The sequence below is a fragment of the Mytilus trossulus genome, chromosome 5 (genome assembly GCF_036588685.1).
Source record: "Mytilus trossulus isolate FHL-02 chromosome 5, PNRI_Mtr1.1.1.hap1, whole genome shotgun sequence".
In the NCBI taxonomy this organism is placed as follows: domain Eukaryota; kingdom Metazoa; phylum Mollusca; class Bivalvia; order Mytilida; family Mytilidae; genus Mytilus; species Mytilus trossulus.
In genome coordinates this window covers 18254587-18398765 of record NC_086377.1, presented here as the reverse complement: position 1 = coordinate 18398765, position 144179 = coordinate 18254587, and the positions used below count along the sequence as shown (strand labels likewise).

Genomic DNA, 144179 nt, shown 5'->3' with positions numbered 1-144179 from the left:
GAAACAATTCAGGCCTAAACTTAGATTTGTTTTTAAATGGAAAGATAAAGAAAAGATATTTTATATCAATCTGCTCTTTATCGTCATGATATTTTGTGAGCATGGTTATGGAATACATTATTGTCTACCAGTCAAAGGACTTATTGAACGGTTTTAATCAATAGATGGTCCCATGATACGTGAAGTGTTAAGGGAAACTTGACTTTTGTAGGCATTTAATCTATTGATTAGTATTGATGATGTACATATCTCTTATGATTTGGGAAACGTGACAAATTGTTATTGTTTACATAATTTATGACAACAGCACGATTAAATTGTAGGAATGAGAGGAATTTTCTACGTCACCGTGTAGAACGCCACATGCGGGGTGTCAAGTATGCTTGACACCGGGTGGCATTTTCGAAGCGAAGAAAAACTATCATTCAAACTTTATCATTGGCATTAAATTTCTTCATCAGGTTCCTCATAAAAGCGCTTGCTGCAAAAAAAACACTCACTGAGAAACGAAATCGATAATTCCTCAAATGAAACATTCACCAGTATCTTTATCATCAAATGACAATACAACTTCAAGGAGACCTGTCGACGATGACACTACTATTCTCAACAATTTTAAAAAGCGATTCAAAATCTTAAAATACTTTATATGACGGTTGATATTTTATCTTTTATCCGAATAGAAAAAGCAAATAAATATCCGATCGACAATATTTCTCATCGTCTTTTCTTTGGAAGGGTCAGATTTATTTCAAAAAGAATAACATCGGAAATATGCTATCGTGACACAACTAAGAGGTTTTGGAAAACTTGCTACAAACTTGTTTTAAATCCTACTAGAAGACCAAAGAAATACAAAGCAAACAATTATTGGGTATAGACAAGTTTTTGAAACTTTTTCTTTGTTAAAGAGAACATGGGGCTCTTAAAGATTTAGGTCTACGACTAAAAGGCCATAAAGAGCTTGTCATTCGCCAAAATTTTGGTGTTCAAAAGTTTGAAGGAATGGCGGGTTACAATTGGCATCAATCGATATTTGTGTTTGTGATCAGTGGATTACGAGCGTCATTGTTTTATATAACGGAACTTTGGGAAATTGCCTTTCATGTATCATCTCGGTCCTTCCAAGTGCCAGTGACATATTTAGAACATAATCACATTATGTTAATGAAAACACAGTAGACATCTTGCATCAAAGAAACCATGCCAGCCTCATGGAACATGATGAAATGTTACAATGTTAGAACCAAGATTTCTTAAACAGAGGTCAGACTTTGGGATACTAAGTATCAAGGTCCATGGCGATGAAGTCTACTAGTATCTTTTGACTTGGAACTGCAAAACTTATTTCTGCATCATGAGGGTCGTCCATTCTGCGCTCACATAAGCTTTCTGTAATGTGTTCAATATTTTTTGCTCCACCTATCAAATTTACCATTTAGATAAAAGTTAGGAAATCAGAAGCCAAATTATTTGTTGAAGAATTTTGAATCGCTGTATTGAAATAGTGTAGAAATAGTAGTGTCATCGTCTACATGTCTCCTTTAAACTGTATTGTCATTTGATGTGAAAGATTCCGGTGAGTGTTTCATTTACGAGAGAAACCGAATTCGTTTTAAGTGAGTACTTTTTGCGAAGTGCACGAGCAATTTCGGAAGGAGCCTGATGATGAAGTGTGACTGTTAGTGGCCTCGGCAAAATCTTAAATGGAGGTCTGCTCTGTGATTTTCCTCCATGTTTCGGTGCATTGAACCACAGCCGTAACTTTTTTCTGACCATGATAGTAACTCAAAAGGAAATGAAATCATTTTCCAGCGGTAAAAATATATTTTGAGTCATTTTTAACTATTTATCAAATCAAAAGCACATGTCTTATATGACTAAAAAAAACAGACAAAATGAAGTACTTTTAGTTTTTAATATGTTATCATCATATAGTAGATGTGTTTGTATTAAAAAGTATGAGGACAAGACCGATTCTGTTTTTATTGGAGCATCTGCCCCTTGAGATGCAAAATCTAACAACCCTAGCGACACTTTATATTTTGATGACAACCTAGTTTTATAACCAATTTATTCTTAGTATGAAACTCGTATTTGGTTAAATTCCATAAAAGGAATTCACTTCCATATAAATGTTGCAGAGGGAAGTCGTCTAAAGTAGTTTGTATTCAGAAATTTGCATATGAAGCCCCAAAATCTGCAATAAGGAAAACTAGATAGATTGTGTTTCAGTTCCTTCCGTGCAGTACATTATATGGTACTAATAATTCTAAATAAAGACATTTTGATACTTGAACTTACTTTGATAGTTTTTCTTCGCTTCGAAATTGCCACCCCGTGTAAACATAGCCGACACCCGCATGTGGCGTTTTACACGGTATACTTGTGTGTTCAAAATTCAATGTAAATTTTATAATTCTTTAGTGAGAAATTGTCTGTCTGTTTGTTTATTTATAATTTAAATCAATGAATTTTAAGATCAGAGTTGAAACTATATGTAACTCCACACATTCTTTACACCATACCATGAGGTAATTAACACATATATGGATGCTCAAACAAAACAAAATGTAAATAGTTCAGTTTACCGCGGGGCATTTGTAGTTCATTAATAGAATGCTTTAATTGTATCGTCATAATTAAAATAGTTACTCTAATCAACTGCAGATGTATAACAGTGAAATTTGACAAACGTGATAAGTTAACGTCACGATATCAAAATTGCACGGAGTACCCAAATTGCACCTCTTTTAGTAAAAAAAGTAAAAAAAGTAGATGTAATCTTACAAGTTTCCCGAGAGACTTAGCCGTTTGTAGTTTTATGATTTGACACTATCCACTTCTTTCGACATAGGTAAGTATATTTCAATATAAACAACACTTTCACAGATTATATACGTAGGTGAAAAATCTGTCGATATAGGTACATTTCCATTCTCAATTTTATGTACAATGTGGGTACACTCACCTTAACGATAAAGGCTATAATGGTTTACTTTCATAAATTATAATTTGGATGGAGAGTTGTCTCATTAGCACTAACCCCACATATTCCTATATCTAGTAGTACTATATTAAATTGATCAGAATTTCCTCTCATATATATTTTGTTCTGGTAATATTTAAGTTTTTCTTGTTTATATTCAAAGGCAGTTGTAAGTAAAGAATAAGATAATCCTTTATACTACGGATGTGCTTTTACAGCTATTTTCTTCAATTAAGCAAGAACCAATCCTTCAAATTAATTGGTCGTCAAATTCTAAATATATATTTATAGTTATTTTCATTCATTCTCTATTTGTCTTATTTTCTTGTATTGCAAATCATATGAATACTAAATTTGTGTATGTATTGCAGCAAATGTATCCGAATGTACGATGTTCTTTTGATAACAATTCACATTGATGTTGGTTATGATATTTAAGCAGACGAAACAATATATTTAAATCTTTTAACTGAATCAAAATATCAACAAAAAGTATTATTAAAATATATTCTTTTAATGTTGATACATAACTATTTATGTTAAAATGTATTTACATAGTTTATTATTATCACGTCGTGTTCACATCACTCACTTCGGGGAATTAATTATCCTGTCCTAAAGATCGTTAATGTAGCATACAAATTGCTTACAAATTACTTTCCTTAAATTGTAAAATCATTTATCTAATAGATAAATCTTTCAAACACCTTATGTTTCAGAAATACTTAATATCATATTGCTTTTAACATTTTTTGTTATTATATTCGATTACAGGTTTGGCAAAAGAAAAATGTTGAAGTCAGATATGTCAGAAAAGTTCTAGTAGAGATTAAACGTTTTAATCTTCCTTAGCTACCTATAAAATTGGGAATGAAAATGGGGAATGTGTCAAAGGGTCAACAATACGACCATAGCAGAAGGTCACCAATAGGTCTTCAATGCAGCGAGAAATTATAGTATGCTTCAGGTATACACCAACTAGCATTATTATATGAATGGAGAAAATGCAATATAGTTTAAACTTAATATTTTTATAAAGCTAAAATAATTTATTCTACAATTCAAACTTTGTTCCTTAGCATGGAGTCTCCTGCTAAATAAACGCTCTGAGCCAGATAGTTATACAGTCAGGTTTAATCAACTAGTTTATTTGAAAAATGACCGTACCAACCATTTATAATTGGTTTTGTTGGTTGATAAAGTAGAGTGTGAAAGGTTTTATTGATTTCCCCCTTTATTGAATTAACGTTACAATAATGAATGAATGAATACTTTATTGCAAAGAGCATATATATGCTATAGCAACGAAAAACATATTTACAACATGACAAATGATACACAGCAGAGAACAATACATATAAATCATTACAAGAAAGCAAATAACATTAAGTAACAATATGTGATCTGATTGACCACGCTGATTTTATGATTATGTTAATACTATTTTAAGATATTAAAATGTTCAAGCTTGTAAGTATTGCAAGGAGCTGACAAATATTCGAAAATCCAATAAAAACATGTCTATTTTTTTTATCGAATATGTAAAATACAATACTTCAATTTACTTATTATCATTACTAATACAATTACTATTTTTAATATAATGTCGGTATTATATTCATTTTTTATTTTTTTCAAATGGGTCGCATAATCCAAATTTAATATATAAAAAAATGAACTAATGTCATTTGACAATAACCGATGTTCTCTGTTCAACCCCATTATCATCTTACATTACAGTTTTAAAGTTATGATAATTGTTTAACAGCAGAAAATTGTAGCGTCGATGTAGCTATGTTACATTATAAAATATAAATGCTTATCAAATTTTCATACATTATTTATCTAAAGTGGTGAAATGATATCCTTGTCGGGTCCTTTCTTATAATAATTCATTAAATTCACACACAAAAAAACTACGAATTATGTACTTTCAAATATGAAACAAACATGAACAAATGTTAATAATGATTAAGTATTTATTTATTAGATTTATAGGAGACATAAAACTACAAATGTATTAGAAATTTGAATTATGTCCCGTGACATTACAACTGTTTTAAATAATCAACATTAATTTCTAGTGCTTTCCTTTTCAAATTTTTGCGACTGTTACGAAATTTGTAATGTATAAGATTACAAAACAAATAATAAAAATGTTTATAAACTTAGATATACATTAAGAAGATGTTTTATGATTGTAATTTGCACAAATGCCCCACGATGTCAGTGTTCTGTCCAAATTAGTAAACTATGAGGGTTTTGTTTTCAGTAAATGGCCGTGGCGTCCTGTATTGAGTAAGCAGATTATGCATAACCATGAAATACAAATACAATTGCAATTTCCCGAAAATTTGTTGTAAAATTACATGCTTTTGCTATGACAGTCAAAAGGGGTCTCCGAATTTTAATTTGCTAATGTAAATCAGTTGGTCATAATATCTGATAATAATAATGGCAAACAGAAATGAACAAATAGACATCCTAGAGTGGTAATTCGTTACTACAAATAGTATCAACAAATATGTGTTAGCAACATTTTGTTGATGGAGTTTCAAAAACTCATTTTTAGAAGTTAAATAAACTGTCATTCATTATAATAACTAAACATCAACAGATCTTTTTCAGAAATAATGACGTTGGCTAAATCTCTTAAAGACCAATTACAGCATGTTGCTATTGTAAGATATTCCGATGCAGATGACACCTATCATATCCTCATGTACTACCTTCCTGTATGTTCATTTCTTGACCGTGCCAAATTAGGTGCTGTTATATCATACAAAGTCTATCCAAATCATTTTTGTCAAGAATTCTGCTTTCACTGGTACTAAAGGTCGTCTTAAATTTGCAGTGAGTTTAGAGAAATTCATTTGCTCCGTGACTTCGAGAGAAAAAACAGCATTAAAAGCGCTGTTCCTTGGATTTTTGCGTTTTTTTATGTTTTGCATGTTCTTATTGAGTGTCATGGATTGATCCTCCATACTTTTTGTTTTTCTTATATAAACATTTTATAAATATCATTTAATTATATTGTTACTTTAGATGATAGCTTACACATTAATACACGGTTCGTTCACAACAATGATGGATATCGATGACGTGACTTCTTACAGTTGACAGTTTTCATAAAGCTTTTGCAAAAAGTAAAATCACAAAAATACTGAACTTGGAAGAAAATCAATTCGGAAAGTCCATAGTCACATGGCAAAATCAAATAACAAAACGCATCATCAAAAACGATTGGACAAGAACCGTTATATTCCTGACTTGGTACAGGCATTTCAAATGAAGAAAATGTAGGATTAATCCTGGTTCTATAGCGCTTACTCGCTCACTTGAATGAATCTCATCAATTTCCGTTATATTTACATTGATGCGTTAAATAAACAGACACAATAAATGAATGATAACCGTGAATGATATAGATATCATTACGGATGGTTGTTTGTTTCACAAGTATTGTTTACATACAGGTAAGTAGTAAAATGTAAAATCACAAAAATACAGAACTCGGAGGAAAATTCAAAAAGGAAAGTCCCAAATTAAATGGCAAAATCAATAGTTCAAACACATCAATCGAATGGACAGCAACTGTCATATTCCTGACTTAGTACAGGCATTTTCAAATGTAGAAAATGGTGGATTGTACCTGGTTTTATAGCTAGCTAAACTTCTCACTTGTGTGACAGTCGCATCAAACTCCATCACATTGTCAACAATGTGTGAACAAAACAAAAAGACACAATAAGTAAAAATGTCAAAAATTGGGGTACAACAGTAAACATTGTGTTATCATCTTAATCACTATATAAAAAAATATAATGAAGAAGCACAAAGAGGCATACATCAAATATAACATCCTCAATTTGCTTATTTTATTCAATCTTATTTATCTATGTAAAATCTACCCATAAAGGATGGAAGGTGTTCAGTACTTGTGTAAAAGTGCGCGTTTGAAATTCGCACAGGTAGACATAAAATAATTAAGTCGTTCAAAGTACGACGGCATACATAAATGCAGAGTCACGTAAAGTAGATATAACACAAAAAATAGACTTAACAGTAAAAGTAATAATAATAAATAAAATAATTGTGTGGTTCAAAGTATGACGGGATACATGAGTTCAGAGTCACGTCAAATGCATATCACGTAAGTAAATTTTCATTATAGTGACATGTGTAATCACATTTTAGTAAAGTACAAATATATTACATACACAATAAAATACACCCGACCCATTGGGTCTATAACATTTGATTTTAACGAACGCAACCTTTGTATTACTAGTAAATTATTAAACCAGGGATATCGTTTCCATAAATTACTTAAAACGTTTACTAAATTTTGCCATAGATATAAAGATTTGGTTTTGAAGTTTGATTGTACCTGTAGAAAACTTATTTCAAACGGGATAGCACATCCTCATTTTTACGGAAATGTTGCTAACCGTGCCCGGAAATTTAGAAATGATCCATGTAAACTTGTTCCTCCTTTAAATAAGCTTATTCTAAAAGGTTACCTATTCACCACTGTAATACGATCATTGAATAAAGTTTTATTGGTATAAATATTGATTTTGTTATCAGTAGATTAAAAGGTAACTAAATATTACTAGTATGTTATATACATATACATTTTCATGGATCTACAATCTGTCGATACCTGTAACTTGGCATTGCACAATGTCATGTTCTTCGCCGGCTGTTTATGACGTCTTTACACTAAATCCATTGTATGTTGGATGTGTACGGATTGAGTGTTTAGTCTTAGAGGCATGATTTTTTTATTAGTTGTTAGTGGCTTTGAACTAGCTGTCAGATAACTGCTAGTACTCTCAGATCTGTTCATTGTGTCTTTTTGTGTCGGGATGTATAAGTACCCTGCCACGTGCACTTTTATATTTTGTCTATCTGATGAGTTAAGCCTTTTTCAACTGATTTTTATAGTTTTTTATTATGTTGTACTGTTATACCACTGTCCCAGGTTAGGGGAGGGTTGGGATCCCGCTAACATGTTTAACCCCGCCACATAATTTGTGTATGTGCCTGTCCCAAGTCAGGAGCCTGTAATTCAGTGGTTGTCGTTTGTTTATGTGTTATATATTTGTGTTTCGTTCATTTTTTTACATAAATAAGGCCGTTAGTTTTCTCAGTTGAATTGTTTTACATTGTCTTATCGGGGCCTTGTATAGCTGACTATGCGGTATGTGCTTTGCTCATTGTTGAAGGCCGTACGGTGACCTATAGTTATAAATGTTTGTGTCATTTGGTCTTTTGTGGATATATAGTTGTCTCATTGGCAATAATACCACATCTTCTTTTTTACATAAGTCACTTTCAAATCATAAAACGTAATTCTTTTATCACGGAATTATTTACCACTAGGTATATAATAAAATAATTTTAAAAGATAAGGCAATTTAACATCATCTTAGTATGTTCGAATTAACAGGCTTCTGACAAGTAATGATGCTTGTCAGACTGATTGTTGATGTAATGAAATGTTAATGTAGCATAACGATTGCAGTGAGTGGTTTGAACATATTATATTTCTTGAAGTTCAAAAGCAAAACACGTATCATCTGTTAAATATTCCGATGCAAATTAAAATTAAAAAAATGATTTTGAATTTAGTCTTCACATGTACAGACAAATACAATCAACCAAGACAACGTTAACGGCAGATAAACATGCTACTCGAAATGTCACACTTATTGGTAAAAATGCAATGATGTCGTGTTCAATGATAATGTTCTTCTGATAACATTGAAATATTAAATTAAGAAACAATACACAAATATATTGCATCACTTTTGTTTCATTTAACTAGCTTCATTCATTGTCAATCTCGGTTGTTAAATTGTTTGCTGTCCCTTTTTTATGACACCTTACTAAGTAAAATTAAACAGTTTACCCATGATTGTACTAGCCAAAACTAATAGAAAATGAAAATATACGAGAAAGGTCGTTTAACCATACTAAACCATACAAAAAAATATACACGATTAACCTCAACGGCCATTTCCCTCGACTATGTCCACCTCTGCCTTTACTGTATCAACACTGATCTAGCTTCACTCCCAACATCAATCTCCTTAAACACCATCAATAAGGGAAATGTATAAGTAAAAAATGTGAAGCGATGAGAAGAGGGGGAAACTGTATGAAAGTGAATAAGAGAAGTATTATGAATAGTAGAGGAAGAGAAAAATTGTTATAAGTAGTATAAATGAAAAGTTTGATTAGAAGTAGAGAACCTGCTGAGAAGAAATCCATGCAAGAAAGAACTTGCTTCTGGTAAAGACATTCTGCATTTCATGCCTTGTCACCATTTCACATATATATAAGGTTTTGTACAAAATAATAGCCCTTTGTTCCGAAAACAAAACTTGCTCTTAATTGTATATTTTCCTCAAAGTACCAATGGGTCAATGCCTCTGCTGGTGGACTACTAGTCCCCGAGGGTATCACCAGCCCAGTAGCCAGTACTTTGGTACTGGCATGAAAATACGGATGTTTTTTGTTACTAAAATTTGCTCTTACAAAATATTAGAAATTATTATAAATTAAGGAATGTATCTCCCTCATGCAAAGCTCTCATTGCTTTCACGGATTTGGCTATACTTTTTGGACCTTTTGGATTATAACGCTTCATCTCTTGTATAAGCTTTTGATTTCAAATATTTTGGCCACGAGCATAACTGAAGTGACATGAATTGTCGAAATGCGCATCTGGTACAAGAAAATTGGTACCGTTAATTTTATTTTATTCCAAACCAAAATAACACAAAGTGCTTTGATTTGGGCCGTCAACATTTGTCGGCTCCCGAACGTTTCTTACCAAAATTTCACATAGTACGTGTTACTTCAAAACCAACTCATATAACGGAAGCTTTATTGGTCTTTATTTCTTTTATAGCTTATTATGTCTCAGAAATTGAAATGCTTGTGTGATTTCCTAAACTTGTTCTTATTATAGTATAGTAATGCAGTAGCAAAAAATCGGTAGCACCACCAACATAACATTGTGTTAAAGCTTCCAGATTACCTAAGTGGAATGTTTTTGTCCTTCGGAGATTAAATATCATTTTTTTATTGATTCCCAAACATTTTAAAATGAAATCCCATCCACTGAAGGAATGCACACAATTGCGTTGACAACTGGGTAATGACGAAAAGACCAGCAGCGTTCCGCAAAACAATACACCTACCACTAAATATAAGGCAACACGAACCCAACCAAAATCTGGGGATCGATATGCTCCATACGCGTTAACAGTTCGTTGTTTAGTAGCAAAAAAAGCTACTAAATGTATGAACATATTTGTGATGTCATGTTCGAGAAAACCTGCATGGGTGTTAATTCGTGAAGTGGAACGGATGGCTTTTCGACAAGCAATACACTTGAAGTATAAGGGTTATAAAATCAAAAGTTTTTTTGTCGCTGCATTTTAATTATTTTTTAAAGTCGAACCTCTTCTTTTAAAAAAAAAAAAACAACACCTGTTGTATTTATTTTTTATCTAAGACTATCTGAATTGGTTCATTTGAAAATATAAATCTGACCTCTCTTAACAGTCAAATATAATTTATTTTGACTACTGTTATGCATGATGCATAGCTATGGACTTCTAACTTTGTATCGACTGGCTGAACCCATACTTCGTCTTTCACGTCTAAGGCAACAACAGCTATCCCAGTACCAGTTTCATAATAACTGGTACCAGATACATATCCCTTTGATACCAGATGTCCATTCATGTAAATACCAAACCCTTGATCGTTTGTCCTTGATAAAATTGACACGGAAATCTGAAATAATCCTTCCGTTGCGCATTAAATTTACCGGTTAATGTAAACTTTGTCATATTGCTAATTCCAACGAAGTACAAAACGTTCTCAAATTGAATAACGTTGCCCTGGAGGTATTCCCGAGTAGAGATGGCACATGAGGTAAATCCAACTGTAAAGAAAGTATGATACAATTATCTAAATTATTTGGTTTTATTTCTATGTATAACAAAAAAGTGTGGTATATGAAGGCAACAGTAGTATACCGTTGTTCGAAAGTCATAAATCGATTGAGAGGGAAAAAATCCAGATAACAAACTTCAATTGATTGTAAATGATACATCTCTCAACCAGTGACCAAAATCTATAGTAGTTTATGACTACATGTCACCGTATAGCCTTAAACAATGAACATATATATTTCAATTTTTCAAAATATGTATGCTTAATCAAGAACTTTTCTAAGATATTTTATATCCATATGATTAAAATACATTTGATGAGTTATAATTGTTTATCGCGAAGAATACGTCAAAATATCTATATAAAAAAGATACTACCTTATCTTCACCCATTGTTTTGACTCAATGTTTGTTTACGACTAGGCTCTCACGAATTTATTAATGGGTAAATCAACTAGAAAAATCGTATAAATGGAGGCCACTTTATTTTTTCACATTATCGTAAAAATAATTTTATTCTTGTCACTACATTTGATCCCAGTTTGGTAGTTTGTTTTGACTGGGGTTATTTTTTCTTCAGAAGGCAATTGAGTATATATTGTTTTTTTCAGATTTATCCCATACCAGAAAATTACTATCAATCGTTCATGGACATTAGAAAGCGGGGATCACATTGACATTCGCCAAGTATTGAATTTTCTATGTTGTGTTTTTATTATGTTGTTTGTATTTTCTTTGTTTGTTTTCTTTTTTTTTTTTGCCATGGCACTTTCAGTTCGGTTTCGACTTACGAGTTTGAATTTCATTTTGGTATTCTCCTCCTCTCTTAAAAAAAGTTATAATGACTAATAAACGCAATTACAGTTTTATTTTGACAGTTCTTGCAATTGCAATTCTAGAAATGTCTTTAAAAAGTCAAACAAAGAACTCAATTCAGATTGCCAGTTGATAACTTGGTCTGCTTCAATAAAACCTTTTCAAATGTTTTCATACATAAGGCATATTTAACGCTGTTTATTACAAAATGTAATTTTTAAATGTATCTTTCTATAGTTAAATCAAGCCCTTTAGTATGTATTATGAATTGATATTTAACAGAGTATCTAAACACACGTTCCTATATGGTTCTTTTAAGTAATGTCATATTTTAAAGTTCAAAAGACTATTCTAATGGTCGCATCGAACGACATTTGAACATTGAATATAATTCTTTAAGTAACAATATCCTTAGATATACTAGAAAAAGGTCTATTTTCACGCAGGTCGATTTGTTTCGGAAAAATTCTGAAGATAATTTCTTTTTTAACAATTGAACACAATATTTAGGCGTTTCGTAATTAGGGACATATTATGAAAGGAAAAAAAAAGAAAGAATAAGGAATAATATATTGTGTGTTTTAAATATGAAAGTGCTTACCTTTTTCGTTAGCTTTTTCAATAAACTCTGCATATGTTTTATTCACGTTCTCATCAATTGTATCTATTTTCTCATACAGGATAGCCCTAAATCTGTTTTGATCGGTCTTAATATTCTGTAAGATTCTCATGTTTTCATTTTTATCAGCTTCATGTTGTTGTCTTAGAGATTTAAGTTTATTCTGGTTTATAATAGTCTGGTTATATAAGGCTAGAAAGTCCTGGTTCCTGGCCTGCTGGTTAACGTCTAATGCATGCGTTCGTGAACTAATACGTTGAAATTCTTGAGTCAGTCCATTTAAATTCTGAAGTTGTTGAACATTTTTGAGTTGCTGTAAAATTTTAACTTCTTTTCCTAGCATCGCCGTCGAATTTCGCAATTCCTGAAGTTCTTTTTTCATTTCATCAGCGTTCTTGTTAAATCATGCTGTAGTTTCGTGTTGTTATCCCCTAGTTCCGTTATTATCTGTTTCAATTCCTTCAGTTCATTTGTGTCATTCGTTCTTCCACTTACGTATTGTGTATGTTCTATCGAGAGTAGTTTCTGTTTTATTTGTGACGTCAGTAGAGCTAGTGTTTTATCTGAGTCTGCTTTCATCTTTTCCATCTGGTGCCGAAGAACATTATGTTCATACTGCTGTTCATTTTTCGCTTCGTAAAACTCGGCAATCGTCATATACTGTTTATTCCCAGTAAGATTAACGGCATTTTGTGTATTGGTTTCCAAAAGAAATTCATCACTTAAACCAAGACACAGATAGACAGATAGCATAACCCTGAGCATGATCTTTTATGGTAAACAACTGTCTTATTTCTAATTAAATTTGATAAGAACGGCAGGTTACTATGGTATAAATCCTATAATACAATAAGTGTGTTATATTCTTCTTGGGAAAGAAAAGCAATCGCACAACAACATGCACATTAAATAATAAAACCCACCTAAAACATATTTCTGTAACAAATATTATATTCTATTCACCCAGATAAAACATACACTGTAATTCAACTATCTTCCCTGTGACATAAAAATGTTCTTGTCTTCGACAAACAAAGTTCATTATGTGTTACTTGTTCCTTAGACAAATTGTACAAAAAATCAATAAAAAATTCCTTCTCGGGAAGAAAATACCATAAAATCAGGTGTATATTTTACCTACAAAGGTATGTTATCAGTTATATAAACAAACACTTATTTTGATTGGCTTTCCAACTATTTTAACTCGAGTGGCACTTGTTATTCTCATATTAACGTGAGTCTAATGTACCAAATCGTTACACTCGTATCTTAGATGATACACACCATATATAACTGTTTGTTTCCCTAAAAGTAATATGAAGTTTCAAATTTAAAATAGATTTTACGCTAAAAGAAGTCATCACGAAATTTTTTGAAAGAAAATTCTTTAAATTATCAAATCTCGATGAATTTACCGACATTGAATTGTTGACTTCACAGATGCTTATTCGCCGATAGTTCCCGTACGCAGTAAAATTAACTATGAAACATCTTGTGATAACTTTAAGTGCGAGGGGAAAACCGTAAGGACAGAATGTCGTGAAGAAAAATAAAAATAAAAGATTCTTAAGCAACAAATTTGATACAACAAATCAAGATACAACTGTATAGGAATATTTTAATTTACAAATGGAAAGTCATTGAAAATGTAGAAACAAATTTCTTAGTTCTTTCAATTTACTTGACTGTCAAGTTTCAACTTCTTTGTTTTCGTTATTTATCATTGTCACGATTAGGTAAACTTCGGAAGCAAATTCAGAAGTTAATAACCTTGCGATCATCAACCACTGACTTAAATATAATGTTTCGATTATTATGAATAAATGATATGTTAAAGATGTGTAATAAATATTTAAAAAACACATACATGCAAGACTTAGTTTAGTATTTTGCCTGCATTGATTCAATAACTTTGAATTACATTAAAATTTTATATGACTTTAAAATAGAAATCTGATAATCTACTGCATCGGAAGTATGAATGTACATGACAAAAAAATGGGCATGTACTAAAAGGTGGAGTGGAATGGAGCAAAGTGGTGGAGTTTTGGGGTGGAGTTAAGAAGTTTTTGAGTGGAGTCACGGAGTGAATACATAGAGTTTATAAGATATTTTTGTAAACATGTGTAGCTATAAAAATCATAGAATAACTGTTTTAGCAGCATACAACTGCATTCATGTTCATTATACTATTATAAATATAGTTCACCTTGGATCTGTCATGGGCATTTTTAAGGTTATATCTCCAAACAATATTTAAAAAAAAATCAATGTTAAATGATAGATTTCTTTAATTCAGCAACTTTACCTTAGTTAACAACATTCTGGTGTACATAATTTTAAAAGACAAGACACTGAAGTTCAAAGAAACGATTTAACTAAACAACCATTCCATCTTAGAATACAAAGAAAACGATCCGGTTGTGGACAATCATTTTCAGATAAACATAGAAAGATATGATCATAGAAAGTATTTAAGTTCAAGATCTAAAATCTTGAAACAATTTGTTTCTCTACAAAACACATATTTTCATTTAAATTGTGAGTGTGCAAGAAAAAAGGATCCTCAGTTTGAATTCAAAGATGTTTTAATCCATAGTGAAATAAAGCAAAAATCATTAGATGAGAATTTGCTTTTACTAGAATCCTCGGAATTCAGTATTAAATGTTCAGGACAATAGACAAAGTCTTCATTTTACAATAATATAATACTTATATCTGTTTTGTTTTCATAATATGCAGAACTGTTTATTTTATCAAATTAATCAAAAACAACAACATTTTTCATCTATCAAAGTTTAGTTTCTGAGGTTAAAGTAATGACAAAGTAATGACAATTGTATGAGTTCTATGGACAGGCGATGGTAGATACATTTTCAATTGGAAGAAACAAACTATTTTATTCGTACAGTTTTTTAACTAGGGACTAAAACTATCATTATTTGAAAATTAACAGAAGCACTATTTGTAATTTAAAAGTTTTGTTAGCTCGTTCAAAATTAATTTTAACTGCATAGGTTAATTAGCATTTGCATCCCCCCTTTATATTAGAAATACACTACAATTCATGACAGTAAACTAAATTATCCCCCTAAATCTAAGCTGTCATAAAATGCTACCCAGAACATTATAAAACTTTGATGAATAATCAAATAGAATTATGTCCAATGAAATAATATAAAATCATTTATGTGTGGTGCAATTAAAAAAAACCACACATTTATAAATGATTTTTCAATTGATATTGATTTTTGGATATGTTAAGTATATTTCACACCATGACTCCACTCAAACACTCCAACAATCAACTCTAATACTCCACTCAACTCCACTTCACCTTTTAGCACTTGCCAAAATTATGAGCCATAAAAGAAATTCGAAACTGCTAAAAATATAGATAAATTTGTAAATTCTGGTGCGTTTTCATGGTGCATTGTCGAAACCTTGTCCGCTGATAGGTGAAATAATGGCATCTGTTGTCACGCAGTTGTTACACATACTCATATATACCAGTCGCTAAACACTTATACTAGTTTACAAGAATATAATGTGCATTCCATTCTTAAGTAACATTTTGTACCGTTGACCGTTTTGTGTTTTTGCATCTCATATTTAATTATGATTGTCAGTTATGTTGTTTGTCACCTGAAGACCACAAAAAAGAGAGGACAACTGTTATCTTAAAGGTGTTTTACAAACGTCGCGTATGATATTTTTCAATGTCAATTCAACGAAACATTTATCCAAAACTGTTTTATTTTCTTATTACATAGTACTGAGTATAACCGAAGTTTTCACCGATTTAGAGGTTGTTATTCAAACAAATTCATAATTTTAGTTATTGCGAAAAACATTCAACTGTGAACTATAGCTAATTTATGACATACCCCTTTTTTAATGGAAATTGAATGGCATTCAAAAAGCATCACACGGTATAACATGTACTCATAAATATTGATACCAAATTATAAAGCGCTATGAGTTGTAAATGCTTTGTAAGAGGGTGAAAGTTATCAGAGGGACAGTCAGACTCATAGATCGAAAATTAACTGACAACTCCATGGCTAAAAATCAAAAAAGACAAACAGACAAATGATATTACACAAGACACAAGATAAAACAAACCTAAGACTAAGCAACATGAACAACACCAAAAAACTCGGATTCTTCGCAACTGATCCGGAAGGGTAAGCAGAACCTACTCCACATATGGGACCTGTCGTTTTGCACATGTTATTTTAAAGCCTATAAATAGTCTAATTTTGTAGGTCATATTCGTGAAAATGGAACGGGATTGTTGTTACGAAATAAAGAACATATCTGATATCATTTTTGAAAGGGATATTCCATAATAGTCAAACAATTCGTAATGTCGTCCGTAAAATTTACGAAGTGGTCATTTTGAACTTAAATTGGAAAGAAGCTGAAATCATAATTTTTCTCGTAATATTTTGTTTTTAACCGACCCTCATTGTCAATTTCTAGGTGTAAGTCAAGATATGAGGCAGACTTAAGTGTAAAATGGGAAAACCCTAATCAAATGCCAAAACCAAAAGTTCAAACACAACAAACGAATGGATTCAACTGTCATATTCCTGACTTGCATAACTTACCTTAGCCATATTTGGTACAACGTTTTAGAATTTTAGGTCCTCAATGCTCTTCAACTTTGTATGATATGAGCGTCACTGATGTTTCTTATGTAGACAAAACGCAGGTCTGGCGTACTTAATTATAATCCTGGTACCTTTGATAACTATTGGTAAAGGCATTTTCTTATGTAGAAAAAGGTGATTTAAATCTGGTTTTAATTAATATATAAGAATATTACAGTAAATATGATGAGCGATGAATTTGATAAAGCATCATACATTATAGCATATTCACATGAAGCTAATGCGAAATATGCCGATTATGTGAAAATTTTTAATTTTGATTGTATAGCAAACTTGCGGGGTTAAAATCCTACATGTGTCATGCCAAAATGATCTGCACATTCGCAAATGGTGTCTTTGTTTATGTAAAGGATATCATATTACTTGCATTATTTATTGATTGCACACTAATAAACATAATCGTTATATTTCAAAATAAACTGACCTAAAGAACATTTATTTTATTTTCTTGTGTTATTTACTAATTTTTCAAAGTGGAGATTTTTCTAATATTGTTTTCTGCTTATTAAACTGTACATTATTGTTCTGGTATGTAAATGTATAATTCGACGGATCCAAAACTATCGCAGTGGAATTGAAAATATTTCTATATGCTAGTTACAGTATAGGATATAAACTAAAAGAAGATGTGGAATTATTGTCAATTAGACAACTTTCCACAAGAGACCAAAATGACACAGGAATTAACAGCTATAGGTCAAGGTTCGACCTTCAACAATGAGCAAAACCCATACCACATAGTCAGCTATAAATGGCCCCAAAATGACTATGTAAAGCAATTCAAACGAGAAAAACTAACGGCCTAATTTATGTAAAAAAATGAAACGAAAAACAAATATGTAACAATTAAACAAACGACAACCACTGAATTACAGTATGTTCTACATGTTCAATGTAATTACATATTGACTCTCAATTAATAATAGGAGGACAAGTAGAATAAGGACATAGCCCTATATGAAAAGTGTTCCTCCTCACTATCAACATAATAAAATGACCATAACATTTAATAAATGCAGGTTTGGAGAATATAACACAGTAAGAAGTATGACAGTGTGACTGTCTTATATCCGGCCCTCTCAATCGGTGTTCCTCGCTAGTTTTGGTATCCCAGCGATTCCTTCGGTTTTTTATTTATTTTATTAATCGCCATTCCTTGTCGGATTAAAATGAACATTGGTAAAATAATGCCGCTTTAATTTATCATTATGGAGAACACTGCAATATCGAAAATTTTATCGCAGATAATAATGATTACGCAGATACAGGAGACTCAAGAAAATATAGGACCAAACAACCTTAAAAAACCAAATTTCGATTAATATGACAAATGATTCGTATTTATTAAAGAAATGTAGCGCAACCAAACAAATTTCAATGAACATATTTTCCAAGAATGTATGTAATATTCAATTTAGAGCACGTTGAAATATGCCAATTAAGCGAATCAAATAAATAATCATTGTATAAATAAGACATTTTGACGCTTATACAAATGCATATGTTATGTATCCGACGTACTACAAGCGGCTTCCAGCAACCATGAATTCTTAATCACACAAATTGGACTATCAATCCCCGATGGTATCATTAGCTCAGTATTCAGTACTTCGGAACTGACGTGATTTAGCAAACCTTTTAAAATTGTCCGTTTATAACTTTTGAAATTATTAAACTAAGGTTTCAACTCCCTCAGGCAAAGTTGACCTTAGATGAATTTGGCTATTAGTTTTAGGTATTTTCGTCATAAAGCTCTTAAGCAGTTTCGGTACTTATGCACCCTCAGATTTCAAATGTTTGGCTTTGAGCGTTCCTCATGAAGGTAAATCCAGAAAAGCATTCGGACGCATGAAATTATTAAACTTGTTTTTTTTTTATTTTAAGATATCAATCATGCAACACTTTCATGTCAGGATTGGGTAAAACAATCTCCATGGAATTTGAGATGAGGGAATTCTCCAACAATGCGTATATAAAAAATAGTTGACTTTCCATTTTTGAATCCCCTTCCCTGACATAATCACAAGTTTAAGCATGAAAAGCATGCACAAATTTCCAAACCAGAAGACCATGACTAACAGAATCTGATGAAATAATCTGCAGGGAAATAACATTTGATTATACTTCCACATCTTCATAACAAATATCATTATTTTTCTTTAGTGGTATTTCTGAATCTGAATCACAAACATATTAAGGACGCTACAGTATCAGGCTGACATGTGCAGCATCGTAATGCATGTTGAGGCTAGACAAATAAGGAAAACCTTGGAAGGAAATATTTGACAAAACTAATATAGATTAAAATTTGCTTCCAGACATTTCCTAGAAAACAGCTTAAGTATAATATTAAAACCAATATATTATCAATAGTTTTTAAAGATTGCATATGCCATAAACATATGCTGTTTTCATAACCTTAGTGTCACATCTCTAAATATGAAACAAACAAGTCGTCTTTGCATGTAGTGCGTGGTTTACATTTGCTTTACACTTGTACAAGAAAGAAAACCCAATGTTCGACAGCGTCAGTCTCAAAATGCTTTATTAAGAAGCAATTGGAACAGGTAAAATTTTAAATCAATCAAGAAAAAGAGTTATCTGTTCATTCTAGAACAACAAGAAAATGCATAAAGTATAAAGTTTTCTCTAAAATCTGTTAATATCTATAAAAAAATTAAAAAAAAGTACTACATATGTTTGACAATTGTCATGCAAGTTCCAAAATAGTCTTCTCTACCGTTATCATATCGTACCCACACTTTGTCGCCTAATTGAAGCTCCACAACTGCTGTAGCAGTACCGGTATCATAGTGAGCAGCGTTAGATATGTATGTTTGCGCTATGATTTGATTATTTTTATAAATAAAGATAACTCCATTTTTGTTTTGACCTGGCGTAAGCACCCAAATGGAAATTAAATAAAGGCCAGGTTTGGTGCAGGTAAATTTTCCAGTGGATGTTAACGTAGACAAGTTGTCAATTCCTACTTGAGTTATCACGCCGCTAAACAGTATAGCCTCGCCATTCGATAAAGTGTGATCTGAATTAACACAGGACGTTAATGCAACTGAAAAAAAGAGATATTATTCCTTTACAAATATGATGAATTGTATCCTGAATGTTTTTGTGATTTTTGGTCAAGTTATTTTCATGACAATTGTATAACAAAAAAGAAATTGTATCTTGTGATTCATTTTCTAACATTCATTGCCTAAAAGTACTTTGAAAAAACTGGTTTCTTTTTTTATGCGTTTCTTTTGCTGTATCTGTGACGTCAGTAAGGTTAATGTCTTTTCCGAGTCGGATTTCATTCGTTCCATTTTGTGGCTGAGAACATTTAGATCGTACTGCTGTTCCTTTTTTGCTTCATAAAATTCATTAAGCGTCACATATTGTTTATTCGATCCAGTAGGATTGTCAGCTTTTTGTGTATTTGTTTCCAATAGGAACCCATAACCGAGGCTCAGACAAATACTTAAATATAGCAATAACCTGAACATGGTGTTCAATGATATTAAATAATTGTCCTTCCTAATGAACACATGTACTAATCAAACGACATTGGCCTTAAATAATAAAAACTACCTGAAACAAAATCTCTGTTGCATTTACCCCGATAAAATTAGGTCAATTTCCGCAGGTTTGTTTTTAAGAATAAAATGTATTTGTCTTTAAAAACACAATTCATAATTTGTTACTTGTTGCTCTGAAGAGAATATCTCTACCGCAAATAAAAAGATCCTACCTGGGAAGAAAATACCAAAATCATATAAATATTTTACCTACAAAGGCATTTTATCTTGTCTGTAACCATTTTGTTATAATTTATATTTTATGTTATTCAATTCTTGTACAGAGTATACAATACCACACTCCCTGATTTTTCATATTGACAAATATTTTTCTTTAAATTTATAAACATCTCTGCCCAAAAAAAAAATCATTTACCTTTATTTGCAGAGTTTCTATGCAAGTATTTTTTAAATGGATTTTGAGCATCAACAATATAGATTTACCCATCTGTTAAATTTGTATCCATAGTTAAAACAGTTTTATGTTTGGCAGTTAAACTTATTTTCTCGTGTATGCAATAGTTTATTATAACACTTTTAGTCTTTAAGGGATATTTGGTGTGTAAATATCTTTACCCAAAAATGTAAAATTTAAGGAAAAGAAACATTTGTTATGTTTTGTGAGCTTCTGTTATTCTTTTACTTTTATGAAAATAAAGAATATTTCACATAGGGGGCTTTATTATGATTGACTTCAGAAAGATTTAAAAATGGGATTTCTAGATAGACTTCTTATCTACCTGTGATAAATTCTGAAATCTCTGTGCAGTTATCTAATTACAAAACATATTTGTAATGTACCATATTATCCCTGGCTTTGTATATTTAAGGAATTTGGAATAATCAATACACGTTGTTAAAAGTCCTTAGCGATGGGTGTTGATTACCTATATGCACGGCATTGCTACCCATGAACCAGGTTAACCAGGGTAACCAAAAAAACTTAACAAACATTTGGATGACAAATTTGTATTCGTTATTACATAAATCTCACCTTAGGATATATAAGATAAAATAAATGCAGCTGATTTGTCATTGAGACTTTGCGTGAGAGGAATAATTGACGGGACGTCTAGCAAAAGAATAAATTACAATTCCATGGCTCCACAAATAATTACAAATGAATGTTTCAGTGGCCATTTCTCTTTTTAAACACTGGTAGTTTATTCTTTGGTTTGTATATAAGTAACCCATTCTTCGCTGATGAGTCTTTTGTAAACAAAACGCGCGTGTGGCGTATATAAAAAATGTAGTCCTTGTATCTATGATGAGTTTATTTATTTCTATTCCTAAAAGTTTAGTACTCGATTAGTCTCTATTCTCACCTTTCATTCCCTACTTTCTTACCCAATTTTTAGGTCTTTATAAAATAAAGAGATATAGTAAGAATAGAAAATTAATATAAAAGAAACGAATAAAAACGACAACAATTGAGCTACAACCCCCTAGCTTGGGACAGGCACGTATTGAATGCTGCGATATTAAACATTTTTGAAGGCGTAAACCGTAAACTACCCCTTTACTTACCTTGGTCAGTTGTGTAAGAGTACAACATAAAAACATACTATAAAAATCAGAAGAAAAGGGTTAAACTAATCAGATCAATACCAAGCAGAAAATAATATATAATCTTTGTCCATTATTTTCTGTATATAAATGCCCAATCTAGAATTCATGCATTCATATGACAAAAAGCGTCGTTTATATGTCTATCTATATAACATTTCTCATAAACGAAACGCATTTATGTCGTATTGCGTATAGTCAACCTAATACTTAGATTTACAGAAGATAATGTAAAGCCAGTGAAAAATGCTTACATTTTGGAAATATTTATAAAAATATTTTGAATAAAACATATTTAAATTACTTTACAGCGATATGAAAAAAATGTTGTGCATTGTTGTTTTTTTCACAGTTTTACAATTGTTTTGGATGTGCACATCTTGTTTATAATAAAACGAGATTTTTTTCTTCTTGAAATTCCATATTCCAAATTTTATAATTTCAGTTGTGGTTTAAAAAATGTTTTCTATTGAATTAATGAGTTCTCACGTGTTTACCAGTAATCAGGGATTTGCAAATTGGTGTAACGGCTATATTATGATATTTCGTGGCAGTCAGTTTTATTTGAGCGGATACTTATCACGAGTAAGAGCTAAACTCAGTGAAAAACTACAATCAGAACAGTTGATACCAATAAATCTTGATATTGCATTTGTATTCTTGTTTGGGTGGTTATGGTAGTTTAGTCGCTTGTTGTGTTGAAAATGGTATACAATGGCACATTTATTTCGTTTTTCAGTTTAAATCATTTTAAACATCGTGTTTAAACTTAGTTCTTGATGTTACACAAAGTAAATTAAAATACGTTTTTTAAAACATGTAATGATATATTCACACACAATCTTTTTATGATGTACTTACTTTGTTAATACCATGTCTTCACAAAATCTGTCGGAGATGTATCAATTGAATCATCGATTGTTAGTATTGAAACCTCATAGCACAGTAGTAAAATCGTGGTAGCCACAGAAGACTAACTTATTTTAATAAGAAAATTGAAAGTTCTTGTTAATTTAGACTGCAATCAAACACATTTGAGTCTGGATCAAAAAGATATACTTACAGGTTAAAATTAAACTGAAATACTTTTCATAAATTGTGATAACGTTTTGATTGGTACCGTGTTCATGCTTAGTACCTGTCTTGTGAATTTTCGCAATTATCACCAATAGTGGTACGTGTGTGTTTAGCTCTGTCTCTTGTTAAATAAATCTGTCCCAAGTCAAAAAAACTGACGTCTAGTGATTGTGATTCATTATAATTTTTAGCCTACTGTACAAAATTTTGTCACATTTGTGAGAATAAGATTGTGAATGTAGTTATTGACGTCCTAGTCCTATAGTCTATGGTGGACAGTTGTGTCAAAGCTTTTGCTTGGGCTCGTGTTGATCAGTCTTTTGTTTTCTATGTTGTGTCTTGTGTACTATTATTTGTCTGTTTATATAAAAAAGAAGAAGTGGTATGATTGCCAATGAGACAAATACCCACAAAAGACTGTCTTTTTTTCTTTTTTGGCCATGGAATATCCCTCTCGTATCTAGCGCTCCCTTTTAGTATACCAAATAAAAGAGTGGCGAAAGATACCAGAGGGACAGTCAAACTCATAAATCGAAAATCAACTGACAACGCCGTGGCTAAAAATGATTTTGTAACACTTCTTTATATTTATTCCAGCAGGATAGATAATCGATATTCTAGGATAGTACTTTCTCAACTATGATACTTTGAATCCGATAATGTTTGATTGTATAATAGATTATAACACATATTGAGATATATACTTGTTTTGACTGACAAAATAATATCTTTCCTAGTCTTTGGTGGGGTTCGTGTTGTTTATTCTATAGTTTTCTATGTTGTGTCATGTGTACAATTGTTGCTACTTTGATAAAGTTTATCTAAAAAAAGAGATAAACACACTTAAGATAGTGTTGCTAATTTGATAAAGTGTATCTAGAATGAAAATTTATACACACTTAAAATCATATTTCGCCTTTGATAACGTGTATTCTAACAATAATAAAATTGAGCATGGAAATTTGGGTTATGTCGACAACATGAACTGTATGTTCCTATCAGGACTAAACTATAACAGTTCCCAAATTCTAGTAAATTATTTAATATTTGATAAGTTATTGATACTTATTTCTTATTTATCAAAGTATCTATTTCGCACAAGTTTTTAAAACCTTGCATTTAGTAATTTATGAATTATTTGACCTAACCCATTTTGTAGTTTATCAATTATTGGGGCTAACCAATTTAGTCATTTTTGAATTGTTTGACCTAACCCCGTATGTCGGTCTCATGTATTTACATAATCAGAGTCATATAATGGTAAGTGATTTCATTATTTTTGTAAATAACAAAAATCAATAATACGCAACTGACTATTTACAAAAGACAATTTTTTATTGTAATATATAATGCGTGCATAAATTCATCTTCAGTTTTCACAGATGCGTTTTCATAATGTCAGTTGAACCGTCATAAACATACAAATTGTAATATAGTTTTACAATAGGTATGTACGATGCGTAGTTGTTGACAAATAAATTACGGTTCATTGACTGAACCGATAATTCATCATTCCTCTTTAATGCTACAACAGCTACACAGGTACCAGATTCAGAATTGGAAGTACTGGATATATATGCTTTTGAGACTAGATGCCTATTCATATAAATACCAAATCTACGACTAGTGGAATGTGATAGAATTGTCACGGAAATCTGATAAAATCCTGCTGCTTAGCATGTAAACTTTCCGGTTGATTTAAAAATTGATATATTGCTAATGCCAATATCGAATAACACAAAAGGGAATTTTATAAAGCTACCAGCAGGGTAGGTATGACTGGAGCTGGCACATAAGGTTAATCCAACTGAAAAAAATCAACACTAAATATAATTGCTGTCATTTATATTGCAAAGCAATTTGAAAAGCGTTTTTTTCCAGTAGAACATAATAACAATAATTTAACAACTCTAATAAAGAATCACCAACTATATTTGAGTCATTTTATTGTATCTAATATTATACTAGTAACCCATTTTTACCTGAAACATAAACTTTGATACAAACAACTCTTAAAAGACTGACCTATAAGTAATTCAGTCGTGATCAGTTTTTCTTTCACTTTTCAGACTTATCCTCTGTTGTAAATTCCGTACTGCTCAGACATTTCGCAAACAGTCAATTTACACAGTTTCAGTTTATTTTTTAAACTGAACAGTAGCTGCTTGTTGTCTTTATACATTCCAATATACTGAATAGTCTAAAAAAACTGATCAACAATACTGATATGACTGCACGGAAACTATTCTTACAGTACTGAATTAATCATAGTTGATGCGTGTGAAAATTCACAGAAAAGCTGTACAGGCCTGACTGATTCCTTGTTCAGATTCTTTTAAGATCAAAAACCCTATTTCAAACTAACATTAATTTAGTGGTGCATATTATTGGGATGGCCAGAAGAACACGATTAATTAGAAAATCGAAAGTTCGTGGCATGTTAATGCCCATCTTCCCCCCAGCCTTGTATTTTGACTTTTGAAAAAGAATTAGAAGTGCATATTAGCTTCCCATAATAGAAGTCACAATGTAATATTTACGAAACTTTATAGGAAAGTTGAACAGTTTTAGTTGTAAAAGGATTAACTATGTAACTTGCATTATCTATATTAACAGACGTGCAACCTTTAAAATTTGTATATGATATTACAAAGTTCAATTCTGAAGGCTGAATGCAGGCTAACATGTTTAACCCCGCCACATTATTTATGTATGTGCCTGTCCCAAGTCAGGAGCCTGTAATTCAGTGGTTGTCGTTTGTTTATGTGTTACATATTTGTTTTTCGTTCATTTTTTTCAAAATTAGGCCGTTAGTTTTCTCGCTTAAATTGTTTTACCTTGTCTTATCGGGGTCTTTTATAGCTGATTATATTCGGTATGGGCTTTGTTCATTGTTGAAGGCCGTACGGTGACCTGTAATTGTTAATGTTTGTGTCATTTTGGTCTTTTGTGGATAGTTGTCTCATTCGCAATCATACCACATCTTCTTTTTTTATATTTCGTGGTCTTTCTCCATGTCACGAATAGTTTAACGGCTCTAAAGTGTTGATATAGTTGTGTGCACAGACGAAACAGTTATTGATATAGCTGTGTGTCTAGAGTGTTTCATACCACCAATTTGATGTCAAAATTCACAAAATATATCTAAGGATCATAACAAAGTAGTTCCCATTTGCAAACCTCATATATTATTGCAATTGGAAAGATTTTTGTATATATTTTTGCTGAGCTGTCATAGTATCATTATTACATATTATGTAGCAAATATTTTCCCAGCAGTGTTGTTGCACTAGCTTATCATGCAGTAATAACGAAGAAAAAAACCTATAAAGATGATGTGTTCTAGCTAAAAAAACATTTGGTGACTTTGTTGAACGCATGTATCCCATCAAACAAATTGTACAAATTACAATTTGTATTTTGACTGTATGCAATTTGTACAATTTTGGTGAAAAAAGCATTGATACACACCACTGTTATTAAGTGACCACACAGTACATCTTATTTAAAAAAAAATCAAAATTCTTCTTTATCATTCGTTTGGACATGTGATTGAATTATGGCATCATGAATTGCATCTTTTGACTTTCACATGTATCTCTTCTTAAACACTTTGCAACGGCTAATTAATTTTGGGTCAATTTCTTTTATAAGTTTTATAAGTTGCCGAAGCTGTATATCCTACGATTTATCATATACACTCTTTTACTCATCAATGTTAAGTCATTTACTCATCAATGTGGAGAGTAGATCCAAGATCAATATCTTACAACGAAAAAAACCAGTAACTTTCACAGTTTGTTGTTTGTGGTTAATTCCATTATACATACTCCTCAATATAATCGTATCCAAGTCTGTAGACGATATATCTAAGGCGTAATTGTTGCATCTGGAAATTTGGGTTAACAAATCAGGAAATCTGTATAAGATATAAAGGATATTTATGTCTTAGAGTTAAATTGAAGCACCGTTCTTGAGCTTCAAATTCCGCTATGTGGTGCAGTTAAACAACCTTTAAAACAGGTTGGCAGGGGTTACTTTGTGCAAATATATCGTACTTATATGTTGATGATTTAAATGTTTTTTTTATCTATAGCATTAAATGAAACTGACCTAGAAAAATTGTCATTGTATAATTGCACGTGCTTGCCTGTGCATTTATTTCTATATTTATCTTTACATCATGTCATATAACCTACAACATACCTCGGGGGAGACGGGACAAAATTGTGTTTGATAATCTAAATCTTCTTGAAGCAAATCATTAAGCTAAAGGAACGTACTAGTATCTGTCAGCAAAATCTTAACTTCAAAAAACACCTATTCCAACTCATCGTATATATATCAATCACGATTATCCCATATCTAAGAAACCTTCATATATGTTGCTTAATAAAAAAAAAAGATAGATAGATGTTTTCCCGGACACCTGTAGCAACACAGAATCCATTCAGATTTTCAAGAACAATTTTTATTTTTTATAATAGTTTCCATAAAAAAGACATTCTTTCTGGGTTTCCTTATAGAGCCAATTATAGAGTCCATTGCACGACAATCGTTCATAAAAATCAAAACATATATTGAACCGAGTAAAATATTTGAGTTGGTTGCTCATGTCGACATGCAATTTATTTTCTGAGTTGCATTAGGACAATAGAAACTATATTCCATAGATGTTTTGATTATATACAACTGACGTATAACTAATACACCTTTATTGTATTATACTTTGGGTGCAACTTTCTTGACAGTAAGGTTATCATAATAGCATTTGTACGTACAATTGGTAAACCTTCTCTAAACAATATGGTTTACATTATTTTTACAATGGTTATGCACGATGCGTAGTCATCGGCATAAAGACTACCCTCCACTGGCTGAATCGAGATCTCATCATTCATCTGTAAGACTACAGCAGCTACAGCGGTACCAGATTCAGAATTGGAAGTACTGGATATAAATGCTCTAGAGACTAGATGCCCATTCATATAAATACCAAACCTTTGACCGGCGGAGTGTGATAGAATTGTCACGGAAATCTGATAAAATCCTGCTGCTGTGCATATAAATTTTCCGGTTGATGTAAATGTTGAGATATTACTAATTCCAATTTCGTATGACACATAGGGAAATTTGATAAAGCTACCTGCAGAATAGGTATGATCGGAGCTGGCACATGAGGTGAATCCAACTGAGAAAAAAAAACGAAATCAACAATAAATATAATTGCCGTCAATTGGGTGTGGCTAATGTTTTAAGAAGTAAATGTCTCTTTTTAAAGTATAAAATGGAGAATCCGACTAAAATTCTTTAAAGTATACTTTTGAAGCCAGCAACCTTATAAAATGAATATCGGATAAACAAATGTCTAGTTTATCTACAATTGCACTTTGTAAATACAGCAGCTGTTTCACAAATCACACCTACTCTGGGGATATAATAGATATTGTGTTTTGATTGCCTACTGATATCCAGATATGATCTCTGGATATATGTTTGATCTTAAAGAAAATAACATGGGAATGTTACAAGTGTATATACACATAGATAGATGTGAAATTGTATTCCAAGGAAGATCCAAAGTGAAGGGAGGTGTAGTACATACTGTTTGCATAAGTTCAAACTCTCAAAAGTTCGTGGCATATTAATGCCCCATAGTCTTATATTTTGACCTTTGAAAAAGAAATAGTAGTGCATATTAGCTTTCCATCATAGAAATCACAATGTAATATTTACGAAACTTTATAGAAAAGTGGAACAGTTTTAGTCGTTAAAGGATTAACTATGGAACTTGCATTATCTATATTAACAGACGTGCAACCTTTAAAATTTGTATATGATATTACAAAGTTCAATTCTGAAGGCTGAATGCAGACTTTCGTTGTCTTTCTCCATGTCACGAATAGTTTAACGGCTCTAATGTGTTGATAAAGTTATGTGCACAGAGGAAACGGTTATTGATATAGCTGTGTGTCCAGAGTGTTTCATACCACCAAATTGATGTCTAAGAATCACAGGAAAGTAGTTTCCATTTGCAAACCTCATATATAATGGCAATTGGCAAGATTTTTGTATATATTTTTGCTGAGCTGTCATAGTATCATAATTACATATTATGTAGCAAATATTTTTCCAGCAGTGTTGTTGCACTAGCTTATCATGCAATATTTTAAAAGAAGAAAAACAACCTATAAAGATGATGTGTTCTAGCTAAAATAAAAAAAAAATTGGTGACTTTATTGAACGCATGTATCTCATCAAACAAATTGTACAAATTACAATGTGTATTTTGACTTTGTGCAAATTGTACAATTTTGGTGGAAAAAAAGCATTGATGCACACCACTGTTATTAAGTGACCACACAGTACATCTTAATTAAAAAAAATCCAAATTCTTCTTTATCATTCGTTTGGGCATGTGATTGAATTATGGCATCATGAATTGCATCTTTTGACTTTCACATGTATCTCTTCTTAAACACTTTGCAACGGCTAATTAATTTTGGGTCAATTTCTTTTAGAAGTTTTATAAGTTGCCGAAGCTGTATATCCTAAGATTTTTCATTTACACTCTTTTTCATGTTTAGTCGTTTACTCATCAGTGTGGACAGTAGATCCAAGACCAATATCTTACAACGAAAACAGCCAGTAACTTTCACAGTTTGTTGTTTGGGGTTAATTTCATTATACATAATCCTCAATATAATCGTGTCCAAGTCTGTCGACGATATCTCTAAGGCGTAATTGTTGCATCTGGAAATTTGGGTTAACAAATCAGAAAATATGTATAAAATATAAAGAATATTTATGTCTTAGAGTTAAATTGAAGCTCTGAAAGAAATGTTTATTATCAGCACCGTTCTTAAGCTTCAAATTTCCCTATGTGGTGCAGTTAAACAGCCTTTTAAACAGGTTGTCAGGGGATACTTTCATGTAAATTTATAGGCGGGTACAGTACTATTAAATGTTAAAATTTGAAAGTCAAAAGATGTTGTGCAATTCCCGATGCCATCTCAAACGAATGATAAAGAATTATTTTAGTATTTGATAGATAAGGTGAATTGTGTGGTCATTTTTAACAATTCTGTAGTGTGTATCAATGCTTTTTTTCACCAAAATACATATTGTAAAATACTGTACAACATGTACAAGTTATAAGTGAATTTTTGTCAAATGTTGTACAAATTGTTATTTGAACAGGCACTTTTTGTACAAATTACAATTTGTACAAAATCAAATTACAAATTATAATTTGTACAATTTGTTTGTACATTTTATACTTTGTACAAAATGATAACTTTTACACAACATATATATCATAATATATATTGCAATTGTTCTTACCGTGCTCGTTAGCTTTAACAAATTTTGCATTTGTCATATTAATGTCCTGTTCAATCTGGTAAATTTCCGCATTAATTGTGGCAGTTGAGTTGTACAAAGTTGTGTTAATGTTGATCAAATTGTTGTTCATGTCTTTTAAAAGGTTTTGCTGGTATATTTCATGCGCCTTTAGACTATTCCCATTGGCAATAGTTTGATTATACAAGGCTAAAAAATCCTGATTTCTGGCTTGTTGGTTAACAGCAAGAGAATGTGTCTGAGAATCTATCTTTTCAACTTTCAGTTGCAATGCACTTATATCCGTAAGTTGTTGAACAACTTTTAGTTGATCTAGCATTTCAACTTTACGTTTGAGTGTTCCGATTTCATTCGAGAACTTATCCTCTAACTGTTTGTATTTTAATTGCAAGTTATCTACATGTTCTTCTAGTTTTGTGTTATTTTCTTCTAATTCTAGATACTTTTCCTGCAGTTTTTCAAGTTCTCTTGTGTCGTTTTCCGCCTTTGTCCCTAAAGTGCTCTTCTCAATAGCGGCAAATTTCTCCTTGACCTGAGTTGTCAATAATGCTAATGTTTTATCTGAATCGAGTTGCATTTGTTCCATCTGATGACGGAGTACAGTAAAATCATATTTTTCTTGTTTTTTCGCTTCATAGAATTCCGATATTGTCAGATAGTGGTTATTTCCAGAAGCCTGGTTACCTTGCGTGTTTGTTTCCAACAGAAATCCATCCATAGCACAAACAAAGAAAAGCGAACAAATGAAGATACTCAAAATCATCTTCGGTAAAAATTAGCAGATTTCAAAATAAAAGGAAAAAAGGTTATATACTACTGATGAATACAATCCAATACAATGACAAACATTAGTTTTATCTGCATTTGAAATACTTAAATGTCAATAATTATGTACATCATGACATCATTTCATACTAATAAAAGATAATCGTTGTACTAGTCAGTAGGTTAGATAAAATAGATAAAAAAACCACCTATCATTTTTGTGACTGTGTGTGATAGGACCAATAAATAAACGAACCTGTTGCTATGAATATTTTTTATTCAATTTAGTTAAATTTAGTTTTTTGTTATAGATTCAAGTAACTTGCGTATCTCGAAATTGGTGTACTAATCAATTATAATTTTTATTCTGAATATTTGACTTAATAGTTGAAGACTTCTTCAAAATGATTTTTTGCCATAGTGACGAGAGTTGACATTACGGTGGACAACACAATATCATGAACAGAAACTACAAAAAGTGATTTAAATAATCTAATTCTGTTATCAACATGAAACACAAACAAGAGTTTTACATATACATAATTTAACAAGTCTCTTTGTACAACTCACTGTTTCCACCAAAATAATAATGTAATAGCTTCATAAAAAAAATATGGGTGATATTGAACTTTTGTTACATTAACATATATTGCTTAGAATACAAATAAAGTCTTAACTACTTTTCAGCAAGCAAACCTAAGCGCTAGTCATCATAGCATGCTTTTCATTTCAATGTCTGACACTGCATATGAAAAGCATGGACCAGCGAATCCAGCAATTTTTAAAAAGAGAGGTTACAACCATATGTCCCCATTTAAAATATTGTATATGCTTAAATATGCGAAAGGGATAAGACGCAGTTTGAACAAACTTATGAAGTCAATTCTTTCACTTGTATTCTCCGCAAAACTTATCTGCATGTGGATGTTTAATTAAGTGCAATTCTCAAACATTTGTCGACTACTCTTCATTTTTATATTTTAGTATGTCATCTTCTCTATTTGTAAAATTTGGGCGCCTCTTAATCCTCTATTGCTATCTATTATTTTTTGGTTCTTTTCCATTCTTAATAGGTCTTGAGGTGTAGTATAATTGTCAATGTGACAACTACCAACCGCAGTTCAAATGAAGTGGGTGTACGCATTTATATGCAACCATACGGCCTTCAACGACGAGAAAACCCATATCGTATAGTCGGCTATAAAAGGCCCAGACATAAAATAAATATTTTATTATCAAATTGGGAAACTAAATACAAATATATAACAAAACTATTCACAAAAACTGATATGACATACAATTCAAAGTTAAGGCGATTTGTTAATAGTTTCACTTCATAAAACAATATATATTACACTCAAAAAATTCATTTTTATAAAATAATAACCAATCTTACCAAAAATTCTTCAAAAATTTACATTTTTATTTATCATTATAAGATGTCTTTTAAAAATCCATAAAACTTATCTGTATTTATCTTCAAAATCTTCTATGTCTAAAAATGTACAGTAAATTTCTTATCATATTTAAAACACAGTTCTAAGTGGCTTTCTCAGCACGTTGGAAACAGAAATTTTCCTAATGAATATGTCACTCCAACTAAAATTATGAGATTAAACATTTAACATGTTTAACATATGGTTTGTCATAATCTAATTCAGGTTACAGGAGAAAATTATTTAAAACCACTCAATCAAAGTGTAATTAAACTTTATAAAAATATAATAAACCATTTCTGTATGTACACAGAACAACAACTCCATCGCATTATCAATACCACCTTTGAATATTACAAAGGGCGATAACTCAACAAGGAGAAATGCTAAAATCATGAAAATATTACTTGTAATTAGTGACAGGAAACAAAATACTTAAATTTGAAAAACGTTTCATGTTATTGAAAGGACATTATTTGGTCGCTGTCTCTACATTCTCAAATCAATAACAGATATTTCCTTCGAAAATCCGGTTCAAAATTGTGGCTTCTGAGCAATATTCAAGGTGTCCTATCGCCAGATGTTTGTGATTTACCATATGTGTGGATTGTGTGCTCAATCCGCAGATTTGGAAGAATTATCACAGAGATATATCTCGCTTTTTTGCAATTTCAATAATGCAAATGTTGAAATCAAAATAGCAACATTTTAACATGTAATTTAAGCAAATATTCAAAGTCAATGAACCGTGACTGAAGGTGCATGGCTATTAAAATACCATAGGAATGATATGTGCCAATGCTTATACAAATGCATACCATAGAACATTGACTTCTGATAAGTAGTTCCCTTTAAACAAACCTAAACACAAACTAATACATGTAAATTAAGCAAACTTTCAAAGACAATAAACTATAACTGAGGGGGCGGGTAAAAAAATCTCCATAGTAATGAGATATGCCAATGCTAATACAACTGCATACCAAATATTATTGACCTACCACTTGTGGTTCCCCATAACCCGACCAATTCACAAACTAATGCATGAAACTAAGCAATAGACCATGACTGAGCTTGTGTGTAAACATACAAAAAAAAAGAAATATATCTAGAATACCAAGATTTATAGAATAACTAATCGAAGAATTCAAATAGAGAAAATTATTCATCGGGTAACAGAACAACACAATAATTCACGAATCCGCGTTAACTTTTTACAGTTTGAACTTCTAGAGAACCACTGAATGGAATGAAACCAAACATGACATTAATGTTGCTTATGAGGTGCTGACAAAGTGTTGTTACTTTGTAGCCGATCCATCGTCTAAGATGGCCGCCAGCGGGGGACTTAGTTTAACATAGGACCCTACGGGAAATGCATACAAATGACTTCTTTTAGAGAACCACCAAATGGAATGAAACCAAACAAGGCATGCATGTTCCTTATGAGGTGCTGACCAAGTGTTGTTACTTTGCAGCCGATCTATCATCCAAGATGGCTGCCAGCAGGAGACTTAGTTTAACATAGGACCCTAGAGGTAAATTTAATGCATATACAATAGTCCTCTTCTAGAGAACCACTGAATTGAATGAAATCCAACATAGCATAAATTGTGCCTTTCATTATGAGGTGCTTGCCAAGTGATGTTAATTTGTAGCCAAATTTTATCTTTTTTATATGATTTCAAAATTCCAAGTAGAGTCAGGTGAGCGATACAGGCTCTTGCGAGCCTCTAGTTAGTCTAGTGATTGTGATTGGTTATCATTTTTCAGTTATTGAAGAAACCTTTGCTCATTTGTGAAGATCATAAAATGAACGTGCAGTTATTGACATCCTTGTCCTATTGTCTACGGTGGAAAGTTGTGGCATAGCGTCAAGTTTAATATGCCAAGATATGTTTGACGTCATCATACCTTCCAACTTTCACTATTTGCGGATGATTTTCGCGAGGCCCACGGAGGCTCGCAAATGGAAATTTTGAAAGAGTTATTTTGTCCACAATTTTAAACAAAACAATTTAAAAATTTTACAATGGCTATATAGACTGGTAAAAGTAAGAAGAAGCCACAAAAAAAACTCATCATTAAAATGAATTTGAAGCCCCCCTTGGAGGTTTTGTAGGACTATAAGATCCATCTTGCAACGTAAATTCCCAATAGGCATTTTGAACAGTTGGCAAGTATGCCTCATAGTTGCAAGACATCTTTCAAAATTCTAGTTACCCTTGTTTGCTGAGAAATGCAAGTAGTTCATCTACAGCGATGATTAGCCTGTCAATTCAAAAATAATGAATTTGAACTCCTCTCAAGTGGCAAGTGGGTTTCAACTTCATTCTGAATTGACTAGCATTGCGTGTTTTCATGCCTTTGGGTAGTAACTCCATATACCTTCTCTCCTGTGTCCTCCATCAAATAAAACTGACTGATACGATATAGACCATGGGTGGTGCTGAAAGTTGCCTTAAAACTGAATCAATAGGCTATTTCTTGAAACATTCCTTTCAACAAAAAGATCAATTGAGCAGGCCCTTCAATTGCAAGATTAAAGGATCGCCTGTCTTCCCACACCACAAAAGTCTGAAGCATTTTCAGGATCATCATTACTAGTTTTTGTGGTAGGCTAGAAATCATCTATGTTTCGTAAGTACATGATCTCAATTTGTGTAAAAGAGAGAGTGACCATTAAGAATATTGTGTGCAGTACAACATCAAGCATTTTCATTCATTCTCAAAACATGTATTGGAAGTGATGATGCCTACATATTTGTCACATGACAAATTACTAACTACTGTATATCAGAACTGGTGTACCAATCAATTAAATTTTTTATTCTGAATCTTTGACCTAATAGTTGAAAACTTCTTCAAAATTATTAATTTTTGCAACACTGAAGGGAAACGACAATAAGGTAGACAACACAATTTCGGAAGTTGGTCCTCAATGCTCTTTAACTTCGTACTTTATTTGGCCTTTTACACATTTTTTTATTTGCACGTCTGGCGTAAATATAAATTTTTAATCCTGGTATCTATGATGAGTTTATTTTCATGAACAGAAACCACTAACAAATTGATTTAAATAATTTAATTCTGTCATTAACATGAAACAGAAACAAGAGTTTTACATATACATAATTTAACAAGTCTTTTATTATACAATCACTGTTTCCATAAAAAAAATAATGTAATAGCTTCATAAAAATTGATGTGTAAAATTGAACTTTTGTTACATTAAGTTAACATGTTTTTTACATAAATAAGACCGTTAGCTTTCTCGTTTGAATTGTGTTACATTGTCTTATCGGGGCCTTTTATAGCTTACTTTATGCGGTATGGGCTTTGCCGTACGGTGACCTATAGTTGTTAATGTTTGTGTCATTTTGGGCTTTTGTGGATAGTTGTCTCATTGGCAATCATACCACATCTTCTTTTTTTATGTTTTGTTTGGAATACAAATAAAGTCTCATCTATTCTGGGTAAAGATATAAGCAAAAGCTTTAAAACAAACCTAAGCGCTAGTCATTATATCATGATTTTCATGATCAGTTCAATGTCTGACACTGCATATTATAAGCATGGACAGGGCCATTCCAGCCATGTTTTTAAAAATGTCCACATTCATAACCATTGATCATCAAATAAAAGGGGGGTCTAAGCACTGTATCCTCCCCTGGATTTATCACTGATGGATTAGGTTCACTGATGTCAATTTTTCCCCATTAAATAGTACACAAAGTTTCAAAATCTAGAACTCAACATGCTCAAGTAGCCTGAATCTTGAGATTTGTGCACAGTTTTTTTTCTGAATTTGAATGAAATGATGCCAAAATGGCTACAAAAAAAACACATATTCATCAATAAAATGCAGAATTAAAAAAACATTCCATACTTTTTTTAAGTAACCATTCAGAATATCATGATTGCATTTAGAAGCCACAAATCAAAATAATTGTCCATCCATAAAAAGTGACCTCTTCAGTTGTTTGTTAATCAAAATTATAAGAACTTGCAGTCTAATATCTGATACATATAACTGTATGCAGTTTTTCCTTAAATCACAATAATTATTCTCACTTTTTTGTCCCTTCATAAAAAAATGCAATATCAAATGCACAAAAAAATAAATATAAATATTCTATATATATGTCTTTGTCCATTAAGAAATTTTTGCATTGACGGTAAATCTTTATGATTTAATGCAATAAAAACTAGAGCTTGTCATGTTCTTTTTACATTTGAAGAGCTTATGTTGACCTCTACTTATTTATGTTGTTTCTTGGCTGTCTCATCAATATTTACAACAAAGATAGCTGACCAAAATAACATGATTTCAGGGCTTGATTCTTTTCAAAATAGGGTAATTCCCATAAGCTGGCATCTGTGAAAATTTAATGATTCAAGTACAGACACCTGTATAGCAAACTGTCTGCACATTTTTAAGAAATATTTATATAAAATAAATGTATCTTTTATGCTCCATCTCTGCATTAGTGCGTGAAAACTAGGGTTATATCCTGCAGTTTATTTTAATCAAGTACAAACATCTTTACAGCAAAGTTTCAGCACTTCACCAAGAAGTTTGTAAATTATTTATTCTGCTCTGTCTCCGCCATAAACTTAAAACCATTAGCGATAGCTTTCTGAATCAATTTTCTTGACTCCATAAAGAACGTTGAGAACTGGATGTGAGGGTATTTATCCACCATGGCCTCAACTCCTTTCTCTGATACTGAATCACATCTGAAAGGGGAAGATAATAATGGGTTATCTCCCTTTCACAGAAATTATATTAGGTTATCTCCAAGAATTGAAAGATTTATTTCTTCATTTCACTAAATTATTAACCAATAGAATTTGAAATTATTATTCATAATCATGTTAGTTGGTTAAAATACTGTGCAATGCTTTTTGGTTTATTTAAAATTTCCTCAGATATGAATTTGCAATGAAAATGATTGATCAACTAAAACAGATTTCATACTACCCTAACTATGCCTATTTTGCATTGTTTTAGTATCTACTGTGAAAAATAGAATCAAACATCACCAAAAAATGTAAGATGAATTAAAGTCAGATGTCCTATGGTAAGATTCAATCAATATCAGATCTGGCCACTGACCATAACTCACCTAATAAGTCCTAGATATTTTAGAGCAGGACAGTTTTCAGTGACCGCCCATATTCCACGGTCAGTAATATCTTTACACCAACCCAAGTCTAATTTTACTATATTCCTTCCATGTGATGCTATGCCCATTAAACCTGCAAATATAAATAAATTAATATTTTTTGTGTCATTCAAAGATTAAAAAAAATATTTGAAAATTCTGGACAGGCTGTTCAATTTTTATCAAAATAAATTTTATGACACTCAACTAGAAAATAAATTAAAATTATCTTTGATAATTATTAAGGTGAACACCTAAGGAAGTTAACTCTTAAAATTCAGCTGAATGTTTTAGCCACATTCTGTTAGTGATGAGAAATCAAGCTTTTCAACGATCAAAATTAGTATTTGTCAAACTGCTATGTATCCAACCAAAATATTTTGTAAATAGTGTGATTCAAATTTCTAGAAATTTTAATATCTTTGTCAACAGGTCAGAGTGAATATTTTGTCAAAACTTTATGAAAATTAAACGATCCAAATCTATTTAAGTCAAAGTGTTGGGTATCCCTTAAGAAAATTAATTATATCAAAACAGGAAAGATGAATTATTGATCTCCAGTGGCAAATATCACATGTATATTCAAGACAAGATATTTTTATTGCTATATTCACCTTACCTTTTACTACACCAACATGCTCATGTCATTTTGAAATGTCCTTTTAGAAGTTTTAACAAAAAAACATGTAACTGCATTTGAAACATCCTTTTGACTCCATTGCATAGCCTGAACCCTTATTGTACTACCCTATAATTGAAATCCCTTGTTTTTGTGAAGAGTTTTTTTTCCATTAGGTAATGAAATGAGAAGGAGGAATAAGGCCTATATATTTTTGAATTGATATAGGATCGCTAAGAACTATATGTTATTTATTTCAGTTGATCTATAAATGAATTATACCTGGTCTTTGCATGGATGACTCATAACTACCGTATACTACCTTAAAGATTGACTAGAAAAAGGTCACAAAGTCAAATGAGTTTTAAATATTTTACTCTAAAAAAATTCAAAAGTTAAAACTATCTGCAATAAAAAAAAAAAAATATGTCCATAGTACACAGATGCCCCACTCGCCATGCCCATACTATCGTTTTCTTTGTCCAGCGGACGTTAAAATTGGGGTCAAAAACAACCTTGACCAAAAACTTTAAAGTGTGACAGACAGACGAACAGAAACACAAACAAATTCACATACCAAAAAAAACTTAATGACCGCAGAAGTTGAACCCTAAACAGTTGGGACAAAACACTCAAGCTTCATACAGCTCTGACTTAGGATTGTAATCAAAATTTTGACATAATATGGGTTTGTGACACAAAACAAATGTCAAGGTCTTACAAATCTATTGCTTAATATTGTTCAATTAAAGATTTCTTCTTCAAACTTTTAAAAAATTTGGAAAAAAGATAAAATTAAAAACTTCTACAACCCCCATTTTTTTACAATTAGTCCAAAACCTGCCATTTCTTAATATATAATTTACAAGTAATTTACAAGTTGTGTAAGGGAGGTAAATCTGAACATACCGAACATTGTATGTTAAATGTTTTTGAATATTAAACCTCCATTTTCACTGCTTTTAAATTGTCTTAATTGTCCAATGATCAGGAAAAAAACCCATTTTTTCCCTTTTTTGGCCCCTTATTCCAAAACATTTTAAGCCACAACCCCCCAAAGTCAATACTAACCATCCCTTCATGGTATGGAAACTAAAGTTATTGTCCAGACACTAAATGCGTCTTCTGACGACGACAATGACCACAACCCAGACAACATGATAGCATTATATGACGCAAACTTTTCTTTTGGTCGTATAAAAAAAAAATACCCTGAAGTGGGGCATAAAACGCCACATGACATTTGATTTGAAGCTTAACATACATCCATATATTAACTATGATTTTACCTTCATCACTTAAACTACAGTTAACACAAAACAGTTTTGTTATCTTCTGCCCATATCTAACCACTTCCTGTATACATCTGTCATCTATAGTCAGGTTCAGTGAAAGGTTTAAACACTCCAGGTTATCACACTTCCTTGTAAGCTGTGAGACGATTGCTGCAGTAATACTACCACCAGGCAGATTGGATATATCTAGGTATTCCAATTTCTTCATCTGAAGATAAAGAATTTACAATATTTAGTGAATAAAATTGATCTTAAAAATGGTGAATGACCCAAAGAGAGAACAAGCTGATTCCGACCAAAGAGCAGAAAACAGATGAATGCCACAAATGGGTCTTCAATACAGCCAGAAAATCCTGCACCCAGAGTCAAGCATCAGCTGGTCTCTAAACAAAAATGTAAACTTGTTCAGACTTCTGAAACTTATACAAAATAAAAATAAATCTGATATTGCCATTTTCAAACCAACACAAGCCTTTTGAATGGATTTAAAGTTCAAATATTCAAAATGTTATATAAAATTCACCTTAAGAACGAAATGATCATAAAAATTAGTAAGAAACTTAAAATAAAACAATATTTGATTTTGATTTTATGTGTTTATTAATGCCACTTTTAAGCACTGCTTTCTGGCTATTTTGAGGAAACCAGTTTTTATTGATGAACGAAGCCAGAGTACCTGGCAAATACCACTGCAGAGCTCCAGATAAGCTGCGTATTTGCATGATCACGCAATGCAAATTATAAAAAACCCAATGCAATTGCCCATTGCAGGGTTCAATAACCCAATTAATTCAAAGGAAAACTCAATTATATGCAAAACCATGAGTTCTCAACCCTTTTATTGGCTATTGTTTGCGTTATTTACCCTTATCTGTTTACAGTCGTTGCGTAAACTATTTTTATGAATTATATTTATATTTGGAAATTTCCTTTCGTTCTAAAAATAGATCCCTGCATCAAGTAGCTGAAATGGGTCCCTGTTGGAGTTTTCCGTTGCTCAATAGGTACACATGTTTTTGAAAACATTTGGATCTTCTCACCGTTTATCCAATTAGCGTTTGTCATGTAGTCATATTTTTTCGCATTGCTCAGGATTTATCGTAACATACATTGAATTAAAACGAAAGTGAATGTCCAGTAAAAATATCGAATTGAAGCATGTGTTCTGCTTCTTTTGAAAAGCTGAGGGAAAGTAATGATGGTACCAAACTCAGCCAGTGTATTAAGAAAGCGTCCATCAAACGCATGGACGTGTGTGCAAACCTTAACGAGAACATTGCTAAAACACGGGGTTTCGTCAAAAAGGTTATCAGTTGGAAAAAGTGACAGGCCAAATCAATAATGATAAAGCATCAGAAACCAAAAGTTCTAATAAAAGACAACTCAACCCAGATTTATGTAATTGAATAAACAAAATCATTAAAGTTAAGTATAATTAGAGTTTATATCATACTATTTTTTTTCTTCATTTTACGGTTAATTAATGAATACACGCACAGGCACTGGTCTCAGAATTTATTATATAAAGGTATAAGACCTCGAGTATAAGACGAGTGCCTGTGAATACACATATCCGTTTTTGTGAGAAAATACAAAACTGACAGAAGGTTTGAAACGGGACACAAATAAAACCTACAATTGCTCCTCATAGCAAATAACTGTAACTCTAAACCAAATAAAACAGCTAAACAATCATGAAAAAGAAAGAAACATGTTTAAGATGGAAAAAAAACTGGGGTTGATATTGCCTAAATGTTCAATATTGTGTGAAAAAAACCAATACATTAAGGAGCTTGGTGGTGAAAAACCCAATTTGATTTTAACCTGAGGGGTGAATTGGAATTGATCATGCAATTAAAAACTTTATCACCCAATTATATAAGAAAATTGTGGGTAAAAACCCCAATTTGTGAATTCTTATCTGGAGCTCTGCCACTGACCTCGATAGGAAAACTGACAATAATATTCAATGAAGATAGAAAATGAAACTTATACAAAATACAAGAGTGCACACGCTGAAATTTCTCGCCTTCTTTACTAATCATTGAAATTATGTTGATAGTCCTAACTTAGTAAATATAAAGCTTTATTACAACTGTCACATAAACTTAACATTAACCAAAATAACTAAGAACTAACTAAACAAAGACCAATGAACCATGAAAATGAGGTCAAGGTCAGATAACCCATGCCAGGCAGACATGTACAGCTAACAATGCTTCCATACAACAAATAAAGTTGACCTATTACTTATAGTTTAAGAAAAATAGATAAAAAAACAAAAACTTAACACAGAGCAATGAACCGTGAAAATGTGGTCAAGGTCAAATAAAATCTGCACAACTGACATATAGATAATCAAAGAGCAGAATGCTCTGAGGGATACGATTGCCATAGTTTTCATTGACACATGTATAGCAGTTCTGCCAAATTTTCATTAAACAAATGCATGAGATTTGGCCAAAATTCAAAAGATCAAAGAGGAAAGAAATAGATCCAAGAATACTGATGCAAAAAAAGCATGAACATGCGCGAGTCTCAAGCATTTTTGGCCGGTAACCCTGGTACAGCTGGATAGTATTATTCTCTAAACTAATTCAACTGCACATGCAAAATGTAACAATCTGAATAGTCACTCAACTTAAAGCGGAATAGCCAATCCCCGTTACAAGTGTATGAGCCATGTACTTATTGTGTTTTATCGAATTATAGTTATCCTGTACCATTGTAAACTCGTACCATTAAAAAAAACCTTGTACCAATGCAAACTCGTACCATTGCTAACTCGTACCAACTTATTTAAATGCATTCAAATGGTGTTAAATGATGAATATACATGATATACGTTACTTTCACCCAATACCTCTTAAGTCTGTAAAATGTATATAATGTGAAAGTACAATGACCAATTTGTAGCTTATGTTCCTTGTATATTGGATAGAAAATACTGTGGCAGATGTAGATAATTAAGGTATATACAGTTTCACCCGAAGAAAATTTTTCATGAATAATTAAATCTTAGCAGTTAGTCAAAATGATTGCCAAAATTATTTTTACTGTCTATAAATAAATGTAACAATGAAATTTAACTGATTCCTGTTAAGGGGGTCCGCATTTTCCCCGCAAAAAAAGCACATGGCTTTCAACAATTGTAAACATAGCATTCAATTTGTGATCATGGATTACAGCTTTAATTAACTTAAATTGGATAAATACATATTCAACATGTTCAATTTTAATAAGGTACAGTTAAAGCAATGTTTTAACTTTCCTCTGGATTAAGTTCTACAGTGGCGGATCCAGAACTTTTCCTAAGGGGGAGCCCGCTAACTGACCTAAGAGGGGGCCCGCTCCAGTCATGCTTCAATGATTCCCTTTATTATCAACCAAATTTTTTCCACAAAAAGAGGGGGGGCTGGATCCGCCTATGTTCTAGTTTGAAAGATCAGTTAAAACATTAATGCTTTAAAACATTCTTTATTTTTGTCTAAGTTTTCATTTAACTCCTGTGTAAAATCAAGGATTTGTATAGTTAGATTATACAAATCCTTGGTAAAATTCAAGTAATTCAACTTTATTTCTATTAAGTTTACACAGAAACCCATAAAACATCATATTTTTTATATATTTTTTCTGAATGTTACGACTTCCCAGTAGTACAAGTTAACTTTTTTGGTTCCAATGCCGTGGTACCAGTTAACTTGCTTCCGTATCTTATCACCGTAATTCTAGGAGGAACCCTAAACTGGACCCCTATTGTGTTCACTTATCGCTACACCGACCTTCGGTGCGAAGCTATATATAGAACGGCGGACCAGTTTAGGAGGAACCCCATTTCTTACTCTTTAATTATTGAAGTTCCTTTGGGTCAGAGGGCATGACTCCTTTCCGTACACACACCCCTGTTTACATTGAGATCGTTCTTAATATATTACGACGTTTACCGGCATTAACGAGTTAATTCTTCTTGACGAATACTTCGAAAAGGGAGACAACTCGAAACGATAACATGGAAGATTCCATTTCTGCTGAAGGGGTGTTATAGGTAATGTTTACGATGAAACATTTATTTTCATTTAAATTATGCATGCGATTTAAAATTATGCAACAACAATAGCCCTCCATATGCAGACAGACATAGAAAGAATCCCATGAGTTTCAAATTAATCAATGAAGCGGGGAATCACTCAATCTGATACCCCTTGAAATCAGGAAAACTACACGCATGTGGGGTCTCACTAATTAGCGACAAAAAGCGTCAAGAAGCGACAAGAAGAAAAATAATAAGTGACAAAAAGCAACAAGAAGCTATTTAGCGACAAGAATACATTTTGTTATCACATACATTAAAATATTTTTTAGGATTATATTGAAAGATGAAGAAATAAAAAAAAATCGATGAAGAGATTGTGTACTTTTTATTATCATATTGATAGATGTAGAAATTAAATATGTGTAAGAGCAAAGGAAATGTAAACGCTATAAAATGAAAATAAAAACAAAGATTTGTCACCTTCCTTTTGAAGGATTTAATAAAACAAAAACATGAAATATTATTTCCTTCCTAACTGTACAATTAATTTTTCCTGATAGGACCAACATTAGCTGTGGCTTCACTCTAAGGTAATACACAATTAAGAGCAACAAATGAGATTAACTAGGTGTGTGTCCTTTGTTTTATTGCAACAATAACATCCATTAACACCTTCATCAATTACACGCACCAGAATATAAAATTATTGTACAGAATAGTGAACACCTGTTGAAAACTTAAGATTGTCATCAGTTTCCTTTAATCTTCAATCTATATGCATAAACATGATAAATATAGTTAAATGAGACAATACACTAAATAAAATGATGAAAAATATTCACATTTTAATTATGTTTTCCTCTTGTTTGATTTCAGTTCTTAAGTTTGTATTTCACAATTTGTGTATGTATTTTCTGGACAATTATGCACAAATAATGCATTTTGCAAGTTTATTATATATTGTACAAAAATGGTTTTAAAAACAAATAAAAAAAAGACAAAATATACTTCCTGTGATACCTTATAAAATATCATGTAAATAAATGTAGCAATTGAATTAGATTTACAAGTTTCATTTTTCCCCCTATCAAAATTAACTTTCCTGTCGTTGAAATTGTTTTCTTTTGCTTTTTTTTTTAATATTTATTTCGAATAAGTAATATAAATAAAAAAAATGTTTTCTTGTCGCTAAATAGTTTCTTGTTGTTAATATTATTCTTCTTGTCGCTTCTTGACGCTTTTTGTCTCTACAATTCTTTTTGTCTCTAATTAGTGAGACCACGCATGGACATTAATACATAAACAAACCGCGACTTGCGATTTGGAACAAGAACGTTTATTAAATGATATGATGAATGGTTCTCCATTTCTTTATGAGAGTACAGTATCAAATATCAGTTTCATAACGGTAAAATATAGAAATACTCCACTTCAGTTCTTGTGACAGAAATAGTCATCAATATTATGATGGAGTGCGGAAACTAAAAGAAGAAGAAGAAGAATTATCGATCGGCTTTCAGATAACTCTCGCAAGTTATCAAAATTTGGGAATTCCCTCTGACGTGTTTCTAAATTTATAAAAACACTAAATATAAATACTGTTTAATTCTGATTTTCCGTATTGTTAAAAACACGCATATAAGTCAAGGAAAATATCACACATGAAGATTATGAGTAAAACATTACAGGAAAGTTGTTTATGTTCAATTGTTTTGCTTGTTTTTACCTTTTAAAGCAAGACAATCATAAGAATCTGAGATGTTGCCGAATGTTTAGAATAAAACGAATGACGTGAGGGAGTGTGTCATAGGGTCAATGGTAAAAGTCTACAGATTGCTTGACAGCAATCGTATCCCAAAAAATGTTTCCATACACCAAATATAGTTGACTTATGGCATATAGTATTAGATAAAAAGACCAAAACTCAAAATCTTAACTTTGACCACTGAACCATGAAAATGAGGTCAAGGTCAGATGACACCTGCCAGTTGGACATGTTCACCTTACAGTCCTTTCATACACCAAATATCCTAGCCTATTGCTTATAGTATCTGAGATATGTACTTGACCACCAAAACTTAACCTTGTTCACTGATCCATAAAATGAGGCTGAGGTCATGTGAAAACTGTATGACAGGCATAAGGACCTTGCAAGGTACGCACATACCAAATATAGTTATCCTATTTCTTATAATAAGAGAGAATTCCACATTACAATAATCTGAACTTTTTTATCAAGTAGTCACTGAACAATGAAAATGAGGTCAAGGACATTGGACATGTAACTGACAGAAACATCGTAACATGAGGCATCTATATACAAAGTATGAAGCATCCAGGTCTTCCACCTTCTAAAATATAAAGCTTTTAAGAAGTAAGCTAATGCCGCCATAGCTGTAGCCGCCGCCTCCCCTGGATCACTATCCCTATGTCGAGCTTTCAGCAACAAAAGTTGCAGGCTCGACAAAAATTAAATCCAAAATTGCCATTTTCAAACAAACATCCGCCTAAGAAAAGGATTTCAAGTTCAAATTCCTCATCTGTCATATATAGAATACAACTTGGCAATGAATTGATCTTAGCAGCAAACTAAGATTTATACAATATTATATGAATCTAAAAATGTACATATTCTAAACCTTTATCAATCTGAGTGTTAATAATCGATCATTTCTATATAATCAGTTGCCATGATTTTGATTTACCAACAGACAGATATTACAGTATTGCACCACTCATGAGTCAGCATGCCCTAATTACTTGTATTCTTACCCTATATATAGAACATATTCCAGTGTCTGTGATGTTACAATTTGCCAATGACAATGTCTTGAGTTCGGGACAGTTTTCTGCCAACATTCTCACAGATTGATCTGTAACCTGGAAAAGAGATAAAAAAGACAATGATGAAATTTTCTTAAGTATGTTATTATGTCACATTAAGAGTCAATTGTGCAATGAATTCATTTACACCAATTGAACTCAGATCAATCTTAAATGTCATAAAAAAGAAGTTGAATTGGTCTATTGAATTGTTGTCTAATTGATTTATCCTAATTAAGGTCAGAGGTCAAGGTTGCTCATAACATATTAAAATGGTCCATCGTTAATAATGTTTTCTAAGTTATTAGTTTCTAGCTACAATGACCTCTGATATACCTTATTACAATGATCCAGTATAATATTTTCTAAGCTATGACAGATTTCAGCTACCTTGACCTCTGACATACCTTATTACAATGATCCATCAAAATATGTTCTATGTTCTGACAGTTATGAACTTAACCTTGACCTCTGAAATACAATCTTACCTTATTACAATGATCCAGTATAATGTTTTCTAAGTTATGACAGTTATGAACTTAACCTTGACCTCTGACATACAATCTTACCTTATTACAATGATCCAGTATAATGTTTTCTAAGTTATGACAGTTATGAACTTAACCTTGACCTCTGACATACAATCTTACCTTATTACAATGATCCAGTATAATATTTTCTAAGTTATGAGAGTGTGAACTTAACCTTTACCTCTGACATACAATCTTACCTTATTACAATGATCCAGTATAATATTTTCTAAGTTATGACAGTTATGAACTTAACCTTGACCTCTAGTATACTTTTACCTTATTACAATGATCCAGTATAATATTTTCTAAGTAATGACAGTAATGAACTTAACCTTGACCTCTGACATACTCTTACCTTATTACAATGATCCAGTATAATATTTTCTAAGTTATGACAGTATGAACTTAACCTTGACCTCTGACATACTCTTACCTTATTACAATGATCCAGTATAATATTTTCCAAGTTCTGACAGTTATGAACTTAACCTTGACCTCTGACATACAATCTCACCTTATTACAATGATCCAGTGTAATATTTTCTAAGTTATGACAGGTGTGAACTTAACCTTGACCTCTGACATACAATCTTACCTTATTACAATGATCCAGTATAATATTTTCTAAGTTATGACAGTTTTCAGCAATCCTACTAATTCCGACATCAGTCATCTGACTACAGCGACTCAGGACTAACTCCTTTAACTGTTGACAACCTTCTCCAACCTACAAAAAATAATCAAAATAAAGTGCCATGCAAACATGAAAGGTTTTTAAATGATATTTGGTGATGTTGAGGTGCTGTCTTCTAAACCTCTAACTAACTTTTCCTTTAAAAATGTTCATGTTATTGTTTATATCATAACATACGTGATCTGATGATCAACCAAATGACAAACTAACTGTTACATCATTTTCATGATGCAAAGAAATTTGTGGCTGTTTACTGAACTAACAAACAGATTATCAAAATTTCTGAATTTAAAATTTAAGGTATTTACCATGTGATTCAGGCTTAAAGCTATATCAGGGTTTCCGCTGGCGGTCACCATTTTCGCAATTTGCGAAAAAATAATAATTGTGGCGATAAAAATTCGACATTTGCGAAAGAATTTGGCGAAAGAAATAAATACAACGATTTATTTTTCTCCATCTTGTTTATTTACTCTTGCTCGAGTTTCTCGGACTTTACCCGATCAGACAATACTCGGAATTCACCATGACCTCATTAAGATTTGGACAGAAAATCAATAATCAGCTGATTGCATTTTATAGCTATCGACAACAAAGGACTAATTAATAAAGGTGTTGATAGAAATGTTTGACAAAATGATATGGTTAAATGGCTTCCGTTAACTGTCACATACAGAATTTAATTACAGCTTAAAAGAAACTTGTCCTACGAACTATACTGGTATTATAAGATAAAACATGTCCATTAATTTGTTATATTCCAGGACTTATATCTTCTTTATTAATAAAAGAATATTGGACCTTTTTGAGTTTGAGAGAATAATCATAGACACAATGTGAAAAAAAAGCCATCTTGTTTTTTTGGAGGGGGTAGAAAAAAAAGGTAAATTTAAAACGAAAAATATATTTATGTTACTTGGCGAAAAAAATAATAAAGTGGCGAAAAATATACTGTTTTGGCGAAAGAGGTGGCGAAAAAAATAATTGACCCAGGGGAAACCCTGGCTATATGTATAGATATTCATACAATTAAGAAGTACTTTATGTTCATTACAAAATAAACAAGTACGTTACATTCTGCTCTTTGGACAGGTTATATAATTATTGTCTCTTTGACCCATCCCCATTTCCATTCTCAATTTCATATATATATCAAAATACCCCCCTTTTTTTAAAACCACCTTCGACTAGAATGTGTAGTCACTTACACTACAGGTCCACTGATCACTGATTCTATAACAACCATCTAGATATAAACACTGTAGATTCTTACATGACGTCCCTACCATCATAAGTACATCATTCTCTACTGAAAAACATCTGAGGAAAAACAATTACAAAGTATTTGAAATGTTAAATTATAAGATCATAGAAATTATGAATATCAAGTACATTTGTATATCGACATATAACATGTATAACAACAAAATGGTAATCGCTTTATCACACTTCACCATTCATTTCTATTGGTTAAAGATGGGTTTAATTGATTGATTGTGTTATTTTAACACCACTTTTAAGCATCATATTTGGGCTATTTCATGCATGGCAGTCAGTTTTTATATACAGAGGATGAAACCACCGACCTCCAATAGGAAAACTGACAATCCTAGTCAATTAAGATTGGAGTTCAAACTCTCAACCTCAGTGTTGACTGGTAAGTGATTACAGTAGTAGATTTACTAAAGACCACTTGGCCTCCGATGGTCCCTTAGTTCAAGATGGGAGATACTGATGCACAGAATTGACAAAACTCTTAAACAGTCTCTTCAGCTTGTACTAATGGAATAAACATACATTTATATTTGTTCCTACTAAAGAATTCTTTAATTCCTAAGAAACTGCTCATTCAACACAAAGTACTTGATATCCCCCCCCCCCACTTTTACATACAGAAATTACAATGTCAGACTTTGTGATTTCTGTACCAGTTGTAAGAATGGAAGTATGGTAGAGTTCTGTGAACGCATCAAAATGGTACAAAAGGATGAACAGCCAAACATGCAAAGGAAAGTCTTTCCTACCACATGTACCACTATAAACAGCTAGCTAATAAACTTGATGTATACATGTAATTAGAATGTGCTTACCTGGTTAACTTCAGTTTTTGCAGATGTTTACACTTGACACAAACCAGGCTGATTCCATGACTGGTAAGTATCTTAGTGTCTTCCAGATTTATATTGGTCACTCTATCACTGTATGAAGTCAAGCGTGACAACACATTATCGTCTGCTCTGTGCTGATGACTTAGATCAATTGATCTCCAGAGGTCAGGGTCATGACACAGGTTATACCATGTTTTACACACCAAGCTTGCCTGACATAATAGTTCACACATTGTTAAAGATTTAAATATCTGCAGTAAAATATTCATCGGCAGTCTGTTTATACTTGACTGAAACTGTGTATCAGCATTGTTTGAGGAGTCGTCTCCCTTGAGTAGAAAATAAGGTGAACCATTTTGATCTTCAGCCGTATTAATCATGTTAATTGTTGTTTCTCGATTCAATGAATCAGTCTGTGTAGCTGAATCAGACATGCTTCTAAAGTTAAATACATATTTAACAGATTGACGACTATTATAACCATCTCCTAGTAACACTGTATGAGTCATGTTTGACCTTGACCCAGTACCACCAAATGTCAAGGTCATTTCAGTATGACGACTTGGCTGAATTTTGAATGTTGATTCCGACCTATCTGATCTACATGTAGCTGAGTCTATTTGATTATCTGAACTATCACTGTCTGATGAGGAGGAATTCAAGTTCTCAACAGGGATTATCTCCCCTGTATCATCAACAACAATGTTAGCAGGACTTCTATTCCGACTAAATCTAGTGTCATGAGAACAACTTGGCATACTTTCCACATCTCGACAAGGTTGACTGGGTTTTGTAAAAGATGATATATTTTGTGATGTTACCCAGTCAACAAGTATATCAGATGGCATTGGTGCCTCTTCACTACCTGACCTTGAACTTGACCTTGAATCTTCATCAACTTCCTGTAAGTTGTTATGGCAACCCTGCATATTATCATCTTCATCTGGACTCTGTGACCTTGAACCTCTGTCTGTATTTTCTGTACATGTATTACTGTTTGCATTACTGTCAGTTCCCATAGTGCAGGTTGCAGCATCAGTAGCTTTTACTTGAACTTTGCCCTCATCTGCACTTTCACTCTGAACTTTATCCCTTTCTGTGCATCTTTTCTTACAAGGTTGGTCAGAGTCTGAATCCATTTCTAAAATGTATTGTAAACTTGATCAAGAACATCAACATCTATATCAGTATATTTCATGTATTTAAAACCCCAATAATTTTAGACTATATCGGCATGTATCTCAATATTTAAATTTAGTTCACAAACTGCAGATCCAGAAGGTCATATTAACCCTTACAATCGAAAAATACATGTTAACTATGAAAATCTTTTTTTTGGTCTATATTGAAACCAATAAGAAGCGTATGAAAAGTAAAATATGTTAAGTATTCATGTTTGAAAAAAATATATGACATCACATTGTCATGATTGTTAAGTTGCTAAAGACAAGGCAACAGTTTCACTGACTTTTTCATTTATGGCATTTTAAAGCCAAAATATTTATTTTAAAAATGAAATTTATTTTAATATGTGGCATTAGAATGGAGATAACTGTATTGTATTTTAAGCAGCTTGGCCTTCGTAAATATTTTGACTATTTTATTTATTATGTCTGTTTAGTTCACGCATAATTGCCAATATAACGGAATTTGATGAGACTGTCATCAAAGTGAGAGGGTTTAATCAACCATTTTCTACATTTTGGATGCGGGAAGCAGGAATATAAAAAAAAAAATCGGTTTTGAAAAAATTAGGTGCGGGCGGGTCAGTGGAACAACAAATGAACAAGCTAAGGTATTAAATTGGTGTGGCCTTACAGACTGGTAGAACAAGGAATCTTACCCCTCAAAATATTTGTCAACGTCCAATGAAAATTATTGTTACAAACTAATTGCATTAGAATAGATTTTATCATGTAAAATAACCAAAATAAGTGATTTATTTGAACTTGCAAAGTGTTTTATAATGGTAAGTGAATTTTGGAATGCAATCGCCCCATGATCTTTTTATTACCTTGTTTGCATTCTGTACCCTTCTGTGATGGTGATGAAATGAATGTGATTATAACAAATCTGAAGTTGAAGATTAAATCTTCCATCCACTGGCATTACTTTAAAATTTAGTTTGAATACATTTTATTGATAATAGTATACATGAGGGTGGTAATGCAGTGGCGGATCCAGAGGGGGGGTTCCGGGGGTTCGCACCCCCCTTTTATTTTGGTCGATCAATGCATTTGTATCGGGACATATGTTTTGCACCCCCCCTTTGCCCTGGGATAGCACCCCCCCTTTGGAAAATTCCTGCATCCGCCCCTGTAATGGGGATCTTTTAATGACGAATAATGTCAAAATTTCTTGCTAATTGACATAACAGTAATTTTTAGTGCATGATAATAAAATGTACTCTTTCTTTTAGCAATGTTTAGGCCAAAAAAAAAATCAGATGTTTTTGATGAATCAAGTTACTTCTTTTCCAAAAAATAACGGTAATATTTATTTGGGACCCTTGATGAATCAGGATGAGGATATTTTGATGAATCACAATAAAATTTTCAACAATTTGACACAAACAGTTGCCGAAAATGACTGTTTGCTGCCTGACAGTAAAGGGCATTCATACCCTCATACATCAGTAAGGGGTACTACTTGTACAAGTTATTTTCAAGTAAATTACTTGAAGAAGTAAAAATAAATATACACATACATGTATAAGTAAATAAATAATGTTTGAATAATCTCCCCTTAATTTTCTCAAATATTTACTAGTATATTTTTCTTACAATCCCACAAAGTTCTCAAGATTTGAGATGTATATTCATGCCTTTAATGATTTCCCCAGGTTTGCTCAATCTTTTTTTTATTAGAGTTCAATGTTTCATCTCATTTATCATAAGAATTCAATAAAACAAGATAGGATGATTATTTTACTTATACAAGTAAAAAAATCTGAATGTCTAAGGGACATAACTCAGCCATTTTTTTTAACGTAATAAATATGAGATATACAAGTAAATAAAATTCACATGTATAAGTATCCTACAAATTTACTTATATAATATAAAAATGAAGATGTGGTATGATTGCCAATGAGACAACTGTCCACAAGAGACCAAAATGACACAAAAAAATAACTTGTACAAGTAGGACACCTGACTGTACATTTGTGTAATCCAGGAGAATAGAAATCATTTGGGTATGTACAAAATGTAAAAGTGAGTAGGGTTTGAACAAGTTTATTTCTGTATCATATCTTTATTGACTATGAATTCCAAGTTCCAACTACATGTCCCCATTCAAATGCATTAATCGTCCAAAAGAAAGAGGGTGTTGCAACCCCCTCCCCTGGATCTGCGCCTGCAACAATAAAATCTGCTACAATTAGCATGATTAGGTAGTGTCAAGTCGGTCAATATATATGATCCTTTTTTAACCAATATTTTATCATGAGTAACCTATAGACGTATTTATACACTTGTATTCAAATTTGTCCGTCATTATGTAGGATCACAGGTAATCATACACATACATTTGTAAACTTAAAGTCAAACTTTGACATTGCAATTCAAAACATTTGACGTCACAATTAAAAAGTCATGTTGGCATGCAATTGATGCCAGAAGGTTATTCGGAGCAGATAGAAGGTTACTTGGAGCTATCAAATACAAAGAGTCAAGTGTATAATTTATAAGTAATTATACACCTTAGCACTTTTTATCCGCCATTACTGGACATCACACCTGGGGCCTACCTAGTCATTTGGCCCAGGGCCTACCCTATATTCATAGGCACAAGTTTGTGTCTATCTATGGGAAGGTATGTAGACTATCAAAGGGAAAGTAGATTTTCACAGGGATAGATACAAGTGTCTGTGCCTAATTTATAAACCCTGGTAGGGTTGCCAATGGTACATGTACTTGTCAGTGACACACTGACACTGACAGTGACAAGTAAATTGGTATTTGTAGTCTGCAGATTGATACTGTCAGTGTCATGATGAGGCAGTATTACTGTAAATTATATTAAGCTCTTATAACATCCCAAAACACATTTGATTTATGTTTATAATTGTAGATGTAGACTGTAGTTTACCAATGTTGTGTTACCAGCTAAAATTTCACTGCCAAATGTGTTGTGGAAGAAGACTCCAAAAACATCCGAATGTTGAAAAAGTTCCGAACTGACCAACACTTTTGATGACGAAGTACACCTTCACCTTAAAGCGGAAGTAAAGATTGACAGCTTCGTCCAAATCTAATGTAAAAGCAAATCTTTCGAATGAAGGATAGTGTTAAATTATGGTAAACTGATAACCCTGTGTAGCATTTAAAAAAGATTGCTATCGCGTTATCGAACCTTATCGTAGAGACTTTGAGTAAACTATTTCAAGTGCAATTTGCACATTTGCATGGCTCTGAGCCTGAGGGTGCAGGGGGTGGAAAATGTTGGATTAATTTATATTGGACTGAGACAGAGAGATAGATCAATAATTATATTTCACATAATTATATAGAATTTGCTATTTTTTTTTAGATCATTGAAGTTGTTGGTCGACTCTTCACAGGTTGATTTGCATGTTTTCTATCAAGTCTGTGTAGTTGCATAGTTGTTTCATTGACAATCACTCCACATTTCGCTGTTTTTTTTTCAATAATCTAATATGAGGCAGGCATAACCTGTGAATGGGGACAAAGTATGTATTATTTTTTTTAATTCAATCATGTTGCAGGGATGATTCCACTATATAGTTTAGGGCCGCTTAGCGGCCCTCAATTCCTCCAGCGGCCCCAAAAATTGTGTTAAAATAAATCCCCAATTCAGAAAAAAAATATTTTAAAATTGATTTTCCGGAAATGTTTCCTGCACTGATTAAGGCAATTACAATTTTCCCCATCTGTCTTCAAAGTGTTTTAAGATTCGAATAAGAATGATGTAAACGGAAGATTGTTAAGATAAGATATGTTATCATATTGTTATGTGTTTTTCTGCGACGTTTCTCAATATCTTAGTCCTCGTTAAAGCAGACCTTTAAATGAAATATGCTTTTACTAGATCAAATACTCCCATAAATTAAATTGAAGAAAATGCTATGGGAGTATTTGATTTCGTAAAAGCATATAGATAATAGATGCTTTTTGTCAAAATGGGCCACACATTAAAAACAGACCTCGACAGGGAGAAAAACTTATAAATTATCAAAATTTAATGGGTGCCGATTGCGTAAAAGCAGATCACCCAACTGAACCGGTTCTATAATATGTTATAAAAAATATAAAGGTTCTGCCTGGCTCTCAAATCAAAAATCCGACTGTCTGCGCATTTTTGAAAATACATGACAGATCATTTATGATGAAAAAGGATATCCACAACTATGGAACAGATGAAGCTTGATACAATTTCATCATAGATTTTATGCAGAAAAAAATTCCCAATTTGATGAAAATTCGCAATTTTGATGGTCAAGGGACCCATTTGAAAACAACTGGAATCATCCCTGATGTTGATACCGTACGTAACGTTCCCGATTTCGGTTCTGTTGTTAGGGAATTAGCTGTGACGTTCTTTAAGTTATGACGTCATATTCGATGTAAACAAAAGAAACGCTTTCATCAGGTAATGTTTTTTTTCATATCAAACAATTATTAAAATTGAATTTGTATTGAGATCCAATCTTAAATTTTACTAGACTGGTAAATATAATTGTTTTTCAAAGTCTCATGCAAACAAGACAGATATCAGTGCAAATGCAAGGAAAACTGGAACAGGAAGTAGATCTGAAAAAAAAGTTAACGATTTTGAGTTCATTAGTAGAATTAAAAATTCGGGAAATTTTCCTGATTTTTTTTTTTTTATTTTTTTTATTGATTTTTCTATCGTAATTGGGGACTTCGTCCCCATATTAAATTACTTAAATTACTTAAAAGTTGATATACCAACCTGTTAACATCATTATAAAATTATTTTTACATACATTTTTTGTATATTTTATTGTCACACATATTATGTATGTTTTGGTTGTAAAAATATTGACCTAGAACTGTCTTGTATCTTTTATGGAACAAATATTCTGTTCTAACCTTTTCGGTTCTCATTTGCGGTTTTATTCATTTGTTTTGAATATTTCATATAATACGGCATGTCGGCCCAAATATATCGGTGCTTGGATCTTTCCATATGTCCATAAAGCGGACGTCAATTTCGAGAAGCTAAAATTTGAACGTCGATTAGAGAGGCCAAAAATTAGACGTCAGTTAGAGGCACACAACATTGGCCGTCGATTTGGAATGTTATTTTATTGTGACATCAGATTTGGACGTCCATTTGAGGAACGGACGTCGATTAGAGACCGGACTTCGATCTGAGTCTTACATATATATATATCCAATGGCAATGAAATTTTTCTGATAAAATATGTGGGGTAATTTTTTTCGAAATGTTCATAATTTGTCAAATGGTCAACACGCATGACAGGTCAAAAGTAAATATTTTGTTAAAATTTTATGAAAATTGAACGAGCCAAATTAATTTTAGTAAAGGCAGGGAACAGTATATTTAATGGGAAATGAATCTATTCAGTACAAAATTAATAAAATCTTGGACTTTATGAGACGTCTCAAGATTTTTGGGTATTTAGTACATGTAGCTTCTGACAGAAAAGCTTAATAAACATGATAAATAAACCACATAATTCTAATTGTCAATTTTTATCATAAAGTACATAGAGTTTGTCATATGAAATGACCAAAATAAGTGTGTCCTGTGCAGATGTCTCTACTTATCATTTAAGTGTATAATTTCATGGACAATGAAAATTTCATTTGTCTCAGTCTGCACCATTAGCCACTATAATATAGTCCGATGCCCCAGACTAGTAAAATTTCGTTCGAAATAGTAAGTTTTTGCAAAACTTTGTTTGGACCAACAAGAAAAATGTCAGAATATTGGTCTTCGGACTAGAAGTTGAAAAAGTTTTTGGTGCAGACTGTTGTCTGTTATCTTCAGAACACTGGCCAATTGCACATGCTACCCCAAGGGTCAATTTTTGAAGGCCTCCTCAAATATGTTTTGCAATTAGTTTCTTTGTTGAATTAAGCATTAAACTCGATCTATGAGATAATTTGAGAAAAATTGTTAAAGGCATGTTAATGACATAGATCATAACTTCAGAATTTTTGATGGGTAGCAACAACAAAAATTATAGAAAATTAAGGGGTGATTATTTAAACATTATATAGGCCTATTTTATTTATAAGATAATGTAAATAAAAGATTACTTGTACAAGTAGTACCCCTGACTGACATATGGTTACAGTAATTTCCCATGAATGAATGAATCTTTATGTTTATGGAGCAAATGTTATGACTTTTTGATAACAAAAATTATTTATTGATAGCGTTACAAAAAATGTTTGGGATTTGCACCAAAAAAAAGACATTCTGACTTAAAAAACATGACCCTTCCTTGAAGTAATTTTATATGCAGAATTTTTTGTCATATATATATATATATAATATAAAAAAGAAAATGTGGTATAATTACCAATGAGACAACTATACACAAAAGACCAAAATGACACAAACATTAACAACTATAGGTCACTGTACGGCCTTCAACAATGAGCAAAGCCCATACCGCCTAGTCAGCTATAAAAGGACCCTTAGGAATAAGTCTTTTTTATAGTCTGTCAAAGATAAATATTATAAATTAAATCATTTGACAGGCTGAGGCCTGCATGCCAAATTTATCTACCAGGACTGACATGACTGAGGAGACAGGAAACAAGTATAAATTTGTTTGGCCTTAGCTTCTTCAGTTGAGAAGGATGGGAATAAAGTAATGATGGTGAATTCAAAACCAAGTGTAATTTATTAAACTGAAGTTATAATGATTTATTAATAGAACTATATAAAAAAAAAGATATGTAAGTTACGCCCACGTTATATCTTTATACATGATATAGCTTTATCATCTCTATGATCTTTGATATGAAACCAGGAAGTTAGTTTATTTGTTTGTTCAGTGCTATAAATAGTTTAATAGTTATTTTACCTTTTGTGGTGATAACACTGGGATGGCTGTTTGATTACATGCTAAACAGAAAGTAAGAATACAAATATTTTTTTATTTGTTTGCATCTAACAAGGAAGTGACTTTGTTTTGATTTATTCTTTTGATAAGTTTGTAAAGATTGCATAATAAGTACATTACAATTATTATGAAAATGAGGCTTAATTCGTTATGTCCGTTTTGATTTTAGGTAGGAAATCATTTTCTATTCTGCAATTTTATCAGATTTTATGATGTTCACAAACATGACAAAATCCATCTTTCCATAACGTCTTTTTAAAAAGCATGCATAAGGCTGTACGGTGACCTATAGTTGTTAGTGTCTGTGTCATCTTGGTCTTTAGTGGATAGTTGTCGCATTGGCAATCATATACCACATCTTCTTTTTTATATATGAGATTATTTAACTTTTAAAAATTGTTAGATGAGGGTTAAATTGTTATGTTCATTGAACATGTTGAAATGGAATTGAGCACAGCTGGTAGTGTAATTGATAAATATTTTTGCAGTTTTTTTAAGGTGTTGAATCATTAGCATAATTGATGAAAGAACACTTTGTTGATTAAGCAATATTATTTTACATCCCTATAAACTTTGAAAAAAATGCATGTTTTGGTCATATTAAATCAAGATAATTTATTATTTATCTAATGTTTTCATTTGTGGCAATAAGATTCATCATGATTACAAAAACAATCTTTCTTCTCCTTTTTTTTGCAGAAATATGGGGTTTGGGACAGACCTGCAAGGCAAGGATTCCCATGATGCCCTTGTGCGTTGCCATGACACTGAAATTAGATTGTATGAAAATATTAAACGTTGCTTAAATATTCGGATAGACAGTGATAAGAAATATGCGACATCTTTAACAACATTTGTACAACAAGCTCAGAAAGTTGATTTCTCAGAGTTCTCTTCAACATGTGCTGTCATGCAGGTTTGTAAGAGAAAAAAATATACATATTTGAAAATAATTTGTACATAGAATATCTTGATTGCATTAGCCTAATGTAAGCTTTTAAAGTCTAGAGCATACTGCTTGAAAAGGTAGGGTAAAACAACTATAAAAATATTATATATGTATACACAGTGAATATGTAAAACTTGAATTTTTTCTTACTAAGCAACATCAAGTCAATTTGAAAATGGACTAAAAATGTAGAAAGGGCTTGACGCGAAAATAAGTTGGTTTACAGTAAGAGCATTTAAAAATATTTCAGGAACATGAGGCCTTTAGACTGGTAGCTACCCCTGTGATATGATGAACTGTTCATGAAATCTGTTCATGAAATGTTCATGCATATTCATGAATTATTCATTATCATCTCACAGGGGTAATTTACTGTCAAGGAGAGGATTCTGGGGGGGGATTGGAACCCACCCTTTTTTAGCAAGATCAATGCATATGAAAGGGTTTATAGTACATAGTTTGAACCCCACACCTTTTTTAAAATGGCTGGATCTGCACCTTAACCCACCCAATATTAAAACTAAAGTAACTATGCGTCAGATATAATAATATAAAAGGATACATGTAAAGTTTCTGCTTCTTTCTGTAATATTTTGTTGTCTCTGTTCTTCCAAGTAGAATCGCTGAATAAATGTAACTAAAATCTCCACTGAATCTGTTTTACTATCAAAACTGGCAGCTCCATTTTGATATTTAATCATTCAATCCCCTAAAAGTATAAAAAAAATCCACAAAGAATCAATTGTTCTAGATGTTTTAAAGCAATAAAATTCAATTGAAATGTTGTTGCCTGTTTATACACTACATCTGAAGCTGTTAATGAATCAAATTCATTTCAAAACCCTCCCCCTTTTTATCCCCTGAAGATTAAAAAAACTGGCTACTTATTATTTTCACAAAAGAACAATTCAAACAATTCAAAAACTATAAATTTTAGGTAACTACCAATAATCATATGTGGAAACAATTATTCATTTTGTTTATATAATTAAAAATAAATTTTCAAATATGCTTTCAGACTTTCTGATGTTGCTTTGCTCAAAGAAACCATAAAAAAAATATATTTCCTCAACAAATTATATTTTATAATAATATACACATGTCTGTCATGTTAAATTAAATTTGTAATGCACTTATCTGAAATCTTTCTGACTGGAAATGTCTTTTCCGTGTTTCCATCAGCGTAATCTCCATTTTGGTGACGTATTACCCAAGAGTGCACTTACGCTGACGTTGAGACTGTGACAATCTCGCCCCAGATAATATCGGCCAGAAGTTGATCTGTGCCGTAACGGAAGTATAAAAATAAATCAAGGGTGTCGCAAACAAATATTTATTAATATGCAGTTTTATTAAGTATAATAAAAAAAAAATCTTTAGTTTAAACGGCACATGGTGCATGTGAATAAACAAGTGGACTCACTTGGAAGGTATTTTTAGGGCCGAACTGTTCAGTACGATTAAAACCACGAGGTCAAGGTTTGTTTACATTGTACATACGTTGAGAAACGTCTGTCGTTGGGCCTATCTATCATTGATCTGATATTTTTCTAAGTTATTTATATGCCGGACGACAATTAATAGAAAGGCACATATGTGAACTTGGAGAAAATCAGAATTTACATCTTCAGCAGTTTAGGGAAAGGAAGAGTAAAAAAAACCTTCTTGCAGCAAACCAGTAACAGCAGTGACAGTCCCACACGCAGTGTTACCAGTTACTAAATCATCTATTATTCATAACACATGCATATGACAGATGAACATTTCAAGAATTTCAATGATCAGCTCGTGATTCATCAAAACTTCATGAACATTCATAAAATACTTTTAATGAACATTTCATGAATTTTTATGAGCAGCTACTGATTCATCAAAACTTCATGAACATTCATAAAATACTTTTAATGAACATTTCATGAATTTTTATGAGCAGCTAGTGATTCATCAAAACTTCATGAACATTCATAAAATACTTTTAATGAACATTTCATGAATTTTTATGAACATCTAGTGATTCATCAAAACTTCATGAACATTCATAAATACTTTTAATGAACATTTCATGAATTTTTATGAGCAGCTAGTGATTCATCAAAACTTCATGAACATTCATAAAATACTTTTAATGAACAGTTCATGAATTAAATTCATGAAACTTCATTTATGAATTATTTATGAATTTTCATGTACCATTCATGAACATTCACGAACCATTCATGATAGTTCATGAAGTCATGAATTTCTTCTCGCCGGGGTATATATCCAAGATATATATATATTAAGAGTTTCAGTTTCCCCCCTCTCCCCCCCTCAAAAAAAAAAATAACCAACAAAAACTGACCCATGGCTTTCATTTGTCAAATACTTGTGAAGAACAGTCATGACAGTCAGTCTACTAAATGAATGCAATTTAAACAACTTAAGTAAAACGGTTGAATTAGTTAATGAGTTATTTCACTATCTAGAGTGTATATCTACTTAAACATTGACATGTCTTTGAAAACCTCAAGTACCACTTCAATAATAGATTCAAAAAGGAAATAAAATATTAAACTAGTTACTAAATATATTTCAGTGTATAGTAAATTTATACAGATGGAAAAATATATGTTTCATGTTCATATATATAAATATGGTTATTTTTTTTTTATTTTGATAGATTTTTTTTGTATTATGATAACCACTTCATGTGTTGGTTCACCTTGTTTAAATTCAAAGAAACAAATTTGAAAAAATCAACCAATAACTGGGGGTAAAATGTAAAATTCTGGTCAACTGGTTTAACTCTTTTATATTTTATTTTAAATTGGTTCTATTTATGTATAAGATTTTGATGATAAAGATTAAATATATAATTCGTCTCTTATGTTATATGATTAATATAGGCATGGGATGTTATCATTCAAGAGACAGAGAAATTTGTCCAGCAATTAAAGAGAAACGTAGAAGAACTGACAACAGACACAATGGAAAAGCTGAACGAGATATTACATGAGAAAAAGACAGTGAAAAAACAGTACTTAGAGGAGAGAAATCATCTAGAAAATGATTTCTCTAAGGTATTATTAAACATTATAATTACAATGTCATACATATTGAAACATACTGAAATTTTGGGAAAGGGGGAGGAAACTTCATATACAAACAATTCTGTGGTCTACATGTAGTATTATTCTAGAACATTATTCTGTAAAAGTCAGTCAGTGTCCTCTTTCATTCTAATTTTGTGAGTTAAGTAATATTTTATTGTTGCCATGGTTTGCCCTTTTTAGCTCACCTGGCCCGAAGGGCCAAGTGAGCTTTTCCCATCACTTTGCGTCCGTCATCCGTCGTCCGTCGTCGTTAACTTTTACAAAAATCTTCTCCTCTGAAACTACTGGGCCAAATTGAACCAAACTTGGCCACAATCATCATTTGGGTATCTAGTTTAAAAAATGTGTGGCGTGACCCGGTCAACCAACCAAGATGGCCGCCAAGGCTAAAAATAGAACATAGGGGTAAAATGCAGTTTTTGGCTTATAACTCAAAAACCAAAGCATTTAGAGGAAATCTGACAAGGGGTAAAAATGTTTATCAGGTCAAGATCTATCTGCCCTGAAATTTTCAGACGAATCAGACAATCCGTTGTTGGGTTGCTGCCCCTGAATTTGTAATTTTGAGGAAATTTGGCTGTTTTTGGTTATTATCTTGAATATTATTATAGATAGAGATAAACTGTAAACAGCAATTATGTTCAGCAAAGTAAGATTTACAAATAAGTCAACATGACCGAAATGGTCAGTTGACCCCTTGAGGAGTTATTGCCCTTTATAGTCAATTTTGAACCATTTTTCGTAAATCTTAGTTATCTTTTAAAAAAATCTTCTCCTCTGAAACTACTTGGCCAAATTAATCCAATCTTAGCCACAATCATCTTTGGGGTATCTAGTTTTAAAAATGTGTGGCGTGACACGGTCAACCAACCAAGATGGCCGCCACGGCAAAAAATAGAACATAGGGGTAAAATGCAGTTTTTGGCTTATAACTCAAAAACCAAAGCATTTAGTGGAAATCTGACATGGGGTAAAAATGTTTATCAGGTCAAGATCTATCTGCCCTGAAATTTTCAGACGAATCGGACAACCCGTTGTTGGGTTGCTGCCCCTGAATTAGTGATTTTGAGGAAATTTTGCTGTTTTTGGTTATTATCTTGAATATTATTATAGATAGAGATAAACTGTAAACAGCAATTATGTTCAGCAAAGTAAGATTTACAAATAAGTCAACATGACCGAAATAGTCAGTTGACCCCTCTAGGAGTTATTGCCCTTTATAGTCAATTTTGAACCATTTTTCGTAAATCTTAGTTATCTTTTTCAAAAATCTTCTCCTCTGAAACTACTTGGCCAAATTAATCCAAACTTGGCCACAATCATCTTTTGGGTATCTAGTTTAAAAAATGTGTGGCGTGACCCAGTCAACCAACCAAGATGGCCGCCACGGCTAAAAATAGAATATGGGGGTAAAATGCAGTTTTTGGCTTATAACTCAAAAAACAAAGCAATTAGAGCAAATCTGAAAATGGTCAATTGACCCACTAAGGAGTAATTGTCCTTTATAGTCAATTTTTAACAATTTTCATAAAATTTGTAAATTTTTATTAACATTTTCCACTGAAACTACTGGGCCAAGTTCATTATAGATAGAGATAATTGTAAGCAGCAAGACTGTTTAGTAAAGTAAGATTTACAAACACATCACCATCACCAAAACACAATTTTGTCATGAATCCATCTGCTTCCTTTGTTTAATATTCACATAGACCAAGGTGAGCGACACAGGCTCTTTAGAGCCTCTAGTTTCCTACTCCCAATTACCTATATGTATAAGATAAGGAAATATAAATTTTATAGGGTTTTGATTTAACATTGCTTTTAATTTTGAAATCAGAACAAATAACATGAACAAAGAGTAATTCAATAGTTAGTTTCCTAGGCAACATCAATGACCAGTGTAGAATATTGACAATATGCCAAAAAAAATAAAAACTTTTCTTTCTTTTTTGTAAGGTAAACTTTATTGAATGGTTCAAATTCTAGTAGTTAGAAACAAAAACATATAAAGTAACAGTTTAATCTTTAAACATCTACTTGTAAATTGGAAATGGATTAAAAAAAAAGTCATAATAAAATAATGGTTGACTTTTGATACCAGTGACTTATAAACCTCATCAAAAGTCAATAATTGCATAATAATGATTATATTTTAAAATAATTGAAAAAGAATATTAAAATTATTCATAACATAAAATATCATTAACTTGAATTAATATTTTCCGACAGGTGCAGACAGCGGTTAGAACACAGAAACAAGAATATGATAAGTGTCTGGGCAAACTCCAACAGGATCAGGCAAAACTTCAGGATCTTAAAGGGAAAGGTATAGAATTCGTGATAAACCTTATAGCGTGTTATTTGGCGGTGTGTAAATTTTCACAGATTGAAGAGATCTTGCATTATCATGGGCATTTCATTTTGACCAAAATTTTCATTCAACTCAATCATGTCAATAGAAATTTTAATGTACGGTGACAGTAACCGTATAGCAGGTTATTTTTGCGGGGTGTAAATTTTCACTTATTTTCGCTAATACTAATAGAACAAAATTTAAGAAACAATTTAAATGTGTACATGCAAAGTTATTGATAAAAGTTTTGAATAAGCCAAAATAATAATTATATATAACCAACCATTTTTTATGTATACCTTATTCAATGAAAAACGTGAAATTTTACACGCACCAAAAATAACCCCCTATACAGATATACATTTTTGTCTAGCCTTCGACTTTAGTCGAAAAAGAGAGACTAAGCGATCCTACATTCCGTCGGCGTTGGCAGGGTCAACAAATATTCACTCTGTAGTTAAAGTTTTTGAAATTTTAATAACTTTCTTAAACTATACTGGATTTCTACCAAACTTTGACAGAAGCTTGTTTATGATCATAACATAGTATCCAGAAGTAAATTTTATAAAAATAAAATTCCATTTTTTCCATATTTTACTATAAATGGACTTAATTTTTTCTGCGGGAAAACAAAACATTCACTCTGTGGTTAAAGTTTTTAGAATTTTAATAACTTTCTCCAACTATCCTGGGTTTGTACCAAACTTGGACAGAAGCTTGTTTATGATCAAAAGATAGTATCCAGAAGTAAATTTTGTAAAAATAAAATTCCATTTTTTCCGCATTTTACTATAAATGGACTTAGTTTTTTCTGCGGGGAAACAAAACATTCACTCTGTGGTTAAAGTTTTTAGGATTTTAATAACTTTCTCAAACTATCCTGGGTTTGTACCAAACATGGACAGAAGCTTGTTTATGATCATAAGATAATATCCAGAAGTAAATTTTGTAAAAATGAAATTCTATTTTTTCAGTATTTTACTTACAAATGGACTTAGTTTGTTCTGCTGGGAAACATTACATTCACTCTGTGGTTAAAGTTTTTAGAATTTTAATAACTTTCTTTAACTATCCTGGGTTTGTACCAAACTTGGACAGAAGCTTGTTATGAGGCCAACCTTAAAAATATGTTTGTTTGCAGTTTTCCGACTGTACCTTCAGACTGAAGGGTCGGTAGGTAGGAAAAATATTTTATTTTATCAGCCACAATACAGTTTAAACAAGCAGTTACACTAAACCAAGTTTCTTGTGAAGAAAAAAAAACATTTTAAAACAACAAACACTGTACATGCTGAAAACCAACATCAAATGAACAGGCATTTTCAGATAAAAAACTTTTTAACCAAAACTGAAACTTTAACATAGTGTCATTATCCAATTTATGACATAAAATATGGTATAATTATTAAATACTGGAACACTTATAAACAAGGAATGTCATTATGACTAGAACTGTTTTAAAGAAATATATTCAGACATGTATGCTTCTTGACTAGAATGTTTTCATGAGTAGAGTATTTTCATCAGAAAAATGTATATATTATAGATTTATAAGACATTATTAAAGAGTGTATTTTTAATTAAAAAAAAAACAACCATTGAATCTTCCTCAATTGAAAAAAAGGCAACTTGAAAAAAAGTACTAAGACATCTGACTGTTTTCATATTTCTAACAATATTTGATTATATGTGATAAGGTTATATTTTTGCCAGGCTTTAATGAAAACCAAAGAAATCTAAAGTTTGGGGTGAAATCCATAGCACCCCATTAAAAGTAAATGGTCTGTACTGAAATGTTTTTAATGCATAAAAATAATTGGCAGCATAACTCCTAAGGACATGTTTTAATTGAATTCACACAGTTTTGGTATATTTAATATTGTAAGAAAGAGAATAATTGCAATGAGTGGGGCAGCCCCCCTTATCCTAAAGGAGCATACTCATTGCAATCGAAGATAGATTTAATATAGAGAGTATATTTATTTTTCAAGCTAACCATTCATTTTCTCTACATCTTTGTGTAGTTAGGGTTGCTTCTTATTGATTTGGCATGATCTATATCCATTAACATTTCAAATGAGCCCTTCCTCCGTACAGGCTTGTTTACAGATATCCATGAAGATTTAAGTCACGGAGGAGTGGTTTCATCTTTGTCGTCTTCACAACGATTTGTAGAAAATAAGCCATACTTCAAGCTGCTGTCGAATTATTTAACCACTGAAATTGGTTCCATAAAGTCAGGCTCCACAGATTCTGAACCTGATTTGTTTGCGGAGACAGAATGGTTATCGTGTCAGTTATGAATATCCGCTGCATCATCGTCAATGATATCATCACACATCATTACATGTGCCTGAATCTGTATAAAAAGTTTACTAATAAACTTTTTTGTTTGTTATTTGTCTTAAAATTGACACGAGACGACAGCGTAAAGTACTCCTCCTTGACTTCATGGATACCTGTAAACAATTTCCATGTGCTTTATCATTAAATGGTCACATGAACGCTTGACTGGAAGCTAAGAAAAACCTAACTTGAAACGCGTAATTGACCCAGACTTTAAATCATTTCCGGAAAGGACCCAAAGTTCTGGATCGCGTCAATAGAGGTATTAAAAAAAATATCTTCTAATTTTAAGCAATAAAATTTTCACAGTCGGGAGGATTTTCAAGGGTCGGTCGGTAAACTGCAAACAAACAATATTTTAATTTAAGCCTGATCATAAGATAGTATCCAGAAGTAAATTTTGTAAATAAATAAATCCATTTTTTCCATATTTTACTTTTAAATGGACTTAGTTTTTCTGCGGGGAACCATTTCATTCACTCTGTGGTTAAAGTTTTAAAAATTTTAATAACTTTCTTAAACTATCCTGGGTTTGTACCAAACTTGGACAGAAGCTTATTTATGATCATAAGATTGTATCCAGAAGTAAAGTTTGTAAAAAGATTACTCTGTTTTTTCTGTAATATTCAAGAGGAATATTTTTATTGATTTTTTTCCTCATTATTGTTGAGCCTGCAAATTTACAGCAAAAATAGGCTAGACACTGGGTTACGCGGAACCCTTACAAATTTATTTTTGTGTGATACCAATTCTTGTTGATTTCAAATGTTCAACGAAATACAAATTTTCTATTGAGTTGAATGAAAATTTTGGTCAAAAACAAATGCCCACGAAAATGCAAGATCTCATCAATCTGTGAAAATTGGTACCCATGGAAATAAACAAATCCACAGTACCAGAAGTTACTTCAAATCTTAAAACCTGATTTAGACTTGCTTTAAAAAAGTACCTAGACCAAGTCATCACTGTGACAGTCAATTGGTTAATATGATAAATTCTATTCTAAAGGTGTAATACCACCATTGATTTTCCCCTATTAGTCTTTGTTAAATTTGCACTTTTCAAAAAATTGTGCAGAATTTATCTTTGTTTCAAATAAAGAAATACTTGGCATGAGTAAAGTTTTATCCTGTCCAGTTCTATAGAAAAAGTTTCACATAACATTTCATTGCATATGAGAAAATAACCATCATTGGAAGTTAACCAATCAAATTTCTCCCCTTATTCTATCTTTGTACAAGGTTTAGTCACCATGTAACCTCAAGTTTACAAAATTTTCTATAGAAATCACAAATAAAAAATAATGGTGTTTTGAAATACCCAAGACATATGTTTATGACACAGAAATAGTTTTACTGCAATAAAAAGTAGGATTAATTACCTACAATGGTCAAATTCAAGGGAATATTTTTTTAGACCTTCTTTCGTATGCAACTGGATGTGACGTACCATGATTTGGTGGTATTACACCTAAAGACAATGGATGGAAAGTTTTCCCTTAAAATTAGCCAGTATTTTTTACATAAATTTACTTTTAAAAACGTAGTAAATGTTACCTTTATAAAAAAAAATCAAATTTAATAATATTATGATTCTATATTAGACAAGGTAATCTTGATAACATTTATATAAAGATAGGGAGATGTCGTTGATTGCCAATGAAACAACTATACACCTGAGGCGAAGTGATGTGGATGTTAGCAATTATATGTAATGCCTTCAACAATGAGAAAAACCATTAAGATATACTAGTCAGCTTTAAAAGGCCCCAACATGAATAAATGAAACAATTGAATTCAAACGAGAAAATTTAAATCCTAATTTATAACAATAAATTTCAAATCTGTATTCTTTAGTCTGGGAACTTGATTTATTTAAACTTTTAAATAAATCAAGTTCCCAGACTAAAGAATATAGACAATTGTTGGTTGTTTAATTTTAGAAAATAGAACACTTGTTAAATTCTTGGCTTTAGCATACTTACCCTTCTGCATGTACTTTGATATTTAAGATTCTTTGATTAATTTTGTAGCTAAATCTGGAGGAAAGTTGGACAAGGCTAAATTAGACCATAAAAAATCCATGGTAAAGCTACATACAGTTCACAACAACTATGTTTTATCCTTACAAGAAGTGTGCTTACATCAAAAAGAGTATCTCAATCAGACTTTACCAGAGTTTTTAGATTCTCATCAGGCGACGCAGGAAGCACTTGCTCAGCAATGGTAAGGGACAATCTGTTTATCTCACATTTTTACTAAGGGCCTCAGTTGCCAAGTGGTTTATTATAATGCCAAATTAGATTTTTTACCCCAAAAATTTCAAGGTCCACTGATCATAGAAAATGATAGTGTGAGTGGATTATCTGTGTACTATTTATGTTTAAAACAGGATGTAGACTCCTGAGAACAGAGACAGAAAAAATGAAATCGTGTACATTTTGTTTCAAGATCATTCTCAGGATACAGTAGCTTATTTCATGTTGGTTTTACAAATAACTCAGACCCAACTCATACATCAGCTTGAATGTTGTTTTGATTCTCTTTATAATGTATTGCTAAACATTTTAGTTGTTAACCCTTTCCTCCATTGACATTTCTTTTACACATACCTGATTCGCATAGGATTTTTCCAATTAAAACAAATATAAAGTATCAATGCATTGCAAAAAGGAATATTTCATCTATGAAATTCCAGTCAAATATTCTCTTAAATATCCTTTTTTTATTAGATTCAATTTTGTTTAGGTCTGATAAAGATTTTTCCAAGGTAAAGCGTTTCAACTGAGGCACTACACAGGCGTCTAAAGGGGTCATTATAGAGTAAAAGGGGTGGCGTCAAAAAGTTCATTATGGAGGAAAGGGTTAAACCATTTTAACATCATGAACATGAAAAAACAGCTTCAAAAATATTCTGGTTCTATAGTTTACCTCTCGGCTGTTTGCCAACACTACACAGAAAAAGATACCAAAGAGACATTCAAACTCATAAGTCAAAAATAAACTGACAATGCCATTGCTAAAAAAAAATGGAAAAAAAAACAGACAAACAGTCACAAAACACAACATGAAAAACTAAAGACTGGGCAACATGAACCCCACCAAGATCTTGAGGTTATCTCAGGTGCTCTGAAAGAGTAGTCAGATCCTGCTCTGCATGTGGCACCAGTTGATTTGCTGAAAATTGAAAATTTACAATAAGAGAAATATTCTATAGACCATCTTTGCACGTATTTCATTTGACTACTGAAAACTCAGAAATTTTTATTTGATTTTATTATAACAAAGGGAAAGGTTCCGCTAAAATAAAAAACCTGTATTATGAATTTGAATTATATTTGCACTACATCATTTTCTGAAAAATTTGGCATATTCATACATTGTACAACATCAATTAATTAAATTTTATATGAATTGTCTTTTGTCTGTTTCAGTAAAGATTTCCTGCAGAGTTTTTACACCAATACAAATTTCTGTAGTGAAGACTTCTGTGATATGTCCAAACAAATATCCGACTCCATCGGAGAAATAGTCCCTGAAAATCACTTTGTACAGTTTATAGATGCCTTCAAGTAAGTCATATATCTGTATTAGAAATGAAGTATAAATGGGAACTACTGTAGATTCATATTTTTTTTCGTAGTATGTGGAAAACATCATGGATATTTGATTCGTAGTTTTGCAAATCTACAAAAATACAAAGCCTATAAAAACAATTCATTCGTTGAAAAGTTTGAATTTTTTGTTCACCTGTTCTCACAAAACCAAGAAAAATTGGTATCCAACGAATATGAATAAAGAATCCACATCCAGTAAAAAAAAATAAAAAAAATAATGAATCCAGTATTTTTACCAGAAATCATTAATTTATCAACAAATTATTTAAGGAATGACTGTCTACAAAGAAATAACATTCAAAATTTGGTGCACACTAAATAACACGCATAATTTTGGGAAAATGAATATTTGTGAAAGTGTCAAACTTAAATGAATGAATGAATGAATATATATATGGACCATAATTTGCTATTGGGCTTCGTTTCCTATAACTATAGAAAAGTGATAAAATGTGAATTACTGTAAGAAAAGTTGCAACTACATCTAAAGATGCCATTATTTTTATCAACATACAAGTGTATGCTACTCTTCCCTAGAAAATTTTTTAAAATATACGAATTTCAAAGATTCTACAACTGTATTTTTGTGTCGTTTCTCGCGTTACTTATTGCTTCCGAAGAGCATAACGCTGACTGATTTATAGATAATCGTCACCGGCAAATTCGTAACTTTTGCTTTCAAATAACAAAGAACATCGACCAATAAGAGTAGTGAGAAGAAAATGCCGAGAACTATAAGTATTTATGTAGCAGATGTAAGAACAGTGGCGTGATTTTTGTGTCCGATTTCGTAACGCAATTTTTAGATGATGTAATCTGCTTTGTTGTAATAGAATTCTTAAAAACAATATGCAAATATGAACTCTCGCGAGATGTTCAAACAGGTAAATCCGAGATGATTTACATTCTTGTTTTGATCTTCGTAATAATTAAGTAAGAAAATTACGTTGCCGTTATGCGTTACATTTCACACGAAACAGAAGTCCAGTTATTTATTAAAATTGTTTTTGTCCTTAAGTTCTAACCATTTCTGGTCATACGTGAAACACGTGACTAACATGTGATAATGCCATTACGGCCGGATGTACGAAATACTAGGTCTAAACATTGTTTTTGTTTCCAACGGGATGTTAGCAAACATAATCTGTAGACTTGTTTCGTCTTGTTTAAAAGAGGAAAATACAATTGTCAAAGAGATTGCGCCGGTGGTCTGTTATTTTTCCTATGTGCATAATGTTACATACGATCCTGTGTGAAAATAAATGCCCAATGACTTGACAAAATCAATTTCATATTTGACAGACGTTAGAACACACTTCGTTTCCCGATAATGACGTGAAGAGTCCTTGGAAAAATCAATCGAAATTACGTCTCTTATCATTGTACCAATGCTCGTTGGATTGACTTAACTTAAGCAGTAAATATTACTGGATATTTTAGGTGAATAAATATAATTTAATAACAAATACATGTTAATATACCGTTACACTTAGAATGTACAAAGTTGGAATCCTCTCACAGTTTTTAATTAATATTTTTTATTCGTGTTCTGCAAACACTTATCAGAAACACAATAAACTTGTCAACGGAGAAGTAAACTTTTACCATGCATGACTTGAAAGGAAGTACTTTATTGATTTTAGCCCACTAAAGTAGGTTAAAATGTGGAAACCATGTAGATGGTGTACAGGTCATAAGTATCACATTGTGCCTATTTTAAAGATTTTAATTCCAAGTTTAAAGTTTTTTTCCTAACTGGATTTAAATAATGTTACATTGCCAATGATTTGGAATAAATTGTATATAACTGGAATATCAAAACCAAATATAAATACATTTTTTTTGCTTAAACATGAAGATACAACGATTATGGTATCCTGTATCAATGGAGAAAATATGGAAAATTGTGAATAAATTGTACTAATTGTTTTCAAAACAAGCACATATTTAGGAGTTTTATAATACTGTTACATTTAAGATGGATTTTAAGAAAAAGTATACTGTTCAGATTATTTTAAGCAGATTTTGCAATAAAATAAAACTAAAAAAATGCTTTCGGTTTCTTATGGTTTCCTGTCAGGTTTAAAAAAAACTTTAATATAACATTGAAAATAGATTTTAAATATTAACATGAAGCAAGTAACACTAGTAATGGTGTTTATTTATGCCTTTTGAATTATATTGTGCAAAATAAAGAAAATAAAGATTGGTTTCCTGTTTGGTTTCATGTCACGTAAATGGTGAATCAAAATGTATTAATTTTTTCTCGAAAAACTCAATTGTTCCATTCATACTATTCTAACACCAACACAACCCACAAAATAAAAGTTAAAATTTTAGAACTTATAAAAAAGGATACAAAAAGAAACCAAAGGCCGAATACCAAATTATGGTCCATATACTTAATATAAGAAAACAGTCTTATTTTATTCAACTCTAATTAAAAAAGCAATGAGCTAACCAGAAAAAATCTGTTTTAAAAAAAAGTATTTGCATAATTAAAATTTTTGGAGAACATTCAGGGGAGATAATTCAAACCTTGAAAGTAGAATATAAATTTTAGTAAATTAGTTATACAAGTAAATATGAATTAAATCTTCAATAGGTAATTATATAAAAATGGAATGTATAAGATATACATCAACAAAGATCAAGAAACACCTGAACAAATCTCAGCACTTACAGCTAATTTAAGCAAGTCATGAATTAATTGTCTGCAAAAATAAGTTTGTGAGCAATATAACAAGTTTTCATTTCTTGTTTTTTATCACCTGCCAATTTGAAAAAAATATATCAGTTGTTGAATAAAACTAGTTTCTTCAATTGATCCTTTTATGTTTCAATGATAGTAATTATAAGACCACAATTTCATTGCTTTATATTTCTATCCTTTTTTTAGATCCGATCCAATAGAAAATGTGACGTTTGAATTTGATGAAGGTTTGATTAGTAATGTAACAGGGGATCTGAAAGCTGACACAATACAACTCAACGCAGAGACACATGACACTCTCAAAACAAGGTAGATAATTGATATTGTATAAAGCTGACACAAAACAACTCAACGCAGAGACACATGACACTCTCAAAACAAGGTAGATAATTGATATTGTATAAAGCTGACACAATACAACTCAACGCAGAGACACATGACACTCTCAAAACAAGGTAGATAATTAATATTGTATAAAGCTGACACAATACAACTCAACGCAGAAACACATGACACTCTCAAAACAAGGTAGATAATTGATATTGTATAAAGCTGATACAATACAACTCAACGCAGAGACACATGACACTCTCAAAACAAGGTAGATAATTAATATTGTATAAAGCTGACACAATACAACTCAACGCAGAGACACATGACACTCTCAAAACAAGGTAGATAATTGATATTGTATAAAGCTGACACAAAACAACTCAACGCAGAGACACATGACACTCTCAAAACAAGGTAGATAATTAATATTGTATAAAGCTGACACAATACAACTCAACGCAGAGACACATGACACTCTCAAAACAAGGTAGATAATTGATATTGTATAAAGCTGACACAAAACAACTCAACGCAGAGACACATGACACTCTCAAAACAAGGTAGATAATTAATATTGTATAAAGCTGACACAATACAACTCAAGGCAGAGACACATGACACTCTCAAAACAAGGTAGATAATTAGTTTTGTATAAAGCTGACACAATACAACTCAACGCAGAGACACATGACACTCTCAAAACAAGGTAGATAATTAATATTGTATAAAGCTGACACAATACAACTCAAGGCAGAGACACATGACACTCTCAAAACAAGGTAGATAATTAATATTGTATAAAGCTGACACAATACAACTCAACGCAGAGACACATGACACTCTCAAAACAAGGTAGATAATTGATATTGTATAAAGCTGACACAAAACAACTCAACGCAGAGACACATGACACTCTCAAAACAAGGTAGATAATTAATATTGTATAAAGCTGACACAATACAACTCAAGGCAGAGACACATGACACTCTCAAAACAAGGTAGATAATTAGTTTTGTATAAAGCTGACACAATACAACTCAACGCAGAGACACATGACACTCTCAAAACAAGGTAGATAATTGATATTGTATAAAGCTGACACAATACAACTCAACGCAGAGACACATGACACTCTCAAAACAAGGTAGATAATTAATATTGTATAAAGCTGATACAATACAACTCAATGCAGAGACACATGACACTCTCAAAACAAGGTAGATAATTAATATTGTATAAAGCTGACATAATACAACTCAACGCAGAGACACATGACACTCTCAAAACAAGGTAGATAATTAATATTGTATAAAGCTGATACAATACAACTCAATGCAGAGACACATGACACTCTCAAAACAAGGTAGATAATTGATATTGTATAAAGCTGACACTATACTTGTAACTCAATGCAGAGACACATGACACTCTCAAAACAAGGTAGATAATTAATATTGTAAAAAGCTGATGCAATACAACTCAACGCAGAGACACATGACACTCTCAAAACAAGGTAGATAATTAATATTGTAAAAAGCTGATACAATACAACTCAACGCAGAGACACATGACACTCTCAAAACAAGGTAGATAATTCTTCAAAAATTATTGTGTGCATTTATTATTGGTATTTCAATATGACTGATAAAAACTTGAGAATTTTTACGCTGCATACAAATATTTTTTTCAGATAACAGAATCAATTTCTTATTATCAATGATTATTGCTAACGATATGCACCCAGTTTTTTTGTTTTTTTAAATAAAGACCTGGCAATAATTTTTGAATTTGCAGATTTTACACAAATAAGCTTTAAATCTTAAGTAAACTTTACTCAGAAAGAAATAAGAATATGATTACAAAGATATATTGGTAAGTTGATCTTAACAGAAGGCCTAGGTGAGTTAAATGTAATAATTAATGACCAATAATTTAATTTTGAATGTAACATTTCTTTTGATTGGCTGAAAATGTTTTGTCTATCACCACATAGATACAATCTTGTCATGTGACCACAATGTCATCTATGTTTATAACATTATTTCCTCCTTTTTAGAATTAAATTATAAGGAAATAACATAAAAATGGGGTGCTCACTTTTTTTAATAACCCGCTACACTGCCTGGTTATACAGTGTGCACAACTTTTTTTACTTTATTTCTTCATAGACAGAAAAAATATTAGTCATTCATTAAATAAAAGTAACATTGTATCTCACAGTCAAAAATTGACAAAATATGGATCTATAGCTAATTGAATCCCTTGCTCCTGGATTTGTATGAGATAAGTCAAAGTCCATGTTTTGCTATTGGTGACCACAAAGTACATCATATATGCTTCAGGTCATTTTAAAATATTACAATAATATTGATAATTTGGGTAAAAATTAACCCACATCAAACTATTACGTAGATGATATCTGAGTTTTTAGTATCCAGTCCTTAAATTTTCTAGTGTCTCAACTTACAAATTGTCAAAATTATGGAATACTAGAAACTAATAGATCACTTTGGAGTTCATCCGTCACCGGAAAAAACTTGTCAATTATACGCACCTTTATCATCGTCATTTGTGCGGTTAGGGGCGTCTATACTTCCCTTCCAATGCTGAGCGAGTGGTTGGAAAACTATAGTTCTGTATTGTACGAATTATTCGGCAAATTGAATTCTCAAAAATGACAATCAACACTGCTGTTATTAGGGAATTGTCAGTAAGTACCTACAGAGCAACCATTATTTCTAGTTTATCCTGCACAATGACGATCACTAAGACGCTTGATGAACGTATATAGTGCAGGGATACAGGCGCCCCCCTCTATCTGGTAAATGACGTCATAAAAGCGTGTATAATTGACGAGTTTTTGCCGGTGACGGATGAACTCGAAAGTTGTCTATTAGCAGGGGCAGATTGAAGGTTTCAACTATACCATGTGATGCGTTTTCAGATGATCACTCGACAACTTCCTGTTTACTGAACACTTGTATGATTTTACACATGATAGCCAAGTTTAAAGTTTTCGTCACATTTTTCTCAGAAACTACAATACAAGGATTTCTGAAATTTGGTTTCAGGATTTATATAAGGCAGCTATACCGTGTGATGCGTTTTCAGATTCATCACTCGACAACTTCCTGTTTACTAAACACTTGCATATTTTTACACTATTAATATTATCCACTTGCGGCGGGGGCATCATCAGTGAGCAGTAGCTTGCAGTTTCACTTGTTTTAATCAAATTCAGGTTACAGTCACTGGAAGAGGAAGAAAGTACGACAAAACAAGAATTAGAAAGTAAGGAAGAGGCCTTGAAAGGGGTGGAGGATGATATCACACAAATAGAATGTAGTCCCAAAGACAAAGATAATAGTATGTTATTGTAAGTATTTTCTGAGCACATGTTTTATATTTACAATGTATTATAAATTCTGAAATTTGTTCATGCAAGTACTATTGCAGTTGTTTAGCAATGAAACAAAATCGAGATTTAATAATTATTTGATATCAGAAAGTTATATTATCAAAACTGAAAATGTTTTGTTTTTTTAACCCATCCAACTGCAATTTTCTTTTTGATAAAAAAAACATCACTTAAAAGAAGGGAAGTTGGAACAGCCCTGACTATCACAGAAGTTAGTTATAAAACCCGTTTTTTTCCAGACAATTATTACGGTGGAATGGTTGTCTTTTGCCATCTTGTATTGTAAAAAACAGAGAATATAAGGTCCAGATTTTCAATCAAGTTAGCAAAATTTGATGCAGAAATTAAACTAATGTGAATTTGTATTTATAAAAACAAATTTATAAGATTATAACTTCTAGATATTAATATTTTTTTCAAGTGTTGATTGTTTCTGCTTGATTTTTAATATTTTTGAACTGGCAGTTTAAGGGGAGGTAACTCTGAAATAATGCATTTTCTAAAAGGAAACATCATGAAAATTTGTTATTTTGTATTTTAGCCAGAAAAAAACGTACAGTGACCCTATCTTTTCTGTTGATATTTTCATAGCACTTTTTAAAACCTATCTTGTATTTTATTTTACAATTCTATCATTTAGTTTAAATTCTAATCACATAAGAATGCTTTTTCCTGTTTAATCCATACAAAATGTGTCATTTTGTCACAACTTGTAGCTTGAAAAAATTGCAATTACCTATCATTTAATATATTTTGGAACATGTATAAATATATACTACGTTTTGGCAAAGTATGAACAAATTCTATCATTTTTAATTTAGACTCCTTTACCACCTTAAGGTTATTATTGTCCTGACTCCTGAATATGATTGGAATAGTTCTAACCTTTCACAATCTAGATGTTGCTCCTGAATATGATTGGAATGGTTCTAACCTTTCACGATCTAGATGTTAATGTTTAATTTAATTTCCAGAAAGAAAAAGAGGCAACGGTAAGGCAATTCGCCTTTTTAGAATGTAAAGTACTATGGGTAATCTCATTGTTCGTACACCAAAATGAAAACAACGTTACATCATTGGTTGAACTTCCATTGATTATAAAATTTTAAACCAATCACAACATTTTGGTGTACGCTTTTGAAAATATTACCTAGAATGCATTAGATTCTGAATAGGCGAATCATTACCTTGGTATGGGCTAGTGGCGAAGAAAGGCATGTTCTCAAAACCATGTTGTCATGTGACTAAATACATCCAAAAGCAGTATTGTCCTGTATTTTACATAATATTCCTTTTTAACATATTAGATAGGTTTGTTTTTGTTACAGCCTTGGAATCCTGAACTTTATACATTTCCATGACTTAATCCTGAAATTTATACATTTTCCCATGAATTAATCCTTATCTTTATACATTTTCCATTACCCTTCTAGATGAGGTTCCATTCCAGTATCCCAGGAATAAGGCATTATGTGTATGAATGGTTGTGGCTTTAGTAGCTAGAGTTATACCTTATAAATATATTATGATATAATATAGTATTAAATTGATCTGAAGTTTAGATACTAGTACATGTAGGGTTTGATCTCAAAGGGAAGAAAAATTAAAGATTAGCCTTTTGTATTGTATTCCATCAGAGTGTTTTGCTATTTGGAGTTAAAATTTAGTAATGAAATTTGAAATGGCAAAACTGTCTTAAGAATGAGAGCTGTCATGTAAATATCTGGTTTGCTCTTTGAAGTCATTCACTATCAAATTTGCAAATCTATATAAGGGTGATTAAGAAAAGTTCTAAAGGAACACACCGATAAAAGTTAGAACTGTCATGTCTTATGAGAGCCATACATACAAACAATATTCTGATACTCCAACAAACAAACAATTGAAACAAGGTTTTCCAAATATACCTATAGATGAAATTTTAGATGACCATCTATTAAATTTTAAAAACCAATCAGTTAATAATGATTTCAAACCTGTAAAGATTGATGTAGCAATGAAATTACCATGAATTAAATTTATAGATCACTTTATGTATATACATGTATGGTTATGAAGTACACTTCAAGTAATACACTCAATATAACTACAATATTGCATGACAGATGCACACAACATTATGACCTTGAATGATGCACGTTAAGCTCCAAAATTTATAACGATATCAGTAGTTACAAGCTAATAAATAGCAAATCTTTACTCACTTACATGTACATAAAGCATGTGAATGAATATACAAACATTTACAATAAAGTCAAACAAAAAAATATACTAGTAAAAAAATCTATGACATGTGTAGTACTGTAAATTCAGAAATTAATGCGAAGTTTTTATTATTATAAAATGCGACAGAGTTGTAAACGCAATAATTTAAACTCACATTTTGAAATATCTTATACGAATTAAAAAAGATTTTTCTTAAAATCAAAAACAATAAAATCGCATTTAAGTCTAAAATGACAAAATCGCAATAATAAATGCACGCAATAATTTCTGAATTTACAGTAATTTGTCATGAAGACGTATGTTAACATGGTTAATAACCACTCTATCTCAATGTCTAGAATAACCCTCCACTTTGAATAATATTAAAATACCTAGCATGAATAAATTGGAATATGAAATTTTTGTGAACCTTGTTCAGGCCAGGGGCCATTACATTAAAAAGTAATGCATTACAATACAATTACTTTGTGATTCTTCCATTACAATTACAATTAAATATACATTTTCTCACATGTAATGCAATACATTACAATTACTTTTCCATTGTAATGCTTTACATTACACATTACTTTTTTAATATAAAAACTAAAAACATTTTAAAAAAAACTATATTAATAAGGTCTTAAGAATTTTAAATTTAAGCCGTAGTAAGAAGTACACTGCACATGGTCTTTTTAGTTTCTATCTTTCTAATTCTGAAGTTTCATCAGGTGGTTTGGGTGTCTTCTGTCATCTTGGAATTTATAATGATAGAACACAGTGGGTATAGCTTTTAAATAAATTCAGCAAATTTTGGTGCAAGAATCTGGTTTTCTGAAAAAATATTTTAAAATTTATTACTTCATATATATATATATGTTTACAAAGGTACAGCAATGTTCCTTGATTTTAATTTGTTTTAATTTGAATTGAATTAAGGGGAGTTAACTCAGAAATTATACCATTTATAAAAGAAGCCACTAGCAATTTTTCTATTTCATGTTATTGTTGAAAAAAAACATACGTTTGATAATCAAAAAGCACTTTATAAGAGCTATCTTCTCATATATATTTCAAATTTTTGGAAAAGTTTTTTTTTTATGATTTTTCATTTATACTCCCATGGCCATATACCACCTATAACATATAGTCTGTAAAAAATATTTTGCAATTGTTTGAACTCCCAAATTTCTGTTTCAACATGTTCAAGACAAACATTTCAATTTCTGTGGATTCATTTCGTGGGTACCAATTTTTGTGGATTACGAAAAACTTGCATGTTCGTGGATATTTAATTTCTTGGTTTTGCTGAAGTCTGCATATAAGCCTATAGAAAATTTGTTATTCATTGAACATTTAATTTCGTGGTTCACCTGTACCCACGAAAGCCACGAAAATTGGTATCCAACGAATAATAATGAATCCACAGTATTATTTTCCTTATAGATATCTACAGAAGAAACGAGAGCGACACAAATGTCTGTTAGAGGTAACAGAGACAAAAGCCAAGTTGGAAATCCAGTCACAGATGATTCAACGGATAAAAGATTCACTTGATGCCGTAGGGGATGAGATGCCTAAAATGTTAGACAATGGGGATGATTGTGATGTCTCTGTAAGTCAATTATTGCTCATTGTTGAAGGTAAAATGTTAGACAATGGAGATGACTGTGATGTCTCAGTAAGTCAATTATTGCTCATTGTTGAAGGTAAAATGTTAGACAATGGGGATGACTGTGATGTCTCTGTAATTGAATTATTGCTCATTGTTGAAGGTAAAATGTTAGACAATGGGGATGATTGTGATGTCTCTGTAAGTCAATTATTGCTCATTGTTGAAGGTAAAATGTTAGACAATGGTGATGATTGTGATGTCTCTGTAAGTCTATTATTGCTCATTGTTAAAGGTTGTACACTACAGTGACCTATAGCTGTTAATTTCTGTGTCATTTAGTCTGTGAAGAGTTTTCTCATTGGCAATCTTCTTTTTATATAAAAAAAAAATCTGGCATATATCTATCCTTGAAATTATTATGTCAAAGTCAAATTTCAAATTTTCTAATTTAGGTCAAAACGGTGAACAAAAGCAGACACAAAATTAAACCAGCATGAAGTATGTCACTGTATTAAAGATTTATCTCTTTAAGGATGTACACCTCTGAGGAGCCAAAAATTTCTAGAATTAAACTTTTTTTCTTAACCTGATTTTTAGGTTTATAAGACTGTAACAAAACAATTGGTGAAGAAAAAATCATATGGTGGTGTGCTTCTTTTTTTGCTACGGCCCTTTGAAAATGCCCAATTTTGATGATTTTCTCACTTTTCATCGATTTTTACCTATTTTTGGGCTATTATCGTGAAAAAAATCACAGTTCTACAATTAAACTTTTTTTCATACTTTCCATAAAGATGAAGTGGACCAATCTGAATAAATTTAACTTACAAAAACTATAGGTAGGTGTTAATATAAGAAAGTTTTATCATATTATGATGCTTTTTTGTGTAAAATTTACCATACTGCCAATTTTGTATATTTATGATTTTTCTCATTTTAAAGAACAAAATGCATATTAATTCAACTTTTTTGTTATAAATGATTGAAAAAATACATATCTAAGAAATTTGAAAAGACCAAAATGAGATGGGATGTATATTATTCTTGTAAAATCATTTTTTGTATCCCTCACCCATTTTCTCAAAATTTTGACTAAAAATACTGACTTGAATGGTCGTAAAATTTGAAAACTGGATTATTCAAAAACCGTTCATGGTAAATACACAATTTTTTCACAGAGTGATGTTTGATTATAATATTTTTAAAATTCATTGATATTTTCCACTTCTATCATATGTTTTGGAAATAATTTAAGAACGAGATTTCAACGAGACTGAACGAGACTGAAAAGTCAGAAGAATACATCCTTAAGTACAGTTGAAAATCTAGTGAAAGCGAACAAAGGAAAAACCGCTTTATTATAAAAATCAACAATAAAACAGTGCTGTTCTGATCAAAAGTTATTCCTAAACAGCCATTGTAGATTTTAAAGAAATTATTTAGTTAGAAATATAAAGTTAACTCTTGTTGTCTCCAAAATGGTTGTCATTTATTTTCTGAGTTTGTTTGCATTGTCCATTATTTAAGCATGTCTATTTTAATTTCAATTATGAAGCAAGGCAAATACTTTATTGAGCTGTGTCTAAATGCAATTATCTCAGATGCTTTCTTTTGGGTGACATTGTGTAAAAACTTGTACATTTATCATAAAGTTTAAATGATTTAAACAAAAATATAAATGTGTGAATTTAATTCAAAATGAAAATCTCAGATGCTCCCTTTTGGGTTACCCTACATTAATCCTAAAGTTTGTATGATTTAAACAGAAATTTAAATGTGTAAATTTAATTCAAAATGAAAATCTCAGATGCTCCCCTTTGGGTTACCCTACATTAATCCTAAAGTTTGTATGATTTAAACAGAAATTTAAATGTGTAAATTTAATTCAAATTGCAAACTCAAGTTTGATTTTATATTTCTTTGCCAGTTGACAAGTGATTCCAACCAACCTCAAACCAGTACCATAGCAAAGGCCGGGAAACCATTCAAGTCATTGTTTAATAAATTCAAGAAAGCAGACGGAGGTGAAAAGAGTACACACTATGAAGACAATGAAGTCAATGAAGCGAATCATACAAATAATGCACATGAAGTAAGTATGAACCTTCCCATGATTCATTGTAGGTTACTATGGTAATCAAATACATAATTTACACAGTTAAAACATCTAATGTCTGTGAATCATACAAAAATGCACATGAAGTAAGTATGACCCTTCCCATGATTCATTGTAGGTTACCATGGTAATCAGAGACAACATACAGGATTAAAACATTATTCATCTCTAGGAAATCAAACGAGAAATTAACACAGTTATAACCCCCACTGAGTTCTTAAGGGAATGAAAGGTACTGGCTCATTTTGTCAAGGACATGGTAACATGCTTGTTGGTCATTTATCTGCCTGGTCATTTATCTGCGCTACCACCATGGGGTTAATTGACAGATACTTGTTTATTTTGCGGCATCGCAGTATTAACAATTGAGGTCAATTTACTATCACTATAAATGGTCTATTTTATTAGCAAATCGTTGAATTTGTAAGATCTGTCCAATTAATGCCAATATGACAATGTCTAGTTTATTTATCTTTAATTTGAAGATCAACTCAAGTGATGTAGAGGCTGTGTTGGAAGAGCAGGAGTGGTTCCATGGCGTTCTGCCAAGGGAAGAGGTTCAACGTCTGCTCAATAAAGATGGAGATTTCATCGTGAGGGAAAGTAAAAACAAGAAAACAAGTGAAGTCCAGTATGTTCTGTCAGCTTTTTGGAACGGACATAAACACTTTATTATACAGTATGGAGAGGTATAGTCTAGAAATTCAAATCGCATATAATAGTATATCAATATTTATTGGTCATCCCACTGTCTATATCACTCTGTTCAGCTCTTAATGGTATTCTGTATCATGTCTTTGGGACGTCAAATATGTTGACCTGGCCTTAATAACTTTGACCCGGACATATCAGCGACGTCATAATGTTTGAACCAACTTCAATGACTTTGACCCAAACTTATCAAGTCATCTTTTGTTTGCTGGTGAAACAAAGAAAACACTTCTGAAACACGCAAATATAGCCCGATAAATCGATTATCAGATTATCTGCATATTGATATTGTAAAATATTAGCTGCTTGACATTATATGGAGGCTTTTTGATCTCGTTTGCTACGCTTACTCGACAAAAGGCTCACAGCTGATATTTTACGATATCAACATGCAGATAACCTGATAATCGGTACATATTAAGGATGTTTGCTCCTTTGTTTCAAAATTGAAATGTTTTTAAAAAAAACTGTTTTAGAATTAAAAAAAATGAATAAGTGAAAAAGAAAATTAGAAAAAAATGACAGGTTCATGTTCTGTTTTTTTGAAAAATATAATAATCAATTAAAAAATTGGCAGGAAATGAATTTCTGTAGATTTTTCATACATTTGACATTAACACCTTCATGACCTATTTCCTTTCAAAAGCAAAAAGAGAACAAGCATTGTAAAAAAATTTCAAAAATGACTTAGACCAATAAAAAAGAAGATATTTTATGATTGACAATGAGACAACTATCCACAAAAGACAAAATTAAAACAAACATTAACAACTTTAGGTCACCGTACGTAAGCCTATATGCAATAAAAAAAAGGTAGGAGTCAGTGTCAAAATTTGTATTTGTACTACATGGATAAAACTAGAGGATTCCGAATGTCTGACAAAAAGTCAAAAACAACAAGATAGAGTAGAGTACATCCTTTAACTAGAACAATAGTTTTAGGCATAATAGATTATAAAATACAAGTCAACATTGATACACATATATAGTGAAACAGCAATGCCACAACAAAAATAACAGCAAAATTGTTCTGTCATTATTTGTTTTCAGATGATTGTGAAACTGTGGATTCATTTATTTTTCGGTGAAATGTGGAAAACTTGTATATTTATGGATGCTAGATGAGGGTTTTGCCAAATATAAAAAAAAGAAGATGTGGTATGATTGCCAATTAGACAACTGTCCACAAGAGACAAAAATGACACAAATATTAACAACTTTAGGTCACAGCAAAAAAATCTATAAAAAAAATGTACCTGATTGAACATTACCATTCTATTTCAGGGAGGATGGAGGTTTGAAGGAGATTCTTACCCGACCATTCCAGAGTTAGTGACAGTCCAGTATAAAAGTGGGACCATCGTGACGGCTAAGTCTCAGTGTATACTCAGTACTCCTATCATCAAAGAACTCTGGCAGTTAAATAACGATGATATAGCTTTAGAAATGAAGATCGGCAATGTAAGATTAAATTCAGTTAAATAATGATGATATAGCTTTAGAGATGAAGATCGGCAATGTAAGATTAAATTCAGTTAAATAACGATGATATAGCTTTAGAGATGAAGATCAGCAATGTAAGATTAAATTCAGTTAAATAATGATGATATAGCTTTAGAGATGAAGATCGGCAATGTAAGAATAAATTCAGTTAAATAACGATGATATAGCTTTAGAGATGAAGATCGGCAATGTAAGATTAAATTCAGTTAAATAATGATGATATAGCTTTAGAAATGAAGATCGGCAATGTAAGATTAAATTCAGTTAAATACTGATGATATAGTTTTAGAGATGAAGATCGGCAATGTAAGATTAAATTCAGTTAAATAACGATGATGTAGCTTTAGAAATGAAGATCGGCAATGTAAGATTAAATTCAGTTAAATAACGATGATGTAGCTTTAGAAATGAAGATCGATGATATAGCTTTAGAGATGAAGATCAGCAATGCAAGATTAAAGTCAGTTAAATAACGATGATATAGCTTTAGAGATGAAGATCTGCAATGTAAGATTAAATTCAGTTAAATAAAGATGATATAGCTTTAGAGATGAAGATCGGCAATGTAAGATTAAATTCAGTTAAATAATGATGATATAGCTTTAGAGATGAAGATCAGCAATGCAAGATTAAAGTCAGTTAAATAACGATGATATAGCTTTAGAGATGAAGATCGGCAATGTAAGATTAAATTCAGTTAAATAACGATGATATAGCTTAAGAGATGAAGATCGGCAATGTAAGATTAAATTCAGTTAAATAACGATGATGTAGCTTTAGAAATGAAGATCGGCAATGTAAGATTAAATTCAGTTAAATAACGATGATATAGCTTTAGAGATGAAGATCGGCAATGTAAGATTAAATTCAGTTAAATAACGATGATATAGCTTTAGAAATGAAGATCGGCAATGTAAGATTAAATTCAGTTAAATAACGATGATATAGCTTTAGAAATGAAGATCGGCAATGTAAGATTAAATTCAGTTAAATAAAGATGATATAGCTTTAGAGATGAAGATCGGCAATGTAAGATTAAATTCAGTTAAATAACGATGATATAGCTTAAGAGATGAAGATCGGCAATGTAAGATTAAATTCAGTTAAATAATGATGATATAGCTTTAGAGATGAAGATCGGCAATGTAAGATTAAATTCAGTTAAATAACGATGATATACCTTTAGAGATGAAGATCGGCAATGTAAGATTAAATTCTGTAAAATAACGATGATATAGCTTTAGAGATGAAGATCGGCAATGTAAGATTAAATTCAGTTAAATAACGATGATATAGCTTTAGAAATGAAGATCGGCAATGTAAGATTAAATTCAGTTAAATAATGATGATATAGCTTTAGAGATGAAGATCGGCAATGTAAGATTAAATTCAGTTAAATAACGATGATATAGCTTTAGAGATGAAGATCGGCAATGTAAGATTAAATTCAGTTAAATAACGATGATATAGCTTTAGAGATGAAGATCAGCAATGTAAGATTAAATTCAGTTAAATAATGATGATAAACCTTTAGAGATGAAGATCGGCAATGTAAGATTAAATTCAGTTAAATAACGATGATATAGCTTTAGAGATGAAGATCGGCAATGTAAGATTAAATTCAGTTAAATAACGATGATAAAGCTTTAGAGATGAAGATCGGCAATGTAAGATTAAATTCAGTTAAATAATGATGATATAGCTTTAGAGATGAAGATCGGCAATGTAAGATTAAATTCAGTTAAATAAAGATGATATAGCTTTAGAGATGAAGATCGGCAATGTAAGATTAAATTCAGTTAAATAACAATGATATAGCTTTAGAGATGAAGATCGGCAATGTAAGATTAAATTCAGTTAAATAACGATGATATAGCTTTAGAGATGAAGATCGGCAATGTAAGATTAAATTCAGTTAAATAACGATGATATAGCTTTAGAGATGAAGATCGGCAATGTAAGATTAAATTCAGTTAAATAACGATGATATAGCTTTAGAGATGAAGATCAGCAATGTAAGATTAAATTCAGTTAAATAACGATGATAAACCTTTAGAGATGAAGATCGGCAATGCAAGATTAAATTCAGTTAAATAACGATGATATAGCTTTAGAGATGAAGATCGGCAATGTAAGATTAAATTCAGTTAAATAACGATGATATAGCTTTAGAGATGAAGATCGGCAATGCAAGATTAAAGTCAGTTAAATAACGATGATATAGCTTTAGAGATGAAGATCGGCAATGTAAGATTAAATTCAGTTAAATAAAGATGATATAGCTTTAGAGATGAAGATCGGCAATGTAAGATTAAATTCAGTTAAATAATGATGATATAGCTTTAGAGATGAAGATCGGCAATGCAAGATTAAAGTCAGTTAAATAACGATGATATAGCTTTAGAGATGAAGATCGGCAATGTAAGATTAAAGTCAGTTAAATAACGATGATATAGCTTAAGAGATGAAGATCGGCAATGTAAGATTAAAGTCAGTTAAATAACGATGATATAGCTTTAGAGATGAAGATCGGCAATGTAAGATTAAATTCAGTTAAATAACGATGATATAGTTTTAGAGATGAAGATCGGCAATGTAAGATTAAATTCAGTTAAATAACGATGATATAGCTTTAGAGATGAAGATCGGCAATGTAAGATTAAATTCAGTTAAATAACGATGATATAGCTTTAGAGATGAAGATCGGCAATGTAAGATTAAATTCAGTTAAATAACGATGATATAGCTTTAGAGATGAAGATCGGCAATGTAAGATTAAATTCAGTTAAATAACGATGATAAAGCTTTAGAGATGAAGATCGGCAATGTAAGATTAAATTCAGTTAAATAATGATGATATAGCTTTAGAGATGAAGATCGGCAATGGAAGATTAAATTCAGTTAAAAAATGATGATATAGCTTTAGAGATGAAGATCGGCAATGGAAGATTAAATTCAGTTAAATAATGATGATATAGCTTTAGAGATGAAGATCGGCAATGTAAGATTAAAGTCAGTTAAATAATGATGATATAGCTTTAGAGATGAAGATCGGCAATGTAAGATTAAAGTCAGTTAAATAACGATGATATAGCTTAAGAGATGAAGATCGGCAATGTAAGATTAAATTCAGTTAAATAAAGATGATAAAGCTTAAGAGATGAAGATCGGCAATGTAAGATTAAATTCAGTTAAATAATGATGATATAGCTTTAGAGATGAAGATCGGCAATGTAAGATTAAATTCAGTTAAATAATGATGATATAGCTTTAGAGATGAAGATCGGCAATGTAAGATTAAATTCAGTTAAATAATGATGATATAGCTTTAGAGATGAAGATCGGCAATGTAAGATTAAATTCAGTTAAATAAAGATGATATAGCTTTAGAGATGAAGATCGGCAATGTAAGATTAAATTCAGTTAAATAACGATGATATAGCTTTAGAGATGAAGATCAGCAATGTAAGATTAAATTCAGTTAAATAATGATGATAAACCTTTAGAGATGAAGATCGGCAATGCAAGATTAAATTCAGTTAAATAACGATGATATAGCTTTAGAGATGAAGATCGGCAATGTAAGATTAAATTCAGTTAAATAATGATATATAGCTTTAGAGATGAAGATCAGCAATGCAAGATTAAAGTCAGTTAAATAACGATGATATAGCTTTAGAGATGAAGATCGGCAATGTAAGATTAAATTCAGTTAAATAAAGATGATATAGCTTTAGAGATGAAGATCGGCAATGTAAGATTAAATTCAGTTAAATAATGATGATATAGCTTTAGAGATGAAGATCAGCAATGCAAGATTAAAGTCAGTTAAATAACGATGATATAGCTTTAGAGATGAAGATCGGCAATGTAAGATTAAAGTCAGTTAAATAACGATGATATAGCTTAAGAGATGAAGATCGGCAATGTAAGATTAAATTCAGTTAAATAAAGATGATATAGCTTTAGAGATGAAGATCGGCAATGTAAGATTAAATTCAGTTAAATAACGATGATATAGCTTTAGAGATGAAGATCGGCAATGTAAGATTTAATTCAGTTAAATAACGATGATATAGCTTTAGAGATGAAGATCGGCAATGTAAGATTAAATTCAGTTAAATAACGATGATATAGCTTTAGAGATGAAGATCGGCAATGTAAGATTAAATTCAGTTAAATAATGATGATATAGCTTTAGAGATGAAGATCGGCAATGTAAGATTAAATTCAGTTAAATAATGATGATAAAGCTTTAGAGATGAAGATCGGCAATGTAAGATTAAATTCAGTTAAATAATGATGATATAGCTTTAGAGATGAAGATCGGCAATGTAAGATTAAATTCAGTTAAAAAATGATGATATAGCTTTAGAGATGAAGATCGGCAATGGAAGATTAAATTCAGTTAAAAAATGATGATATAGCTTTAGAGATGAAGATCGGCAATGGAAGATTAAATTCAGTTAAATAATGATGATATAGCTTTAGAGATGAAGATCGGCAATGTAAGATTAAATTCAGTTAAATAATGATGATATAGCTTTAGAGATGAAGATCGGCAATGTAAGATTAAAGTCAGTTAAATAACGATGATATAGCTTAAGAGATGAAGATCGGCAATGTAAGATTAAAGTCAGTTAAATAACGATGATAAAGCTTAAGAGATGAAGATCGGCAATGTAAGATTAAATTCAGTTAAATAAAGATGATATAGCTTTAGAGATGAAGATCGGCAATGTAAGATTAAATTCAGTTAAATAACGATAAGATCGGCAATGTAAGATTAAATTCAGTTAAATAACGATGATATAGCTTTAGAGATGAAGATCGGCAATGTAAGATTAAATTCAGTTAAATAACGATGATATAGCTTTAGAGATGAAGATCGGCAATGTAAGATTAAATTCAGTAAAATAACGATGATATAGCTTTAGAGATGAAGATCGGCAATGTAAGATTAAATTCAGTTAAATAATGATGATATAGCTTTAGAGATGAAGATCGGCAATGTAAGATTAAATTCAGTTAAATAATGATGATATAGCTTTAGAGATGAAGATCAGCAATGTAAGATTAAATTCAGTTAAATAATGATGATATAGCTTTAGAGATGAAGATCGGCAATGCAAGATTAAATTCAGTTAAATAATGATGATATAGCTTTAGAGATGAAGATCGGCAATGTAAGAATTATTCAAATAAATATTTAAGGTCAAAATGACCATTGAAAATTTAATAATACGTCAAACAAAATACTTTGAGGTGGTACATAACACTACAGGGAGATAACTCTAAAAAATCAGCTGACCATTTTAATCATATTCTAAGTCAATGATCAAAATAATTTAAAATGAAGTAAGTTTGTCAAACTGCTTTATATCTGATGAAATTTTTCCCATGATGTGTGTGGTTCAATTTTTTTTGAAATTTTTATATTTTTGTCATGTGTAAAAGTGTAAAAGTAAATATTGTGTCAAAATTTGAATGAAAATTAAACCAGCCAAATTGATTTTAGTCAAGGTGTTTGGTACCACCTTATGCACTATCATATTTCATGAGCTAAACATTGACTTTCAAATTCATGGCCTTTCTTGTACATTATCTGTATCAGAATGCCTTTGTGGTTGTTAATGGAGATCACTTGCACCAATTAACCTGGGGCAGCTGGAAATTATTCATGTAAAAGAAAAAAAACTTGAGATTTAAATTAACAACGTCTTGATAGGTAAAATAGCAATAAAAAGATTATCATGGGTAATCTCAACTCGATTGTTTTTCTCATTTTCGCTGTAAGGCCTCAAGCAATCAGACCAATCTCGTTGAGATGATCAACGATAATCTATAAATATTTCTAGAAATAAGATGGTATCTCGAAATTTCCTGTTTACCAGGATGTTAAAGGAAATTTGTTGTGAGAATTATTTATTTAGATAATTGTAGGGCATTCATACTAGCAAACATATTTTATTCAGAAATTAAAACAATAATTATATCCCGCTTTTTTAAAAATTGGGGTATACTGTTTTACCTCTGTCTGTCTGTCAGTCTGTCTATCTGTTCCATGAAATTTTTTCGTTGCATCTTTCTTAGGAACTACATCATAAGGATTTCTGAAATTCATTTCTGGGTTTATACATGTATAAGTCAGCTATACCATGCGATGTGTTTTCAGATTCATCACTCATCAATGTCCTGTTTACCGAAATATTTGGGTGGGGGTATCACCAGTGAGCAGTAGCTCTCAGTTTCACTTGTTAACCCTTTTATTAAAATAGTTTTACATTTCAGAATACTGATTTACTTTGATAATCAAAAGTAATTTGACCAAAAACATATTTTATTCTTACATTCGAACAAAAATTACTGCTTGTTTAAAAATACTTTTACATTTCAGGGTAATTTTGGTGAAGCCTATAAAGGGTTATACATACCAAAAAATCAGTGAGCAGTAGCTAGCAGTTTCACTTGTTTCCCCTTGTATAGACATATTTTTACATTTCAGGGTAATTTTGGTGAGGTATACAAAGGGTTATATAAACCTAAGAACCAGGTTGTGGCTATAAAGACTTGTCGAGATACGCTCTCTGATGATCAGAGGAAGAAGTTCTTACAAGAAGGAAGGATCTTAAAACAATATGATCATCCTAATATTGTACAGTTCATTGGAATAGCTGCTCAGAGACAACCTGTTATGATTGTGATGGAATATGTGGCAGGTAGGAGGAAGTAGAATTAGTGGCTGGGTATATTTTTTTACTATTCTTATATATAACCCCGCATATTTTCTTGGTTTCTTTTAAATGCCGGAGGACAACACTACAAAACAGTACAAATGTATTAGTTGACTGATTTTTTTTCTTTCTATTAGGTCTGTTCCAAATTTGTTGTGTGGAGGAATGAGAGGCACTCAAATAAATAAATATGAATGACTGCATTTTCAATAGAATTTTATAAGAATGATATAAGTAAAAGGTAGTTGGGTATAAAAAGTGCCTTACAGGCCTTCTGTGTCCTCATGCAATTAATCCTGTTTACTCTTACTTGCTCAGTTAGAAATGGGGAAATTTGGTGAAGTTATTTACACAGATTTACTTATTATCTACTGAACTGTAAAATTGGGAACATATTCCTTAAACGCTATCAATCAAGTAAATATCTTAAGTTAGTTGGAAAGAAGACATTAAAGATACAAAGGATGCAATAAAAAAACTACAAAATCAGAAGAAAAACGTGAAAAAAACGAGGCCTTAAATTATCAGATAAGGAAACACTACACAAAAAGCTAAATCATTAGTAATATTAAATATGTCTTCCACTTTAACCAACCAGGATGACAATAAAATGGAGTATAATGAAATAAGAAAACATGACACAACATGCAGCCTCAGATAAATTGTGATTCTAACCTTGGATTTCTGAATGTACAGATAATGTTGGGTCACTTCGATTTTAACCCATCATGGTCTCGCTGTTGTTTCTTTATTTCTGCAAATTTAAAAAAGCTGAAATTGTTTGACTAGAGAAGTGCTATTTATGTTTGATCAGAGAATTGATATAAGAAGTTTATAAGTGCTATTGAACGGAGGTTTAAAAACAGAATCATTAATCTTTTCAGGTGGTGCACTGTTAAGTTATTTACGGAAACATGGAAAAACTCAATCAAAGAAACAGTTAACAAAGATGTGTGAAGATGCAGCTAATGGAATGGCATATCTGGAAAATAAAAACTGTATCCATCGGTAAGGACAATTCAATAACAGCATCATGAACTGTTAAAAATTGTAATTACTAAAATTCATTAATATTCGTTAAATACCAATGTTCGTGGGTTTTGTGGGTACAGGAAAACAAAGAATTTAAATGTTCAAGGAAATGCAAATTTTCTAAAGAAATGCATGTGAACTTTGTCAAAACCACGAATTTAAATACCCACGAATATGCAAGTTTTCCTCTATTCACAAAAATTTGTACCCACGAAAATAAATGAATCCACAGTAGATCAATTCTATTTAGTTAGCTAGCTATAAAACTAGGTTTAATTCACTATTTTCTACATGAGGAAATGCCTGTACTATTTGATTTGGAACTTAGGTATTATTGTAACTTTACTTTTTTCTAAGAAGAACTACATGTTATATTCTAGGACAATGATATCTGATATGCACTTGTACATGTATTAACATTGGTGCTTCTCATTTCCATGGAAATCATTTGACTCTACCATTTGTACCATGGTCCAATAAATTTTGTTTAATTGGAAACACATATACTAGGTCAAAAATGCTATGTGGTATTCAGAATATGAATTAGCACAGTAGAGACATGCACATCTTAAAATTTGACTTTTTAAGTTAGGAATCCTTATGATTAATTTCTCTATTTTCATGATCAAATAATCGTTTTAGAAAAATTTATAGTCCTCAATTTAAGTTTTCAGTTGTTTTGATTGTGAATTGGATGTTCAAAGGCCTCTAACAGGAACCCCTTTGTCAGCTGCCCTGGCCTGGACTGTTAGCGATTTTGTTTTCAGGTGATAAGATATAACAGAAGTTCATGTTGTTAAGCATGTTAAGAATTTTTTTAAAAAGACCTTTCAATTTAGCTATTAACTTATATTACTTTTTTTCTAATACAGTGAAACCTGTTTAAACCGAACTTCTTCAGGACTTAGGATTTTGTTCGGTTTTGACAGATGTTCGGTTTTATCAGGTTCACAGCACACATAATTTGAAATGACAGTGCTTACGAATCTGTTTGGTTAAGACATGTCTTCGGTTTATGCAGGATTCGGTTTAGTCAGGTTTCACTGTATAAATCTGACTGACTGTTTTTTTGCAGAGATCTAGCAGCTCGTAACTGTCTAGTGGGTGACAGCAATGTTGTTAAGATATCAGATTTTGGTATGTCTCGAGAGGAAGAGGAGTATACTGTATCAGACGGACTGAAACAAATCCCCATAAAATGGACAGCACCAGAAGCCTTGTTATATGGTAGGTTGTTTTAATGTGTCTATTGCAGAAGATCATATTTCCACTAGTTGATGCTTTCAAATATTGTGATTTTGGGTTTTTTTGCATCATGAAATTGCTGTCTTCTTGATATATATATACCTAGCTTCTTTTACATACATACAACTTGAATAAAGATACTGTATACTGTTGATTCATTATTATTCATTGGATATCAATTTTTGTGGGTTTCGTGGGCATAGGTGAACAACAAACTCAAATGTTCATCGAATAATATAATTTCAATAGGTTTTGTATGCAGAGATTTGCAAAACAACGTAGTCAAATATCCACGAATATGTAACTTTTAAGCAATCCACAAAAATTGATACCCACGAAAATAGATGAATCCACAGTATTCAATAGTATTCGTTGCATATCAATTTCTCGTGTATTTCATTGAAACAGACGAACTATGAACTCAAATGTTCAGCAATTTACTTTGTATGCAGAGATTGACAAAACCACAAAATCAAATATACAAAAATGCAAGTTTTCCTCAATTTAGGAAAATTGATACCCAAGAAAATAAATGAATCCTCAGTACACCAAATAATCTTTTAAGTTTACTTTCTTTTGACTGTTTGTGACATTAAAAGAGGGTGGTAAAGGGGTGCTTGCACGAAAAAAATGTGAAATAAGACATAATTTCACGTTGAATGTGAAATAATTTCTGTTATGAACGTTGCACGAAAAATAGATACTTGTATGTGAACCTGTTGTGACTGAGTCACTGTCTTCTTGAATATATTAAGTCTTTTTCGTACTTGATATTACCGATTTTAGTATACACATTTATGATATAATTGATTTATGGCTTTAAAAAAAGTATTTCTTGACGATCACTGCCAAGTGTTTGAATTTTATTTGAAAAATACAGAGCACGCAAAATAAGACTTTGAAAATCACAATGCATGTAAAATTAAATAAGGAGAATACGTTGAACGAGGCACCTGTCTTGCACGACATAACTTCAAATAAAAAAGTAAAAACATGTTGAACCTGAAATAAAAAACAGCAATCACGTTGCTTGAAAATAACCCTTTACCACCCCCTTAATATTGTGTATTGTTTTACAGGTAAATACACATCTCTTTGTGATGTGTGGAGTTTTGGTATATTGATGTGGGAGATATTTTCTGGTGGATTAACCCCATACCAAGGCATGTCAAATGCTCAGGCCAGAGAAAGGGTGGATGCAGGTAAAAAACATTTTTTTATATAGATTTTATGGCTATGTTATATATCCTTATAAAAATTGAGAATGGAAATGGGGAATATGTCAAAGAAACTACAACCTGACCAAAAAAACAGACAACAGCCGAAAGCCACCAATGGGTGTTTAATGCAGCGAGCAGATAAAATGTAACCTCACTCTACTCATCACATTTTTTCTGCATTTATATTTTTCAAAGCAGCAACTTATACAGATAAAAATACAACTGTATAGTTTTAAAAAAATCGAGAATGGAAATTAAATAAGGAAATGTGTGAAAGAGACAACAACCAAATAGCAGAAAAACAGTTGAAGGATATTGAATTGTATAACTGTAAGTCTCCACATAGATTGTATTATAAAAAGTAAAAAAATGTATGCTTTGCTCATTGTTGTGTGCCGTACGGTGACCTATAGTTGTTAATGATACATATATGAAATAGAATGTCAGCACCTGATGCTACATATACATATATGTAGCTTTATTCCCTCCCCCTAGTACAGATATAGAATGCCAGCACCAGAGGAAAAACTTCAAGCTATTTATAGCTTTTTCTTTTCCTTTAGGATAATGAATGCCAACACCTGGTGCTATTTATAGAACCAGAGGGAACACCATATATACTATTTATATCTTTTTTCCCTACATGATATATAATTCTTGCATCCCAGCTGGGAACCCCCAATACTATTTATAACTTTTAACCCCTACAGGATACAGAATGCCAGCATCAGAAGGAACACCCAATTCTATTTATAACTTTTTTTCCCTATAGGATATAGAATGCCAGCATCAGAGGGAACACCAGAAGCTATATATACACTAATGAAGAAGATATGGGAATATAATCCAACAGAGAGACCACATTTTGAGGCAATCAGAAAAGAACTGAAATCTATACACCATAGCTTATAGCAATGGAGTGAGCTGGAATGTGATATTGTTCTAACTAAGTGCTCTGTACAGATATGTAATTTTTGATGCAAAATCATGTACTGTGAAATAATTTGTTTTTATGTGTCATACTGTTTCTATGGAAACCTTATATTTTATTCATACACACAATAGTTGCCTTTTCAGAAAAAGTTAATAAATCACAACAATTCAACTTTTTTTGAAAAATCCAATGTGAGATGTTTTTTATGCGATCTCCATTTCTATTTTTTTTATTTATTATTTTATCACTCTACTAATATCTATTCTTCATGTTTTTGGACTATTTCTTTTTATTTAAATTTGTGGACCATCAATTATTTAGATTTAAATTTTGATGAATTAACCAGATATTAACTTAACCTTCAACTCCCACCTGCTCCATGAAAAAAATCAACAAATGATATTTTTCAAATAATTCAGGGCAAATTTTTTTTATATAAAAAGAAATGGTGCATTTGCTTGTAATTTGTAAACAGATATTGTCTAATGCCACATGCCACTGATTTATGGCCACATTCAAGTGTGCCACTTTTGTTTTGAATTATATGGAAAGTTTGATATAAATGTATGTTAATTGAAAAATAAGCTCAGGTCTTGTTCATTCATGTTGTGTTGCTGGTATTGAAGATCGTGATATATTATATTATCCTGATTTAGATTAATTTCTCACAATTTGTCCTAATAAATTTCAGTACAATTTTTTATCACGTCAATTGGAATTATCTCCCTTATTTATTAGGTCAATTGAAATTATCTCCCTTATACCACTGACCTAATAAAAAATATATAATTTCAGTTGCTTTAAATAGTCCTAATATTTTAAATTTTTCAGTTTTAGATTACATATCTAAAATATATTTCGTTGATATTGTCCTATTTTTGAATTTGAATATAATAATATGTAATATAACAAAATCAGGATAAATTCGTTACACAGTGTTCAATTGTCCTTATATGGAATTTATCAGGTCAATAAAATTCAAATCCGGTTTGGCCTCGCCTCACCCGATATGAATTTTATTGACCCGATAAATTCTCGTATTAGGACAATTGCACACTGTGTAACTAATAGAGTTGAGATGCATATGTTCAGCTTGAAAGAAGTGCTTGTGTTTTTTCTTTGATATTTTTAAAATATTTATCATTGAGTTCAAACAATAAGGTCATGTCTGACATAAATAAAATCAAGAAATTATGATGTCACAATAAATCTGACTGTAATGTTACGCAACATATTAAAATTAAGACAATGACAGGAATGTTTATTTTTATTTTGCTTTAGAGAATTAGAATGTTCTTATTTTATTTTGTCTTTAAAAACATTTGTTTTTTCCGTATAAGAACAATCTTGTTTTCTAGTTTTAAAAAAAATCATTAAAAATCTTATTTTATGTAGATGTTTCAAGCAGTGTTAACATGAAAGAAGTAGGTTCTGTAAGACCGCTTTTTGGCCCCAAAATATAGCAGTTTTAGAAAATAGTGAAACTGTAATCTTTAAGCTATATTTTGGAAAGAAAATTGCTTCTGCTACATAAATATGGGCTGTTTTTGACAATACAATGCACATATATCGCGTTCTAACATCATTAAGTCATGCTAAATTACTGAAATCTTCAATATTTTAGCATTTTGGTTAATTTTAAGACGATTTCAGTCTAAAATGAAAGTGGCTGCATTCATGTTCTTTCATGATAAGGAAATGTAAGTTGTATTTGATGATAATACAAAACATATAAAGGTTGAGGATGAACACGGATGCGGCCACTTTCATTTTTGACAATAAACAATTTGAAAAGTGACGGTTTTTGGCATATTTACCGGTAATAGATTTTTCATACTTGAGCTTGAATCAGATTGTTTTTAATGACTAAATCAGTTAAAATATTTCACATTAACCAATCCAATCAATTAAAATGGACACTTAAGTGTTTAAAAAGTGTCTGAAAACTTTCGTTAGATGAACCTGACATTGAGGCCAAAATCGGTCCTTACCAGACCTACTACTTTAGCCTTCTGTAACTGACTTGTATTGAGATAATTTTACAGTTTTTTTTTAATCTCATTTACAATCTTTAAAAAACAAAGGTGCAATTCCCAGGTTCATTTTCATATGTTTTGCTGTATACTATGAAATTCAGAATTTTTTTTGAGGTTTTTATTCTTGTAAACATTGTCAAAGCATAAGTGTGGCAAAAATAAAAAGTTCCTTTTTTTAATTTTGAAAGCATTTTCAATATGCAGCCTTTTCTAAAATTGCTATAATTATTTCCTCATTTTTGTGCATTGTTCAACCATCTAAATGTATATACCCTAATTTTTGGGGTATTTACAGTATTCATATTTTTTAATCAATTGTGCCTTATACAGGGTTTTTATATTGGAAGTGGATTTATCACATTAAATCTTTTAAATCTCAGGACACTTGACATAAAACAGGGGCCGATCCAGCCAGTTTATCCACATTCAAATGCATTGATTGTCCCCGAAAAAAATGGGAGTTTCCAACTGGATCTGCCACTGTAAAAAAAAGAACCATCATATTTGGTCAGCAACCCAACAGTGATTGGTTGTGATGCATGTGCTATTTTCAAATCTGTCTTTCTCATACTTCTGTTTTGATAGTTAGTTTGAGTCGCAAGTATGGTATGCATAGAATGACAAGACAAGGAACATCTTATTTTAAACCTAGGGAAATCTTGTAGCACAATACTAAATTACATTTTTTGAATACAGAAATTGTCATTAAAGATTAAAGTGGGACTACCAGTAGACTTCAATTTCACAGTAAGGACCGACCAATATGTACATTACTATTACATAAACATATCCCTGTCTGTTTAGAAATAATTTAATTTTGAATGTAACATGCTTCTGATTGTCTGACCTTATTTTGTTATCAGCCCATAGACATAATTTAGTCATGTGACCGTGACGTCATCAACATTTTTTCATTGTTTTCTACGATTTAAAAATAAGAAATGACTATTATGTTTTCTGTCTATTCAAAATAACATAAATAATGTGGTGCACGCTGTTAAATAACCCACTACGCGTGTTATTCAGTGAGCACCAAATTTTTTATGTTATTTCTTCATAGACAGAAAAAATATTACAGTCATTCCTTAAAAAATATAAGTCATTTCTTAACAAAGGGCAGCCTGTCATGATTTTTATAACATCTTGATAATTTAACCTTTCAATACATTTTACTAAACTTTCAACTAATGATAATTGTACATTCACTCCATCTAATTATCTTTTTGCATGAAATAAAACATGTATTTGATATGAATTTGTGACATAAAATTACATGTTTTTGTATATGAAATTAAAACTCATCTTGTAACAGTAATTTACATTGTATTTTGTGACATGAAGTCACATATTTTTTTAATGTTAAATTTATGTCATTATTTTGTTTGCTTATTTTTTTTTCATTAATTCTGTGATATTTTTCTTCTTCTATGCATTTTTACATTCAGCTTAAAGTCTTTTCTAGCATTGTATATTGTACCTAATTTTTTTCAAAACAATCTAAAAGTGTATGCATTTTTGTTATAACAAAACAGAATTTATTAAAAACCACATATTAACTTTTTTTAGCTAGACTGTATAAGTAGAAAGCTAGAAATATTACTTGTAATTTTGTTCATTAGACGGCAATTTGTCACAAGATAATACATTGTAGATTCATTATCATTTGGGGGTTGCCTTTTTCAGGGTTTTTGTGGGTGGATATAGCTATAGTTTGCAGAGTTAAAAAAAAAATACAACATGTACAAGATTCTTGAAAAATGTAGAATTTGTGAATCTCACAAAATCAAGTTTCCACGAAAAGGATTATTTCCTAATCCATTAAAATTATTATCTTCCAAACATAACTGAATCGACAGTAATGGACTCAAGCATGTTTTAAAGCTGTAATTATACAAAGGCAAATGGACTGTTGTTTTTATGTCATTTGTTTTCTTATTAGTAACAGAAATGTTATTCTAAACATCAGCTCACAAAGCAGAAAACTATGCTAATATGATATTTATTTTTTTGGTAAATTGAATGTTTTGTGTATTGGTATGAAATGAACAGTATCCACCCATAACCAAGTTGCTGTGTGAAAATTCTATAGATTGAGTATTTATCCTGTGAAACTGAATACAATGTCACTCTGTTATTCTCTTATCAAGTCTTTGAGAGGTGAGCATTATAGACAAAACAGAAAAGCATATATCTCTTGTATAAAACAAATCTGTACAAAATTGTTAACAGAAATTTTTAAAACTAGCTGGTATGATTGAAGGGGAACACACTAGAAAATCCCATGACAATTTTAATTTGCCTTGACTGTACCTTAATTGTCGGGTTGTTGTCTCTTTGACAACTGTACCTTAATTGTTGGGTTGTTGTCTCTTTGACAACTGTACCTTAATTGTTGGGTTGTTGTCTCTTTGACACATTTCCCATTTCCATTCTCAATTTTACTTTGAGCTTCTCATTTTTTCAGGAAATAAAATTTCAAAGTAAACATCAATGTTTTCATATTCAGAAAATAAAAGAAACCTTTTATCCAGAGAATGTACTTCACTATTGATACAATTTAAAAACAAATCTATTCCAGTGGCGGATCCAGAAATTTTCATAAGTGGGAGCCCACTGACTGACCTAAGAGGGGGCCCGCTCCAGTCACTTCAGTAACTCCCTATATAAGCAACCAATTTTTTTCCCAAAAAGGGGGGGGCCTGGGCCCCTAAATACGCCTCTGTATTCTCGGAACTAAATTTTACTCAAAACAAAATGATAAATAAGTTACCTCCCCTGGCTATCTTGAATATGAATTAATTAATGGATAAATGACAGTTTCTTGTTTTTAGATTCTTGGTTATGTTTCTTTAATATAAAAGACAAGTCCTTTATATTTAAGAATATCTTTTGTTTGGTCACTTGTTAAATATTTTCCAATTTTTGATTTTGAAATCTTCAGTCAGTTATTTTATTTTTATCTATTTAATTGTTCTCAAGATCCAATAGTGCATAGTGATATTATATAGCTCAATCAAGTAGCTCAGTCAGTTAACAATTTAATGTCAACATATTTCATTTTCAGATATTTTTCATATATACTTTCACATATAGTTTTACAGACTTTTTGTGATGAAAGTTTGTGATGAAGGTTAATGAAGAAGAGAGCAAACACTTCATCATAAAATGCTCTTTTTGGAAATTCAGAAATTTTTGTGATGTTTTTATTTATGTGGAAAATTGTGAAAGGATTTCTCAAAAATATGAACTCTCTTATAAATTTTTACAGCATTATTGGTACGCAGCATTTTTTTTAAATCATGTTAATTCAACATGCATTTCATTCATTGTTTGAAAAACGCAAAAATACTAATAGATGCAAAAATTTCTGAATTTACAGCACTGTATATACGAATAAATTACAGTTCATTTGAAATGTCAATTAGAATAGATCTAATGTTATTCTCTCTTGTTCAGTTGTTGATTGTATAATTACATCAGGTTTATTTATAGAACTTTGTATCTGCTTCTGACCCTTGTCGAATTTTATCATTTTATCAGTTATCCATGAAAAATTAATTTTCAACATGTTCATATATTTGCTATTTTTGCACACATCTGCTTTTAGAAAAAAAATTAAGTCTGATCAATTCATACTGAGTAGCAAGAGATTGCTCTGCAGTTTAACTGTTTTTCAATCAGATACTTATATGAAGGGCAAAAAAGGGGGAGAGGTATCTGCACGGAAGAGTGCGAAATAAAATTGCCATATCATGGTGAACGAACAATTAAAAATGTCTTGCATCTTGATCTTTTTACCGATTTCACCAAACACAACTACACATGAAATACAAATGGCAAAACACATTGCATGAAAATAACCCTTTACCACCCTCTTATATATGTATGTCAATCGTGATAACTTGAACAAAATTTACAAATTCACCTGATGCAGTCTATTTTTTACTTATGCAGATTTTATCTTACTGTTGATGCTTTTTAATGAGTCTCATGCCTCATTTTGAGAATTATTGTATTTTTTATTAATTTAATTTGTCTAATCTACATAAAACGTCATTTTGTAATTTCATTTCATGCTTTTATATATATATTAAAAAACTCAAGGTTGCCAAATATGAAAAAATAGTATATATTGTAAATTGTTGGCGCTTATGTTTAAAATATAGTATTGAAAATATTGAAGTGGTTAGTGTTGTTTTAATGAAGCAATCTTAAGTTAATTATTTCTATATGAGAGTGTAGATGGGGGGAAAAGCAGAGAGTACAATAGGCAACTAAAGAGGCTTGCTGTTTGGTGTGAACGGAAGTCTAAGGCTCTGTGATGAAAGCTGTTCTTTGACCTATAATGGGTATAGGAAGATGTTGTATGAGTGCCAATGAGATAACTCTCCATCCAAATAACAATTTATAAAAGTAAACCATTAGAGGTCAAGGTAAGGCCTGCAACACAGAGCCTTGGCTCACACGGAACCACAAGCTATAAAGGGACCCAATAATTAGTAATGTAAAACCGTTCAAACGGGAAAACAAACAGTCTAATCTATATAAAACAAGAATATAATGGTTTACTAATTATAAATTGTGACTTTGATGAAGAGTTGTCTCATTAGCACTTATACCACATCTTCTTATACCTAATATATAAAGGGCAACAAGGTGAAGAATACAGAAAAGGAAAATAGGTAAAAGGGGAGAGATTAAGGGGCAAAATAGATAATGAGAATAAAGAAAATAAAGGACCACTTGTTGAACATCTAGTTTAGTGTCAAAACTAAAAGGGAAAAAGTTAATGAAACTCCCTTCCAGCAGACATCAAGAGGTCACTAAATAGTACATTACTTCTAAGAAATAAATATCTTGTGACAACACAAAGACCTGAAGGTCTTTTTCATGTTCAAACTTACTTAATTTGAAACCTATAAAAAAATACACTAAGGATATCAGTCATAAAGTTGAATTTTACATCATTTGGTCTCAGTTAAAGAGTTGTTGCATTGGCAATCATACCACATCTTGTTTTTTGCCTATAAATTTGATAACCCAGACCAAGTTTCCTGCACATGAGGCTTGATAGAGGTACATAATGTACTGAAATCTGAACAGTTAGAGACTAAATCAAAAACTAAATTGAGAAGCACCAAAATCAATAATTCCTGAAGGCTGTTTGCACACTTTTATGCCATCTCTTTGGTTATTAAAATACTTGTGTTTCAAAAAGTTCAACACTTTATAAAAAAAAACAAAAAAAAACATGTTGAGCTTATATCAAGGAGACAGGAACTCAACAGAATAATTGAGGAGGGAATTCAGCTGTGAACATAGAGTATTATGAAGTACCAGTAATTAGAGAGCAGTATTTTGGAGTAAAAGTAAAGACTATTCAGCTCTCAGTCTGAATAATGTGTCTGGTTAGAGGAACATGTCTTATAGCTGATTGTTGTCTGTGAAACAATATGTTAATATCTTGATTAAAACCTGTCTCATCTTGTTGGTCTAGAAATTTAAAAAATCCATTTCTGTAGACCAGTCTTGTACAGAGAACAACCAATCAATGTTCTGTTTTGTCCTAATATGCATGATATTTGCCACTGTACATTAAACAAACAACTAATATTCTGTTTGTCCTAATATGCATGTGATATTTGCCACTGTACAGTTAACAAACAACCAAGGTCTTTTTGTCCTAATATGCATGTGATATTTGCCACTGTACATTAAACAAACAACCAAGGTCTTTTTGTCCTAATATGCATGTGATATTTGCCACTGTACATTAAACAAACAACTAATGTTCTTTTTGTCCTAATATGCATGTGATATTTGCCACTGTACATTAAACAAACAACTAATGTTCTTTTTGTCCTAATATGCATGTGATATTTGCCACTGTACATTAAACAAACAACTAATGTTCTTTTTGGAAAATGACGCAGTCATTGTTCCATAACTGCCGACCTGAACTTCATTACATTCCTCTGCCTACCGCGCTTGGTTTCGTATTTCCTATTTTCCATACAAACTGGAATCTGCTTGTGTTATCATTATGCATCATTGTGTAGTGTTAAATCAGCCAGGACCCAGTTTACACTGGTTTTTGCTTGTATTCCACTACACTCGAACAAAGTGTTGTAGTTTGACGGGAACCAGTTTTAGAATTTGTAAACTACAAAACGTAATCGGTTATTGTTCATTCCGTTTTGGTGTTTCATACCGACTTATATGGTTTGAATAAGCTTAAGACCCTTCAAACATTAATGTGATAGGTATATTAAAGATTGTTTTACAAAAGGATTGAACTGTTTTACTTTCAAAGTCGTACTATAGGGATATCTGTCATATACGGATTTCCACTCTCACCGGTTAATTTCTTCTTTTACACGTGCTTTGGAAACTTCCTGTTTAATCGCAAGTTTTAAAATTGTTTTTGAGTGAATTAAACTTATTTTAACAATCATGAAGCGTTCCAGAATCATTTTAAAGCAGTTTCTTCTTCTCTTTGATGATGGAAAATAGGTTTTCTCAAGAAAATACCGCAAACGATCGCAGAGGAATTGAAACGTACAAGTCAAGTCGGCACCTGGTTAAATTGGCATCTAGTCAAATCGGCACCTATTCGACGTCAATTCGGCATCCAATAATATTTGTTATAATATTTTCTATTCAATTAATTAATTACTGTAACCAAGTACATAGTGAATATGTTGTTGTGTATTTTGGTAAACCACGAAACGAAAGTGAATATGTAGTGTATAAAGGTAAACAACGAAGCCCTTACCGAAGCTGTTGTTTTAACAATTAGACAATTTGTGTAATTGTAAAAACAAGTCAATTATTTAAATAAAATGGAAAACTATGAGTCCCTTTCAATAAATCAAACTTTCATGCCAAATAGTTAGCAAATTTAAGGTATTTGTTTTTCAGTAAAGTTTAAACAGCATTAAACCAACAATCCTGTAAAATGCTCAACTGGTTAAAATAATGCAGAAAAATACACAATATCTCATGTATTAGTCCAAATAATTATGACGTCTGGCAAGGCTATTTTATTATTTTTCTGGGACGCCTTCCTACGACGTTCGTAGGAAGGCGTCCCAGAAAAAAAATTAACATAGCCTTGCGGTCATAGGAAGGTGTTCCAGAATAAAATTAAAAAAAGCCTTGCCAGACGTAATAATTATTTGGACTACTCATATATATATATATCATTAAAAATACACCAAAAAAGTCATTAGTTGAGAAAAATAAATATATTCAAAATGTACATGAACACCCAAAAATGTGAAAGTTAGTATTTAACTCTTTTTGCTTAAATACTGAAAAAAATTCTGGCAACCCCTTTCTTATTTTTACCCTATTGCTTAAAATACTGTTAAAAATATATATTTAACATGGGTGACGAATTGACTATATCAGGTGTCGATTTTAACCAGGTGCTGATTTGTCCAGGTGCCAATTTAACTAGGTGCCAGTTTGACTAGAATTCTTTGACAAATGTTTGAAACTATCTGAGTTTCATTAGACCTTTGATAGCAGTAACAAAAAGATTATTTACTTAACATTTTGTGGGAGAAGGGGGTTCAGACTGTGTGGTATCAGGTCTGTTTGTGCCCAATACATTTTCGCACCCTACACGTTCGCACATTCACACTCCACTCATTCGCGCCCAATTTTAATTCTAATTCAAGTTGAATAATTGGAAAATCATAGTTGTTGTTTTAAATTGCTTTGGTGTAAATACTGAATGTATTTATAGCTTGGTATGAGTAAAACATTGAAGATTTTAAAGGAAAAAACACAAAAGATAATTGTTTTTAACAGCTTGGTCCCATTGATCTGAAACAACGAAACAATAAAACATAGAAACCAAAATATAGCAATCCACTAATATAACCAAAACATGATAAAATTTATTCAACACGCAGAAACAAACATAGTCAGAATCTCACTTCATTTTGAAACAAGTCAATGAAACAAGTTATAGCAATACACTAACCAAAACATGATTAAGAGTTATTCAACACAAAATAAAACGTTGACAAAATACCACTTTATTTAGAAAGGATTATTATTATTTTTAGCAATACCTTTATATCCAAAACATGATTAAGATTTATTCAACACAAAAAAAAAAATTGCTGTCTCACTTTAATTTGAGACAATGACAACAATTATACTTATAAGAAAACACTTGCTTACAGAGTTATTAAACACAAAACCAATTAAGATTGGGTGCGAACATGTAGGGTGTGAAAGTGAAAGGGGTGAAAATGAGTGGGCGCAAACGTGAATGGAAGCGAACGGACCCAGATTCAGACTATGTACCAGTGAGAAATATACAAGCCTTTCTACGGTATTTATTTGTACAATTCAGCTAGTCTTGACCTATTCATTTGTCTTAAAAAAACCAGCCAGTTGTCACCTTCACTTCACACACACACACACATATACGAATATCAATTATATGCTCACGATACATGTTGCATTGTTAAACTAATTACGGTATGTGAAAATCAAGACTTGCAAAAAAACTATCCCAATATTAGAGACAGTGGCGTCATTTTTCTTCAGAGCTTTCAGCTCTTTGATTGTCCTAATATGCATGAAATATTTGCCCCTGGAAGTTAATCAAACAATAATAAATGTTGTTTTGTTCTAATATTCATGTAATATTTGCCACTGGACATTAAGCAACAACAATCAATCAATGTTCTTCTTGTCCCAATACGCATGTGATATTTGTCACTGAACATAAGGCAAACAACAACCAATCAATGTTTGTGTTGTCCTAATATGCGAGTAATATTTGCCACTAGAGATCACATAAAACCATCATCATTTATCAAATATCGTTTGTCCATAGCATATCTCCTCAACACCCTGAGGCTACATACAAGTTCTCATTTGATTCAATAGCTTAGCCTTAAACAAGATTCAAGTCTAAATCTGATGAAGATTAGGCTGGTGGAAAACTAGTTATATGCATGCAGTCTCCTCAATCCATAGACCTCAATTCTGCAAAATTACAAAGTTCTTGGGATGTGATTTGTTTAGACCTCTCAATTTATAAGTTATCCTGACCTTACACGCGTACTATTGCCATCAGTTGGACATGTGTGTCAGTCTCTAACTCACAGGGAAATTTGAACTACCATTGTTCTTAAAATTCCCATAGTAAAAGAATGACCGATTAAACGGCACTGTTCATAAATTATATTTCGAGTAGAAAAAAAAATCAGAAAGTTATGCGCTTTTTAGGATAATCTACAATCCATTATAATCGTAAACTTTTTTTTGGTAAACAGAGTCGCTGGTACGTGTCATATTACACAATCGTGACCAAACATAGCTGTTTAAAAATACTTTAAGTATGTAACATTTTCGGGTTATTTTGGTATCAAATGACATTTCAATGTAGCTTCACTAAAATGCATAAAAAGACCATCTATATAGAAAATAAATATTCTACCTTAGATCTAACTACATACCCCAGTTCCCAAAAATGGTATAGCAGTGTACTTGATTTCTTGCTTCAGAAATCATTGTCGAAATTAAATCATTGAATTTTATGCGAATCAATTGAATCAATGAAAAATTTAGTGACGTGACCCCAATATCATGCTTTGGTGATTACGTTTCATGTTCCAGTAGTTTGGTGTATAGTTTCATGTTCCAGTGGTTTGGTGTATAGTTTCTTGTTCCAGTAGTTTGGTGTATAGTTTCATGTTCCAGTTGTTTGGTGTATAGTTTCATGTTCCAGTAGTTTGGTGTATAGTTTCATGTTCCAGTAGTTTGGTGAATAGTTTCGTGTTCCAGTAGTTTGGTGTATAGTTTCGTGTTCCAGCAGTTAGCAGTTTGGTGTATAGTTTCGTGTTCCAGTAGTTTGGTGTATAGTTTCATGTTCCAGTAGTTTCGTGTATAGTTTCGTGTTCCAGTAGTTTGGTGAATAGTTTCATGTTCCAGTAGTTTGGTGTATAGTTTCGTTTTCCAGTAGTTTGGTGTATAGTTTCGAGTTCTAGCAGTTTGGTGAATAGTTTCGTGTTCCAGTAGTTTGGTGTATAGTTTCGTGTTCCAGTAGTTTGGTGTATAGTTTCGTGTACCAGTAGTTTGGTGTATAGTTTCATGTTCCAGTAGTTTGGTGTATAGTTTCATGTTCCAGTAGTTTGGTGTATAGTTTCGTGTTCCAGTAGTTTGGTGTATAGTTTCGTGTTCCAGTAGTTTGGTGAATAGTTTCCTGTTCCAGTAGTTTGGTGTATAGTTTCATGTTCCAGTAGTTGGGTGTATATTTTCGTTTTCCAGTAGTTTGGTGTATAGTCATTAATTTTCAGCATTCTGTGTTTAATTAAGTTTAATGCGTTATATGATTGCTCAGCAGATCACATGACTTTTGAGACGTCCGACGTCATAATTTCACATAGAAACGTTTGTAGTTAGGATGCAGACAGCCAGGTTTGTTTATACACGATGCAGCTATGTAAGTGACATATATTGTAAGTATAAGCTTGTTCAGTCATTGGTTCACCTCTATTGAGTTGAAATGCTTTTTAAGCAACATTTCGACAATAAGGTATTAATTAAATTCGTTTTATCAAGTCTGAGAAAAATATAATTATGGTTTGTTTTAGTCGTTAAAATCATTTAAATGTTAAGATTTATATATTTCACGAAAGTATAATCATATTCCATATCTAAAAATTATTAATTAATATAATTTAAAAATTACGCTATGATGTATAACTTTGAAAACTTTTAACAGATGACTACATTTTTTTATGTGTGAGCCAAAAAATGTCTCAATTAAATTTTTATACGATCATAGGAGTTATTGTCTTCGAAATATATGTCTTATCCATTTATGGTTCTTATCCATTCTTGCATTTTCTCAGAAACCGAAATTGACAGAGAAAATATATACAGAGAAAAATAAAACGTTAAGCACAATAAGATTAAAATTACATAGACATAAAAATTATAAGAAATGGTCAACCCACTCCGAAACCCGTTGTGTCATAGGAGTTTTTGCCCTTGAGTGACAATGTTTACCCTATTTCTATATTTTTTGCAGAAACTATAAGATTTCAATATATAGTAATCACAAAATGACCACATACATTTGCGGCTCCTTATGGGGTTGAAAACCCCTCTTTGTTTGGACGATCAACTTGATGCATTTGAATGGGAGCATATAGTTGGAACCCCCTACCTTTACTCTGGGTTGGGACCCCTCTCCCTTTTTAAATGGCTGTATCCGCCCCTGACATATTAGTCAATTTGAACGAAATCTTCCGACTTCTCAGTTCTAGGATGTGTTAAGTTTTGATTTACAATTTTGATGATTAGTCTCGAAAATATTATCACCGTAACAAGATCTACAACAACAACAAAACACTTGTATAGTTTTCAATAAAAAAAAACAGAATTGATTGGAATACTAGTAGAAATAAATAATATACCCAGCAACAAAATATAGAATGAAAAAAAAAAAAAATCACCAGTTACTTCTTTTATCTATAAACATGAGAAAAAGATACCATATATATATATTTTATAAAAATACAAACCTAAATGTTGTATCTATCATGCTTGTTTAATTTGCATAATTTATGTTATATCTTGTTTAAGAGATCAACAGTTAAACTAACATATGTCTTCTTCAATCTTTACTATATAATTTTTGATAGTTAAATGGATCTGAAAGAAAAAAGCGTGACAAACCAGTCAAACATAAAATCACCAAGAGATGAAGATTCGCCGAATCAGGAGATAAACGTTGCCTGCACTGACAAATCACATTCTGAATCAATTGAATTTGTTAAATCAACATCAAATGAATCTCCAGCAAATGTAGCGCCTCCTTATATGTCCGAGATTAATGTACCTCCTAGAAATGCATATCCTTCTTATGTGGTAGATTCATCAGAAATGATGCGAAATGTATCCGGAACACAACATAATACTGATTCCAGCTCCGAATCAGAGAAACATATTTCAAAATCACTTCCAATAAATCATTCTGGAACAAAAAGCGAACACCCAAATTACTCAACAAGCGTAAGAAGTGCAGTTCCAGAATCACAAGTTCCAAATTTCACTGAAAATTCTAATGGATCTTATATACCAGAACCAGAAAAACCTATGTCGAATCCACCGCCATTTAGTAACATGGGTTCCATTGAACCAACCTCTGAAATTTTAGTACAAAAATCTATATCAGAATGTTCAAATGCTTCAAATAAACTATTTATAGACTTGTCGGAGGAAGCTCAATCATCCAAAACACTGAACACAAAGAAAAAGTTGACAAAAATCCATTTACCGCGAATAAGGTCTATGATGAAAAAAGATCCCGAAGTCAGACTTGTTAGTAAAGAAGCGGTTGTCGTTCTTGCTAAAGCTACTGAACTTTTCATAGAGGAACTTTGTAAGGATGCGATGAAAAACACACTACAAGGTACCACTAAACGGAAGACCTTACAAAGAAAAGACCTCGGCCTGATGTTACGTACTTTACCCGTACTTGCTGTGCCTGAGGTAACAGAAGAAAAGACGGGCGAAGGTTCTTCTCCAGTCAGTACATTCGGTCCAGGTAAACCGACGAATGCTGAAACTGTAACTGATATTGCTTCCAGTAAGGCACAACAATATGATATCGAGGTAGCTATACCTTTTAGCAAGGAGCAACAGTGTGCCGAACCAGTGATAGCTATTTCCGTTGGGGACGAATCAGTGAAAACAACTAAGACATTTAAGGATCTACAGACTGATTATGAATCAGATAATGATATGCCGGCTGTCGGTAAACAATTGCAACCTGAAAGGAATTGGACTCTGAAAAACGATCTGAAAAGTAATGTAGAATCTTTAAGGGCTTCCCCTTTCCTTACTACAGCAATGTCATTTAGTAAGGACCTGCAGTCAGATTTCAGTCCAATTCTGGCCTGTAACAAAGAACTGCAGACTGACGTTGCAACTGATATGACCAAGCCCTTTTTCGGAGAACTTCAGTATGACGCAGACTCATTGATGGCAGAACCTTTCAGCACTGAATTCTTATGGGAAGCCGAATCAGTAAAATCTTTTCCATCAAATAAAACGCTGCAAAATGATTCAGAGTAAAAAGACAAGGTTAAAGACATGTCGTCGAATTCCTAAACCAACAAGTCATTTCTATGGCACCATTCAATATATATTAAAAGAAGTTGATAAAATGCAAAAGTATATTTTGATGTTGTATGATCTTTTCTTTGTATTGTAACATTCGATAAATTAATTGAAAGTATTACAAATTGGACTTTGTACTTGTATATGATCTGCCATGTAAATTAGTTAAAAAAATAATCGCTCTTTCAATCTGATGATTGAGACTCTGTTTTTTTAATGACAATTTGGACAGTTTATTGCCTAGAGAGGCAAATGATACCCAAAAGGGATAGTAAAATCCACAAGTCGAAAACAAACTGGTGATAATATATCATGGCAAATAAAAAAAATGTCATTAAAAGACAAACAATGCCTTGTAAGTTGTTATCTCGGCCGTTATCTCTACAAGCAGGCTCGACAAAAATCACTCTACACACACCAAATAAAATAGACCTTTTGTTAACAAGTATCTGGGAATAGACAAAAGCATACAGTATAATCATTGTCCAAAGAACCAAAAAATCAGGTCAAGGAGTCAGACAGAAATGTAGATATTGAAAGGATTTCATTTCTTTACTCATAATAAGTGAGTATATCGCATGACCAAAAATCTTTCATATTTTTTCTCTCTCAAAAAGTTACAGAACCATGAGAACAGGGTCAAGAATAATGAGCACATGACAGACAGAACTTCATAACATAAGGTATCAGCATAAAAGGCATAAAACATCTTTTACCTTTTTGAAATATACAGCTTCATACAAATAGTTACAAGTATTCATCATTGGACTGTAATCCCAATGTTTTGCTTTTGCAGGTGTGACAAAAATCTGCAGCTTTTATATAGATGTTAACTGAACTATCATTTCAGGATGAACTTTGTTGACACTGATCTTCTTAATCAATATTCAAACGTTTGTCCCAACTGTAACAATAGTCCTTGTTAACTTATTAGATTGACATTTGTCGTGCCAATTCAAGCTTCAGTGGCTGCCACATGTGTTAAAGTTTGTTTGTTCAGAGGAGACTAATCCCTGTGTTAATCTGTTTTTTTAAGGCGGTACCTAACACTACAGGGAGGTAACTCTGTAAAGTCAGCTAAACGTTTTAATTACGTTGTTTTAAAGGAGCATTAAGCTTCTCAATGATCGAAATTGATGTTTGTCAAACTGCTATATAACCAGTGTAATTTTTATGACAGAACGGTTGGTTCAAATTTTTCCGAAATTTTTATGTTTTTGTAAAAGGGTCAAAGTAAATACTGAGGTTAAAACTTTGACAAAATTTCATGAAAATTAAACAAGCCAAATTAATTTTAGTGAAATTGTTGGGTACCACCTTAAGGTTTATGTACCCTTCTGTAGCCATTTTTGTACGAATTTTTCAAACTTCAATTGTATTAAAACTACAGATATAATGAATAATAGAGATAAGCCATTTTGTACATATTCCAAGGGGAAATCTGATGCAAAGCATTATTTTTTACTGTTCCATTGCATTTAATAGAAAAAGAGGACTTTGTGGCAAATAAATCAAGATTTTTATAGAAAATCCACAGCCTTTATCCTTGTACTCTCATGTTTGGCAATTTGATGACTAGTAGATATAGGATTATTGCATACAGTGCTAGCATTGATTTCCTTAAAACAAGTTTATAAATGTAGTTATTGGTTAAAACAAATATAAATATGGCCAAAATCAAGTACACCTTTTAGGGTGCGCTCGACTTTAATGACTCAGCACGAGGTGTTTTGGAATTTAAAGGTTGCTTAGAACTTTTGGTAAAAAATAAACACTAGCACATCATAGAAAATCAAGTGAGTAACTTATGTTTCAAATTTTATAACCAAAATTTTAAATAAACTAAACCATGTTGGCATGCACTAGTGATTGTCATTTAGCTATGCATCAAGTGATTTTTGCTGAAATTTTGCTGAATAGTTGTCTGATTATTTTTGTGCAGTGTAAATTTTCGCGGATAGAACAAAGTCACCAAAATAAATTCCCCAAATGCAAAGGTGTTGATAAATGTTTTGAACTCGTCAAAATGATAACTGCTAAAATATTTTGTATATTCAATGAAAATCGCAAACTTTACACCAACGAAATTAACATACTATACCATAGTTGGTTCTTATGGCATTTTACAGTATATTAGATTGGTTGTTTTTTCTTTGAAATGTAGTATAATTTGTCATATTGAAGCCTTATATAACCCACTGTACACTTCTGGTTTGTTCATAATTGCTGAAGGCCTTACACTGAGTTACAGTGACCTTTAGTTCCATACATAAATGCAATTTGGTCTCGGATAGATAGTTGAGAGGGGGTAGGAGAGGTCCTGATCCCGAAATCCCGGGCTTAAAAACACGATATCCTGAAATCCTGGACTTAAAAACCCAGAAATCCTGAAGTCCTGAAAGTCGAAAAAAGAATTCCCAAATCCCGAAAGGGTCAATCCCGAAATCCCGAGCTTAAAAACACCCGATCCTGGGGTCCCGATAAAGGTCCTATTCCCCCTCATAGTTGTGACATTGGTAATCATTCCATTTTCCTCCTTGTTCTCTTTTGTTTTATTTAAAAAAGAAAACATGTATATACCAATAGTTAAATTTATTCCAATAACAATAAAGTAGTTTGTTTATAACTTAACTAAATAAATACAGTTATCAATTCAAAGTAAGGCATACAAACAATGTAACATGCCAAGGGAAGCAACTCTATAATATCTTCTGAATCTGTCCTTCATTGTATCAAAATTTTAATTATTAATCTCATTATTTTGCCTTAATGGCTAATGTATGTTTTGATCTATGTGAAGACTTCTTAAATTGACAAGTGTCTATGCACTAAAGGTTGAGTGTCCACATTCTGAAGAAACATCCCATTTTCAGAGCCCCTTCAGATTATCAAAACTGGTTGTACACAGATAATTTTCAGCCAGGGAAGCACTGACAGATTTGGAAAGCAGAGGACCAGTACCCCTCTTTAGTGGGAACAATTTGGTTGGTAATTAAAGGAATCACTGAAGCACTAATGGAGCTGGCCCCCTCTTAGGCAGACAGTAAGTCTCCCACTAACAAAAATTTATGTATCCGTCACAGATAAGTGGAACCCTATACAATTTTCCAATCTTATACACGGTTATATATTAACAATGAAGTCAACATGTAATTTCTGATGTATTTACAAACTTATCTTACCTTTTCTGTTTTCAATAAAATCATTTAAGCTTTTAACAAGTTTAACGTGAAAGAAAAATTACAAACACTGTACTGAGTATAATTATAATGTAGACATGAACAGGTTTCGAAGAAATTTGCACTTATTTCTTTAATTTCTACATAACACAATAATGTACAACAAAGTCAATGAAAGTAGCTATATAGTAATCAGAAACCCCTGAAAAAAATAATTTCTCAAGTTTTTCAGAACGAATTGTTGAATCTGAATCTAAGAAATGTAACGCAACATAACTTTGTTAAAATGTTTTCCTTAACTACAAGTTTTATCATGGAATGGCAATAAGTATATAAAACATTGAAACATGGCAAAAATTACACTCAGGACTCTTACGTCCAAAAAATAAGATACATATACATGTAATTTATTATATGACCAGTTATCAGCACTTGAGGTGGTACCTAACACTTAAACTAAAATTAATTTGGCTCGCTTAATTTTCTTTAAATTTTGACAAAGTATTAACTTTGACCATGTTGACCCTTTGACAAAAATAAAAAAAAATTAAAAAAATTTGAACCAATCGTTTTATCAGAAAATATACACTGGTTATATAGCAGTTTGACAAACACTTATTTAGATCATCGGGAACAGGGTTTCAGCTGGCGGTCGCCACTTTCGCAATTTGCGAAAAAATTTAAATTGTGGCGATTAAAATTCGTCATTGGCGAAAGAATTTGGCGAAAGAAAATATATAACGATTTATTTTCAGCCATCTTGTTTATTTACTTTTTGTCGGGTTTCTCTGACTTTACCGATCAGACAATACTCGGAATTCACCTTGAACCCGTTAAGATTTAGACAGAAAATCAATAATCAGCTGATTGCATTCATAGCTATCGACATCAAAGGACTAATTAATAAAGGTGTTGATTGTATGATATGACAAAATGATATTGTTGAATGGCTTCTGTCACATGTCACAAAAAGGATTTATTAACCACTTTGCGACGCACGTGTTTGGAGCAAATTTTTACGCTTCCTCTCCTTCTTTTAATCAGGAACATATATATTAACAGTTAGATATACTGTTCCCAGTTTTAATGATAGTCCAGAAAAGAAAATTGTTGTTATGACGAAAAATGTTCAAAAGCAAGAACGGTCTCTGATTTAAAACTTTATCATTTAACTTTCATTTAGGTCATTGATTTGAATGGGAACTTCAAAGTCGTTTCTGTTACACACGTGTTTCAAGCATATTGTTTTACTTATTTACGATGGTTTAGAAAAGAAAACTGTTGTTATGAAGAAATCTAATTCAAAAAGTTGGCATGAGAGTAACCCTTCAATGTTATGACTACACCTTACACGAGCGATCAATTCGAAGTGATAAGATGCTTTGTTTTGTTGTAAAAAAACACTTCCTATTTTAGGGGAGGGGGGTGGGGCTGGAAAAAGGAAAATTTGAAAAAAAATATATTTGTGTTACTTGGCGAAAAAAATGATAAAGTGGCGAAAAATATATTGTTTTGGCGAAAGAGGTGGCGAAAAAAATTATAGACCCAGGGGAAACCCTGATCGAGAAGCTTAATATTCCCTTATGAACACTACGTCATTAAAGCATTCTGCTGATTTTAAGGAGTTATCCTCCTTTAGTGCTAGGTACCATATTAGTTGATTGATAATTGAACCCCACCGATAAAAAAGATAAAGGGAAAAGAGAAACTAAACTTCTTGAAAGTTATTTTTTGTTTTATATTTCTAGTCCTAAAATATGATTCCTGGTCAAACCTTCCATTTAACTTTCAATAACATTGACCATAACTGCATCATGTTACATTGCAGTAAGCACTATTAGATTTTCTCCCAAATGTAAAAATAAATTTGTAATAAAGAAAATTCAGTTGTTTTTTTACACTTCTGTACATTTTGATGTATTAACTTGTGAATTATTATAAATGGGCATTATTTTACAATTTACATGTCAACAATTCACAACAATTAATACCATTTTTGTCTGGAATGAAAATAATATACAATAGTGTTAATGTTTGCATGATACAGGCAAACAGATCAAACCAAAATAGTATACATGTATGTCGCGCAATATATTGTCATAAGTAACAATCAGGCAAAATTGACAAAAAAAAATTTTTTTTCCATCTCCTGGCAGAGAAAAAAAGATAGGCAGACATTTTTGTTGGACTTTGTAGCTGCTTTATTGAATGCAGGCAAAAATAGTTTACACAGAAAATAGATTTTTTTGTAGGCATAAACATATATTGGAAGCAATTATCTCAAAATTGGATTTAAATCTAATTATAAATAACGTTAACATTCTCAATGAGTACGCTGCGAAAAAAATTAATCTATCTGCACTTTACATATGGTTTTAAGGCCAAATAAAATAGTATATGTGTGGTTCCAGTTACATCTGAAAAAAGTTAGGGTTGGTACACAAAGAAGGTAGGGATTTTTTTTTATATTTTATGTTTTTTTTTACATTGAGTCTATGGGAGCATCATTCTGACTTTAACCATGTTAACAGTGCTTAATGAAAAAATGACAATAAAATCTTTAGGGTAGGCTAATTTCAAGATGAAAAAGTGGGGAAGGTAGGGTCACTGGAACCACACATATATTTGTATTTGGCCTAAGAAAACTAAATATAAATTGAGCACTATAATGACTATATATAAGAATGATCCTCGTCAATGTACTGACTACTGTCTGTAGACAATGCAACCATGGCGATAGCTGCATTGTTATCATTGTCTGTTGTGTCGTGCAATGAATCTATTGTTATTGAATCTGAAGTGTTCGTCTCCGAGGAAATTGTTGTCATGGTGATTGTACCTGTCGTGTCTGAGGGATCTGTTGTCATGGTGATTGTACCTGTCGTGTCTGAGGGATCTGTTGTAACCATGTGTTGTGTGATATAAACTGGTACCCCTTCAGAACTCCTGTCTTCACTAGATTTAACTATCTGACATTGATAAACATTCTCCTCGCCAGAGTTCATATCCTGCGGAATTTGTATAATGACCTCTTGACCTTGGCTGTCGTTCATAACAAATGGAATGTTTCCACTGGATAATTCAATGACTTCTTGACCTGCACTGCCTCCAATATGGAAATTTTGTGAAACTTCTTCAACTAATGATGGTGCATTGACTTCGGCTTCTGACTGATTGTTTCCTTCTAAACGGGCCTCAGGCGAAACAGTCTCCAAAGTACTTATATCTATCTCAACAGGCACAACTTCTTCTTCATTCGGCACTGCATCTCCTGTGGAAATATTAGCCTCATTTTCAATTATCTTTGACACTTCTGCTGAATCATCATGGCTGCCATTATGTTCTGTGTCATCTGAGTGATTTTCATTAACATGTAATTCTAACTCATCAAGCGACATGAAAGCTTCATAACATTTTCGGCATTCATAGACCATCAACATATCGTCATCTTCCATTGATTCATCCTGACTTTCTCCCTCTGTTTTCTTACGATGGATAAGCTGATGTCGTAGAAGATTGAAGCGTTTATTGAAATATTTCTTACATCCAGGTTCATCACATTCATGTATTGTAGGGGTGATGGGTTCGCCACCTAAAAAATTGAAATATTCCATTAAATATATATAACATTCATGTTCAAGAAAGTGACAATAACAGACAATACACGTGTCAGGGCTAATACTATCTTTATACAAAAACAACACAACCAGTTTGCTGCTTCATGTTTTCCATTCTCATGAATCCTAGCTTTGTCACATCTGAAATAACCTACACAATGGCCTTTATTGTATGTCTCAGACAAATTTTGCATTAAACCTTACATGCCTTACTTTGATACAAATAACTATACCGTGACTGGTTTTATTTATGCCTCTGTGTTTCCTCATCATGATCATGTATCTTTTTTTTTATGTTATAACCTTTGTTGGCTCCGTGTTGAAGGCTGTACTTTGACCCATTTTCGTGTACATTTACAAATTGTGACTTGGATTGTGAGTTGTCTCATTGGTGCTCATTCCCGATCTTCTTATATCTACTGTAAACGAACTTATTTTAGTGAGCAACTTATGCAAAACGCGAATTGGGGGAGAAAAAGCTAAAAGAGTGATAAGTATTGGCAGTTTATCTGTTGGTTTACAGTATGATATGCTTTAACTGATTTAACTTACCTTTAGTATCATGTTTAATGAGTCTGTGGGTCTCAAGATGGTTTCTCTGTTTGAAGACCTTGTTACAGATGTCACATTTATGTATGATTTTGTGAAGTTTTCGATGCCTTTCTAAGTTTTCTTTCCTCTTCACCACCTTAGCACAGATTTCACATTGGTAGATAGGCTTTTCTTTGTCGTCCCCTTTAACACTCTTTGTATGTCGTTTGGATGCATTCTTTAGTACACTGTAACAGCCGGTAAATCTCAAGTTTTCTTGAATCTGTTTCTCAATGTCTCTTATTTCCTCTGCAGTCATGACAACACCTTCACTCTCCTTTTATTTAATAAGAAAAATAAACAATTAATCAATACAGTTACATGTATGTTAATTTATAAACATAAAGTCAAATGAGACCAATATTAAATTGTGTTTGACTAATAAATTTGTACAAAACAGGCAAACCTTGTAACACTCATACCAAAATTGATGAAAAACTGAACAGCTTGTATTTTTATATTGCGATCAAGCTAATTAGTAAATGAGGTAAAAAAAGGACACCTGATGCAGAAAAAAAACCTGTCCTCTTTAGATACTGTAGACTTTGATAAAGTATGAAGTAAAATCTTAGATTTCAATTTTATGTAATTTAATATTTTCATCACTTTAATATTCTGTATGTGTCGGTCATAAGTCTGTAATTCAATGGTTGTTGTCTGTTTCTGAATGTCATATTTTTTGTTTGTTTATTATTTTGTAAATAAGCTATTTGTTTAAATTGTTTTACATTTTTCATTTTCAGGCCTTTAATTGCTGACTAACAATGACTAACTGGCCATGGTATTGGTTTAGCTCATTGTTGAACATGTTGAAGGCCATATACATGTATATATTGATGTATGGTGACATATAAATTTTTACTTAAATTAAGTCAATTGGTTTCTTGTTAAGAGTTGTCTCATTCATGTCATTAGCAATCATACCACATCTTATTTTTGTACATATGTATGAATACAAGGGATACAATTCACTCAAGAGTCTCTAAAAGTCCTTTGTCATGTTTGTCATAAACGCGTAAGTGAGGACCATGGTTATGACTGACAAGATTTGTCTGAAAATAATAAGAAATATGACCTTTATATTTGACATTACCTTATAATTTAGTTCATAATCAGATATATCCATGTTATGTATGTTTTTAATATGACTCTGTAATGCTATAAGGTTGGTGAAATGTCGTCCACAGATGCTACATAAATATCGCCCATCATTAGTAGTTTGTACGATTCCAGTCTTAGTGACATCTGTTGGTCGTTCACCAGGTTTGTCGGGAAGATGTGTTTCCATGTGTTTAACTAGGTCGGCATTCCACGGTAACATTTTCCCGCAATGGCTACAACAATAGAGAGTGTTTTTCTGAGTGGCTGCAACTTCATCGTCTTCTGCCGTGTTCTGGTCTTTCTCAATTTCCCCGTCTGCATCGACCACACCAACTTCTAATACGGACTGTTTTTCGAAATCTTTCGAACTGTCTGTTGACGTATTATCTGGTGTCATTTCAACTGTAGTAAAGGGGACAGTTTCTTTCTCCATTTCATTAGAATTAGAAATATTATTCTCGTCTTCATAGTCCTCTTCAGTATCGTCAACTTCAATTTTGATCATGGTACCCACATATTCTTCTGTATCTTCCTTTACAGTTTCATTCCGTACTGCCATGGCTTTCAGACCATCTTTCTCATGAATTTTACAATGTTTTTCAAAAGTATCGATTCTAAAATAGGTCTGCTTACAAATGTTACAATTGTATAGCCGTGAATTCTCATGTTGTTTTTCATGCTTCTGAAGCCTGAAAGGGTCCCTGTAAGTTTTCGTACAAAACCTACATCTCAGACGAACTATATTTGAATCGTCTTTGGGTTTCAGGAGTTTTTCGACACCATCATGCTTCAAAAGATGTTTCTGCAAACTTAAAACATTCCTAGCTGTAAATGCACAAATTTGACATCGAAGATGATCGTTATTATGTGTTTTCACATGAGCCTTAGCATGATCCCTTCGACTGAATCGTTTGTCACATTTTTCACATCCATAAGGTCTTTCTCCGGTATGCTTACGTCGATGATTCTTCAGTTGTTGTTTCTGGTTAAATCCCATGTGACAGAACTCACATTTAAATGGTTTAATACCCGTGTGGAGCCTCATGTGTATCTTAAGATCGTTACTTTGTGTAAACTTTTTATTACACTGGTTACACTCCCAAGGTTTCTCTTTAGTGTGGACCACCATGTGTCTCTTCAATAAGCCTTTATAATTAAATACTTTATGACATATGTTACAGTTATGTAGTTTTCCATCGAGATGCAGACGTAGATGACGTTCCAGAAAGGACAAATCTTTAAACTGTTTCTCACATAAATCACACCTATATAAAATTTCTGGGACATCGTCTATAGGTTTGTCCAACCCTAACTGACCAATGGTTAGAATCTGAGGGACTGGCTCTGGTTCAATGCTAGCGATTTCAATGGTTGCCGTCTCTACGGAATCATCTTGAGTAGATACAAAGTTAACGACAGGAATTTCGTTTTCGATGTCCTGTTCTGCTTGTTCATGCTGTACAATTTTCATGATGTCATCTTTAAGGTTTTCATCTCCTTCGAAATGATATTTTCTCATATGTCTTTTAAGATGTCCGTTAGCGGTAAAACCTTTCTGACATATCTCACATCGTATATTTGATTCTGTATGTATACGGGAATGCTCTTCCATATGATGTTTTCTCCCAAATCTTTTCCCACAATGTTCACATTCATAATTCTTTTCTCCAGTATGTGTTAGCATGTGCTTTTTGACATTTTGTCGTTGTGTGAACCCCTTACCACACACCTCACATTTGAATGGCCTTGACCCTGTGTGAGATCTCATGTGAGCTGTCAAATCATTGCTCTGTGTGAACCTCTTATGGCATAACGAACATTCATATGGTCTCACACCTGTGTGTATTCTTATGTGACGTTTAAGAATGGATGAATTTGCCAATTCCTTTCCACATATCAGACATTTAAATTTCTTGTTTGCTAGAGCACGGCTGTATTTTTTCATTTCAGTTGTTTGGACACTAACATCTTGATAAACAGGGGAATCCCCATACTTAAAAACTACGGGATTATTATCATCAGTTTCAAATTGTGGCTCAACTTTTGCTTTACTAGGCGTCAACGCTTTATCATTTTGATTAAGCACAACAGTGGGTGTGGCTTTATCACCTTGATTGACAACTACGATTTGTTGACCTGAGGTCGTATTCAGATTAAGAGGGGTTACGCCATTCTGTGTGATGATCACTAAGACATTTGTTAGTTCTTCTCCGTCACCACCTTCTTTCACCTGAGCTAACTGGAACATATTATTTTGCTGTTCTTCTTCACTTTCGCCATCTTTAACTTGAGCTAAATGGAACACCCGACTTCTTTGCTGTTCTGCCATGCTGGTTTACAGCCTGAAAAATAATTAAATAATCTTAATTTTATATAAATAGTCTAAAATACAAATAATTACAAGAAATCAACGAAAATTCTAATACATGTAATACTTTGGTTTCATTTTAATAATAACATACATGTACATTTGCATTAAAATAAAATTTCGCAACATATCAGAACATATAGAAACATGGTAATCATGATAATGCTGAACAAGGAATTCAGCCTTGTGTGTGAAATATAATTTTGTAAGTTACCATTATTCCATCACCGATTTATATATTGTAACATTAAATTACATGTACATTTTTGTATGTTCATTCTGTCTAAGGACTAAGACTTCTTTTAAACTGAGTTTCACTGTGTCAATTGATGTGTTTTTGTTTTTCTACTAGAGGTATAGGGGAGGGTTGAGATCTCAAAATTATGTTTAACCTGTCATATATTTGCCCCGGTCAAAAGTCAAGAGCCTCTGTCCTTTGTTTGTCTTGTATCATTTTTAATTTTAGTTTCTTGTGTATATTTTAGAGTTTAGTATATGACATTCATTATCACTGAACTATAATAATTTTTGTTTAGGGACCAGCTGAAGCACACCTCCAGGTACGGGAGTCTCTTGCTACACTGAAGACTCATTGATGGCTTTTGGCTGTTGTCTGCTCTTTCATGTCTTTGGTCAGGTTGTTGTCTCTTTTAACATATTCCCCATTCCCATTCTCAATTTTAAATAAGAATGACTGCCAATGACTGAGACAATGTTAACTTATAGAATCTACAGTATATCATTTAAGGAATGACTAATATTTTTTCTGTCTATTCGAAATAACATAAAAAATTGGGTGCACACTGTTAAATAACCCGCTACGCACGTTATTCAGTGTGCACCCAATTTTTTATGTTACATGTATTTCTTCATAGACAGAAAAAATATGAAAAACGTTGATGATGTCACGGTCACATGACTTAATTATGTCTATGGGCTCATAACAAAATAACGTCAGCTAATCAGAAGATGTGTAACTTCCAAAATTAAATTATGTATATGTATAATATTTACTTGTCAAATTGAATTTTTAATTTCTTTTAAGGTTCAAGTGGTCTCCCCTTGGGATTTTTCAATTACATGTACAATAATGTATTATAACTTTATTATTAAAAAGAGAATACTTTTTTTTTACCATCCCTAGAACCATTTAAGAAATCTGCAACACATACAATGTACACATGTAGAAATTAAGTATGTAAATTAAATATTGGCTTTTAAAGAAGACCCTGGAACTATCTGTCAGGAAATAAAAGACAAATTTGAGATTAAACTCTTATGAATGCAATAAAGTCAACTATTAAAATATATTGAAAATAAGCTATTTGCCAATTCCCGTAATTGACCCTGTAATTAGAGATCCCTCTTTCAGTTGTCTCACTTATGAGGGACATTAATTCAAGTTTTAAAAAAATTAATAACTAAGGGAGATAATTACTCTGCAATATACCATTTTGTACCTCCAAGATTAATTACTTTTACGAGTTAACATTATACAATGTATAATAAATATTACCTACTTACAGTAAGGAGTACTACATGTAATCTTTACTTACTAGAAGAAGTATTATAAATAAACTTACATAAGTAAATTTGTAGGATACTTATACAAGTGAATTTTATTTACTTGTAAAGGTTAAAAAAAAAATATGGTAGTGATGTCCCTTAGATATTCAGATTTTTTTTTAACTATGTATATTATTTTTTTGTTTGTGAAAAAGTCATCCTCTACTTTTCTTTTTTTTTTTTTTTAACAACATAAATAAATATTTATTTCAAATATTGGCTTGTTACAATATCATTCAGGAGTCCAAGCTCCTCCTGATTTTCCCTGTTACAATCCACTAATCACTCAGGGTAGTGATTAGTTGCAAAATACATATTACAGTTTTACATCATGTATAATATATCAGATAATATCACTTAATCAGATACTATGACTATTCATATGTTTTCTAATAGTTGCTAAAACATTACTTTTAATTTTCAAACATACTCTTCTATTGAACTCATTGAGAAAAATTGAGAAAACATTGACATTTTTTGTCTTTTGATCTGATATGTAGTAGGCTTTGTGAATTGAAAAACCCACAATTGTTAAAAAATAGTTTAAGTCAAAATATTCTTCTTCTGAAGTTTTATATCCAAATACTAAGTGTCTTAGTTTTATCTTAAAAGATATTTTACTGTTCTTTAAAACTTCATTTATTTTATTCCAAAAAAGTTTTAAATACGGACACTGTATAAAGAAGTGATCATAATCTTCTTCTTGTGTACAAAAATTACAAGAACTATTGTTTACAATTTTCCACCTGCATAAAAGTTTCTTTGTAGGTAGAATATGTTGTAGTAATTTCCATCTAAAAATTCTAAGTTTATTTTCTTTTAAGTATCTGAATAAAAATGTATAAAGATAGTTTTGATATAACACATCATCTATATCAAATATACGCAGCCATTTTTTAGGTCCAATAGCTTGTTCAATTTTTTTATTTATCAGAGACTTATATAAAAGTTTATTTGTTAAAGCTTCTAATTTTATAGGTAAACCATCCAATATAAATTGGTTTCTTTTTATATTAACAATACTTTTTATAGAATTTTGCGATTTTAAAATTACTGCCCAGTCTTTTGGTATAGATTTCTTTACTAAATTAATTTCAGCCAACCAGTTTGATTTATTTTTTAGTTTATTTAAAATGATGTCTTGAGAAATACAACCTTTTTCATCTATGATATCATTTACATAAATAAGATCGCTTTTAATCCAATATTTTAAAAATATAGCTTTATTTTCAAATTTAATAAATTTATTGTTCCATAATATTTGTTTTCTTATATCTGTAAATGTTTCTGGTTTTTTAGTTAGACCTCCACCAGTTAATTTCCAACATTTAATAATATCTTTATAAAAATCAGGGATGTTTTCAATGCTTTCGTCTGTCTTATCCCCACTGTTTGTTTGAAACACTAACCAATTTGACCCAAAGTTATAAAAATAGTGTTTAGGTATAATTGTCCACCCTCCTTCACAATCATTTACTAGTCTTTTTACCCACATAGCTTTTAAAGCAGTGAAATAACTTCTGATATCTATCATATTCAAACCCCCCTTTTCATATGGACCAATAATTGAATTTCTTTTTACTTTATCTGGTTTATTATCCCAAATAAATTTAAAGCAACTTTTTTCTATTTCCTTTAAAAATTTCTCTGGAACTCTGCAAGCAGATCCCACAAAAGTAAATATGGGCACAATTAATGTTTTAATTATCAAAATTTTTCCAAAAATAGTAAGATTTCTTTTTCGCCAAGAATAAAATAATTTATTCATCTTTTCAATCTTATTTTCCCAATTTAGTTTTTCACATTCCTCTGGACAATGCCCAAAGTAAATGCCAAGAGTTTTAACTGGTCCATTGCTCCAGTTGATTCCCTCAATTTTGTCTTTACAAGATTTAAGTTTTCCTACCCACAACCCCTCTGTTTTATTTCTATTTAATTTCAGCCCTGAATAAGAACCAAAAATTTCAATTTCATTCATAGCTACTTGAACATCATATTTAGAACAACAAAATAAAGTAGTATCATCTGCCAGTTGCGAAATTTTTATAGTATGATTTTTGCTATCTAATTTGACTCTGATACCTTTGAAATCAGTATTGCTTCTTAATCTTGAAGCCATAATTTCCACAGATAAAACAAATAATAATGCAGATAAAGGACACCCTTGACGTATACCTCTTGTGTTTTTAAAGACTTCAGATATCCAACCATTATTCATTACACATGTTTGAATATCGCTATATAAAGTCTTAACCCATCTTATAAAAGATTCATTAAATCCAAAATGTTTTAAAACTGAAAACATAAAATTCCATTCTAGAGAGTCAAACGCTTTAGAAAAATCAACAAAGACTATAGCCCCCTCAATTTTGTATAAATCAGTAAAATCTATAATATCTTGTATCTGTCTAAGATTAAAACCAATAAATCTATTTTTAACATATCCAGTCTGATCTTCTTTAATCAATTTTGGTAAGATTTTTTTCAATCGTTGTGCTAGAGCGTACGATAGAAGTTTCATGTCAATATTTAAAAGAGAAATAGGACGGTAATTATCTAGTGACAATGGATCACCTTTTTTAAATAAAAGCGTTAATACACTTGTACGCTGTGAATATGTAAGTGTTTGATCTTTGTATCCAATATTAAGAATGTTTACTACTATGAACTTTAAATTTTCCCAAAATTTTCTATAAAATTCAACTGTTAAACCATCTAATCCAGGGGATTTATTAAGTTTCATTTTATAAATAGCATTTGAGCATTCTTCTACTGTAATATCCCCATCGCAAATTGATTTATCATTTTTATCCATTTCTTTATCAAGTTTTGTCTCAAATATATATTTGTCGCTTGCTTTTTTATCAGGGCTTTGCGTCGAGTATAACTTTTTATAATATTCTCTAATATTACAAAGTATATCACTTTGATCCGTTAAAATCTCTCCATTTTCCCCTTTTAATTTATTGATTGACTTTTTTACCTGTCTCTGTTTTTCTAACCCTAAAAAGTACGAGTTATTTTTTTCCCCAAATTCAACCCACTTCTCTCGTGATCTTATTTGAGCACCTTTAGACTTTTGTTCATATATTTTTGCAATATTATTTTCAAGTTCTTCAATATCTTTATCTAAAACGTTATTCTCAGATTCTTGTTCATCTCTTATTTTCAATTTAATTTCTAATTTTTTTTCAAGAGTTCGTAAGTTTTCTCTTGTAAATTTCGCTTTAGATTTACAGTAAGCTATAGTTGCCTCCCTTATCTTTATTTTAAATATATCCCATGCTAAACCAAGGTTTTTTAAATTACGATTACCCATAAAGCAGCTTTCCATTTCTTGATTAACTAATTTTATGTAGTCTTTATCTTCTAATATAGAATTATTCATTTTCCAGTACCCCCTTCCCTTTTCTGATGCACCTGTTCTAAACTTCATAAAAACACTTTGATGATCCGTAGAATCAATAACTGCAGGTTTAATTTTACAACATTCTACTAGTGGTATGAATTCTGAACCTATCAGAATCATATCAATCCTACTTGCCTGTGATTTATCTTTTCTTCGCCAAGTATATTGTTGTATATTTTTATTTGAATATCTCCAAAGGTCTGTTAAGTTATTTGTTTTTATCAAAGATTTTAAACTATTTACTGATTGTACATTTTTTACCTCTGAACGAGCATTTTTCCTGTCTATCGCTTTCATCGTATCATTGAAATCTCCCCCCATTATCGTAATTCCTATCCCTTGTTCTTTTAAGGTATTATTTACTTTTTTGAAAAATATATTTCTATTACTTTTACAATTAGGTGCATATATACACATTAGTGTAAAAACGCTTTCATCAATTTCTACATTTAAAAGAATTGATCGTCCATCTACATCGTTATGTTTATTTATCAACTTATAATTCAGTGACTTTTTAATGAGAATAGCCACACCCCTACTAGAGGTCGTTCCGTGACTGCAAAATATGTCAAAATCTGAATTGTTTCTTATTTCTTTTTCTATGTTTTCATTAAAATGAGTTTCTTGTAGAAAACAGATAGAAGTATTTTGACATTTAATCCATTCAATTACTCTGTCTCTTTTAACTTTATTTTTAGTACCATTTACATTTAAACTACTTAAGTTTATTAGAAATTTAGATGCCATTTCAAAGTATAGTTTCATATATATATAATTGTATTACTTTCTCACAAAACTGTTCATGTCTACAAACAATACAACTAAAACACATGTTTATAACAATCATATAGAAATCAACAATGCATATCACTCTATTTCTATAAACATAAAAAGTACAATTCATCAAGCTACCTAAAATTACAGGTAGCAAATAAAACACGCTACCTGTGAATACGGCATTTAATTTACCGGCCTGATTTGACCTTGTTTTGTAAAAATCAATAGACAATAAAAGTGACACTGAAAAAATCAACATCCACGTGCGATTTGTTACAGCCTTACAATGACTATTTGAATGGATATATCTGTTTGATATGCGTGTCTTATTCACATAATTATGATAATGTGTGTGTATACTTTTATTTGAAAAAGTGGAATGGAAAATGTAAACAAATTTAGTATAATAATGTATGTCAAATTCATCGTTTGCTTTTAAAATTGTGCTGGCTATGCTTACTAAAAAAGTAAACTTTTCGCAAGATATTTTACTTGTATCTATAAGGAAGTGTAAAGGAATATTCAATAGTGCATATCGTGGATTTATTACATGTACCGCAACATTCAAATATGCTTCAAAAATGTATTTTGTTGAACTACAAATACTGTATAATATATATGGATGAATACGCTGACATTGAGGTAAGTATTTATACATTTTAAACAGTGAAAAGTTGAATATTAATATTGTATTCAGTGTTCTACATAATGTCAACAATCGTTCATTTACTATTAATAGCACACAGCTTTTGTATACTTGCGCTAAAAATAGCGCAGATAAAAACCCACTTTCTAGTGTTATGATAATTATATCAATAAATATTCGCTGTTCGATTTTTTTCAGCGATTGACCAATAGTAAACACAATAGTTGTAAATAATATTAAAGCAATAATGCACATCGTGCATATATATACATATATTTCATGAGATACTTCATTGAAATTAAAAACAGTTGGTAATATATTTCTTTTTGACACATACATCTCACACTTTATATATCTTTTGTTATAGCTTAGCAAAGCAGTTAGAATAAAGTTTTTGAGTTTGCATTTATAAAAACATGCACATGAGTTGCATTTGTTACCAATAGTCAACTTCACCATCAACAACATCAACACATTGAAGTTAACTCTTAAAAAGAGCTGAAAGCTTTTTTTTATCTTCATTTTCATTTTTTTGGGGTTTATATTGTATATAAATAAAAAATCATTGTACTATAATATTTACATTAAAATATTTTACATTGTCTATATGACTACAATTATCAAGCTTTGGCCTTTTTGGGGCCATTATTACCAGTAGTCCTGTCATGTAAGTTCTCTGGGGGTGTAGGTGGGGTATGATGTTGAGACAGATTCCTGCGTTGACTTTGTGGTGTGTTCATAAATTTGTCTATATATGATTGTGCTTTGTCAGAACTTGTCTCATTCATACTAGCCTTTCCCTTTCCTGGTTTTGCTGAACTTGTCTTGTTTGCATTGTTTGAATTAGTGTCTGTTGTTTTTGTATGTCTACCTTTTGGTTTGTTTACTACAGTTGTTTTGGGGTTTAGTTTCTCAGCCTGTTCAGTTGACTGAGAATCATCTACTGTAACAGAATCATCAGTGGCCACTATTTGTTCTTCTTTGTTGCCTACTACTTGGAATGCATTAGGACAATCCATCATTTTGTGACCTGGTAATTTGCATTTTCTACACACCCAATCATTTGGGCAGTCATACACAAAATGACCTACTTGCAAGCATTTATAGCATGGTTTTGTATTGCCATCACTATAAGAGCCTCTGTTTTCAAATTCTGGTTGTCCACTGTGCATTACTATGGCCATGTATTTGCCTATTTGTAAACTTCTTGCTATAGGTTTGTCTAATAACTTACTTATAATAATTCTGTCTCCAGTTTGACAGTTAGTGATTTTGCCTTTTACCCTTAACCGTTTTCTATTAAGACTTTGTATGTCACAACCCTGTAATGTAAGGGCTCTATGTATTTGACCATCATCAGCTGAAATCGGCACATTTTTCACTATAATTCTGATGGTATCTGGTTGTAAATTGCCTGGATTTCGGGGATTTTGAGAGTGCAGGGGAACTTGTCTGCCACGCAAGTTCATTCCTGTCACTAACAGAGACAGTTTGTCCTCCTCGTTATCCATGTAGATGCGCCACATATCACGGATTCTCTGAATACCTTTTATCCGTTCAGCTGGAATTTTTGTATCAATGGCGTTGTATATTTCTATGTTCGTAAGCCATAGGGGTCTCGGTGGTTTAACAGAACCAAATACATCAGTATCTGTCAGAAATATGGGTTTAATATAGTCACTTGGATCATATGATTCATCTGTAGTATTATCAGCCCCAACTGTTTTGTTTTGGTTTGTGTTGGTGTTTGTATTTGACAGTACATCAGAATAGGACGCCATATTTGTTTTGTTTTGATTTGAAATATCCACCTCGGGTTCTAACAACTCTTCTTGCATACCTTGCATGTCTTCTATAAGACGCTTAAAACGATCTTTTGACATCTGTTTAACTAATACTTCAATTTCTGGTTCCATCATGTAGTTTAACTTTATGAAAATTATATTTTTTCTGGAGCGGTATCTCACTTAGCCTTAGCCATAAAGGGACATCACTCTCTTCCTCTACTTTTCTTGTATTCTTAAGTTATATATCATTTGAATTTCTTTTTTTCTGCTAGAATTTTAAATTGTCTGCCCTTTGCAGATGTCTTTACTAATCTTTTAAGTGTAATTTCATAGACAATGAATTTGAAAATCCCACTTGTCTGTTATCTGCAGAACACTGCTCATTTACAAGCCTCCAAGGAGAAAATTTTGGAGGCCTTGTGCAAATACTTTAGATCTTTCAATGCGCAATACATTTCTTTTTCAAATTAATGCGATCGATTGGGAAAAAATCATTAAAGGCATGTCTTTACAGTGTACATTTGTAAATTTCAAAACTTGAGAATTTTTGTGGAATTGTAAAAATAATTCACTTATACAAGAGATTTTTTTTTTTAAATTAAGGGGAGATTATTCAAACATAATAATAAACTTATATATATACAAATGCAAGATGACTTGTACAAGTAGTGCCCCTTACTGACTTATAATTATAAGTATAAGTACAAGTGTTTTCCTAAATGTCATGAATGTTGCACATCATAAATTTTAATTTTACTAAAATATAAAAATTAAAATGTGAATTTCTTATTAACAACTTTAACTCATGAGGACATTTACAACAATGTACACGATTAATGAACTGCACTTTTTGTCTTCTGGTTTGTTTTGGGCCAGGTGAGCTAAACATACAAAATACCCTTTCAAGACGTCATAATTTAGGCGCCAAACCTGTTTATAATACATTTGTAAATAAAATTTTTTACTTCTGTATTAAAGTTTAAAAAAAAAGGAAAAAGACTTTTTTATTTCTGAGCTCTGAATTTTCAAACTCCAGGTCCATTCACCCAAAAACATGTTTGCGCCCATTCCAGTCTGCAGTGGCAGCACGGTTAGCCACTAGAACAGTGCCCCAGACTAGTAAAATTTTATTCCAACCGGGAAGTTTTTGCAAAACTTTGTTTGGACCAATAAGAAAAAATATCAGAATATTTGTCTTCGGACTAGTAGTTGAAAAAGTTTTTGATGCAGACTGCCATTTATGTTCATCCCTTTCACTTTTGGCTTTGCATTCTACACGCTTGCGCCCAAAGTCTGTTCAGTGTTCACACCCTTTTTTAATGGTTTTGTCTGTAACAATTTTTTAATCAAGTTTTGACAAGTGGACTGCTATACATGTACATATTTTGTCCTCATTGTCCCAAAATAAAGTGAGACAATGTTGTTATTTTTTTTGGTGTTGAATAAATCATTAGGTATACTATTTTGGAAGATTCTGACATTATATTTTTTTAAATGTCGAATAAATCTTAATCGTGGGTCTCATTGGGGTCTATTAAAGCATGACACTGTATTGCTGATTATTTTTTTGTAAGAGTGACACACGAAAGTCAGATTATTGTGTCGTGAAAATGGGCTAAAGACTAAAGGAAATTAGGTCTAGCACGACCCGGGAAAAGACAAAAATATGACAATTGCTTACATACATAGTGTAAGCGGGATACAGGAATCTGACAATACAGTAAGCACAATCCGGGATTGGAACCCCCAAATGAGACCTCTTAATCATGTTTTCTTGGTAAGTGTATTGCTATATATTTTTTAATGTTTCAAAATAAAGCAGCGATAATTTCTGATGTAGATTTTACTTGTGTTTTAGAACAATTATATAATATATAATCTTATACATTTGTGAGCAATGGGACAAAATTTATACGTAACGGTCGTAAGTCTTAATCCTAACAAACTCGAGGTCTCCTAGGAGAAAAATCCTTTTAAATCTTACAAAAGGCTGAAAAGCACGTGTTAAAGGTAAAATTCTTCCCTGGGCCGAAGGTCGAACTCCCCATTGGACAAATAAAACAAACTGTCATAACTGACGAGTGATTTTTACAGTCTATAAGCCTTTTACTACTTTAAGATGTTTTTCTTACAAAGTAACCAGCACTAGCTACTGGTACGGCTATCGAAACGATGCCAAAATCTGTAAATGGTATCAGTCCGTCACTGGTATCCTTGTCCAATATGGCGGCGAGAAAAAGCGGAAAACTTTTACATCCGGGAACCAGAAATAGATTAACCAAAGTATGAGCTTTTTAAAAAGCTTGTGTGCGGTCTCATTTATTAGCGACTAGAAGAATTTTAGTACATCCCATATGATTTTTGTCTTTTCAAATTTTTTAGCACAGGAATCGGAAGCTGTATCAATAAAATTCTGTAAATGATAAAGTCGATTCATGTGTTCTTAGATATATGTATTTTTTCAAACATTAATTTCATAACAAAATAGTTGAAATAATATGTTTTGGTCTGAAAACTGAGAAAAATCACATATTTACAAAATTGACAGCATGGTGAATTTGACACAAAAAAGCATCAAAATATGATAAAAATTTCGTTTATTAACACATGGGAAGGGTTTTCAATAAAAACGTGAATTAATTCTTGTGCCAGCCACTTTTAAAATATTTTTTTTTGTGCAGTCAGTACTTTGAATTAGATTTAACATTTTAAGCAAAGAAACAGTCTATTTTTAGAGGGATCAATAAGATATTGATTCCTGAATGGTCCAAAATAACCCGGGAAAATGACATGTACCCAGACGGCCGCCTTTTCTCATGACATCCATACTATACCAACATATTTTAGTAAACAGCTTTTGACAAGGATTTTTAATTTTAGAAGGTGTTTCCCTGACAAAATGTCCACTTTACGGCAATGAAATTGTTGGTAAAAAATATATTTTAGCACATCAAATGGACCAGAGTGATCGCGTATTTTTGTACTACGGAACGGGTCAAATCTCCTTCAGTATTTGGTTTTAAAATTATGAAAAAATATCAATGTTCAGATTAATACGTGCTTTGATGAATACAACCAGTCTTGTTACTATTGCAATATGTGGATTGTGGCGAAAAAATAAAACATGTGAATATGTCCACTACGAAACGGTCAGCTTCGAACTAAGTATGGGAGAAAAAGTTTCGTAGTGGACACTACCACTACCATGCAGTCTTTTTTACTCTTTTTTTCGAGACTTTTCGTGCAATATGTGAAGTACTGTCAAATCTTTATCGATAAAAAATGATTTCCAATTCAGAAATCTAGTATACAAAGTAAAACAAACTGGAATGTCTATAAGAGACATTTAAAATTGCAATAAGATGTGTGTTTAGAAGCAGTTTCGTAGTGGACAAATGTCCCCTACGAAACAGTACATACATTAATAATGTCATTTATAGAGTATTCAAGATTGCACTTTTTGTTTACAAACACGTCTATAATAGAGGTATTCAAAATAACTCTTGTAATAAAATTTTAAAAAAGTTGATTTTACATTTTTTTAGGTCTGAAATTCACGCTTTTATTAAAAAACGCCCACCTACCTATAGTTTTTTTTTAAAAGTTAAACTTATTCAGATTGGTCCATTTCATCTGTATTGAAAGTATGAAAAAAAGTTTAATTGTAAAATCTGGGATTGTTCCACGATAATAGCCAAAAAAATTATGTAAAAATTGATGAAATATGGAAAAAAGCATCAAAATTGGATATTTTCAAAGGGCCGTAGCAAAAAAAATAAGTTCACCACCATATGATGTTTTCTTCACCAATTTTTTTTATACAGTCATATAAACACAAAAAAATCAGGTTAAGAAATTTTAGATATATTTGGTGCCTCAGAGGTGTACATCCAGAAATTCCTTAAAACAATTGATCAATCAAATTTCCGCCACAAACGTTGAGGGCGACCCTTGGTGAGGTGCGTCATTAAACTCACAGGAACTTTGGGAATGGATCCCCTTTATTTGATGTTTTTTTTTCTTTTTAAATGTGTCATGCAATATCTATACTTATAATATGAGACAGGTGTTACTTGTGAAACGGGACCGCAACCTGTTTGTTTATTGTTTTGTTCATAAATCAGACTGTTAGTTTTTCTAGTTTGAATTGTTTTACATGCATTTGTCATTTCTGAGCACTTTATATCTTACTACATGTATATATATGCGATATAGGATTTGCCCAATGTTAATGTGCATGGTGACCTATAGCTTACAACTGTTATGTTATTATGTCATTTGGTCTCTGCTATAAAATGTGCATGCCAATGAGATAACTCGATCTGACTTTGTATACAGAGTTATCTCATTGGCATGCACATTTTCTTATCTATATATTCTATTCATTAAGCTAGGTTCACACTGCCGATCAGATCAACTTGATGATCCCGATTGTCCAAATTTTATAGACCAATCTCAACCAAATTCTCGATCGGGCCTGTTTACCACTTCTACCCGACCGCCATCCGACTGTACACGATCTTAACTCGACCATTCACGCGACTCCTTAATGACTCCATCACGACTCCATCCTGACAACAAAATGAATACTTATTTGATAATTCCGATCAATTCACGATCTTAAGACGATCTTTACTCGACTAGCTAGACAAAATCAACTATTCGCGATCTCAGCCTGCTCTCGACCAGAACAGATCGACCTGATCGTATATGGGTCGTAGGGATAATCGTTAATTGGTCATAAAAAAATGGTCATTGTGTGATTAGAGGGGCTTGAAATGTTGAAAATTTTAGAGAATGTTTCGAGTTATGACAAGCAAGAACACATTTAGATTTAATGTTAAAGTTAGAAAGAAATGCAATGTTTGAACTAACAAACGACGAACGACAAAAAGTAGACGCATTTGCAGCGAGTGTATAGTTTGTCAAAGTGTATGCAAACTTGCAAAAGTATGTTAGAAAAAAAGAATAAAAAATTGTGATCATGAACAGTTTGTATCGTTACTGTTTGAAAGAATTCGCACCAAATATGAAATGTTTGTCTTTCGTCTCATTTTTGTTTGAAATTACGCCAAAAAGTTTCATTGGAAATTGTACCACCACTTCGTTTTTTATGCTACAAAGATTTCTGGGCAACGGAAAATACGGACAGACAGAAAATAGCCCATTAAACAGGTAAAATATAATCTTGATGTTGTTATAAACCAACTTTGAAAGATAAATTAGTCATCAACAGTCTAACAATGAATATTATTGCACAATTACTCTAATATTTGAAAAATCTGCCGGTGTTAAAATTGCAGAATTTTCTTCCATTCCGGAACATCTGAGATCATTCAAGATTTTGTTGGGTAACGTGTTGCTAAGTTTTCAGGTTTCTATGTTATGTGGACTGCTGTTTGTCTTCTCGTCGGTTTCTGTTTTTCGCTATGGCTGTATCGGTTTGTTTTCGATCTCTGAGTTTGATTGATCCTTTGGTGTCCTCTGTCTCTCTTTTAAAACCTTACCTCTCCTTGCAAAAGTAAAGACACGTTCTGTAAATGGAGGAATTTTTGTACAGTTAAAAATAACGTTGCCAATAAATATTTTTGCGGATGCATAGTTATGAGAGTTCATCAGATCTGCACACACTTTTAGAGAATCGTGTAGCAGTCATGTGTTCTCGTGTAGAGATCGAAGAGAAGTCGCATGTGGTCGCAACGGGATCGGGTATTGGTCGAGTTGATCTTGGATAATATAAATATACAAGTCGCAGTGATCCGGACGCAATCGGACATTGGTCGAGTTAATCTGGAAATGATCTGACATTATTCGAGCAAAGGTCAAAGATCGTCCAAACGATTGAGTACTGATTGGTATTTTTTTTTGTATTTTGGCTTTAAGCTAGGTTCACACAGCCGATCAGATCAACTCGATGATCCCGATTGTCCAAATTTTCTAGACCAATCTCAACCAAATTCTTTATCGGGCCTGTTAACGACTTCTACCCGACTGCTATCTGACTATACACGAACTTAACTCGACTATTTAAGACTCCTTGATGACTCCATCACGACTCCAACCCGACCACTAATTGAATACATATTCGATAATTCTGACCAATTCATGCACGAGCGCTACACAATCTTTTCTCTTCTAGCTAGACCATGTAAATTAACTATACTCGAGCTCAGCTTGATCTCGACCAGACCAGATCGACCTCATCGTAATGATAGTCGGGAATTGGTCTGGTATTTACAATTTCAATATGAAAAAAAGTTTGTTTTTATATAACCCGCTGTAGCGTGTTACTCTTGTCCGTACGTGAGTTCGTACCTGTACGTCCCAAAATTAGTTCCCGTTCTCTAATTTTATAAAGTTTGCCTCAACAAAATTATATAAAATGTGTACACAATGCTTATTACAAGCGCGAGTTTTGGTGTTGTCACTTTTAACGTTCTTAGGTAATGACTCTTTATTACATTATATATATAAAAACTTGGGCATACTATATATCTGTGTCCCAAGGACGCATTCTCCGATTATTCGGTTAGATTCAATAGTTCACAGTAAAATCATACATTTAAAATATGTACTAGTACATGGAATAAAAGCAGAAGGCAAAATAGTTAGAGCTCAGAGATACAAGTTAATAGGTGTGACAGAGCTTGAAGAGAGAGAAGAAATCGTAGAAGACGAACATGAAGGCACAAACAGCAACGGGCACCGAGAAATCAAGACGAGGTAGTGGTCGACACGGCGTGTGGGCAGTTTAATCTGAAATCACAAAAATACAGACTCCGAGGAAAATTCAAAACGGAAGGTCCCTAATCAAATGGCAAATCAAAGGTATAGACTTACAGGCTTTCGACAAAGATGACCCAATGGCCATAACAACTTCATAAGAAGGATGCTGGTATGTTATGGGACTTTTTCTTCCCTTTTCTTGAAAATGACGACACAAACCGAGATTTGTCACTGGATTAGTACTGATGTTAAATAGCGATATACATACATTTTTTTACCATCCCCTTTTCCTTGCTTTCTTACAAATTATAACTGGACATACGGAAAAATAAGAACAGTCAACCAAAACATGGCCCCTAAAACAGATCAAATATAATCTCTATGTTCTTAAAACAAACATTGGGCTAAACTAGTCATCAGCTGTCTAACAATGAACTTGAATGCACAATTACTTTCATATTTCAAAAATTCCATGGACCAACATGCAGTATCTACTTCCCTCCTTCCGGAATACACGAGTTAATCCCAGGTTTTGTTGGGTTTTGTGTTGCTACGTTTTTAGTTTTCTATATTTTGTTATGTGAACAGCTGTTTGTGTTTACCCCTATCGTTTTTCCGTAAGCTGTATCGGTTTGATTGTTCCTTTTTTCTCTCTTTTAAAATTTAAGACATTGTACTGACACGTACTATACATGGAGGAATTTGTGTACACTTAAAATTAATAGTGACATTACATTTTTGCGGAAGCAAAGTAATAAGAGTTAATAAGATCTACACACTCTATTAAAGACTCATGTAGCACTCATATGTACTCGTGTATTGCCGAGTAGTGATCGAAGAGTGGTCGTTTGTGGTCGCATAGAGATTGGGTGTTGTTCAAGTTGGTCTGGGATAAGAAAAATATAGAAGTCGCAGTGATCATGAAGTGATCGGGCATTGGGCGAGTGTATCTGGACCACATATCAAACAGGTTGGCTTTGTTCGGGAAATTACCGGATATTAGTCGAGCAAAGGTCGAAATGATCGAGTTCTGATTGGTAAAATATTTGCATTCCGACCAAATTTACCCTGTCTTCGATCCTTTCCCGCTTCTATCCCGCTTCTCGATCTCTTCTCGAGTGATTGGCTTCTCGATCCTTACTCAAACCTTTTTGACATGTCAAAAACTCTAGGATAGACAGTAAGATCGATGACGACCAAGGTAGACCACCACGATCATTCTTGTCGATTGAGTTAAACCAGTCTCCCGATAACTTAATCTGTCTTGATCGAAGCTGATCGAGTTGGTCTGAAAGGCAGTGTGAAGGGATAACAAAAACTGTTGTGGTAATTAGAGTCAAAACAATGTATATTAGTACATTTTATCATTTAAGTATCTTTTTGTGCCTTTATGGCACTACCTTGTGGCTTGTCGTTTTATTAAACTGCCACTGCGTATCAGTTTAGTACAAAACAGAATGTATTTATATATATTTTCTGAATAAAATATGTGCTGTGATACTTAACAACAAGGAAACTGACTGGTTTGAAGTAAAATCTGGAGAACGACAGGGCTGCATCATCTCACCCATCTTATTACTGATTGCCATTGACTGGGTGATGCGGAAGACCACCAGTGAAAAAAAGAGGCATCACTTGGTCAATATTTACAGAGGACATTGGCTTTGCTAATGATATAGCACTCCTGTCATCAAAATAAGAACATATGCAGGAAAAGACAGATCTACTCAGCCAGTTTGCAAGCCAAATTGTATAGAATTGAACGCATAAAAACCCAAGAAATGCAACTTCACACAACATCCAACTTTAGACTAAAAGCTGAGGGCATATATATCCAACAGGTAGATAAATTTACCTATCTAGGAACTGTGGTTAGAATAAAAGACCCGACACAAAATATTTATTAAGTGTATAGGCTAGCCAAGGCCAGATCTGCATTTCAAGACAACAACACATTTGGAAGTCCAAACAATACAACAAAAAAACAAAGATAAGGCTAAATAGCAGGAATGTTAAATCTGTCCTTCTGTATAGAAGTGAATGCTGGAGGGTAAAAAAATCAGATACCGGTATATGATCGCTCTGAAGTTTCCACCACAATGGTCAGGCGAATCTGCAAAATCTTCTGGCCAAACCGGATTTCAAATGAACATCTAATTGGAATGACCAAATCCATGTTTATCCTGAAAGAAATTCGACAGAGGTGCTTCAGATGGCTAGGGCATGTTCTCAGGATGCATGTATCCAATATCACTAGGACAGCTCTTAGATGGACACCTCAGGGGAAGAGATCAAGAGGCAGACCCAAAACCACCTGGCGCCGAACGATTATAGCCGAACTAAAGGAGTTGATATGACCTAGGGAGAAGCAGAAACAGAACTGGATGGCGTAATATAGTGCATGGTGACCTTATGCTCCGCCAGGAACGAAGAGGATAGGTAGGTCTGAAAAATATGCATTGAGAAAAAAAGAAGGATAATTATGATTTTGTATATATTTCAATTGTTTTAACGATTACCTTTGTAATTCAGTCAATATTGTACATGTTGTCCTATTTTTTAATTCGAGTGTTCATGATAAGTCTTTTTTTAGACGAAACACACGCCGAGCGAACCGAATATTATTCCTGGTATATGCTGATGAGTTTATTCGGTCCTTAATTTTTGATATGGTTTGCAACATGCGTTAACTTATGTCTAACGTAGATGAAACGCGCGTTTAATACGCAAAATTATAAATAAAGACACCAATAGTATACCGGTGCTCAAAAGTCATAAATCGAATGAGAGAAAACAAATCAGGATCACAAAAAATTAAACCGAAAGAAACAAATAAACTATAAGAGGAAAACAAAGAAAAAACCAGGAATACTGAAATGCACCTAAAACTAATGCCAAAATACATAGAAATGGACTATTTGATAACATCTTCCATATTCTTGACTTGGTACAGGACATTTAAAAAAAAATGGTTGGGTTAACCTGGTTAAAGAAACCACTGATATATAAGCCTGATATCTTTGGTCATATCTATCTCAGGATAAGCTACTGACGTTACGCACGATATTGCGTCTCAAATGGTAACATCAAATTTTTACGTTTTACGGCAGGTAATGATTATTAGGGATATTTTTTGGGTATTTCGCTTGCAATTATTGTTTGCACATCAATATGGATATTTGTTAATGTTTGGTTGTACTGAATATGCATGAAATATTTCCCACTGAAACTAACAAACAACAAAATATATCGTATTGGGATATTGCATAAGTCTATATGAAATGAGAAGATATATACGATATGATGAGTGTCAAAGAAACAACTCTCTACCAGAGACGAATTAATGTAATACGTAATAAAATGCAATATTACCCCATTTAGATCCGTAAAGGAATAAGATATATATTTTGCTTTAATTAAAAAGGTTTTTAGGGAATTTCAAGTTAAACGGGTCTTGCTTATAAAATTCACTTGACCTTCTTTGATAACAGAACAACTAGAAAAAGAAATGAAACGATTGTCAGAAAAATAAGATTAATTAAAATCAATTCTTCACAGAAAGGGATATTTTTTTTTTATATTTCGCTTGCAATTATTATTTGCACATCAATATGGATTTGTTAATGTTTGGTTGTACTGAATATATTTTCCCACTGAAAGTAACAAGCAACAAACAACAAAATATATTGTATTGAGATATTACATTTTTCCTAAATCTGACCATAATGAAAACTGGCATATTCAGCTGTAATATTGTATAAAGCATATCATTCATTCGAATTTTCGCAGATATGACACTGTTTCGAAGAATACAAACACCCCTGCTAAATATATTATGCGCATAGTCTGTTACGTCTGACACGCATATATTTTTGACGTTTTGTTGTCCTTATTTTTAGACTACTGTTAAATAAGATGAAACAATTTGTATTTTGATTTTTGGATAGTATTTACCTGTCTAGTCTATGGATATAAATTTTATATAACTTAACTGTTATGATTTTATTGAAAAGCTTTTTATTATACTAAAATGCAGTCAACTTTCATTGGCCGAAAGATTTAAATACAACAACAATGTGGTGAGTGTGCACGTGAATTGACACAGGTGACCGACAATGGAATTTACTATGTTACTACGAACGTAAAAACAATGATTTGTATAGTTTACAAACCTTTGGTCAAAAGAATTAAATAAATGTTTTGTTAACTTCAAATAGTGGGGTCGACATATTATACTGATATTTTGTTTTAAGTAATATTCTAAGTTCTTTATGCATGCAGCAACTCAATTATCTTGTACCCGGCATGATGAGAAATATAAGGATAAAATAAAATACATGTGCCGCTTTTATACGGATGAATATATGAACCACTTTTAATTTCTTTCATGCTGACCATAGGTTATAATCCTAACAATGTCGTAGTCACAAAATAAGTATCTCATAATACCTTACATAATACTGATCCATTACAATAATTAATGAGGGTTGCACTGACATTCCTCTTTTATTATTTTCATGCTATAAGACATACACACAGTACAAAAATGTAGCTATAAGCGTACCATAAACGGAGGAAATTGTCCCCCAAAGATAGAAACAAAATAACTTTAATCGTATCATTGGTGCACCTGAATGAATTCAGTGAAGGCAGGTTGTTATAATAAATTGAAATGTTACATCGGCGAAGATTATTTCTTTTACTTGTGTGGAACTAAATAATAAATTAATACTTGTTAGAAATCGTAGTTTATAAGAAACAATTCTTGTTCGAATTCGGGGCCTTTTATAGCTGACTATGCGGTATGGGCATTATTGAAAGCCGTACGGTGACCTTTAGTTGTTAATTTCTGTGTCATTTTGGTCTCTTATGGGGTTCGTGTTGTTTATTCTTTAGTTTTCTATGTTGTGTCATGTGTACTATTGTTTTTCTGTTTGTCTTATTCATTTTTAGCCATGGCGTTTAGATTTACGAGTTTGACTGTCCCTTTGGTATCTTTCGTCCCTCTTTTGTCTCATTGGCAATCATACAACATCTTCTTTTTTTTTAAATATTAATGTATTGTTTTCGATTTTAAATGGATGAACATTTATCTTTCAAGTTTATCGTAGTACTGTAAGAATAGAGCTGCATAACATTGTTGAACTATCCGCTAAAGTATATGTAGTATATATTCGTATTTAAAATGAAATACAAAATGAAACGTGTATCATACACTGATAAACAAAATATCAAGAAATTAAGGATGATTAAATGCATGTGCAAGAAGAAACTCACCTTTTTATCAATACATTTAATGAATAAACACTTTTTTTTAAAACTGATTGTTTCTATTAACATGTACATATTTACAATTATGAATATACAATTTACGTTCGTTTTTCAACCGAGAATAGCAAAACATCACGAAGTATTTCGTTGGAGTTTATAAACTACTTTTAATTCCCCTGTGCCATAGTTTGCCATCTCAGTTTTTTCTTAACAAAGCATGGTTGGTAACATGTTATGAATTCACTTACAATTTCGGGATATTTTTCTCTCAATTAAACGGAATCAGAAAAAAATCACTATTCTACTCGAATACCTAAAACTCGGCAAGGAATTTGAAAAGTGTTTGTAGTAAAGTACGGTTTGATTGTTCACCGAGTCCATGCAGTAAAAGAAAAGGCAGTTAGGAATAGTAACTTGGGGTGGGGGAGGGTGTAGTCAATGAAAAAAATAAGTGAGTTAAGATTTTTTTTTATCCTGCATTGAACTTTTGATGTCCCTTGATCCAGAGGAGACATTTGAATTAAATATTTCGATGAGGAAAACTGTTAAGATTTTTGAGTTTAAAATTTTGTTATCAATTGCAGAAAATTATAAAACCAATGAATTTCACATGCACATTTATAAAAGCTAGAATTGTGATTGGATAATCAAGAACACAATCTTGTACGCGAAAACGACGATGGAAGCTTTAAACGACCTTGACCAGATACGCGAATATTGATCAGTCCATTCAACGTTATAGTACGTGTGTTCTATTATCGCAGGTGTGAGTTCGAAGGTTTGAATTGACCAATGCAAACGATCGAAAGAGTTACTCTAATAAAGTTTGTTTGACTGATTATGTCGCACGACCTTTCGCTAAGCTTAGCCGCAGATAGGTATAGTATGGACTGGTTGATTACACGGTACTGACGCATAAACGTGCGTAACGTCACTAGGGTATCTACACAGCAACTTTTGCATAGGTACTATTTCTGTTCTAAAAATATGTAGTACTGGAAATTTACTTTTAATATTTAGTACTATTTCGTAACTTTAAAATTATTGTAATATTTAGGTACTTGTGTTTTACAGTACTTGATCTGTACTTAATATTTTGGTACAGAAATAAAACAATATTCCATGTTTTAAAATCATAATTTTAAGAGATTTGAAATAGGAAAACTTTCAAAATGCTGAAAATGTAACGGTAGTAATCAAAAATATGTAGAGGCTAAATTTCAAGATCTTCTTATCTGCCAATTAAAATGTTAAAGCGAAGTCTGGGTATATATCACAGTAAACACGACATAATGTCTGGCGTATTAGATTATAATCCTGATACCTTTCATAACTATTTACACCACTGGGTCGATGCCACTGCTAGTTGACGTTTCGTACCTGAGGGTATCATCAGCCCAGTTGTCAGCACTTAGGTGTTGACATGAATATCAATTATATGGTCATTTTTATAAATTTCCTTTTTACAAAACATTTTTGGAACTTTTTAACCCCCAGGTGTAGATTACCTTAGCCGTATTTGGCACATTTGTTTGGAATTTTGGGTCCCCAAAGCTCTTCAAGTTTGTATTTGTTTGGCTTTTTAACTGTTTT

At 31.8% G+C, this 144179-nt stretch overlaps 5 protein-coding genes across 9 annotated transcripts in view; 2 read left to right on the top strand and 3 right to left on the bottom strand.

Moving 5' to 3' along the window:
• LOC134717690 (uncharacterized) overlaps positions 1-12743 on the bottom strand; it is a 16637-nt gene extending 3894 nt beyond the window's left edge. Inside the window, exon 1 of the mRNA XM_063580186.1 lies at positions 12383-12743. Within this exon, the coding sequence (XP_063436256.1) occupies positions 12383-12743 (361 nt within the window). The remainder of the gene's footprint in view (positions 1-12382) is intronic.
• Positions 12744-35927: 23184 nt separating this feature from the next.
• On the bottom strand, positions 35928-54339 carry LOC134718622 (F-box/LRR-repeat protein 17-like). The gene is made up of 8 exons (XM_063581265.1): positions 54237-54339; positions 50113-51271; positions 49231-49342; positions 47924-48055; positions 46745-46852; positions 39934-40147; positions 37987-38119; positions 35928-37597 (listed from the first exon to the last, which is right to left on the bottom strand). Exons 2-8 carry the CDS (start codon positions 51267-51269, stop codon positions 37444-37446), a joined length of 2010 nt encoding a protein of 669 aa, XP_063437335.1. The 5' UTR covers positions 51270-51271; positions 54237-54339; the 3' UTR covers positions 35928-37443.
• LOC134718621 (tyrosine-protein kinase Fer-like) lies at positions 54311-96540 on the top strand. 3 transcript variants are annotated; one of them, XM_063581264.1, is made up of 18 exons: positions 54311-54431; positions 58919-59135; positions 62054-62227; positions 64490-64586; positions 68992-69184; positions 70393-70530; positions 73475-73597; positions 76863-76997; positions 78014-78031; positions 80691-80859; positions 82787-82951; positions 83461-83664; positions 84971-85147; positions 91695-91908; positions 92808-92931; positions 94031-94182; positions 95280-95402; positions 96193-96539. In XM_063581264.1, the coding sequence occupies exons 2-18, from the start codon at positions 58923-58925 to the stop codon at positions 96330-96332; spliced, it is 2559 nt and encodes an 852-aa protein (XP_063437334.1). In that variant the 5' UTR covers positions 54311-54431; positions 58919-58922; the 3' UTR covers positions 96333-96539. The 3 variants fall into 3 exon arrangements, with proteins under 3 accessions (XP_063437334.1, XP_063437332.1, XP_063437333.1); XM_063581262.1 differs by lacking the exon at positions 54311-54431 and adding an exon at positions 58126-58232 and having other exon boundaries at positions 96193-96540; XM_063581263.1 differs by lacking the exons at positions 54311-54431; positions 78014-78031 and adding an exon at positions 58127-58232.
• Positions 96541-108809: 12269 nt separating this feature from the next.
• On the top strand, positions 108810-111503 carry LOC134717689 (uncharacterized). The gene is made up of 2 exons (XM_063580185.1): positions 108810-108861; positions 110069-111503. Exon 2 carries the CDS (start codon positions 110073-110075, stop codon positions 111501-111503), a length of 1431 nt encoding a protein of 476 aa, XP_063436255.1. The 5' UTR covers positions 108810-108861; positions 110069-110072.
• Positions 111504-116290: 4787 nt separating this feature from the next.
• Positions 116291-132841, bottom strand: LOC134718620 (zinc finger protein 808-like). Of its 3 annotated transcripts, XM_063581261.1 has the most exons (5): positions 132574-132707; positions 120029-122378; positions 118897-119212; positions 117606-118319; positions 116291-117566 (listed from the first exon to the last, which is right to left on the bottom strand). In XM_063581261.1, exons 2-5 carry the CDS (start codon positions 122363-122365, stop codon positions 117400-117402), a joined length of 3534 nt encoding a protein of 1177 aa, XP_063437331.1. In that variant the 5' UTR covers positions 122366-122378; positions 132574-132707; the 3' UTR covers positions 116291-117399. The 3 variants fall into 3 exon arrangements, with proteins under 3 accessions (XP_063437331.1, XP_063437330.1, XP_063437328.1); XM_063581260.1 differs by lacking the exon at positions 132574-132707 and adding an exon at positions 132722-132841 and having other exon boundaries at positions 116291-118319; XM_063581258.1 differs by having other exon boundaries at positions 116291-118319.
• Positions 132842-144179: the final 11338 nt, after the last annotated feature.

Coding starts and splice junctions, on each gene's coding strand:
- LOC134718622 (XM_063581265.1), bottom strand. CDS start 51,269: ATGGATTCAGACTCTGACCAACCTTGTAAGAAAAGATGCACAGAAAGG. Junction 48,056..49,230: donor GTGATCAGTGGACCTGTAGT/GTAAGTGACTAC, acceptor TATTTTTTGTAG/GTTGGAGAAGGTTGTCAACA. Junction 46,853..47,923: donor TACTGGATCATTGTAATAAG/GTAAGATTGTAT, acceptor TCTCTTTTCCAG/GTTACAGATCAATCTGTGAG.
- LOC134718620 (XM_063581260.1), bottom strand. CDS start 122,365: ATGGCAGAACAGCAAAGAAGTCGGGTGTTCCATTTAGCTCAAGTTAAA. Junction 119,213..120,028: donor ATTATGAACTAAATTATAAG/GTAATGTCAAAT, acceptor ATTAAATAAAAG/GAGAGTGAAGGTGTTGTCAT. Junction 118,320..118,896: donor CATTAAACATGATACTAAAG/GTAAGTTAAATC, acceptor TCAATTTTTTAG/GTGGCGAACCCATCACCCCT.
- LOC134717689 (XM_063580185.1), top strand. CDS start 110,073: ATGGATCTGAAAGAAAAAAGCGTGACAAACCAGTCAAACATAAAATCA.
- LOC134718621 (XM_063581262.1), top strand. Junction 69,185..70,392: donor GAAGCACTTGCTCAGCAATG/GTAAGGGACAAT, acceptor TGTCTGTTTCAG/TAAAGATTTCCTGCAGAGTT. Junction 92,932..94,030: donor AATAAAAACTGTATCCATCG/GTAAGGACAATT, acceptor GTTTTTTTGCAG/AGATCTAGCAGCTCGTAACT.